This window comes from Oncorhynchus clarkii, chromosome 28 (genome assembly GCF_045791955.1).
Source record: "Oncorhynchus clarkii lewisi isolate Uvic-CL-2024 chromosome 28, UVic_Ocla_1.0, whole genome shotgun sequence".
Lineage (NCBI taxonomy): Eukaryota > Metazoa > Chordata > Actinopteri > Salmoniformes > Salmonidae > Oncorhynchus > Oncorhynchus clarkii.
In genome coordinates, this window is record NC_092174.1 from 10,130,375 (window position 1) to 10,263,443 (window position 133,069).

General features: G+C 43.2%; 4 protein-coding genes and 1 long non-coding RNA gene across 8 annotated transcripts; 3 read left to right on the forward strand and 2 right to left on the reverse strand.

Moving 5' to 3' along the window:
• Nucleotides 1–7,261: 7,261 nt before the first annotated feature.
• LOC139386665 (nucleolin-like) lies at nucleotides 7,262–12,965 on the reverse strand. 3 transcript variants are annotated; one of them, XM_071132440.1, is made up of 14 exons: nucleotides 12,850–12,965; nucleotides 11,698–11,760; nucleotides 11,439–11,585; nucleotides 11,131–11,259; nucleotides 10,803–10,880; nucleotides 10,578–10,701; nucleotides 10,290–10,426; nucleotides 10,045–10,171; nucleotides 9,791–9,933; nucleotides 9,485–9,614; nucleotides 9,160–9,296; nucleotides 8,943–9,069; nucleotides 8,624–8,856; nucleotides 7,262–7,618 (listed from the first exon to the last, which is right to left on the reverse strand). In XM_071132440.1, exons 1-14 carry the CDS (start codon nucleotides 12,866–12,868, stop codon nucleotides 7,584–7,586), a joined length of 1,629 nt encoding a protein of 542 aa, XP_070988541.1. In that variant the 5' UTR covers nucleotides 12,869–12,965; the 3' UTR covers nucleotides 7,262–7,583. The 3 variants fall into 3 exon arrangements, with proteins under 3 accessions (XP_070988541.1, XP_070988540.1, XP_070988539.1); XM_071132439.1 differs by having other exon boundaries at nucleotides 10,806–10,880; nucleotides 11,698–11,773; nucleotides 12,851–12,958; XM_071132438.1 differs by having other exon boundaries at nucleotides 11,698–11,773; nucleotides 12,851–12,958.
• Nucleotides 12,621–25,244, forward strand: LOC139386666 (uncharacterized). The gene is made up of 4 exons (XR_011629092.1): nucleotides 12,621–12,670; nucleotides 18,388–18,493; nucleotides 19,094–19,871; nucleotides 20,153–25,244. It is a non-coding gene; the product is annotated as an uncharacterized lncRNA (long non-coding RNA).
• Nucleotides 25,245–31,092: 5,848 nt separating this feature from the next.
• On the forward strand, nucleotides 31,093–48,850 carry LOC139386647 (DIS3 like 3'-5' exoribonuclease 2). Its single transcript, XM_071132404.1, has 21 exons — nucleotides 31,093–31,196; nucleotides 32,748–33,553; nucleotides 33,705–33,835; nucleotides 34,048–34,101; nucleotides 34,183–34,284; nucleotides 35,318–35,492; nucleotides 35,654–35,694; nucleotides 35,945–36,174; nucleotides 38,492–38,665; nucleotides 38,908–38,987; nucleotides 39,141–39,253; nucleotides 39,408–39,515; nucleotides 40,958–41,191; nucleotides 41,457–41,536; nucleotides 42,134–42,317; nucleotides 42,583–42,669; nucleotides 43,464–43,611; nucleotides 43,978–44,108; nucleotides 44,520–44,624; nucleotides 45,364–45,468; nucleotides 46,540–48,850. Exons 2-21 carry the CDS (start codon nucleotides 32,785–32,787, stop codon nucleotides 46,636–46,638), a joined length of 3,150 nt encoding a protein of 1,049 aa, XP_070988505.1. The 5' UTR covers nucleotides 31,093–31,196; nucleotides 32,748–32,784; the 3' UTR covers nucleotides 46,639–48,850.
• A 6,710-nt stretch (nucleotides 48,851–55,560) lies between these two features.
• Nucleotides 55,561–86,776, forward strand: LOC139386534 (unconventional myosin-VIIb-like). Of its 2 annotated transcripts, XM_071132152.1 has the most exons (48): nucleotides 55,561–55,659; nucleotides 56,056–56,093; nucleotides 56,798–56,899; nucleotides 57,271–57,423; nucleotides 58,196–58,380; nucleotides 58,599–58,720; nucleotides 58,812–58,954; nucleotides 59,319–59,432; nucleotides 61,723–61,876; nucleotides 62,141–62,217; nucleotides 62,666–62,785; nucleotides 63,072–63,214; nucleotides 63,358–63,568; nucleotides 63,658–63,793; nucleotides 63,932–64,101; nucleotides 64,257–64,400; nucleotides 64,879–65,037; nucleotides 65,193–65,285; nucleotides 65,469–65,563; nucleotides 65,802–65,886; nucleotides 66,124–66,342; nucleotides 66,432–66,641; nucleotides 66,842–67,156; nucleotides 67,415–67,570; nucleotides 67,751–67,819; nucleotides 67,919–68,043; nucleotides 68,266–68,392; nucleotides 68,564–68,683; nucleotides 69,306–69,479; nucleotides 70,217–70,444; nucleotides 74,679–74,846; nucleotides 75,077–75,194; nucleotides 75,352–75,478; nucleotides 76,753–76,925; nucleotides 77,469–77,650; nucleotides 78,364–78,476; nucleotides 78,723–78,877; nucleotides 80,111–80,264; nucleotides 80,443–80,598; nucleotides 80,821–80,926; nucleotides 81,023–81,136; nucleotides 81,263–81,374; nucleotides 81,583–81,689; nucleotides 81,995–82,180; nucleotides 85,103–85,219; nucleotides 85,644–85,727; nucleotides 86,005–86,124; nucleotides 86,351–86,776. In XM_071132152.1, exons 2-48 carry the CDS (start codon nucleotides 56,076–56,078, stop codon nucleotides 86,447–86,449), a joined length of 6,558 nt encoding a protein of 2,185 aa, XP_070988253.1. In that variant the 5' UTR covers nucleotides 55,561–55,659; nucleotides 56,056–56,075; the 3' UTR covers nucleotides 86,450–86,776. The 2 variants fall into 2 exon arrangements, with proteins under 2 accessions (XP_070988253.1, XP_070988252.1); XM_071132151.1 differs by lacking the exon at nucleotides 55,561–55,659 and having other exon boundaries at nucleotides 55,946–56,093.
• Nucleotides 86,777–107,396: 20,620 nt separating this feature from the next.
• Nucleotides 107,397–117,226, reverse strand: LOC139387212 (angiomotin-like 2a). The gene is made up of 10 exons (XM_071133286.1): nucleotides 117,032–117,226; nucleotides 115,525–116,328; nucleotides 114,156–114,324; nucleotides 112,142–112,286; nucleotides 111,902–111,991; nucleotides 110,648–111,119; nucleotides 110,379–110,480; nucleotides 110,048–110,208; nucleotides 109,646–109,780; nucleotides 107,397–109,271 (listed from the first exon to the last, which is right to left on the reverse strand). The coding sequence occupies exons 2-10, from the start codon at nucleotides 116,262–116,264 to the stop codon at nucleotides 109,177–109,179; spliced, it is 2,109 nt and encodes a 702-aa protein (XP_070989387.1). The 5' UTR covers nucleotides 116,265–116,328; nucleotides 117,032–117,226; the 3' UTR covers nucleotides 107,397–109,176.
• Nucleotides 117,227–133,069: the final 15,843 nt, after the last annotated feature.

Below are 133,069 nucleotides of genomic sequence, written 5' to 3' on the forward strand. Positions count from 1 at the left end.
TGTCACCAGCGATGGGTCACATAGCATCAAATTCTTCATGGGAAACACTCGATATGATTGGTCATCGCCCAGCGGTCGCCACTGGTGATTTCCATAAAGTTGGGAAATGCTGCCTCCCGGGTGGCGCAGTGGTTAAGGGCACTGTACTGCAGCGCCAGCTGTGCCACCAGAGACTCTGGGTTCGCGCCCAGGCTCTGTCGTAACTGGCCGCGACCGGGAGGTCTGTGGGGCGACGCACAATTGGCCTAGCGTCGTCCGGGTTAGGGAGGGGTTGGCCGGTAAGGGATATCCTTGTCTCATCGCACACCAGCGACTCCTGTGGCGGGCCGGGCGCAGTGCGCGCTAACCAAGGTTGCCAGGTGCATAGTGTTTCCTCTGACACATTGGTGCGGCTGGCTTCCGGGTTGGATGCGCGCTGTGTTAAGAAGTTGGGTATCGGAGGACGCCTGACTTTCAACCTTCGTCTCTCCCGAGCCCATACGGGAGTTGTAGCGATGAAACAAGATAGTAGCTAATAAACAATTGGATATCACGAAATTGGGGAGAAAACAGAGTAAAATTTAAAAAGTTGGGGAATGCTGAACTTTTTTACAGCCTCCTGCCTACGCCGCGTTCGCAATGCCCAACGGTCCCCCGCCCTCTCCGCTTCTCACCGCTTTCCTTCCATTGAAAATGAATGGGAAGGGGTGTTTCACCATGCGACACCGTACACAGGGTATAAGATCACCATGCGCAATGCCAAGCGTCGGCTGGAGTGTTGTAAAACATGCCGCCATTGGACTCTGGAGCAGTGGAAACGCGTTCTCTGGAGTGATGAATCACGCTTCACCATCTGACAGAATCTGGGTTCGGCAGATGACAAGAGAATGCCACCTGCCCCAATGCATAATGCCAACTGTAAAGTTTGGTGGAGGAGGAATAATGGTCTGGTGCTGTTTTTCATGGTTTGGGCTATGCCCCTTAGTTCCAATTAAGGGAAATCTTAACGCAACAGCATACAATTACATTCTAGATGATTCTGTGCGTCCAACTTTGTGGCAACAGTTTGGGGAAAGCCTTTTTCTGTTACAGCATGACAATGCCCCTATGCACAAAGCGAGGTTCATACAGAAATGGTTTGTTGAGATCGGTGTGGAATTACTTGACAGGCCTGCACAGAGCCCTGACCTCAATTCCGTCGAACACCTTTGGGATACATTGGAAAGTCATCTGCGAGCCAGGCCTAATTGCCCAACATCAGTGCCCGACCTCAGTAATGCTCTTGAGGCTGAATGGAAGCAAGTCCCTGCAGCAATGTTCCAACATCTAGCTGAAAGCCTTCCCATAAGAGTGGAGGCTGTAATAGCAAAGGGGGGACCAACTTCATATTAATGCCCATGATTTTGGAATGAGATGTTCGACGAGCAGGTGTCCACATACTTTTGGTCATGTAGTGTACCTTGACATTTTTACCTTTGCTTGTGTCAGAATCGGCTCGAAATTATGTCAATCCCTTTCTGACAAAATCATTGGTTTAACGTGCTATACAAATAACAATATTAATTGACTGACACTTGGCTTATCTGTGTTGTTGGTCTGTGTTGTCTCCTTATCAGCATTAACTCTTCAACCCTGTCTGTGTCAATAAAGATGTGTCAACAAAGATGTAAATGTTTAATTCTGTCCAGAAGAGGTTAAAGAGGGATTTTTAAGCCTTGAGACAATTGAGACATGGATTATGTATGTGTACCATTCACAGGGTGAATGGGCAAGACAAAAGATGTAAGTGCCTTTGAACGGGGTATGGTAGTAGGTGTCAGGCGCACCATTTTGTGTCAAGAACTGCGCTGCTGCAAGGTTATTCACGCTCAACAATTTCCTGTGTGTATCAAGAATTGTCCTCCACCCAAAGGGCATCCAGACAACTTGACACAACTGTGGGAACCATTGGAGTCAACATTAGGAAGGTGTTCTTAATATTTTGTGTGTATTTCCACACTATGAGTTTGGAATAATACTGTGAAAATGATAATAATGCCTTTTTAACGTGAGAGCACTTTAAAAAGATTGCCAGAAATGTCTGCCTGTTTTTGGTGGGAGGGAGTTTTGACTTTCCATTGTGACATCACCATGCTGTAAATTAGTTAATACACCAATAAGAAACAGAGTTCCAAACTTTTCTACCAATAACATATCATTTTCAGTTTTCCCCTGCCCACTCATACCACTTCTTAGCTAAATTCTTGCATGGGAAATTGCCCTTTAATAAGCTATTTTTGTTTCTTTTTGACCCTTTTAATTTAAAACAATCACAGTAAAGTACTTAATTGTTAACCAGAAATAATTTGATATCGAGATAAAAACGGCTGCATTGGACCTTTAAGCATTTCTACAGATGCAGATTTACATCAGAAGCATTTTGAATTAAATTTTAAGGCCATATTGTTTTTCAAGGCGTTCAAACGCTCACAGATTACCAGCAGGGTCAGATAATAACCATAATGGCTCAATAGGGTGGAAACGCTTCAAGACTCATTAAAAGGTCAAGGGTTCAAAGTTTCAAAGTAGAGGGAGGGATGGGGGGCAACAACAGGTAGGTCGCAAGGTGTGTGTGTGTTGTAAGTATATAGCCTGCAACAGAAGGGGACTTTTAGCTAGTGGGGTTTTGGGTGTTCGCCTATAAATTACATGAACATTTTTTTATATTTTTTTAAAATTTTATTTCACCTTTATTTAACCAGGTAGGCAAGTTGAGAACAAGTTCTCATTTACAACTGCGACCTGGCTAAGATAAAGCAAAGCAGTTCGACACATACAACGACACAGAGTTACACATGGAGTAAAACAAACATACAGTCAATAATACAGTATAAACAAGTCTATATACGATGTGAGCAAATGAGGTGAGATAAGGGAGGTAAAGGCAAAAAAAGGCCATGGTGGCAAAGTAAATACAATATAGCAAGTAAAACACTGGAATGGTAGATTGGCAATGGAAGAATGTGCAAAGTAGAAATAAAAATAATGGGGTGCAAAGGAGCTAAATAAATATATTAATTAAATACAGTAGGGAAAGAGGTAGTTGTTTGGGCTAAATTATAGGTGGGCTATGTACAGGTGCAGTAATATGTGTGCTGCTCTGACAGTTGGTGCTTAAAGCTAGTGAGGGAGATAAGTGTTTCCAGTTTCAGAGATTTTTGTAGTTCGTTCCAGTCATTGGCAGCAGAGAACTGGAAGGAGAGGCGGCCAAAGAAAGAATTGGTTTTGGGGGTGACTAGAGAGATATACCTGCTGGAGCGTGTGCTACAGGTAGGAGATGCTATGGTGACCAGCGAGCTGAGATAAGGGGGGACTTTACCTAGCAGGGTCTTGTAGATGACATGGAGCCAGTGGGTTTGGCGACGAGTATGAAGCGAGGGCCAGCCAACGAGAGCGTACAGGTCGCAATGGTGGGTAGTATATGGGGCTTTGGTGACAAAACAGATTGCACTGTGATAGACTGCATCCAATTTGTTGAGTAGGGTATTGGAGGCTATTTTGTAAATGACATCGCCAAAGTCGAGGATTGGTAGGATGGTCAGTTTTACAAGGGTATGTTTGGCAGCATGAGTGAAGGATGCTTTGTTGCGAAATAGGAAGCCAATTCTAGATTTAACTTTGGATTGGAGATGTTTGATATGGGTCTGGAAGGAGAGTTTACAGTCTAACCAGACACCTAAGTATTTGTAGTTGTCCACGTATTCTAAGTCAGAGTCGTCCAGAGTAGTGATGTTGGACAGGCGGGCAGGTGCAGGTAGCGATCGGTTGAAGAGCATGCATTTAGTTTTACTTGTATTTAAGAGCAATTGGAGGCCACGGAAGGAGAGTTGTATGGCATTGAAGCTGCAACCTGGGCTTGACTGGGTGCAGTCTGATCACTGATCAAGAACCATGTCTACAGTCTACTTCTCCGATTTGATAAGAGGTGGACTTCTAAACTTTGTCACCAATAAAAGTAGTGTCCGTAATGGTAGTATCAGTAATGGTGGTCTACTACACTACAGCATTTGAGAGAATATTAACAATCACTTTAGTTGAACCTTGATGAAATGTTATTTTTCACCTATTGTACACCTGTCACTCTGCAAGAGGCAGAGTTTGATGAATGCTTGTTTGAAAAAGTTTTTTTTTTTAAAGTACACACATGGTAAATACTGAGTTTACAGAATTATAATACTATTATTATACTATACTATTGTTACTTCATTACAGTAATATCCTGCCCCCACTCACCTTCAACTTATTGGCAATTCAAAAGTTATATGTTCGATATATTTGCTTATAAACACGTAAAATACTGACTTACCAGAAAGCCTCTGGCCTCTTGCTGTCAGAAATCACTAATATTATTGTGGGTTAAAATAAGTTTTCAGAATTTCACCGCACGCTCTCAAACGTATTCTACAACTTCAGTGACCTGGAAAGTGCTCAGCGAAGCCAGAGGTTTCACTCTGTCCATAACAAGCCCAATGTCTTTCTATGGGCTTGTTTTTAGCTTGTCGCATGCCTTCACACCTTTGGGACAACAACTCCCATTGTTATGGTGGAGACATGAGCATCTCGTCATTATATACAGATCTCTGAGGGTACTGACCGTCCGAAACTGGTTCATTCGCAACCATTAAGGACGTGAGTTCATTAAAGGACACATTTAGCGTAATTCATCCCCTTTTCTTACTCTTTGCTATCGCTGTCTAACCCTCTGTAAAAGTTAAAACTGTTCTGAGTGCAAAGTAGCAAGACCTCCAAGACTGGGTTTGCGTCATACATCACAATACGTTACATTTTCTGCATGGAATAATTCTGTTTTCTTGGTGTAAGGGTGGGGGGGAGAACATGTTCCAATTAATTCAGAAATCTGTTTTCCATTGCTTTACACTACCCTATGCCTATCCAAGAGATGACAGAATTCTAATGACTTAAAATCGATTGATACCAGGCCAATGCATGGCAACAGAACAGGTGTATTCCAAAAGTAACAGTCTCCTTATGTAAATGACCATATTACACTCAGGTTGGACATTGACATATTTGTAAAGTATTGTTTTCTGAGTAAAACATTGACAAAATGGTAGCCTACCGATTAAAAGCCTTGGGCCAGTCACCGAGAAGTCGCTGGTTCCAATCCCTAAACAGGCAAGGGGGAAAAATCTGCCCTTGAACAAGGCAGTTAACCCCCAACAACCGCACCCTGGGCGCCGATGATGTGGACGTTGATTAAGGCAGCCCCCGGCACCTCTCTGATTCAGAAGGGTTGGGTTAAATGCCTGAGACACATTTTAGTTGTTTGCATTCGCTTCTGCAACTGACTAGGTATCCCCCTTCCCTCAAAACTCTTAACTAATTTGTTAAATCTGACAATTTCATTTGTTCATTATATGTAGTAACTGGTATAAGGCCTATTTGGTCCACCAATGAGACCAAGTAGTCTAGATCATTTGATGACATGTGGAGGCTAAATTACACGCAACATTCGATTTCTAATGAAGCATAAGATGGGACATTGGCAGAGTGGGATATACTCACTAAGTCGCATCTTCTGGTCTGGAATTTACTCCTCTGTATCATACCCACACATAATTACAGTACCAGTCAAACGTTTGAACAGGTTTTTCTTTTTTTTCTCTACATTGTAGAATAATAGTGAAGACATCAAAACTAGGAAATAACACATATGTATTAACCAAAAAAAAGTGTTAAATGAGCCACAATATATTTTAGATTTGAGATTCTTCAAAGTAGCCACCCTTTGCCTTGATGACAACTTTGCACACTCTTGGCATTCTATCAACCAGCTTCATGAGGTAGTAACCTGGAATGAATTTCAATTAACAGGTGTGCCTCGTTAAAAGTTAATTTACGGAATTTCTTTCCTTCTTAATGCGTTCGAGGTACAAGGTAGGTCTGGTATACAGAAGATGGCCCTATTTGGTAGAAGACCAAGTCCATATTATGGCAAGAACAGCTCAAATAAGCAAAGAGAAATGACAGTCCATCATTACTTTAAGACATGAAGGTCAGTCAATGCAGAACATTTCAAGAACTTTGAAAGTTTCAAGTGCAGTCACAAAAACCATAAAGCGCTATGATGAAACTGGCTCTCATGAAGACCGCCACAGGAAAGGAAGATCCAGAGCTACCTTTGTTGCAGAGGATAAGTTCAGTAGAGTTAACTGCACCTCAGAACGCAGCCCAAATAAATGCTTCTTCGAGTTCAAGTAACAGACACATCTCAACATCAACTGTTCAGTTGAGACTGGGTGAATCAGCCCTTCATTGTCAAATTACTGCAAAAAACACTATTAAAGGACACCAATAAGATGAGACTTGCTTAGGCAAAGAAACACGAGCAATGGACATTAGACAGGTGGAAATCTGTCCTTTGGTCTGTTGACTCCAAATTTTAGATTTTTGGTTCCGCCGTCTTTGTGAGACGCAGAGTAGGTGAACAGATGATCTCTGCATTTGTGGTTCTCACCGTGAAGCACGGAGGTGTGATGGTGTTTTGCTGGTGACACTGTCTGCGATGTATTTAGAATTCAAGGCACTTAACCAGCATGGCTACCACAGGTTTGTGCTTAGTGCGACTATCATTTGTCTTTCATTAGGACAATGACCCAACACACCTCTAGGCTGTGTAAGGGCTATTTTACCAAGGAGTGATGGAGTGCTGCATCAGATGACCTGGCCTCCACAATCACCCGACCTCAAACCAAGATGGTTTGGGATGAGTTAGACTGCAGCGTGAAGGAACAGCAGCCAACAAGTGCTCAGAATATGTAGGAACTCCAACTGTTGAAAAGCATTCCAGGTGAAGATGTTTGAGAGAATGCCAAATACTTTGAAGAATCAAAAACATAAAATATATATATTTTTGGTTACATGATTCCATGTGTTATTTCAGTTTTGATGTCTTCACTATGATTATACAATGTAGAAAATAGTTTTAAAAAATAAAGAAAAACCTTTGAATGAGTAGGTGTGTCCAAACTTTTGACTGCTGCTGTATACTCTGGTATATACTGTATGGTTCTTGCGGACTGTATTATACTATAGCATTTACTAAAGCGTTTTTGTTTTATCTTTAACATCGAAGCTTTCTCCTTGAGGAAACCTACTGTAGAAATACTAAAAGTCCACATTCTCCATCATTTGTTGCACATTTCTGTAGCAAAAAGACGCAAGATCCCTCTAAAATCTCACAAAATAAAGATTTTCAAAAAGAAAAATCTGAACATCCACATTAAATTTGGGAACCCTTTAATTACTCAGTCTTCAATATAGTATTTGCATAATCAAGAAATTAACAATTAAAAGGTAAACTAATGGAAGACAGACAAACTCAAACAAAATGTTACACAGTAAGTGTGTAAGACATTACATTGTTAAGTATGAACGTGGTAGAATCTTTTCACATAAATCATTTAAACTATGAACAAATTCATTTGTTTTATTGAAATTATTAGGGATAGATGCCCATTACAAGCTTGTCAGTTAATTCAGATGTTGAATTAGAGCTCAGCTGCAGCAGTCCATTGTAAAAAAAAAAGAAGATATTTGCTGTTTTAAGTCCTCCTTCCACCGCCGCCACCACCTCTGCCTGAAAAACAACAATAAAAACAAATTACACCATCTTCCAAAGCTGATAGAATTGTTGGTAGATATAACTCGAGTAAAGAGACATTTCAGGCACTAGAACCACATTAAAAAGTGTGAAGTACACACACACAGTTGTGAAGAGGGCATGACAGATTTGGCACAGGCACTCAGATCATCAAAAAGTTATACAGCTGAACCATTGAGAGCATGTTGAATGGCTGCATCACTGATTCGTACGGCAACTGCAAGAAACACGACTGCAAGGCACTACCGAGGGTGGCAGGTACGACCTAGTACATTACTGAGGCCGAGCTCCCTGGCACCCAGGACCTCTATACCAGGCGGTTTCAGAGGAATGCCCAAAAAATTGTCAAAGGCTCCAGTCACCAAAGCCATAGACAGTTCTCTGTTAGCGCATGGCAAGCGTTACCAGTGCACCAAGTCTGGAACCAACAGGACCCTGAACAGTTTCTACCCCCAAGCCATAAGACTGCTAAATAGCTAATCAAATGGCTATTTACCCTTTTTTTATTTCTTTTTTTTTTTTACACTGACAACACGCACACACTGGACTCTCTCACAGGTAATTACACTGACACGCTAATACACACACACACACACTGACGTCACACACACACACTTTCACACTGCCCATATACACTGCTGCTACGGTCTATGTTGTTGCCAAGTCACTTTACTCCTACCTATATGTTCATACCTACCTCAATTACCTCATACCCCAGAACATGGACTCTGTACTGGTACTCCCTATATTTAGCCATGTTATTTTGACTTGGTATTGTTATTCACTGCATATTTATTCTGCGTCACTATTTCTATTTCATCTTTTTTTATGGTTAACTCTGTATTGTTGGAAAAGGACCCGTTAGAAATAATTTCACCTGTTGTTTACGAAGCATGTGAGAAATCAAATTGGATTTTAAGTATCAATTGATATGTCCTCATGACTTTTCCAAAAATGTTTATTCAAACTAGATGACCTCACCTCCTCGTCCACCCCTGAAGCCTCCACCCCTGCCCCTGCCTCGACCGCCACCTCGACCTCCGGGTTTCCCTCTGAAGCTCCTGTTGAAGCCCGTTCCTTCTCCACGAGGTCCTCGTTCGCCCTGGGGCGTGGCATAGATCAGGGTCACCTTGCTCCCGTCAATCTGAAGGTCCACCACAGCCTCCTTAACAGCCTTGCAGACCTCTATGCTCTCAAAGTCCACAAAGCCAAACCTGAGAAGTACGAAGAAGGACTATTCAAAGCACTGTCTGAATGTAATAACAATGTGGTTTCAAAAGGGTCATATTTTGAAACATACCCTCTAGATTCACCAGTCTCCTTGTCTTTAGTGACTCGAGCTTCAATGGCACCTTCAAAGGAGCTTTTCAAAGTCTCCTCGCTCGTCTCCTTGGCAAGATTCCTGACCATCAACGTCTTGGAAGGAACTACCAAGAGAACACACAACACATAGGTATGAATGATGGCACAGTCAAACAACGTGAATTATTCACCTATGAATTTTCTGCTATATTTACCTGAGTTCTCTTGGTCACCTTCTGGCCTCTTCTGGCTGAACTTTACTCCGATGGCTCTTCCACAAATCTCTTTGTTTAACGATGATTCCATGGCTTCTTTGGCATCCTCCACACTTTCAAACTGAATGAAGGCATGACTTTAAAAATAAAAAAAGGGGGGGGGGGGAAATTGACACATTTGTCTCAAGTTACCATGTACATTCTGAACATGAAATTACTATCAAATTCATCCAAACAGATTATTTATAATGATCTATTTGATGGCGCCCAAAATGTTCAGTAGAGCGCAACAAAAAGCAGGTGCAGCATCAATGTGCACCCTTACCCTCTTGGTTTGCCACTGCTCTGTGGTATTCTGACACTGACTGCTTTGAGAAAGATTTTCCTTAGGGCATCCTCTTTCGCAGTGTAAGCCAGGTTTGTCACCAATAACTCGTTATTCGGTGTGGCCTCAGCTATGGAACAGAACATTTGAGGACATGTTAACTAACCAGTGAATTAATACACTTTGTAAAAGCTGTCTCACCTCGAAGATGCTATAGAGCAACGTGACTAGCCATATAGCTATTCAAGTACCTTGTGCTTCTACAGTAATGGAATTCCCAGTGACTTCATTTCAGTCTATCCTTACCTGGAGCATTGATCATTTTTTGTTGTTGGCTCTTTTCTCCCAAGAAGTCAATAACGATGACACGGCCTTGGACATCAGTCCCCTGCTTCTCCTCCAGCACTTTCTCAGCAATGGCCTCCGTTTTGAACTCTATGTAGGCAATTCTGTCACAATTAAGTAGACGCCAAGTGTTAAGAGCTGAATCCTGGGATCCACACGGTACCTTGTAAATCATGCATTGATATCAAACGGGCACTTTGGATGCCAACTCTCACCCTTTGCTTGGTCGGCCAATGCCTCTAGGAAACCTGATTTCGACCGCCGTGTCAAAGACTTTCTTCAAGTCCTCCTTTGTTGCCGAGAATGAGATATTTTTGACGTACAAGGTCTTGGAATCTTTAGCTGTGTGTGGAGGGGGGGGGGGGGGGAGACGTCTGTCAGTACATGGAAATCAATCAATCAATTCTAGAAATGTCTAATATCAGTAGCATGGAAAACTCACTCAAGGTGAGACTAGTACCTTTTTTTTCCTCTGCTGTGACATCTTTGACATTAGCCTTGCCTAGCCTTATCTTTTGGTCCAAGATCTTCACCCTATCCAGCTCAAGGGCTTTTGTCAAGTCTTCCTCTGTGTGAAAGTCTACATATGCAAATTTCCTAGAGAATGCACCCCAAAAAAACATTTGACATTATGTCAACATATTTGTACAAATTCTTTGCCATGGAAAGGGGAATAATCTGTCTCGTGAGGAAATGTACAAACATTTGAAGAGTTTAAGTTTATTAAGTGCATAAAAATGGTACCCACTTTGTTATGTCCACTCGAATAGCTTGAAATAACAGACTATGCGACGTAAAAAAGTTGGCCAAGGCATCATTGATTTCCTCCACTTCCTTGGATGTGTTCAAGTTACCAACAAAAAGACAAAAACCTAAAAAAAAAAAAAAGAAACAAAGGAGCATGTTAGCTCACTGACACCATCAATCAAGCACTCAAAACAGGAGTGATATTAACTCTTGCTCATAACCATACCACCATTAATGCACTTTGTTTTCTTAGCTGGAGAAGTCTCATCCTCTGCTTTCCTCTTCACTGGGGCTACTGCAACAGCTGGAGAGAGAAACACACATAGACACATGTATTAAACCCTATTCCATACATACCCTGATGGAAAAACATAAATGAGTGACATCTGGGGGGGGGGGGGGGGGAATTATTAGTCCAGTTGCGTTACGCAACAAAAACGTGAGTTTTTAATGGATAAATGAAGGTAGGTGCCTCCCCTTTTGCTTCCGTTTGGTTCGGAGTGAATACACCCCTGGCAAAAATGCATTACAATTCTGTTGTTCTTTGACCTCACCCTGGTCATTTCCATTGGTCTTCTCTTCAACATTACAGGCATCTTCGATGACATTTTCTGACTCAAAGGTGACCTTAACAGCTTCCTCCTCAGCAGCAGGAGTTGTGTCCATCTGCTCCGCTTCACAAGCTACATAAACAATATTCATTAACAAAGGAAATACCTACTGAATTTAATGGAACAGCAAATGTTTTGCGTTTAAGAAATGTCATATGAACATTATCCCTATTCCAATTACATGCTGGGACAATGTCACACACACTAAATATATGGTCTATGCTTGCCTTCCCTCAAAGCATTTTCTTTACCTGGGACATCTTTGACCTCCTCGTTCTCTGTAACATCATCTTCAATGGGAGCTACTTTATCTCCATCAGCATCAGGTTCTGTGGAAAAGATGACCTGTGGAGTGGGGGCAGCTACCTCTGTTGATGCTGGAGAATCAGTCTGGCCTTCTGAAAGTTACATTGATGTATCAAGGACGCATTAAACAAGTAACTTTCTCAATATACGTTGCATTAAATATTGCACAGGCTATAAAGGAGAAAATAGTTGGGAACCACTTACCAGAATTATTTTCATCCTGTTTGTCGTCACCAATCTCTCCAACTTTCTGTCTAGTTGATGTTCTTGATGGGGTTCCCTATAAAACAACCTTTGGGATAAGCATTTGAACTGGTGTTCTTTAACCCATCATCACCAACCAATCACAAACAGACAACTGTGGGAGGGTTCGATTAATCCCGCCTGGGTTTAAAATTGATTGCAGTAGTAATAGAGTTTGCCAGTGTGTATTCCTAAAACCAGGAAATAAATTACCTCTGGTTCGTTCAGACATCCCTTTTTTGAAAAATGTATGGGGAAAGAATAGGGTTATGGAATAAACGCAGAAAATAAGGTCTGAGCTTAACACAGGTTTAGGAAATCTCATTTAAAAATGTCTATGAGATAGCAGTCGGTTAACAGGGTCTTTACGAATTATGACGCCTTTATGCGATTTATGTATTTTAATATTACATAAATTCTTCAAAATTCACTGAAAATGGCGTTAGCTGACGAAGATTATATCCTAGAATCAAACGTATCTCAAACCTGTGTTTACCACAGACCTCATTTTCAGCGTTTACCCAAACCCAAATATAATTTTCCTCATAGGCTTTGTCCAACGAACCATGGTGGAGTTATTGCCTACAAAAAGACGCCATTACATTATATTAGTGAGATTGTTTCCCCAAGCAAAATGGATTGCTTTTAATAAACGCTTCATCTGCCTTTCCAACGAAAGCTGTCAAGACAACTCTAACGTATTTCAAGGAAAAGAGATGTTTCAGGACAATGTACCATGCTGCCTTGTTGACAAAATGACCAAGCGGCTCAGATTACTGCTTGCTTTCGCCCGATGACGTGACGGGCCTATCTATGCCGGGTGTCCCGCCGCTCAGTGTAATCGAACCCGCCCAATGAGTATTCGAAATAGATCAATTGTAACTCAATGTTCAGCACGTGTTTCAAGTGAACAACAGTGATACAAAATAGCTAGGTAAGTAGCTAAACATTCCATGCCCACAGAAGTGTAGTTCCACAATAGCTACAGTAGTTAGCTCATTTGCTAACGTTAGCTAGCTAGCGAGTTCAACCATGTTGTCATTTAACTTGTGGCCGTGTGAGACCAACTGTCGTGAACCATTAAACATAAGTAGATTTTAGATGTCACTCTTACTTTGCCTGATTGTGCCATGTTTTCGGAATATTCTTCTTTTAGTTAGCTAATGTACACGACTGTTCACATGAACGGCCATGAACGGTGGGCGAAATTTCCTTCTGTAGTAGAGGGGGGAGGGGCGAAACATGAATATTCATGATTTTCGCCGTTGAGCCACAAATAGAACAATGAGAGTTGAAAAAAATAATTGGTTGAGGCTTCTTGAGTGCGCAAATTAACAGACGTTCAACAGAGCCGCCCGTTTCCCTAGTTCGTGCCGCCGGTTTTTTAAATATTTTTTATTCAACTATATCATTTACATCTTATATATTGAGAACTTGGTGGCGCTTTTACAAAACCATTGGTATTGCTCATTACAAGCGTTGCGATTTTGACATTCGAAGTGTTTGTTATTTGTAACAAGACACAGCCCATTACTTGCACCACGTTTTCATTATACGACGTGTCAACCCACATTGTCATTCATTTCGTCAACAACAAGTACAATATTACAATTATTCTGTTCCAATATGTGAGATAATTAAGTTGTTATCTGTAATATCATATAGTTTTGGACTCGAGACATACGCACTTTCGAGGCAAATACACATGTTTCTCGACTCATACCCTGACTTTGAGAAGGGATGGCGTGACGATTAGTTTAGCAACAGTGTGACGCGGCATAACAACGTGAACGCGATTGGTCGACCGTCTGCTGGGTGAGGCGTTACGTGCCTCCATTTATTGGCCAATGGGATTCCTTTCTCCAATATCTCTGTGTATGCGTGAGGGGTCGTCACTAGTTACCACAACCACAAAGTTATAAATCCCAAATCAAATCAAAGTTTATTTGTCACTTGCGCCGAATACAACAGGTGTAAACCTTACAGTGAAATGCTTACTTACAGGCTAACCAATGGTACCCCAAAAAAGGTATGTGTGTGTGTAGGTAGGTAAGTAAGTAAAGAAATAAAACAACAGCAGAAAGACATTTGAAAAAAGAGTAGCAAGGCTATATACAGACACCTGTTAGTCAGGCTTATTGAGGTAGTGTGTACCTCAATAAGTATGTAGGTATCGATAAAGTGACTGTGCATATATGATGACCAGAAAGTAGCAGAAGCGTAAAAATAGGGGTTGGCGGGTGGTGGAACACAATGCTGATAGCCCGGTTAGCCAATGTGCAGGAGCACTGGTTGGTCGGGCCAATTGAGGTAGTATGTATATGAATGTATAGTTAAAGTGACTATGCATATAAGACAAACAGAGAGTAGCAGCAGTGTAAAAGTGGGGTTGGGGGGGGACACAATGCAAATAGTCCAGGAGTCTTATGGCTTGGGGGTAAAAACTGTTGAGAAGCCTTTTTGTCCTAGACTTGGCACTCCGGTACCGCTTGCTGTGCGGTAGTAGAGCAAACAGTCTATGATGGGTGGCTGGGGTCTTTGACAATTTTTAGGGCTTTCCTCTGACACCGCCTGGTGTAGAGGTCCTGGATGGCAGGCAGCTTTGCCCCAGTGATGTACTGGGCCATACGCACTACCCTCTGAAGTGCCTTGCGGTCGGAGGCTGAGCAATTGTCGTACCAGGCAACCAGATGCTCTCGATGTTGCAGCTGTAGAACCTTTTGAGGATCTCAGGACCCATGCCAAATCTTTTTAGTTTCCTGAGGAGGAATAGGCTTTGTCATGCCCTCTTTACGACTGTCTTGGTGTGTTTGGACCAATCTAGTTTGTTGTTGATGTGGACACCAAGGAATTTGAAGCTCTCAACCTGCTCCACTACAGCCCTGTCGATGAGAATGGGGACGTTCTCGGTGCTCCTTTTCCTGTAGTCCACAATAGTCTCCTTAGTCTTGGTTACATTGAGGGATAGGTTGTTATTCTGGCACCACCCGGCCAGGTCTTTGACCTCCTCCCTATAGGCTGTCTCGTCGTTGTCGGAGATCAGGCCTACCACTGTTGTGTCGTCTGCAAACTTAATGATGGTGTTGGAGTCGTGCCTGGCCATGCAGTCGTGGGTGAACAGGGAGTACAGGAGGGGACTGAGCACGCACCCCTGGGGAGCTCCAGTGTTGAGGATCAGCGTGGCAGATGTGTTGCTACCTACCCTCACCACCTGGGGGCGGCCTGTCAGAAAGTCCAGGATCCAGTTGCAGAGGGAGGTGTTTAGTCCCAGGATCCTTAGCTTAGTGTTGAGCTTTGAGGGTACTATGCTGTTGAACACTGAGCTGTAGTCAATGAATAGCATTCTCACGTAGGTGTTCCTTTTGTCCAGGTGGGAAAGGGCAGTGTGGAGTGCAATAGAGATTGCATCATCTGTGGATCTGTTTGGGCGGTATGCAAATTGGAGTGGGTCAGGGTTTCTGGGATAATGGTGTTGATGTGAGCCATTACCAGCCTTACAAAGCACTTCATGGCTACGGACGTGAGTGCTACGGGTCTGTAGTCATTTAGGCAGGTTGCCTTTGTGTTCTTGGGCACAGGGACTATGGTGGTCTGCTTGAAGCATGTTGGTATTACAGACTCAATCAGGGACATGTTTAAAATGTCAGTGAAGACACCTGCCAGTTGGTCAGCACATGCCCGGAGCACATGTCCTGGTAATCCGTCTGGCCTTGCAGCCTTGTGTATGTTGACCTGTTTAAAAGGTCTTACTCACGTCGGCTACGGAGAGCGTGATCACACAGTCGTCCGGAACAGCTGATGCTCTCATGCATGCCTCAGTGTTGCTTGCCTCAAAGCCAGCATAGAAGTGATTTAGCTCGTCTGGTAGGCTCATGTCACTGGGACACTCGTGGTTGTGCTTCCCTTTGTAGTCTGTAATAGTTTGCAAGCCCTTCCACATCGGACGAGCGTCGGAGCCGGTGTAGTATGATTCAATCTTAGCCCTGTATTGACGCTTTGCCTGTTTGATGGTTCGTCGCAGGGCATAGCGGAATTTCTTGTAAACTTCCGGGTTAGAGTCCCGCACCTTGAAAGCGGCAGCTCTACCCTTTAGCTCAGTGCGAATGTTGCCTGTAATCCATGGCTTCTGGTAGGGGTATGTACGTAGTCACTGTGGGGACGACGTCCTCAATGCACTTATTGATAAAGCCAGTGACTGATGTGGTGTATTCCTCAATGTCATCGGAAGAATCCCGGAACATGTTCCAGTCTGTGATAGCAAAGCAGTCCTGTAATATAGCATCTGCTTCATCTGACCATTATTTTATAGTCACTGGTGCTTCCTGCTTTAATTTTTGCTTGTAAGCAGGAATCAGGAGGATAGAGTTGTGGTCGGATTTACCAAATGGAGGGTGAGGGAGAGCTTTGTACACGTCTCTGTATGTGGAGTACAGGTGATCTAGAATTTTTTTCCCTCTGGTTGCACATTTAACATGTTGATAGAGATTTGGTAGAACTGATTTAAGTTTCCCTGCATTAAAGGGATTTCTACAATTGATCTTCTTGCATCCGCTTAGACGGGTGTCTTTTTATCCACACTGCTAACCTTACACCTAACCTTAAATTAGGACCAAAAAGTGAAAATTGTCAATTATTTATGCATTTTTCCCGTGATGTATTGTTGTCTCTACCTTCTTGCCCTTTGTGCTGTTGTCTGTGCCCAATAGTGTTTGTACCATGTTTTGTGCTGCTACCGTGTTGTGCTGCTGCCATGTTGTGTTGTTACCATGTTGTGTTATTACCATGCTGTGTTGTCATGTGTTGCTGCCATGCTATGCTGTTGTCTTAGGTCTCTCTTTATGTAGTGTTATGGTGTCTCTCTTGTCGGGATGTGTGTTTTGACCTATATTTTTGATCTATTTTTTATCCGAGCCCCCATCCCCACAGGAGGCCTTTTGGTAGGCCATCATTGTAAATAAGAATATTTTCTTGACTGACTTGCCTAGTTTAAAAAAAAGGTAAAAGGATTAATAAATGCATTTTTACTGCAGTATATAGCAAATTAGATTTTGTTGCTATGGTAAGTAATGGAAACCATGTGTGAGCTGGCCGGAAGTCCTTGCTGTTGAGAATGTGATTAATTGCATTGATCACACATTGCAGCATTTGATGGAGGTGGATAGGTCAACACTGCACAACAACTGAGGAAGGCAACACATTGGGCAAAAGAAGAGGGCCATCACAATGTGGCTGATAAGACGTTTCTACCCGACACCAAAATATGCGTGGAACATCCAACGCTCTCTAGCCTCCACCACCAGGCTGGATGAGAATGACAGCATCAGCGTTGACAGACTGGTCAAGTCTGAGCTTCAACAGGTTTTTGTTTTCTACCCACCACTGTTCCACTCCAACAAACAACCACTTGTCATTGTACTGCAAAGTGTTTGGCAGAGAGAGCAACTTGCCAAAGATGGAAACGGAATGGTTTTCCTGGATGCAACCTACAAAGGAGTCACAGCTTATGGTTATGCATTTTATAAATCATTAATCATTCAGCATGAGAACGGCTGTGGAATTGCTGTTGCTTACTTCATTGTAAGTGAGGAGACAACAGATGTGCTGAAGGTGTGCTTACAGAAGATCCAACAGGATTTTCACAAAGGTAAAAGGCTCTAGCCTTTTAGGGGCCCTAAGTGAGATATGGATGCAGAAAATGTTTTTGTGCCCACCCTCTTGACGGTGGAGAGCAACATTTTAGTTTCAGTTCATTTCCTGCAATTATAAACATTTTATAGTGACTTATGCCATGTTAAAATTATATCTGAATGAGAGTGACTAACAAAATCAATGGGGGCCCCCTGGAGGTTAGGGCCCCTGGGAACGTGCCCTCCGTGCCCGATCGGTATTCGGCAATGATTACATACGTTTAGATGGCTGGCTAGACTAACTACTACCAATTTAAAAAATGTTAGATGACCTGACAGTGACTGACATAACAAGAGAAAAACTGCGTGAGACCCCGACTGAGTGCCTAACACACCTAGTTTTGGTATGCCAGAAGTACATTAATTTCCAATGGAACTCTGCTTTTACCTTGCAGCATTGCATTGCAGAGGCAGTTGCAGTGCGTTCTGTGTGGTGCATACGTTGGATTTCTCTAGCGTATGCATCACATTGTATGTGTAGGCGGCTTGATGGAAATGGTAGCTGAAAGTTGAACTTTTGTTGCACACATATCTAGATGATGCTGCATACTATTCTGTGCAATGACGCTGTAGGTGTGATCGAAGTTTTAAAAGTTAAAACATTTATACTTTTTGGGGGAGTCGGGCCCTCCTAGTGGCTTTATGTCGCTTACACCTGGAACCGGCCCTGTACCGGCCCAATTGAATCCAATTCAACTCATGAGTTTTGAATTGGCCACACCCCACAGGATGTAGAATTTGAAGTAGAATTTAATCCAGTCAGAGATACTGGACATAATGATGAGATGCTTGTGTCTCTGCCCTAACATTGGGAATTTCACTGAATTGAAATTCTGTATCCTGTTTACTACTTCAATTCAAATTCAAGAACTGAAATTGAATTTGAGGTATTCTCAATTCAATTCTGAATTGAGCCCAAACCTGCTATTAATGTGATTAGTCATATATACTCCTTTTTATTTAGGCTATGCACATATGGATGGTCAAGAGAAACTGAGGCCATTTGACACAGGAGAGCAGGAATACTGTTGTCCGTGCAGTTGTGGCCATGAGGAATGAATTGCACAACAGTAAGATCACACAATCTTTGTAGTTTTTGTAAAGGTGTAGCATGTAGTTTTGTCCATTGCTGCCCTCTGTGACACTATAAATGTGAAAACATACATTATACATTTTCTAATAGCAGCATATGTGTAAACAAACAAAAGGTACAAATGGTACGTAAAGTCCAGTGTAGAAATGTGTATTAGTGAAATAAAAATCACTGGATAAGCAATCAATCAATTTTCTTAGGGCCAGTAGGATGCACTTGCTGTCCTGGTGTAAGGGAACATCAGATGTTAACATTGAGTGAATCAAAATTCTTTCCTGGATTCCTTGCATCCCCTCCTATACCATTGGATGAGAAGATCTGAGGTCCCATCCCTTGGATCATGATTTCCAATTTGAGAAACAGAAGAGAGGCGAGGAGAGAAGAGAGTGCAAGAAATGAAGGAAAATCTTTTGAGATTCACCCCTAGATTTGCTTTTGGCCCTAGTCCATTCAAAATTAAGCACGCCCCCTTCCATTTTCCCTCCATTTGAGTGAGCCCTCCGATGACGTTTCAATAGCTTTTCAGCAAGAGAGCCCTTCCCTTCTTGCCTAATAATCCCATTTCCTGATTTGGTAGGCTGCGTTTACACAGGATTCTACCACCACAACAGCAACACCAACAACATAGTTGAAAGATGTGAAACTTTGCCTTACCCTGGTGGTAGTCAATTACCAGAGAAATTTGGTATGTTTGTATTTTGCCTCGTAGCCAGGGTTTGTTTTGTCATTGTGGTGATAGGGTCCCATTCATTCTAGAAATATGTACAGTCCAAAACAACGTACTCACAGACAAATTCAAGTTGTCTGTTTTACTTTTTCTTTCTTTCTTTAAAAAAAAGTCACTTATTGTTGTGTCCTTTAAAAATGTAACACAGGAAACATCTTAAGATGAGGATACTGTTATGATGTGACTTGAACTGGAGGGTTTGTAAGACATAAAACACACCCCGAGCAACTAAGTATCTAAGGTGGCAAAACACAAACCTAAAAACTACAATGAATGGGGCCCATTCAAAACAATTCATAACTAAGTACAGTAAGGGTTAAACCAGAAGAAAATGCTTCTCAAAAACGTGTAATTTTGCCACATTGTATTCCAACTATATTTAACAGAGAAAAATGCAATTCCTTGACAATTACAACCATGGTCACTACTGTAAAACCTCCTTTCAGTTTAAAATGTTTGAAGCTGCAAGGAAAAGTCTTGATTTGTACAATAATGTGTTTTGCCTTTTGACACAAACTCTTCTTACGTTCTCTCTCTCTTTGAAATACCAATTCCCGAGGGAAAAACCACACAAGAGGGTAGATCAGCTGCTGAGACTCCTGTACAGCGATGCCCAGGACTATTACAGGTACATTCTGTTCTGTTGGGCAGCAAATCATTAGTAACTGATCTTAAGTCATAGTCTCTCGATATTGTAAGGATGAAATGCTATTATAAATAGAAGTAAGCATACACTTGAAAATTGGCCATCATCAAAACCAACCAAACACCAGATGCTTGACTGAAGAAGATACAGTATCTGTCAATTAAACATAGGAGATAATGGATAAAAAATACAAATCCTCTGGAATTCTCCCACCTATTTCTTATTACATGTCATTATTCTCTTAATATATACATTTTTTTCAGTTGCCTAGATCACCTGTCACAGATCAGACACATGAAACATGCCATGAAGGACCCCTCTGCCACTGAAGCTGCCGATTTGACGAGGAATGGAGTGGATGAGGGCCTGGTGATTGACGCCAATGGCACCTGTAGTGTTCCCTTTTCAGTCCAATCCACAACATTACGTTGTTGATCCTGTGAACTTCACATGTGCGTGCAGAGCCTCTCAGTCATGAATTGTGTGCAAGCACAATGGTGTTGTTGGTCAGAGGTCCGTCAGTGAATGAAATACGGCAAAAACGTGCTCAGGTTATATTGGAGAAGTCATACCTACTGATAGAAACAGTCTAACTGTATTTTTGGATAACGGTAGTACTGGTGTTGTCAGTCTGGAGGATGGTTATTGTTCATGTAACCCCAGCAGCTTTGGGCAAAAGTGTGTCTGTCAACATGTTTATCACATGATAACAGAGGAGCAAACTGAGCATGAGGTAACTACATCAGTCAAAGCAGGACCACCAAGCACTTATTAAGCAATGCCCCCCCACTACTGCTACACTGACTGGCATGCAGACCATGCTTGCTGAGCTTCACCAGTGGAGCACCTCTTCTCAGTACATGGAGACAAGATAGGCTCTCTACAGAGTTGGAAAACTACGTGATTGCCATTTGTAAATGTCCCTCTTGCACACCAGCCTGCAGAATCACACCTCTACATCTATACAGACAATGATCATCCACCTCTCCATAACTGTCAATGTTTTTATGTCGTTGCCATATACAGCCTATAGCATACCTACCGCTTCTGGTGGTCAGGTTGTTTCAAAAGAGATTCCACTTCAAATAATTCATCTGATTCATGAAATTCATTCATCTCATCTGGGGGTGGTGAACATAATATTCCCATGAGTATTTTAGCCAGCTGTCACAATAGCAGCTTTAACGTTAGATTATAGTTTAGCTAATTATTTATTGATACAACCCTTACAAAAAAAAGTTTGCCGTTTTGAAACTGCAGCAAAAGTGCAGCAACTGCAGTCGACTGTGGTATTTTGGATGCAGTAATTGCAGAATGACACTGCAAAATTACTAAAGTCAAAAAAAAATGTTATACACTGCAGTGTATTGTAGTTATATCTAACTGCACATTTTTCGTAAGGGAACTTCCACAATGACCGGTAAAGAAATCTTAGGCTTGTTAAACTAACTGGCAGAGGTTTCCCCAGACTGGAGTTCACAAGAGCAATTAAAAATATATATATTTAGTTATGTTTTCTTATAAGTGATAAGTTACAAATAATATACCCCCGAAATGTGCTTACCTTGTGGGTTCAGACATTGTTTATTTGTGAGGTAAAACCATTTTGCACCAACAGCGAGATCCCCTTCAGGTGGAACAGGCTCGTGAAGCTAGCCAAGTGCACCTCACAAACCTAGCCAATCAGAAACTACGGTTTAGCAGCGCTGTGAACAGACCAATCAGCAAAGCGGAGTAGCAGACTGTTCTGAGGGAAATTTTAATTTCCACTAATGCTTTCAGCTCTTTTATTCCTAATTCATTTTTTCATCTGGAATTTTAGATAGACTTCATCTAAGGTCTGTGTTTCGTGTAGGATTACCCTGGCGTGAGGTTTTGATAGCCATGTGATTATTTTTCGAATGTGAGTTTTATAAATATTTTCGCCTCAATTTACTCTCAACATTTCTAAATGCTGGCTTTTCGGTTGGTGATGACGTCGGGTCCGGGAGCCGCCGCCGATGGAACCGGGGGGCCTAATCCAGCTCGCTGGGCTTCCACGCCCTAGCTGGATAAGGTGACGCTATTGATATAAAAGATCTTCAGATCTTTCAGAGTTTATTCGGAAGACAGCAGCTCAATAAACACTCTTCCATGGTGCCCCAGGTTATTAATGAGTTAAATGTTACATAGTTTAATTAAATCATGTAATCAATTAAATGTTAAGTAATCGACTTGATAAAATAGCCTGTCATCTCATTTAATCATAGTCAGAGACACGACAGGCTGATTTCAAAGCGTACATACAATACCTAAATGTTCGATAAGGTCACAAGACGCAGGCCTCCTTATTGACCATAGAATTTCTAAGCAAACAGCTGGATGCAGGGCTTTCTCCTATAGTGGTCTGCCTATCCGTGTGAGAGACGCAGACTTGATCTCGATCTTTAAGACTCATCTCTTCAGTGGGTCCTATGATTGAGTGTAGTCTGGCCCAGGGGTGCAAAGGTGAACGGCAAGGCACTGGAATGATGAACTGCCTTTGCTGCCTCTGGCTGGCCGGCTAGCGTCTCTCCACTGGGATTCTATGACCCTATTACGGTGGCTCAGTCACTGGCTTACTAGTGCTTTTCTATGCCATTCCTAGGAGGGGTGCGTCACTAGAAAGGGTTGAGTCACTGACGTGATCTTCTTGTCCGCTTTTGCACCCCCTCTGGCTTGTGGTGGAGGAGATTTTAGTGGGCTATACTCAGCCATGTTTCAGGGAAGTAAGTTGGTGGTCTGTTGATATCCCTCTAGTGGTGTGGAGGCTGTGCCTTGGCAAAGTGGGTGGGGTTATATCCTGCCTGGTTGTCCCTGTCCGGGGGTATCGTCGGACTGGGGCACAGTGTCACCAGACACCCCGTCGCAGCCTCCAGTATCTATGCTGCAATAATCTATGTTCCGGGGGCTAGGGTCAGTCTGTTATATCTATATTCTCCTGTCTTATCTGGTGTCCTGTGTGAATTTAAGTATGCACCCTCTAATTCTCTCTCTCCCTCCAATCCCGGAGTACCTGAGCCCTAGGACCAGACTTGCTGTCCATATGTACTCCAGGTTCTGATGGTCAGTGAGGATGAGAAACGGGACCGTGGCACCATCCAGCCAGTCTCTCCACTCCTCTATTGCCAACATCCCGCCAGGAGCTCCAGTACACCGACATCATATTTGCTTTCTGCAGCAGACAGTTTTTTAGAGATGTATGCACATGGATACATTTTTTGTGGATTACCTTGACATTGTGACAGGATGGCCCCCAAGCCCACTTCTGAGGCGGTCACCGCAAAGGGCAGCATTGGATCAGCAACAAGTAGGAGGTGAAACACCCCTTCAGTAGGTGGAAGGCCTCATCAGCTGCAGGATCCACACCAACTTATGGAGGCCACATTTTGAGGAGAGAAGTGAGGCAAAAACTGTTGTAGTCCCTTTATGATGAATGGGACTGGCCATGACCTGAATTCATCGACCTTACTCTCCTCCATAACCACTCCCTGCGGGTTGATCCGATATCCCAAGAAGGAGACGGCGGCCTGATGGAGCTGGCACTTCTCCGCTTTGACGTACAGATGGTTCTCCAGGAGGCGTCCCAGGACTATCCGGACGTGGGTGAAGTGCTCCTCCAGAGTGGTCGAGTAGATCAGGATGTCATCGATATACACGACCACCTGATGCCCAAGCATGTTCCGGAACACCTCATTAACAAATTCCTGGAACACTGACGGAGCATTGGCTAATCCATAAGGCATCACCAAGTACTTGTAGTGCCCAGACATCGTGCTGAAGGCCATCTTCCATTCACCCCCCTACCGAATGCGGATCAATTTTCAGGCACTCCGCAGGTCCAGCTCAGAAAAGAAACGGGCCCCTGTTCAATGGCGGCCGGCACCAACGGGAGGGGGTAGTGGTACTTGGTGGTGATGGCATTGAGACCTCTGTAGTCAATACACGGACATAGACCCCCCTCCTTCTTGGCCACGAAGAAGAAACCTGCTAACGCAGGGGAGGTGTTTGGGTGGATGAAACCATGGTGAAAAGCCTCCTGGATGTACCCCTCCATGGCCTTGGTTTCAGCCAGAGTCTGTTAGCAGGTCGATGGCACAGTCCCAGGGGTGATGAGGAGAGAGACAGGTGGCGCGGGTCTTGGAGAAAACCTCTCGGGGATCCTGGTAAACCTCTGGGATGTCGGCCTGGAGGGCAAACACAGGACTCTGAACCGACGTGGAACCACAGGGTAAGGGAAAGCAGGTCTTCTGACAGCCGGCTGCCCAGGCAGTGATCTCCATCCTCGACCAGGAGATAGTGGGGTTGTGGATATGGAACCACGGGAGGCCAAGTAGGACTTTGTGTACGGGTGCCTGGATGATGAGGAAGGGAAGTCTTTCTTGGTGCATGGGTCCCACAGTGATGATGAGTGGTACTGTTATGTGTATGATTGTCCCAGATCCCAGTGGTCGTTTATCCAGTGATTGAACCGGAAATGGAGAGAAGAGCAGGTGTGATGTTATGTTCAGGGAGGAGGCAAGGGCCTGGTCAATAAAATAACACAGTTGAAGCTGGTGCCCCTCCTGACCACAATAGTGACAGAGTCCCAACTGTCTCCGTAGAGGTAGGCGTGTGGCCCCTACCTCCATGGGTCCAGGCTCTGACTCAGAATGGTCAACAAAGGAGGGAGAGAGGCGATGGGGGTGCCGGCGCTTCCAAAGGAGATTGTCCAGACGGATGGCCATCGCAATGAGTGTGTCCAACGAAAGGGTATCGTCTCGGCATGCCAACTCCGTCTGGACCACTTCGCGCAATCCTCTTCTGAAAAAGGTGCCTCTTCACTGTTCACATTGAGACTGGTATTTTCCGGGTACTATTTAATGAAGCCGCCAGCTCAGGACATGTGAGGCGTCTGTTTCTCAAACTAGAGACTCTAATGTACTTGTCCTCTTGCTCAGTTGTGCATCGGGGCCTCCCATACATTTTATCTATAATAAGACAAGGATTAAAAAGAATTTGCCAGTGGATTGCCGACTTGATTCATGATGACTGCTTGTCTAGCTTGCTAGCTAAGGTTTTGAAACTATGATCTTGACATGATCAGTCCAATCAAAGCTACAATAGCTATAACATGACTTGCCATCATTTTATCTGTGGCCAATGACCTTGAGCCTTCCTGGATTGGCACTTCTAATGTAAATCTAAGGCAGCCCCCAAGGGGCTTGAATTTTCTAGTTCTACCCATAGATTTTGACTTAGTGTCCCCGTGAGTGACAGAACACTGAGCCAATCACGGCGCAACTAGAGAACATTACCAACCCCTAAGCTCTGTATTTTCTGCTGGCCCCACCACCACAGAAAGCACTGAGCTAGGCTGAAGCACCTGCATTTTGGATCTACCTTACTCAAGAAAGCAAAAAAGAGACAATTTTTGCATTCAGCTTTATTGTGTAAAAAAAAATGTTTTTACATTGTTTGCAAACTGATGTGTGATGCATATTAATGCCAAAATAACATGCAAAATAGGTAACATAACATTTAGTTTTTTGCTAAACAGGTGGTCCTTATTCTATGTTCACCCCTGGTTATGAACTCATCTAGCTAACTACAGTAGTTAAGTATTTGACACTAATGTTTGTGTTTGACAGCATACCACTGTGAGAAAAGACGCTGATGGCCGTACTGTATAAATGTAGCCCCGTGCACGAAGTGCAAGTTATATACAGTGCCTTGCGAAAGTATTCGGCCCCCTTGAACTTTGCGACCTTTTGCCATATTTCAGGCTTCAAACATAAAGATATAAAACTGTATCTTTTTGTGAAGAATCAACAACAAGTGGGACACAATCATGAAGTGGAACGACATTTATTGGATATTTCAAACTTTTTTAACAAATCAAAAACTGAAAAATTGGGCGTGCAAAATTATTCAGCCCCTTTACTTTCAGTGCAGCAAACTCTCTCCAGAAGTTCAGTGAGGATCTCTGAATGATCCAATGTTGACCTAAATGACTAATGATGATAAATACAATCCACCTGTGTGTAATCAAGTCTCCGTATAAATGCACCTGCACTGTGATAGTCTCAGAGGTCCGTTAAAAGCGCAGAGAGCATCATGAAGAACAAGGAACACACCAGGCAGGGCCGAGATACTGTTGTGAAGAAGTTTAAAGCCGGATTTGGATACAAAAATATTTCCCAAGCTTTAAACATCCCAAGGAGCACTGTGCAAGCGATAATATTGAAATGGAAGGAGTATCAGACCACTGCAAATCTACCAAGACCTGGCCGTCCCTCTAAACTTTCAGCTCATACAAGGAGAAGACTGATCAGAGATGCAGCCAAGAGGCCCATGATCACTCTGGATGAACTGCAGAGATCTACAGCTGAGGTGGGAGACTCTGTCCATAGGACAACAATCAGTCGTATATTGCACAAATCTGGCCTTTATGGAAGAGTGGCAAGAAGAAAGCCATTTCTTAAAGATATCCATAAAAAGTGTCGTTTAAAGTTTGCCACAAGCCACCTGGGAGACACACCAAACATGTGGAAGAAGGTGCTCTGGTCAGATGAAACCAAAATTGAACTTTTTGGCAACAATGCAAAACGTTATGTTTGGCGTAAAAGCAACACAGCTGAACACACCATCCCCACTGTCAAACATGGTGGTGGCAGCATCATGGTTTGGGCCTGCTTTTCTTCAGCAGGGACAGGGAAGATGGTTAAAATTGATGGGAAGATGGATGGAGCCAAATACAGGACCATTCTGGAAGAAAACCTGATGGAGTCTGCAAAAGACCTGAGACTGGGACGGAGATTTGTCTTCCAACAAGACAATGATCCAAAACATAAAGCAAAATCTACAATGGAATGGTTCAAAAATAAACATATCCAGGTGTTAGAATGGCCAAGTCAAAGTCCAGACCTGAATCCAATCGAGAATCTGTGGAAAGAACTGAAAACTGCTGTTCACAAATGCTCTCCATCCAACCTCACTGAGCTCGAGCTATTTTGCAAGGAGGAATGGGAAAAAATGTCAGTCTCTCGATGTGCAAAACTGATAGAGACATACCCCAAGCGACTTACAGCTGTAATCGCAGCAAAAGGTGGCGCTACAAAGTATTAACTTAAGGGGGCTGAATAATTTTGCACGCCCAATTTTTCAGTTTTTGATTTGTTAAAAAAGTTTGAAATATCCAATAAATGTCGTTCCACTTCATGATTGTGTCCCACTTGTTGTTGATTCTTCACAAAAAAATACAGTTTTATGTCTTTATGTTTGAAGCCTGAAATGTGGCAAAAGGTCACAAAGTTCAAGGGGGCCGAATACTTTCGCAAGGCACTGTATATATATCACTGCTGCCTCTGCCAGCCCTCTAGATACAAACCAAGATACTATGCGTGTGTGTGGGCACACATGGAGTCACACAAGATTGAATGTTGTGCAGCATAGTGGTAAAAAGTACATACACACATTAATTGCGCCACATCAAATATGAACTTTAGCTATGATTTTGAGCAGGGGGGGGTTATTGTTGAGCGATATTACTGTGTGTTTAACCAAAAAACTAAAAACAATCAATTCCAGCACCCAAAGTAATAGCATGCCGTTACACAATACATTATATTATTATGTGACATCAGCTCCAGTCTGCACGCAGTAGTTGCTGCTCAACTCAATCATAAATCATGGAATTGAGTTTAGTCAGCTACCTGAATCCTAGACTATCATTACTAGGGACACGTTCCTCAGGCTTTGCTGACGCCTACCAGCTCTTACAATGCCTGGATAGCTATTTTTCCTTTCAGCTAACCACATAATCATTTATAGAAATCTGTCAGTCAATGACGTGACTCACAACCTATTTACACTTTCACTATTTGAACACTTGAATAAATGTTTACAAAGACAATTGTTGCTTATTTGGTTCAGTTCACTGTTGACTAATGTCTACCCCGCTCATTTAACATTTAAGTAACTTAGCAGACACACTATCCAGAACTACTTACAGTAGGGAGTGAACACATTTTCATACTGGTCCCTCGTAGGAATCAAAACCACAATCCTTGTTACACACCCAACGTTCTACCAACAGAGCCAAATGGGACTCAGACTATGCCGTGAGGATGGGACCATCAAGTCTGGGTGTCTCAGTTCACACGCTTTCTGACTCTTCCGTAGGGCCCACTCAGGTAATATACACATAAAACAAATGTCAAATATTGTATATGGACCTCTCATCTTTTTTTCTTGATCTCTTACTCTCTCTCTCTTCCTCTTTCTGTACATCTCTCCCTCTCTGTATCTGTTTGGTTGGTCTCTAGGGAGGAGGCTTTCAAGTTTGTACGTCTGGATGGCACTGTAAAAAAGAAGAGAAAGGAGATCCAGAGCGACGCACGTAACAGCCCATTGAACAAGCAGCTATCATTCAAAACTGGACTGGTGGGCCTAAAGGCAACCTCACAGCTGCCTCTCATCTTCCTCATGGACCCAGCCTGGAACTTAGCTACAGAGGACCGCTGTAACCACTTCGGCCAGAAGAGGGACATTGTCATCCTTACGTTTATATAGTAAAGGAGTCCGTAGAGGAGAACATGGTGAGGATTCAGAGGCAGAAGTAGGATTTGGTAGAGGAAGATGTCACGTGTGTGTGTGTATGTATGTTAGTTATTTTACTGCTCTAGGGATATAATTATTGTTTGGACAACCTTCTTTACTATTATATATTGATTTCTACCTTACATTTTGTCACTCACTGTGCGATGCCCAATGCAGAGAATACCGGAAGAAGAATTGTTATTTAATTACCACAGTGAATTATTGTAATGTTTGTGTATGTGTCAATTAAACCCATAAGGGATGGGTTGGCGATTTGAGGGTGGCTCCCCTTCCCGGTCGGGTGGCGCTCGGCGGTCGTCGTCGCCGGCCTATTAGCTGCCACTGATTGCCTTTCCTCCCCCTCCTTGTATGTTTATTGTTAGCACCTGTTAGTGAGTCATTAGTTGGGCTTTATTAGACAGTCGGCCCGCCTGTTTCTTTGTGCGGGGATTAATTATTGTGACCTTCGGTTGTGTAGTAGAGGAACGTGTTTGTTCCTGGCCGTGTATTATACTGTACTGTTTTCGTCCCCCGTGTTTGGGGCATTTGGTTTTGAGCACCCAGTGTTGCGTGAGTGCATTAAAGAGCACAGTATTGCACTCTCTGTTTCCTGCGTCTGACTCCACACCCACGACACCCGGAGCGTTACAATATAGGTGATAATTCAAGGAAAGTTGTGTTTGATTACTGCTCCAATTCGCACTTTCACCAAAGTTTAGAATGGTAAAGAATAGGGAATTAAACATTGTTCTTTTCAACTGCAAGCACTGCTTTGGGACTCCTGGTTATACACCACATGACCGCACCATCAGACCAGACTACATTGATGTGTGATTTTGACTCCCTTTATCATTAATAGTCTACTAGGTATAGCTTTTATAACAGTGTCATATTCCTTGCTTGAAACCTCAAAGTTGTATCTTTCCATAAATTATCTCTGCATAAATAGATTCCCACTAATACTAAGTAATTGGCTGACAAGGATAATATTTTTCAAGAACCAATTACAGTAAAATAACATCTTGTTTCTATGTAATACCGACCCATCAGTCCATATAAAACATTCACGAGGTGAAAAGTTGTTTATACAGCAAAGCCCAGCACATTAAAGCCTGCTTGTGAAAAGCCACCAATTTCACAGGAAGTTTACTTACAATATAATGGACATTGTTGTAAAAATTAAGCCCTCCGAGCTTCAAAAACAAAATGAGGTTACAATATTCCTATAAAAAACTATTTAATACATTTTATAATAAGGCTTGTAGTGGTTATTTCTGTATTACCAAATAAGGAGAGACAAACTTATCACACAAGTCAGAGTTCTACTTAAACTAAATCTTTATTCACTTATTAATAAGGGAGCAGGTCAATACAACACACACATACAAGGTGCCCTTGGAAGATAATAAAATAACAGGATGGGCTGAAGAACTGTGGTCTCTTCTCAGAGGCTCTTTGTCTTATGCCGTGTGACCAGGTTACTCAGAAGCAAAGAGACATTGAAACAATACAGGTCTACCTGTTCCTTGAGCTGATCTCTATCTCATGTCCTTGACTATATGCCCAGAACAGCTGTGGGGAGTGAACGTGGAAGAGAAGAACCATCCTTTCTCAGAAGCACAGCATTGACACTGAAGAAATGTCTTTACTATTTGTTAAGCATATTACATTTTTAAGTATTAATATTAAACAAATCAGTTAAATAGTGATTATTCTCTCACAGACTGTAACCTAACAAAATGTGGGAAAAGTCAAGGGGTCTGAATGCTTTCCGAAGGCACTGTAGGTTACAGTATCTAGCTCCCGAGTGGCACAGCGGTCTAAGGCACAGATGGTTTGAATCCAGGCTGTATCACAATCGGCCGTGATTGGGAGTCCCATAGGGCAGCACCCAGCGTCATCCAGGTTTGGCTGGTGTAGGCCGTCATTGTAAATAAGAATTTCTTCTTAATTGACTTGCCTAGATAAATAAAGGTTACATTTTTTTATTTTTTTATTCAGGGATGTTACAACCTGCTGGATTGACAGCTCCTTTAAGAACCAACATCTCACATTTGGAAAGATTTAATACCAAACCTGAGATTTTGGAGAACTGCTTAACAATATCCAATGCAAATCTAGCCACTGACACATTTTTCAAAAAAAGTGACGTGTCATCTGTCAATTGGAATATCTTGAGCGCTCTGGCCTGGAATGTAAATGCCTTCAGATTGACTGTGATAAACTAATGAGCATAAGGCTTGAGATACTAACAAAAATAAAAGGTGAGATTGGACAACTTTGTCGTATTCCTTGGTAAATGTTAAACCTTGAGGATGTTCCATGATACAGCTATTGGCACCATTATGCAGCGTTCTAATAGCGTCACCAACAACAATTACCAAACTTCCAAGGCTTAAGACAATCAAAGATAAAACTGTGAGTTACGGTATCAAATGCTTTCTGAATATTCAAAAATAAGATAACATGGAAGTCATCCAATAGATCACAATACTTAACCATTGTACATGTCAACTTCAATGCGGTAGGGTCGTCCCAAGGATCCCGAATAGCACGGAACATTTCGCGAACGGCGTCGTAAAGTTTCTTTCCCAGCATGCACTTTGACCCAACCCCCGGAAATAGTTTAATGTTTGCTAGTCATTTAACTAGCTAACAAAAGCTACCTAATCGATTTCACGAAGCGAACAACAGTAGGACAGCATTCAGGTAATGTCGTCTTGTTTATATCTATCTACTTTTCGTATAACCAACTGTCATTTACAGCTGACTTGTTATACAAAGTTCAAGTTTGGTTATATCGACTAACTTACTAGCTAACGTTACCGCTGAACGGAAGCAACATTGGCGAGTTATAATAGCTACTACAATTGCTAACTGGATATTTAGTTCAGCCTCAGGACATATTATGACTAAGGAAAATTGATAATCGACACCTATAATTGGTGAGTGACAATAAAAACTGAGGTGTATGAGGTTGCTTGTGTTTCTAGTTTAACTAACGTTAGGTAGCGAGTCTAGTTATCTAACTAGCTAAATTACATTGTCTTAGTTAGTTAGCAAATAACTTGATGGCATGCATGGCTAAATCAAATTAGTGTTTGCAGCTGTGTCAACTTGGCCACAATCTCTGACCACACGTTAGTCAGTGCAGGGCTCTCAACCATGTTCCTGGAGAGCTAACGTTAACCTCCTGTAGATTTTCGATCCAACCCTCGTTTTAACTAACCTGATTCAGTTTATCAACCAGCTAATTATTAGAGTCGGGTGCGCTAGATTAGGATGGAAGTGAGAACATACGGTAGCTCTCCAGGAACAGGGTTGGAGAGCCTTGCATCAGTGTGGATGGAGCCAAATAACCTTGGAGGTCACGTAAACTAGATAGACAAAGCAGCCTTTCAGTTTAACAGATTGGTCAAAGTGGCAACTAACTAGTCAATCTACGTATCTGTATGTTTTTGCTGGTATAATTGTATACGTGAAGTTTATTTCTGGAAACGCTCTTATGTCCACCAATTTTCACATTGAAATGTTTGCTTATGGATACCTTCATGTCTAAAATATTAGTGTTTTCACATTTTTAATTCATAGATTTTTAGCTGTGTATTATTTTTTTTATTTTTTACGCTATCAATTGTTTAGGTGGGATGGAATGTTCGTATACTGCATTTGACAATGATATGTGGTTGTCTCCGCTAGCTATCTTAAGATCATAGTGGCTCTTGATAAGATCATCTACTAATTGACCACGTTTACATACAAATATCCAGTTTTTATTCGACATACTCAAGTATTCTGTGTTTGAGTTGACGCATTTAATAAACATCATATCCGTTTACAATATCCCCAAAAAGCTTGCATCCCGGTTATGAGAAACTCGGATAAGATGCCTGGGATATGTTGCTCTTAGACGGGATACTATGACATGTAAACGTCTTCTTTTTGGTGGTCTGCACAGGCTGTTTTGCCTATCATGTGATGTTTGTCAAAGGAGTCACTCTGAAAAGTAGGCTGGCTACCTGCTCAGTTCGATCCACCGTAAATATTTATTTAGCTGATACTCCGTACTGGACCATTCTTACATTTGGTAGGCCATTTGTTTAACTATAGTTAGAAGAGAAGCTGCACCTAGGCCTGTCCTAACTTGTTGCCCTGGAAGACTAATAAAGCAGTGCTCACCAGAATAATGTATTACATTGATATAATGAATGCATTATCAATCTAGTTAACACTGGTAAAGTTGTCTGTTTTTACCTCTAGGCAGTACTCTCACAGGACAAGGACATATCTTAGGCAAATGGATCCTCCTCATCAATCCAAGGGAGGCAACAGGCCTCGGGATGGCAAACGTGGACCGAGCCAGTCCACTGTCCCTCATCAGAAAGATGCCTATGCCAGACTCCTCAGCCAGCATCACAGCAGCAAGTTCAGATCCTACCTGGACCAGTATGTCCAACAACAGGGGGAAGAGAGAGGGCCGAGCGAACAGAGGCAGGGATTAGCATACAGCGAAAAACAAGACATACCGCAGAGAAAAAGGGACCAGGCGTTTATCGAGTGCTCTGACTCGAGTGACTTCTCGCCTTCGCCTATGAAAGGTAAAGGAGGTGAAGAGAGCTCTCTGTCCTTGTACATGGACAAGCTGAATAGTCGAGGAGCCCTGCAGGAGCCAGAGAGGAGGCAGGGGGTTTCCGACAAGCAGCGACGCGGGGAGAGGAGGGACACCAACACCAGTCAGGATGGAGATGTGGAGTCCGGTGAGGAGTTTGCCTCCCTCAAACAGAGGGACTCCCAGCATCAACAACAGATAAGAAACAAAGACTACAAAGACCATGCTTACAAAGTGCCCACAAGTAACCAAGTGAACAAGGACATGAGTTATGGGGCATCCCCCCCGAAAGCCTTCTCATCTTTCCCAGCTCAGGCGCAAGAGAAGAAGAAGTCCAAGAAGAAGAATGTGCCAAAGACCAACGCAGATAACAAGAGAGGTGGGCCCATGTATCCTGACTTCGATGCAGACATGTCAACGTCCCCCCTTAACAAATCCAAAAACATGCAACCACAAGGTAAAAAATGGTCTTGACTAAAGTGAATATACTTTTTGAAATACCCTGACTGCAAGGTTGTCATATGTGATCAAGCTTTTGCAAACAGCTGCATTTTCTGTTGAAGATGTATTGTAATGGATTGTAATCGGACTTCTATTGTCATCCTCAGGTGCCTCTACGCCTTCTGACAAGGGTAAGAAGACTAGAGGAAGCCAAGGAGGATCAAAGAAGCAAGTGTTTGAAGCGTACATGACCACAGAGGACGTTTCCCACGGCCTAAAGAAGGGAGAGCTCATTCAGGTGAAACCAGCGTTCTAAGACTAAACCTTCATAAATAAATAAAAATATATATGGTTATTGTATCAAACCAATTAACCTCACTAATGTAAACGGTTACTTGTTTACCGAAGGTCAGAAAATTCTGACCTAAGGCTTTATCGGTCAAAGATTATCTGACACGAGGGCGTGACAAGTTTAGCCTACTAATAGAAACATTTCCATATTCTTTTCAGGGATCCATAAGAATCAACCCCAAAAAGTACCACGAGGCTTTCATTGCAGCACCGGTGAGTGTGTCAATAGAAATATACAGTAGCTTATAGGTGTTGGCAGTAATATTTGTCTAATGGGACTGTGCATCTCTGCAGGATGGCAAGCGGGATATCTTCCTGGATGGAACCGCAGCCCGCAACAGGGCCCTGAACGGGGATGTGGTAGTGGTGCAAGTTCTCCCTCAGGAGCAGTGGAAGGTGAGCTCCATGGTGGAAGATTCCGCCTCAGCATAAATACACTGTGTACACAACTTTAAGAACACCTTCCTAATACTGAGTCGCATCCCCCCTCTTGCCATCAGAACAGCCTCAATTCGTTGGGGCATGGACTCTACAAAGTGTCTAAAGCGTTCCACAGGGATGCTGGCCTGTGTCGACTCCAGTAATTCCCACAGTTTTGTAAATTGTCTGGATGTCCTTTGGGTGGTGGACCATTCTTGATACGTACGGGAAACTGTTGCTGCTGGGTTTTTCATGCTCGTTGCAGTTCTTGACACACTGGTGCACCTACTACCATACCCCGTTTAACGGCACTTAACTATTTTGTCTTTCCCATTCCCCCTCGGAATGGCACACACACACAATCCATGTCTCAATTGTCTCAAAGCTTAAAAGTCCTTTAGTGTGTCTCCTCTCCTTCATCTACGTTGGTTGAAGCGGATTTAGCAAGTCCCATCAATAAGGGATCATAGCTGTGCATCAGCCTTTGTACACTCGGTGTAGAGCAGCTATATCGCATACACTGCTATGTAATAGGAGTATCAGTGTTTCCCCTACATTCAAGTAGATTTAGGTGGGTTACCACCAACTGTCAATGGTTATGACCAACGATGTCTACGGTTATGGCACTTAAGTTTGTGAACCACTCATTTATATCCACTGAGGCAATAACTTGTCATGCTCTTCATAATATACACCATTTACCCGCTGTTAGCTTCAAGCTAGATTTATTCACCTCACTGAATGTTTCACCGGCAAAAGACCCCGACACGTCACACAAGCACATATATTTATATTTTCTGACTAAGCCCCCCCCCTTCCAGGCCTTTTTGTACTCCTTCTGCTCAAATACAATGCATATAGATCATTCCATTTAACCTGACGATCACTACTGCCAGGTTAATTATACTGTTACAAACAGACCAAAACTGGCTCAAGTCAGATCGTCTCCAACACTGCTGATGCACAGTGGCTATCCTAAAAACGGAACTATATGGTTGTACGTGTACAGGTTGTGAAGTCAGACAGTGAAGGCGTGAGCGAACCAGAGACCCAGTCTGGGAGGAGCCAGACACCAGGAAAGAAGACCAAACGCCCCCCCAGTCCTGATGTCATTGTGGAAGCCGAGACTGAAGCTGAGGAACAACTGGCCAAGAGGGTGGAGAACATCAGCCTCAACGCCACAGGTACAGGCATTTCCCCTCAGCAGGTTTAATGAAACCACACACATTTATGGCAAAAGTTCTCAAAACTGTAGAGCAAATCCATTTGACAAAAATAGGAAATCGACACCGATTGGTAACTTCCAGCACTTTCCCCAATTAATTTTGCTGTTCTGCCTCTGCAGAAGATGGAATTAAAAAAGAGATACTCCAAAGGACTGCGAAGGTAAGCAGTTTTATTTTGAAAATGGATCCTTATGGCTGTTGTGCTATTGCATGAAGAAAGACCTACTTCTAGTCACAAACATTTTAAAAGAAAATATACTGATTTCCAACAAACATCTCGCTCTACAGAAACATTTGCATTGAGACCTATCCTTCTGTCAAAGGGTTCGCTTCTCTTTGCTTTAGTTTATTTTTTTCATTAGTCAAATTCGATGTTCTTGTGTCCTCTTCATCTGCACCTTCTCCCCTAGGTGGTGTACATAGTGGAGCAGAAGCACTCGCGGGCCGCCACAGGCTTCCTCAAGTTCCTCCCGGACAAACCCTTTGCCATGTTCTCTCCTGTTGACCACCGTGTTCCACGGGTAAATGTTCCCCTGCCAGATTGCCCCCACGACTTTTGCTCCCGCCCGGGAGACTACGCCAATATCCTGTTCATCGTCCGCATTACCAGCTGGCCAGACGACAGCAACTTTGCAGAGGGGTATGTAATGAGTCACTGTCTCACTGTAGGGAATTGTCTGCATCCCTACCCCGTAGCATTGTCTCGTTTGTTTATACTCTCCTTCACGCATAAGTGTTTGACTTTATGGCTCGTAAAATAATTCTAGAGTTTTAGGTACACCCATCTGGTACCCCCCCCAAACAAGTACCAGGGAAAACATTACACCACTGCCTGTACTGTTGACACTAGGCAGGATTGAGCCATGGACTCATGCGGCTTAGCCATTTCCTGGTTCTGCCAATCAGCATGACACAACAGGAACGGGGATTCGTTCCACTCCTCAATTGTAAAGTGTTGGTGATCGCGTGCCCCCTGGAGCCACTTCTTGTTTTTAGCTGATAGGAGTGGAACCCGGTTGTGGTCGTCTGCTGCACTAGCCCATCCGTGACAAGGACTGACGAGTTGTGCGTTCCAGAGATGCGGTTCTGCACACCACTGTTGTACTGCGCCGTTTGTGGCCCGTCTGTTAGCTTGTACGATTTGTTAGTCTCCTTCGACCTCTCATCATACTGTTTTTGCCCATAGGACTACCACTGATTGGAGGGGGGGGGGGGGTTGCCGCACCATTCGTGGTAAACCCTAGACACGTTGTGCGTGGAAAAGTAGGGCTAAGTCCGTTTAGTCGACTGATCGATTGTTTGGTCGATAGCTGCTCAAGATGCCCGTCTGCTTCACGCCTGTCTGAGTGGACTAATCCATTGCGGAGGCCTTGGGGATGGCACTGTACATTCTAAGACGCGCTACTGAAATTGCACATGGTTACATTATGTAAGGACGATGGTGCCACAATAAAAAAAAAAATATATTTTATAACAAATAGCCTTTCTCCTGCGTTGGATAGCGGTCATTGTCTGCGGTTCTGAAACATCAGTGTGCTGTTGAATTGGCGCCTTTTCCTAGACCATGTTGCTTTGTGCATAATAGCAAAGTTAACCAGCATATTGGTTTTGAGAACAATGCCGACTGAGGCATTGAGAAAACCGACTGAGGAGATAAGAACAGCTCTTTCCTTATTGTCTTAAGAAAAGTGAGGAGCGGGGAAACCCCAACTTGATTAGGTCTATAATCAATAGCCTGACTGTTAAATGTGCCTGACTATAAATCATCCATATACATATCTACAGAAATAAGACGGGTCATGCTTCTGTTGCTGGTTTTGAATGTTTGTTTGATAGCCTACTGATTCTGTGAGCTCCAAGCCTTACGCAACCACGTGTTGGAGAAAGCAATTGCACAATTTTGGCTGTTTTTATTATTTGCCATGCTGTGATTGCGGCTTTTCACTTTCTGTTGTTGTTAGAACAACCTCTTTGGTATTACTTTTCTCACCACCTGTTTGGCCAATATGCATGCAGCGCTTGCTTCTTCTTGATCTTCAGTAGTTTCCACAACTTGTCAAATTTCTTCCACACATCTGACTTCCCCTTTCCCTCCTGAGCAACCATTTTTGCTGTCGCGTGTTCCGTTTTATAACCAGTTTATTGATGGGCTATATGTCACGATGTGTACATGTCACGTAAAGAGAGCAAGGGTTGAGGGAATTGGGAATGTTTTTCCTTAAATGAAGGATTTCGGTAAAATAACTTTACAGTCAGATGGCTTATGTTGCAGCAACACGAACAGTGCGATAAACCCTGTTCTGTGATGGTTGCTGCAGCAGGAAGGCGAGCGAGACACAGGCACTCGGTCTTTATTTTTTAACATTGCAGCCTGAGTCTGAGCCCGGCACAATGAAGTCAATTGCGTTTGGACTCCCTGTAAAGAAATTTGTCTGTCCTAATTATTTCATCAAACAGTGCACTTAAAGCATCCAACAAGCTGAATAAATACAATAGACTGGTCAAAAGAACAGACGACGTGCTGTCGACCCCAAGGTTTTAATTTTTTTCATGGACAGCCCTAGTGAAAGTCCCATGAGGCCGGATGTTTTAGCGGTACCGGAACCAGTGTGCCTGGCACAGACGATCCTACCACGCTCAGTCTCTTAGGTCACTCGTTTCGCCCATTCTAACTTTTCAATGGAAATGTAACCGAATGCCTGCTTTATATTGCAAACCCCGGCCACATTACTCACTCTGTGGGAGCTAACCTTTTTGGTGTACAGGGTGGTGTACCTGCCCACTGAGTGTAAGTGCTTGTCTGTGAATTCTAGTAGGGGATGATGCACTTGTGCTTCTAGAGGATCAGCTCTACGACACTCATTATCTATGTAATAAACTTTTATTAAGTTACATCGAAGCTCACATCTTGCCCATATCTATCGGATGCTGACAGTCCTCCTTATGCCCTCCCCCAGTCGACTTGCTAAGACTCTGGGCCAGGCCGGGGAGATTGAGCCGGAGACCGAGGGCATCTTGATAGAGTACGACGTGGACTTCTCCGAGTTCTCTGTCGAGGTGCTGGGCTGCCTGCCCCAGAAGCTGCCCTGGACCATCCCCCCTGAGGAGTTAGGCAACAGGAGAGACCTGAGGTGAGTTGAGGACGCTCACAAATACGGCATCCATATCAGGAAGTCGTCAGTTCTCAGACGCAACTCCCTCAGTTGTCATTGACGCCGTACACAAAGGCTCTCGCATGCCCAATTCCAATGGAGCCACTCGATGTACATATGTATTGCGCCATTGTCTTTGCCTTTTTTATAAATACTAATTTGACACAACTGAAGAGGTGGAGACAACACTCATATATGCAGAGTTATTGTTTTCTATTCAGGAAAGAATGCATATTCACAATTGACCCAGCTACCGCCAGAGACCTGGACGATGCGTTGTCTTGCAAACCACTGCCCGACGGTGAGCCATTTTGTGTTCCTTTTGGAAACGAAGCATAGGGAATGCAATTTTGATGGTTTATTAATGCAGACGGGTTTTGAATTTACTCATGTTTTTATTGACTTGTGGAATTCATCAATGACAAAAGTTCTCCTGGTATGTTCTCTTTGTTAGGCAACTTTGAGCTGGGCGTCCACATTGCTGACGTGAGTTATTTCGTGGAAGAAGGCAATGCGCTGGACTTCATCGCCAGTCGGCGAGCCACCAGTGTCTACATGGTTCAAAAGGTCTTTGTTTGTTATTACCAAATGATTCATGTATTAGTCAATTGATAATGAATGAATGTATGTATTATTGGAGAAAGTAAGTTCTGACTATTAGATAATTACCAGCTGGGCATACAGTAAGTTAACTGTTGACGTTGGCCTGTGCCACTCCCAGGTGATCCCCATGTTGCCTCGTCTGCTGTGTGAGGAGCTGTGCAGTCTAAACCCCCTGACTGACAGACTCACCTTCTCCGTCATCTGGAAGATCACCCCTGAGGGCAAGGTACAACACCTTCAAACTAAGTATGCTAGTGTTTCCATAGAAACCGGAAGCTGTGGCACTGTTTCTCAGATGGATGCACTGTAATTGTATTGCATGAAGTTTAAAATCTTTATAATACTATACAGTGTATTCAGACTCATTCCCTTGTTCCATATTTTGTTACATTAGTCTAATTCTAAAATGGATTTAAAAAATCTAAAAAATCCTCAGTCTACACAAAATACCCCATAATGACAAAGCGAAAAACAGATTTTTAGAAATGTTTGCTAATTTATACAAAATAAAAAACACCTTATTTACTTAGGTATTCAGACTCGTTGCTAAGAGACTCAATTGAGCTCGGGTCCATCCTGTTTCCATTGATCATCCTTGAAATGTTTCTACAACTTGATTGGAGTCCACCCGTGGTAAATTCAATTGATTGGTCATGATTTGGAAAGACGTGTGTGTATTTATAAATAAGGTCCCACAGTTGACAGTGCATGTCAGAGTGAAAACCAAGCCATGAGGTTGAAGGAATTGTCCGTAGAGCTCCGAGACAGGATTGTGTCGAGACACAGATCTGGGGAAGGGTACCAAAAAAATGTCTGCAGCATTGAAGGTTCCAAAGAACACAGTGGCCTCCATTCTTAAATGGAAGAAGTTTGGAACCACCAAGATTCTTCCTAGAGTTGGCCGCCCGGCCCAACTGAGCAATCGGGGGAGAAGGGCCTTGGTCAGGGAGGTGACCAAGAACCCTAGAAAATTCTGGAGGAAACCTGGCACCATCCCTACGCATTATGGTGGCAGCAGCATCATGCTGTGGGGATGTTTTTCAGCTTCAGGAACTGAGAGACTGGTCAGGATTGAGGGAAAGATGAATGGAGCAAAGTACAGAGATCCTTGATGAAAACCTGCTCCAGAGCATTCAGGCCCTCCGACTGGGGAGAAGGTTCACCTTCCAACAGGACAACGACCCTAAGCACACAACCAAGACAACGCAGGGGTGGCTTCGAGACGAGTCTCTGAATGTCCTTGAGTGGCCCGGACTTGAACCGATCAAACATCTCTGGAGAGACCTGAAAATAGCTGTGCAGCAATGCTCCCCATCTGATCTGACAGAGCTTGAGAAGAATGGGAGAAACTCCCCAAATAACAGGTGTAGCAAACTTGTAGCTTCATACCCAGAAAGACTCATTGCTGTAATCACTGCCAAAAGGTGCTTCAACAAAGTACAGAGTAAAGGGTCTGAATACTTGTATAAACTGAAATATCACATTTACATATTTTCAAAAAATTCCAGAAACCTGTTTTTTGTCATAAAGGGGTATTGTGATATAAACTTTTAGAATAATGCTGTAGCATAACTAAATGTGGAAAAAGTCAAGGGGTCTGAATACTTTCCAAATGCACTGTATGCAGATGTGTGGCACATTCACCACACTCCGTCTCTACCCCTCTAGATCCTGAGTGAGTGGTTCGGTCGCTCGGTGATCCGCTCGTGCGTCAAGCTGAGCTACGACCACGCCCAGAGCATGATCGAGTCCCCCGACAAGCTGTTCCAGGCAGACGAGCTGCCCCCCTGTGCCCCCGAGCACCCCATGGACGAGATCCACCAGGCCGTGCTCAACCTGCACGCCATCGCCAAGAGGCTCCGTGCCCAGCGCTTTCAGGGTGGCGCCCTGCGCCTTGACCAGGTCAGAGGGCGCTGCATAGTATAGGACCGCTGTGTCATGCCATTTTTTTGTGCTGTTGTCAGAAGGTCTCGGAATAGGAGTGCTGATATTGGATCAGTTTAGCCTTGTAGATCACAATGAATGAACAGGGGACCCGATCCTCGATCTGCACTGCTACCCCGAGACACTTTTTGAATCTAAAGATTTACAAAAACGTTTGTCTATTTTTACCATGCGAAAGGACAGAGCTAAATCTCAGAATGATGACTATGATCTCCTTTCGCAGTTGAAGCTGTCTTTCACGCTAGACAGAGAGACCAGCATGCCCCAGGGATGCTATGTCTACCAGTACAGGGACAGCAACAAGTAAGTCAACCCCACAACAATACACATACTCCGAATGTACGAAACATTAGGAACACCTGCTCCTTCCATGAGGTAGAATGACCAGAATGACCATGTAAAAGCCAGAATCCCTTTTTGTCACTTGTTAAATCCACGTCAATCAGTGCAGATGAAGGGGAGGAGACAGCGCACCAGTTTGAGTCAAGAAATGCAACGCTACTGGGTATTTCACGCTTAATAGTTTCCAGTGTGTATCAAGAATGGTCCGCCACGCAAAGGACATCCAGCCAACTTGACACAACTGTGGGAAGCATTGGAGTCAACATTGCCCAGCATCCCTGTGGAAAGCTTTCAACACCTTAAGAGTCCATGACCTGATGAATTGAGGCTGTTCTGAGGGCAAAAGGGTGTGCAACTCAATATTAAGGTGTTCCTGATGTTTTGTACACTCTGTATGTGCATACATACCCAAAGAGTCAGCTCCCTAAGCAAGCTAATGGAATTAAAGTGAGCTTAACAGCGACTGTGCTCTCAGATGGAGATACTATCCGATTCTATACTATGTCTTGCATGTCAAGTTTTTTGTTTGAATGCTTTTCTCGCTGTCTTCTCTCCCAGGTTGGTAGAGGAGTTCATGTTGCTGGCCAACATGGCCACGGCCCACCAGATCTACCGCTCCTTCCCCAACAAGGCCCTGCTGCGACGCCACCCCCCGCCCCAGACCAAGATGGTGGACGACCTGCAGGAGTTCTGCGACCAGATGGGCCTCCACATCGACTTCTCCACGGCCGGGACGCTCCATGTGGGTATCTCCAACTCCAGCATGCACTCTAAAACACAACAAGTCTGTCAATGGGAGGCCTACTCAAAAATAACAGAAATGCAGAATATAACTTTTTAAAACAAATGTTCACGTATGTGTTAAGTGGGTTTGTCTCTTTTTAACTTGTCCCTTGTCCTTACCATCTCCCCCACATCACTGCTCATATATTAATACCAAATGGACACACTCATTCTCTGAAGCACATAAATTCAGCCGGAATGCATTCTGCCCCTCCCCTCAATAGAAAAGTTTGAATGAGACTCTTGGCGATGACGAGTACACCAGCGCCAGGAAAGAGGTCCTGACCCACATGTGCTCCAGACCCATGCAGGTTAGTGTGTGCCACTACCCGTCGTCTCTCTATACTGCTGCCTCCTTTGGCTTCCTGTGTGGGTTGTTTCAGTCCACCGCTAGTCTACTGGGGCTCTAGCTCTATGTTTATCTGGATTGTCCCCATGTGTTTTCCTCTTGGGCTGCCCCCAGGTAGCCAAACAACATGTCCAAAACATTTAGCAAATCTATTTGTATTATACCAGTTAATGTCAATGGTCTTGTTGAAGGCTACCTTCTACACTCTCTCGCTAACCTATTTTGCTTTTGAGCCAACTTCAAAAATGTCACTGTGTGCCTCCCGGGTGCTGCAGTGGTCTAGGGCACTGCAGCGCTAGCTGTGCCACCAGAGACTCTGGGTTCGCGTCCAGGCGCTGTCGCAACCGGGAGGTCTGTGGGGCGACGCACAATTGGCCTAGCGTCGTCCGGGTTTGGCCGGTAGGGATATCCTTGTCTCATTGCGCACCAGCGACTCCTGTGGCGGACCGGGCGCAGTGCACGCTAACCAAGGTCGCCAGGTGCACGGTGTTTCCTCCGACACATTGGTGCGGCTGGCTTCCGGGTTGGATGCGTGCTGTGTTAAGAAGCAGTGCGGCTTGGTTGAGTTGTGTTTCGGAGGACGCATGGCTTTCAACCTTCGTCTCTCCCGAGCCCGTACGGGAGTTGTAGCGATGAGACGAGATAGTAACTACTAACAATTGGATACTATGAAAAGAGGGTAAAATAAAAAATAAATAAATAAAAATAAATAAAAATTCACTGTGACCAATGATATGTGAATGCTTCCCTCCCCAGATGGCTATGTACTTCTGTACGGGGGTGTTGAAGGAGGAACTCCTGTTCCGTCACTACGCCCTCAACGTACCCTTCTACACCCACTTCACCTCGCCCATACGGCGCTACGCTGACGTCATCGTCCACAGGCTGCTGGCCGCCTCTCTTGGTGGGTGGTGAGACACTGTGCTGTGTGTGTGGGTTTTACCCCATTAGAGAACAATGGCTTCGCTGTGTTAAGAGGGGTGGACCGAGGGCAGGGCGGTGTCTCATCTGTGTGGTTGTGCCCAAAGAAAATGTGGCTCTGATGGTGGAATGGCAACGTGGTAAAACACGAAAGCGTCCCTTAGATTCCAAAACACCCTGAATCTGACCTGATGTTTATTTTTAGTCCCTGTGTCTGAGATTCACTACTTTTTGACGGTGTAGTGCTGCCATCTCTGTAAGAGAGAAGTAGTTCAAGTTGACTCCAGTGTGTGTGTTTTGCCTGTCTTGTCTTTACAATACATCCTTTGCTTATTTCTGGTTTGTGTAGGCTGTGGTACTCACCTGGAGTTGAAAGGGGAGGAGGTGCAGAAGCAGGCGTCCCACTGCAACGATAAGAAGACGGCCTCTAAGAGAGTCCAGGAGCTCAGCTCAGAGCTGTTCTTCAGTGTGTTCGTCAAGGTACACCCAAGACTTTGCACCCACCTGGTGTCCCAGGTTTAAATCGGTCCCTGATTAGAGGGGAACAATGAGAAAATCCAGTTGAACCGGCTTTGACGTTCAGAGTTGCATTTGAGGGCCCTATACCAGATATGGTTTGGAATACTATCTGTTAAATTTCAAATACTATGAGCAATTCATTGAGCCTGCTAAGTCTTAGATGGGTGGTGTACTTTTGGGACTGGTCTATTGGTTCCATTGCACCAGGCAACCTTAATCGAGTGCATCTGGACTATTTGAAAGAAAACAAATACTATTTGAACCCAGGGCTGTTACACACTCATATCTTCAGTTAGGATTTAGCCCCTGGTGTTGCATTCAGGGCAACCCAAGTGTGGCACTGTTCAGAATGTTATTTGCCCCCCCCTGCAGGAGAGTGGTCCTCTGGACTCTGAGGCCATGGTGATGGGAATTCTGGATCAGGCCTTCGACGTCCTCGTGCTGCGCTACGGGGTGCAGAAACGCATCTACTGCAAAGTGAGTGCCACTCGAACCAGGGCAGTATTCATTTTTTGTGACGATACCAGATCTGATTTTGAGATTTTGTCTTATCTACTGCTTGGGTCCGTACAGTGCCAAACACGACGGCTGCTGATTTGGGACACACCGTATCAACCTTTCAAGTGTTTCGAAAAAAAATAATTATCATATATATATGACAAGTTCAGAAAGAACCTCTCTATTTCTGACAGTTGTCTTCAATTTTGTGCCGTGTAAACATGACCCAGGTTACCACTCATAAGTGACTAATCTTTCTATCAGATACCACATCAAGCTTTATGGTCCTCTCTCTAGGCTTTATCGTGTACTATGATTTACATGATAAGGTCCGGCAATGGTCTAGAGAGAAGAATTTACATAAACATTGTTAGGTCGTCATTTCATAACTTTACACCCCAAGACCTTGGCTGACACACAGCATGATTGCATCCATTTGTCAGCTCTTGCACTACACAACTACAACAACAACAAAAATAAGCTTTAGTCAAATTTGAATGTCATTCATGGATTCTAAGTTGAATGAAATCGGGTTCATATTCAATTGACATCAAACGGTAGAAAATGGACTGAAACGGGGAGGGACTACCACATTTATTTTTGTTACGTGCCCTGATGAACAGATGTATGAGAGTAAATTATTCTCCTGTTTTGGATGAACAGAATTAATGCGGAGGTGTGTAGTTGATGTGTTAAGTTGTGTTGTCATGTTCTTCAGGGTCTACATGGCCTGGAGACGTTCCACTTCCACAAGGTGGGGAAAAAGGGGGAGTTGACTCTGGTGTGGGCCGCAGAGGAACCCGGGAAGCCTAGCGTACGGCAGGTAAGACCTAGGGATCGTGCCAAATGACTTTAAATAAAAATGTAACCGCCATCTAATAGTTTTCCTATAAAATGATTGGAACATTTCATAAACATCCAAGTGAAATCCTGTTGCGTGGCATGTCTGCTAAGGGGCAGACATGCAGTCGTACAGTGGGCTTAGGCCTCTTCAATCTGCTTTGTAGCTGCCCGACTGGGCAGGTGACATTTTGTCCCGAAGACAACCGTTAAGTGTTCCTTCCATTTGTTATGTCCATTAGTGACTCACCACAAAAAAAGAAACCTAGCCAAGTGATCACAGGCCTTCTTCCCTCCATTCTCTTTTCCCTCTGGTACGTCTCACAAAATTTCTATCCGACCGCTCCCTCAACGCAAGATCGACTCACCCAAGCTCCCATTAGGCTTTCGGAAATTACTGCTTACAGAAAGGGATGTAGCCTCCCGAGTGGCGCAGCGGTTTAAGGGACTGCATCGCACTGCTAGAGGTGTTACTACAGACCCGGGTTCATTCCCGGGCTGTGCCACAACTGGCTTTGGTGGGAGTCCCATAGGGCGGTGCACAATTTGGTCCGGGTTAGGGGAGGGTTTGTCTGGGGGGGACTTTACTTGGCTCCTTGTGGCGGGCCATGTTAAGCTGGCAGGTGTTAAGGAGTGCGGTTAGGCGGGTCATGTTTCAGAGGACGCGTGACTCCACCTTCGCCTCTCCCGAGCCCGTTGGGGAGTTACAACAATGAGACAAAATTGAGAAAAGTGGGGGGGGTTTAAAATTAAAAGTATTGGATACACAAGCAAAACTCTAGATGAGCCATGTTCCAACTGCTGTTTCCAGAGGCCCCAACCATGGTACATTGAATGATTAAGCATATTTGCTACGATAACAGTTCTCAATACAAACAATTGGATTGTTTTGAAGGCGCTAGACCGCTAGGACATTTTTAAGCAGGTTCTCTAAAACAGTAGAGCATTGAAGCCCAACCCCATGTTAAACTAGCCGCTGAATGCAAACAGAATGTTATTATTTTGAGTGTCTGTCACTAACAGAGGGTTGTCCTGTTCCGGCCTCTCCTTCTAGGAGATCTCCATCTTTAGTCTGGTGGATGTGCAGCTGAGGGCAGATGGAGCGCCTATGAAATACAGCGCTGTCATCAAGAGGCCTAATGAGACGGCGTAATGAATACTCTCATGTGTCCCGAATAACACACTCGCGCACACACACACACCATATCACACATTCTCTGACACACACCACACACAGCACTGCCGAAGAAGTTTTGCCAGTATTTTGACATTGACTACACAAACACACACGTTCTTGCACGTTTTTTTTAAATATGTATTAGAAAAGCAACTTTTTTGTAGTTAAACTTTACAGTTCAGTTACCATTGAGGAGCCGAGGCTGGACCGTAGCACTGAAGCAGTGGTATTGTTGCAGGGGCCTGGCTGCTTAACTGTAAAAGCGCCAAGACTGTGCAATGAACTTTTTATTTTGCAGTTTTTACCTTTTTTTAGGAGGTCATTTTTAGATATTATAATTATATACACAGTCAATGTGTGAAGATGATGGCTTAAACTATTTTAGGTTTCAAACCAGTTTTATTGAAGCTGTTCCATTAATGCCAAGTGTACTGTAACTGGTCGTTTCAGTCGCAATGCAATTGTCATTGTTTATTTGTAGCTGTAACCTAGTAAGAGCTTGTATGCTTTTCCACTTCAATTCATAGTATGACACTCGTCCCCACATTAATCTACTTTAAAGGCTCGACGAAGCGTTCATCAACCTTTTTCGTAAGGACTTTGTAGAGGCTTCAGTTATTTTAAAAGTGAATTTGCACAATGAGCAACGTCTGACTTTTTGCCAAATGCTTTGCCACCCTTTTTTTATATAGCAAGACATTTGCTTATAAATTGTCTGTGGAGCATCTACAGTGTCTTGTGAAGTCGTTTAAAGTGAGACCTGAAATCCTTGTTGACGGAACTGTTCCTTAGTGAAAAACAAAAAGATGAACCTACCCTATCCGCTAATATACCGCCGTTGACATGTTTATGGCAGTGCATGCTGGCATTTACAGTGCAGATTCTAAGCATGCTAATCCATTGTCTCAAAGTTGTCAAGTGTGTGAAATTGACTTTTTTCGTGACAGTTTTGACAGTGACTCTAAAATGACGGCGTACGATGCTGCTGTTGAGAACTACCTTGTGAATGTGAGGCCTTGACCATTTTTGTCTCCCATAAAAAATCCTCCTAATGGCCTGCATGTCCAAACAATACTGACACAATACTTTTTTTTTTTTTGTCTTTCATCTCAGTATTGTACATGACAGTAATGATATGATTTATAAATCTCGTATTGTTTTGGAGGGCAGCCATCTTAGTGGTCTTGCTCCATAAGCAGGTGTGCCTTTTTCCGTAACATTGCTTTTCTTTCTAGAGTAAAACAACCTTTATCTTGTTTGGTTTACATTGTAAATGAAGTTATGCTAATATGATGTAAGACCATAAATGTTCTGCAAATTGTAAGGTGCCAGTAGCAAGGAACTCCTTTCAACTCTCGTTTTTTTTCTTCAATAACAAATAAACCTTTTTGCCTTTTTACTAAGTAATTACAATTTTGGAGTCCATTAAATATTAGCAAAACAACCCATTTCCAGAGCTCTCTATTTAAAGGGGGCTGTTTTTTTGTTGGTGCGATTTTTAAAAAGCTTGTGATTGTCTTTTGTAATCGGGTCGCCGAGAGCAATTGAGTAGTGGGCCTTTAACAGGAACGGGAGAGCTAGGCCGTCAGTCCACACAATACCTTATTTCCTTTGCGCTTGTTTTACGTAATATATTCCATTCATTTTGCCCACGTAACCTATGCCTTACATGAAAATAAGTTGAGCTTTCAGATGTAAGATTTAGTATTCAAGCATCTTTTCATTGATTACATTATTTTTTTTTACTGCACTCCCCGTTCCATTCGTGACGTTAGTACTGTAGGTGTACTTGCATTGCCTTGCTCATGGTGATGACAATGTATAGACTGCAGTGGTTGTCAATGTCTCAAACTTCTATTAACCTTGTTATAGTGGACCCTGTTATGTTCAATAGGAAGAAAATGTAATAAAACAGTGAAACATGGATATACCACAATAACTTGTCCAATAAGAAAAGAAAAAATTGTTTGCCTTTGCAAAACGTTTTGCTTAATTGTGCTCTACTGAACATGACCCAGGTGTTGTCCTGTTGCTTGGGGAGTGGGAGAACTGTGCTGTGTTAACATGTTATACTATCCAACTGGACACACAATATTAATGTATTAGCAGTGATCACATAGGAATTGGTGTAAAAGTGTACTTGATGTGGCTGGCCCCTGTGAACCAAATAAACATCGGCTTCACTAAATTGTTCTAGTACTGTCCATTTTGTACCGTACTGAATAAATTAAAAGGAGTTGTCTGAGTTGGGAGGGGAAAACTGAAAACTAGCTTTAATTGGCAGAAAGGTTTGGAACTCTCTTGGTCTATAAACTAATTTACCGCCTGGTCACCAGACAGTCAAACTCCATCCCACCAAACACCTCTTACCATATACTGGCATTATCATTTACTCAATTTCACAGTATTATTCCAACCTTAGTGTGGAAATGTATACAAAAAATTAAGAACACCTGCTCTCCATGACATGGACTGACCAGGTGAATCCAGGTGAAAGCTATGATCCCTTATTGATGTCACTTGTTAAATCCACATCAATCGGAGTAGATGCAGAGAAGACGAATACGTTTTATGTAATAAAAAAATTAAGCCTTGAGACAATTGAGACATGTATTGTGTATGTGTGCCATTCAGAGGGTGGATGGGCAAGCCGACACATGGAAGTTCCTTTGAACTGGGTATGGTAGTAGGTGCCAGGCGCACCGGTTTGTGTCAAGAACTGCAACACTGCTGGGTTTTTCACTCAATAGTTTCCTGTGTGTATCAAAAATGGTCCACCACCTAAAGTACGTCCAGCCAATTTGAAACAAATGTGGGAAGCGTTTGATTAACATTGTACCAACCTTACACAACACTTAGGGCAACATATATAAATTGTTCTTTGTCAAAATTGCACTACCTCAGTCAATTTGTGTAATCATATAATGCTGTGTTTTGCATCATTGTGAAGATATACACAATCAAGACCATTATTAATTTGGAAAATGTTTTATATATTTAATTAACTTTGAAAATGTGGAATAGGTTGTGTGGATTCGTAGGAAATAATACAATTGAATCCCTTTTTAGATGTAATATTTAGGCAGCAAAATGTGAAGACTGCAAGGGGTCTGTAGACTTTCACTAAGCATTAACCCTTGTGTGTCTTAAGGGACAAAAATGACCCGCCACTATGTTTAACAGCAGAGAAACCCCCCTAAATTATATTTTTTCACCTTGAAATTTGATGACTTTTCGTAGAGTGACCCCAACATTAGAAAAAGTGAAACATCACCTTTGTTCATAATTCCATGAAAGCTGTACACCACCAGGGTACAAAGATTGCCTTAGGGTCATTTCTGACCAGGCAGTTCCAAAATAATTTACACACCACAAAAACCACAAAGACACACACACACACACAATGACAAATTGAGATTGTGTGCTACTGATTGAACTCAGACAAAACTACATCTTCCTTGTGCATGTGCAACATCTCCCCTCCATGACCCCACACATGACTCAAGTTCACAGACAAAATAAAAACACTTTGACAAAATTAACATTTCTTGAAAGCATTGTTTAGTAAAGGGGAATGCAGTCAGAGGCTATGAAGGTGCTGCAGATGACAGTACCGCCAGTTCTCTCTTTGCTGAAACCATGACTGCACGTTTCAGTGCCCAACAGGTCGTAGATGTGATTTTTTTCAGATATCCAGGAGGAACAAGAGAACAATGATTTAGAAGAGGAGGTGGTATCTGAAGAAGATGGGGAAGAATACAAGCCAGAGCACGATGCATCATCTTCAGATGAAGAAGAAATCCGCCAAGCTGAGAGACATTTTTGTCAAAGAACAGCGAAATAGCATGGTCCTTGTCACCATATGACAACCAGGGCAGGATGGCAGCACAAAATGTCATAAGGATGACCCCAGGGCCCACAAGACATGCAGTTACCCATGCCCAGGACATCGCCTTAACCAACATTCTACATGTTCATCACACCAGCCATCGAAAAAAATCATCCTGGAGATGACACATTTGGAGGGTTTCTGTAAATATGGAGACAACTGGAAAAGAATGGATGAGATTGACCTGCGTGCCTACATAGGGCTGCTAATCTTAGCGGGTGTGTATAGGTCCTGAGGCGAGGCTAGGATGCCACTGAAAGTCTTTCACACTTTCTCAAGAATGCTGCGATTTGATCACTGTGAGTTAAGACCTGCAAGACGTGTGAGAGACAAACTGGTGGCCATAAGAGAGGTCTGGGAGAAGTGGGTGGAGCGTCTGCCATACCTCTACAACCCTGGGCCTGAAGTAACAGTGGATGAGCAACTGGTTCCCCCCTGCCCTCCTCGCAAGGGGGAGAGGGGCCTTCTCATCAAAGTTTGCCTTCACAGCACCACCACTCTAGTTTCTTACCTCCAAAGATGAACAAGAATGTGGTCCTCCTGAGCACACTGCACAAAACGGCTGAGATCAGTGATTGTGAGGACAGGAAGCCAGCCATAATCCTGGACTACAACCACAACAAAGGAGGTGTGGACAACCTGGACAAGGTGATTGGAACTTACAGCTGCAGGAGGATGACTGCCCGCTGGCCCCTGGTCATCTTCCATAACATCATTGATGTGTCCTCATACAATACCTTTGTGATATGAAACAAGATCAACCCTACCTGGATGCCTGATAAGCGGAACAAGAGGAGTGTGTTCCTGGAGCAGCTGGGAAAGACGCTTGTAACCCCACACATTCAAAGAAGGGAGGGCCTCCCCCGCACAGCAGCCTCTGCAGCGCTTGTGAAAGCTGTTCAGGGGGCTGAATCTTGTCCTGATCCACCTGAGGCTGCAGCTGGGGCAGGCAAGAGGAGGAGATGGCAAGAGGAGGAGATGCCAATTCTTCTCCCCAAAGAAGGACTGTAAAGCAAATACTATGTGCTGTGTGAGAAATACATCTGCAAAGTCCATGCACACACACATACTGTCCTACATGTGCTAATTAGAGTTGATTGATTTATATTTTTCACATTTTTTTTTGTATCTCATTTTGTTATTTATTGGTGTTGTTTATACACCTTGTGGGTGGGGGCAATGGTTAAAAATGGGAGAAGACTAGTATTTTGTAGTTGAACTGTACAGTATATAAGAATATATCACTATGTTGCCAAAAAGGTTCAATACTATTATTGTTTCCCTTCAATAAAATGCATTCAAAACTATTTTCTGCACATTTCTGCTACTTTCTTAGGCTATAAAAGTGCTATATCTTGCTAAAAAAGTGTATGTCTACACCTATGCAGTTCCTTTAGCAATACTAATAATAATTAACCCCTACTTTAGTAAAGAAAACAATTATGACAGGTGTACTGATTAAATGCAGTATTTCTGAATTGTGAAGATGGAAAACCCAGATATTCACAAAGTTTGTGATGAATGACAGGTTGTTTCTAAAATTCAAAAATTCAATTAAGCTGCTTTATTTTAGGAGTTTAGTGAAGGCGGGTCATTTTTTACCCTTAGGACAAGGGGAGTATACAGAATGTTAAGACTACACAAGGGTTAATATGACATAACCATAAAAATCTCTAGAAAGGATGTATTACCCTATGGTACACAGCTCAGTAAAACGACACTGAATTGTGTAAACAATTTATCAAGATGGCAGATTGCCGAATCTGTTTCATCAGGGGTTTTGTAGACAACGGGGCTTTTTAGGAGATAGAAATGTGTTGTCCAGAACTTACATGACTCTGAGATCTTTATATTTGACTCTGACATGATTGTGTGAGGGTTTTTATTTTTTATCTGGAACATTGTCAAGGTTTCACCCTCATGAATCATGAACCAACAGGGTTCCATGACATCATGGAGGAGGAGACTATCAATTTTAAGTTAATAAATGAAAGATTGTATGTAGCAACTCCCATGTATACACCCAGGCCTATCTGTATCTGTCTTCCGCCCCATTGCTCACACGCACTCATTTACTGACCATATCCACTGTGTACCGCTCCTAGAAACTCCATGCAAAGATGACTATATAAACTGGAGAATCCTCCCTGGAGATAAGCACAATATGAGCCTGATAAGATTATTTGGATTGTAGCCACTGACTGTATATCAAGGTGAAGGTCAATGGCAACAGTGCACTGGATGAACCCATAGCCAAAATTAAAGAGGACTCGATCTTAACGTTGCGGCTTAATATATTGGCGTCTTGCAGTTCACAATTTCTACTCAAATAAGTTGAAATATGAGAATTTTTTTGGGGGGGGGGTCTTCGTACCTTGTTATTGGATTTGGAACATTGCCGAGCACACTTTTTGTTGTGGGGGGGGGTGACTTCAAGGGGCAATCAGCAGTCATCCATTTTTGGACTGATACATGAATAATATGTACCCATTGATTCTTGAAGAATATAACGTACAAATGCTCAGTTCGACCATCGTACACTGTATCTCCAAACATGGTTAAAACTATAATTTTGATATCATTGATTATCAGTTCTTGCATCCATAACTCTGTTTATGAATTTGAGAGTGGTTACATTTCTCCAGCCACAACACTAAAAATGTTTTATTTAGAAAGTGAAAACAAATGGCATTGACAAAATGATTGGCACCGAGGAGCAAGTGCTTGGTTGCACAGCCTTTGGCTAAGATAACTGCCTACAAACATTTCTTGTAGCCAAAGAGCTTTCTCCATCTTTCTTTACCGGCAATTTGGCCCACTCTTTAATGGCAAACTGCACCATATCTTTTCCCATCGTTTTTGATGGGATTCAAATCTGGACTCATCGCTGACAAATTTCTTCAATTTCAACTTATTTATTTTATTATTATTATATATTTTTTATTTTACCCCCCCTTTTCTCCCAAATTTCGTAGTATCCAATTATTAGTAGTTACTATCTTGTCTCATCGCTACAACTCCCGTACGGGCTCGGGAGAGACGAAGGTCGAAAGTCATGCGTCCTCCGAAACACAACCCAACCAAGCCGCACTGCTTCTTAACACAGCGCACGCATCCAAGCCTGAAGCCAGCCGCACCAATGTGTCGGAGAAAACACGTGCACCTGGCGACCTTGGTTAGCATGCACTGCATCCGGCCCGTCACAGGAGTCGCTGGTCCGCGATGAGACAAGGATATCCCTACCAACCAAACCCTCCCCAACCCGGACTACGCTAGGCCAATTGTGCGTCGCCTCACGGACCTCCCAGTCGCCGCCGGCTGCGACAGAGCCTGGGCGCGAACCCAGAGTCTCTGGTGGCACAGCTAGCGCTGCGATGCAGTGCCCTAGTGGTCTAGGGCACTGTATCGCAGCGCTAGCTGTGCACTAGACCACTGCGCCACCTGGGAGGCCAATTTCAACTTATTTGACAAAGTAAATGGGAATTATTTAAGAAATGTGCGATTGTGCCATATTAGACCGCAACTGTATACTTACATAGGTGAAAACACTGCATCAATTTGTGTATCAGGATTTCAGCGGTAAAAAGAAAAACAACTGATATCATAGCTCACTTACAGTAAACACATTAGCTTACCCTGACCCTTCTTCAACCCATGTAAAAAACCCACGTAAAAAAAATGTTTTAATGGCATTCAGAGGTGGAAGAAAGAGAGGACCAAATCGCAGCGTGGTTAGTGTTCATCATTTTAATAAGAAACTGAACACTTCAAAAATACAAAACAACAAAGTGAAAACCGAAACAGTTCTATCTGGTGCAGACACACAAAGACTGAAAATAACCACCCACAAAACACAAAGGAAAACAGGCTACCTAAATATGGTTCTCAATCAGGGACAACGATAGACAGCGGCCTCTGATTGAGAACCATATCAGGCCAAACACAGAAATAGAAAATATAGAAAAACGAACATAGACTGCCCACCCCAACTCACGCCCTGACCATACTAAATAAAGACAAAACAAAGGAATAAAGGTCAGAACGTGACATACAAAGCTAATTAAGGTCAGGGCAGTGACTAGAGGCACAGGGAGTTGTTCATTTCGTTTCCTAATTTAATTTCCTTCCAATAAGCAATCCAGGAAATTGACATACCTTTATGATGTCCTTATCAGAACTGGTTACATAAACTTGACTCATTTCTATGTAATATGACTCGTGTGGCGCCTCATCAGGTGTATATCACCTGTTTTGTTTTCTAATTCCACAAGGAAATCTACCCATTAATCTGGACCTCACTTGTTTCATATCATTTGTGTTCAGTGAAGAAACAATTACTATTTTACAATCATGGACAAAGGGTACCACAGATTGAGGGCACCACAGAGTTTAGATGTCACTCTGGAGTAGTTTGCTGTTGCTCGGTGAGATGTGCTCTTTGAACGGGACACAGTGCTTATTGTAGGAAATAAATGTCTTATTGTTGTACAGCCAATGACTGTCCGTGTGTGTGGTGACGCCACAAGTCTTATTATCTAGAGGGAATTCCTCAACTAATCGTTATCAGAGTGACACAGGCAGGTGTGGGGACCGGTCTCCCTCCTAGTACTGTATTAGACGGCTAACTATCTCAGTGATTTACTGTGTCATTCGTGCTGTAATACCAGCGTCATCAGTGTCATCTGACTTCAACCCATAGGTCCAAAGGGCACTCCCATAAGTGGCCCTAACTCACAAACTCTATCTAACATGTTCTGTAGTTGAAGTTGTCGCTTTTTAAATATAATAATATGGTGTTTCCACTATTAATGGTTAGAAGCAGGCCTAGAATTGAAGGGCGAATTGAGCCAAACGCATTAGGAGAATGAGTGGGTAGGAGGGTGACTTTGCTCCGGTCTTCTTGAGCTGTGAGTCTGCAGCATGACAGATCAAAGTCAAAGTGCCATAAAGGAGATGTGTCAAGGGTGCCACCCACTTCCTTGTTCCTTGTGGTATCCAGTTGGGTTGGAGTGAACGTCAGCTAACAATCATTTGAGCTCCACAGCAACTGCACAGGACTTACTAAAGGACTGGGATTTCAATGAGGACCATCACTTGAGTTGCTATAAGTAAGACGGCTGATGTGTTTTTTTTGTGTGTGGTGGTTTTGGTGTAACGATGTGCAGTCATTTCAGTCGCCCTTATAGAAGCGTTAGGCTGAATGGTGTAGAGTAACGATGTGCAGTCATTTCAGTCATGCTTATTTATAGAGAAAGGTAGCAGAATTATTGACTGAAGTTCTGTATTGTTTGCCATAGTATGTTGTTTGTATGGATGATTGTAGTCATTGCGCACCATTGTCACCATACAATCACCATTGGATCTTAAAAATGGAGTGACAGCGAAGTCTTTCATACAACATTGAGAAGACACAAACTGAGATCACACTATGTCCAGACTCATGTCGTCCACAGATATTTTTTAGAAAATGCATGACTTTTGTCTTTCTTGTTTCTTGAATTTAGGGAAAAGGAGGGTTGTAATTATGGTGATGTTGAGAAAGGTAAGATCCTCAACATAATCTTTGTTGACTATTTGATCAATGTAACCCGAATGCCATCCTTTGATTCTAAAGGTTTTTGAAATGTAATGTAATCAACACTTCCATTGCCTAGTCATTCTATGGAGAATCTCCAATTGTGTCTGGATGTGATCATCTAGGGTTTGGAGTCAATGCCATTGCCATTCATTTCTGGAAATGGCTTGAAATGGGAAATCCTTAGTCTTTTCCCATATCTGTTTGCGCTGTACATATAACCAACTCCTATGGCCAATAGGAGTTGGCGAGACAGCACAAACAGTGATCTTTAGCACACTTGAAATCTTGATGCTCCGCAAATGATTTATTGGCTCTCATACTCGTTTACATTTGAGTCATTTAGCAGACACTCTTACCCAGTGCGACTTACTGTTAGTTCATTCATCTTAAGATACAGTGGCTAGATGGGACAACAACCACCTATCTCAGTCATAGTAAGTACATTTCCCCTCAGTAAAGTAGCTATCAGCAGTCAGAGCTAGCAAGAGGTGAACGAAGTCACGTTCTCGCGTTAGTTCACGAAAGGCTCTTTTATTTATCTTTACTTTCACCAGTTTTGGTGGAATTACAAGCGCACTACTTTCGTCAATTGAATTAAATGAAGGGTAAAACCTGCATTCTTTCGATGTATGACCCTGACCGTGACCAACTGTGCTCCTTGCTTTCAGGGTGAGTGGGTATGGGTGGACCCTGGTATCGGGGTGCCCATCGGAGCCCGGGTCAAATTGACCGATACTGGACACCAGCTACTGGTGGATGATGAAGGAAAGGTGACCATGGCATTCCTTTATTACATGTGTTGTGTTGAATTGTGTGTCTACTGTATTTGAATATACTGTTGGTCCCAAATGTAAATGCATGTAACCTTTATTTAACTAGGCAAGTCAGTTAAGAACACATTTCTTATTTACAATGACGGCCTACCCCGGACGACGCTGGGCAAATGCAACAGTATAATGCCAAACCCCCAGACTTAAATGGATGGTATAGAACCAAATCCTTAAGTTTTTAGACCTTCAGACCTCAAAAAAGTTACGTTATATGTAACCAAAGATTTCAAACAAATCCTACATTGAAGATTTGTGCAAAGGTTCACATCGCACCGCACTATAACTTCCTGAATTGTCCTATGTCATTTCAGGAACACAAGCTCTCCCAGAAGGAAGAGGGCTCCATCAGAGTGATGCACCCCACCTCAGTGGAGGGGGTGGACGACATGATCCGCCTGGGGGACCTCAACGAGGCCGGGCTCCTCAGGAACCTGCTGGTCCGACACAGGCAGGGCATCATCTATGTGAGTCCCCTAATGGATCATGATGTACTACACCCACATGAAAAAAATACTATAGTGCATTACGGTATGAATATTATTGTATTCACTGACAGCAAAAACACTACGTTGAATATTGTAGTATACTGTAGTATTAACAGTTACATATAGTATAATACTGTAGTAAAATTAATACTATAGTAATTAATGTAGTATATTTGTGGATTGTAGCATACTGTGAAAACGTGATCACATGTGAAGTGTTCCAAAAACGCAATTTTTCAAATGGTTTCACGTAAAATTTTGTGTGAAATCATGTGGTTTTTATGTAAGGGTGTACATTTCAATGTGTGCTTGTGAGTGTCTCTATGTATGAGCATTCATGTATGATGTGCATGAGTTTGTTTGTGTTGTAATTGGCAGTAGATGGTGGTATGTGCATCAAATTGAGGGAAGTACTACATAAAAACTATTACATGACTGGTTGAAGTTATTATTATTACACTACTCATCAAAAAAGTTGTTACTCACCAGTTAATGTAATAACCACCATGTAATAACGTTACATTTAGCTGGTAAAGTTATTACGTTAACCAATCAACATTTTATTACGTTACCCAGCAAGTTATTACATTATTACATTAACTGGTTTTACTACATAATTTTTAAAAAAAAGTATTACAAATAGAAAAGTTTTTACATTAACTAGTGTTATAACATTAGCCGCTGTTACAGGGTGCTCCAAAACAAATGTGGGCGGCACAAGCCTAAATCGCTGTTATTGTGCTGTGTCCAGACCTACACAGGCTCTGTGCTGGTGGCAGTCAACCCCTACCAAGAGCTTCCTCTCTACACAGCCGACCAAGTGAGGCTGTACCACGGGCGCAGGCTGGGTGAGCTGCCCCCGCACGTCTTTGCCATCGCAGATACCTGCTACTTCAACATGCGCCGCCACAACCGAGACCAGTGCTGCATCATTAGGTGAGGCCAAAAGTACAACCATCCCAGACCGGCAACGTTCCGCTTTTGACACCCAAGTCATTAGGTTGGACAAAAGGAAACCAAGGCAGAAGCGTCACATTCCAATGTTGTGGAAGACGCTCTTTGGAGTGGTTCAGTTATACTTTTTATATTGACATTTACACTGGAATTAAACTGAAATCCAAGAATATGACACACTATCTCTTTCTTCCTGTTAGTGGAGAGTCAGGTGCAGGGAAGACAGAGAGCACCAAGCTGGTCCTTCAGTTCCTTGCTGCAGTAAGTGGACAGCACTCCTGGATAGAGCAGCAGATACTGGAGGCTAACCCTATACTGGAAGGTAGGATTTCTTTACTATTAAAATATCTCTCTCCCACATTATCACAACTGTTGCTACCCATGACCCACTTCCCATTTCTGTGTTCCCCCAGCATTTGGGAATGCCAAAACAATTCGCAACGATAACTCCAGCCGCTTTGGGAAATACGTGGAAATCTTCTTCAACAAAGATGGCGCCATCGAAGGGGCTCGCATGGAACAGTACTTACTGGAGAAGTCTCGTGTCTGCCATCAGGTGTGGAAGCGCAGGCTGTAAAATCAGAACAATTGGTGAACCAGGATGTTTTGCTGTTGTCCTTATATTTGAATGAAATGTAGAAATTTCATAGCTAATTGCCTCAAAGTGAATTGCCTTCAAAACTATCTCTCATAAACAACAGGTTTATCTAATTTAAGTCTCATTGACATGCTTTGTTCGTACTTGGAAGAGGGCCAGATCCATTGCTGGATTGTCCAGTCACCAGGCAAAATGGTGTAATGTCAAGAGATGTTGTCTCTCATACTCGTTTACATTTTAGTCATTTAAGCAGACACTCTTATCCAGAGCGACTTACAGTTAGCTGTAACACTACTTGTTCCTTTGAACTAATTAACCCTAGGCCATGGAGGAGCGGAACTACCACATATTCTACTGCATGTTAGCGGGGATGACGGCAGAACAGAAGAAAACACTGTGTTTGGGAAATGCCGCCGAATTCAGCTACCTCAAGAGGGTAATAGCAACGCACTACTAAAACATCATCCCTTACAGGTTTTACCACTTACATCTTCCTCATTAAGGACATTTTTACTGAGTACAACTAAGTTTTACTGACGTCCTCTTTACTGACGTCCTCTTTACAATCCTCCTAGGAAACTGCCCCAGAGCTGGAAAAACAAACTCCTGTATGATTTATGATTTGCTTTAGCATCACCATTTGAAGAGAGATTGGGTGATAGTAGCTATAACTTTGTAGAACGCTGTAGCCCCTAACAAATATGATTTGCTTTAGGATCACCATTGAAGAGAGAGACGGGTCGATAGTAGGGCTGTTGTGGTGACCGTATTACCGCCACACCTGCAGTCACAGTCATGAAGGCAGTCAAATTCCACATGACCATTTAGTCACAGTAATTAGGCTTCTCCAAGCTCTGATGCTGCTGATGGTCATTAGTAGCCTACCAAACTTGCCAACTGCCTCGTACTCGGCACTCTATTGTCCCTCGAATCACTCTGGCATCAATTCAAATGTAATCGAAAATCTAATCAAACACTTCATGAGAGCCCATGAGCTAATGTTGCGCAACATTTCAATAGGCTATGCAATTGCGTGAGAAAACAGAGTGATGGCCTCTATTAAAAAGAGGAGGATCCCATCAGTTAGGTAGGTTAGGTTAGGCCTACTATATTTATTTCTCAACTTTCCTAATATTAAGCACATTGCTTCTCTTTACAACAGGAGTATGGCCTACCGTGAAAATGAAAATGACCCACATGAAAAGCGTCCTCCATTCGCTATTTAAGTGCAGAGATGACATGTATTTTTTCCCCTGCCCCTGTTTCGAGACAGGTGCATGATAATGGTCCATTCTAAATCAAAACGAATTTCACACATATATTATTTAGTACATGTAAAGACAAGATTAGATCAAGATTAGTCTGATGGGGGACAATATTAGCCTATCACTTGTGAATGATATATTATCACTTGTGAATTATGCCCAGCTTAAGGCAAGAAACAATTACTAAAAAACATTTTCGAATCATGTAGCCTAGCCCATAGACCTATACGTTTTGATAAGGTTTGTATCACACCTAAAGTGGTCAAATAACTTAACAAAATTAAGCACATTCATCCGCTTTACAAGGGGTGTAGAGTCTAACTGTCATTCATAAGCAGCGTGTGAGTTTCAAGTTTGGGGAAGATAATTTTCACCATAAAAATGCAACTTTATAATATAAGCATTACATGCATAATTGCATGTGTGATCACTTTTGATAATGGTGTTTTCCAGCTGATGGAACATTCGCACTTATAACCTACGGCCGTGTGCACATTGCTGCACATATCATGTGAAGAAATAGCCTAATAGTTTATGAACATTTTAAGCTAAACGTTCCGATCTGTTGCGTCTGCCTTTTTTTTTTTTTGATGCTAGCGGTTGTATTAATTTTGGGATTTATCGCATCCCACAACTTTCTCAGACTACGTTTGGAATATTTATTTCTTGCACAGAATAGAATAGGTCAATATTGTACTATGGGTGATAGTAGATTGACATTGGCTAATGCTTTTGCTGTTCGTTAGGCCTACTCATCTTGTTGGCTGACGAAAAGTAAATGTGGACAGTTCTTCCAATATCTTCAATATGCACCTTGGAATTGGATAAGGATGCGCACAGTTGCGTCCCCATTGTGTCTGTCTTCACTTGCAGTGAGAGTGTGAGTGAGAGGTGCTTCGGAGCAGGCAGCACTCAGGTTGAAGGGCTTCAAATGGCATGGATTTTTTTAGGGTGCATTAAGGCCACACAAAGGGGATGCCGCCAGACAATTCACGGCATTATCAAGTGCTTCTTAAGTTTTGAATGAGAGACTGACAAAGTGTGTACAGCCTGCGCAAAAAAAAAAAAGCAGAGCTCATGCCTTTTCAAGCAACTTTTTTCTAATGGTCATTAGAGTTGCATCATGCAGCCTTACAATGTATTATTAATCAAAACATATAGCCCTAACATATAGACCTGTCTAAATTGATTTATTGTGAAAGTGTAGGCTACATGGATTTATTAGACTCTTTAAAATGTAGACGTCTCTAAGGTCCGCATCAGTGGCTCGCGTGGAAGCCAGGAGACGCTAAATGTGTTTATGTTAATTGACGGTAATTACCGTGAGACCGACAGTTATTTGCTTGACAATCACCGGCTGTCGTGACCGCCACAGCCCTTGTCGATAGTAGCTGTAATTAAGTGGAGAGATGGGGCAATAGCTACAACCGACAGTATAACCTCTGACCCTGTGTTCTATAGGGTGACTGCATTGTCTGCGATGGACGTGACGATGCTAAGGACTACACCCGTATCCGCACGGCCCTGAAGATCCTCACTTTCACTGAGACCCACTGCTGGGAGATCCTCAAGCTGCTTGCTGCACTCCTCCACCTGGGCAATGTCAGCTTCGAAGGTGGGGTCCTCTCTGGGTGTATAACTCGGTTAATGTCTGAGTATATGATCTATGACCGGAGTTCTTAGGGAACATGACCTGCGCCTTGTCATCCCCCCCCAACCCCAATGGCCAAATGTATTGAGACCCTGAAATACTTGAATGTTGAAAGGAAAGGGGGATGGATACCTAGTCAGGTGAACAACTGAAATGTTCATGTTGTAGATTTTTTTTCTACGTGAAAGCTGTGATTGACCAAGTTTTCTTTTGTTATTTGCCTTGCAGCCACCATCTTGAATAACATGGAGAGCTCTGATGTCAGTTTGTCGGATCACTTCACCTTTGCTGCCAAATTGCTGGAGGTATGTATGTTTATTGGCATTTTCATTCTTTGCTGGTATGTTCTGTAATAACTTATAAACTGGGAAGTTCAAGCCCTGAATGCTGATTGGCTGAAAGCCGTGGTATATCAGACCATATACCATGGGTATGACAAAACTTGTATTTTTACTGCTCTAATTACATTGGTAACCCGTTTATAATAGCAATAAGGCACCTCTGGGGTTTGTGACATATGGCCAATATACCACGGCTAAGGGCTGTGTCCTAACACTCCACGTTGCGTCATGTATAAGAACAGCCCTTAGCTGTGGTATATTGGCCATGTACCATACCCCCTCGTGCCTTATTGCTTAAATATACAGTAGTTTATTTACAGTAGCTTTATTTAACTAGGCAAGTCAGATAAGAACAAATTCTTATTTACAATGACGGCCTACTATATACATAGTCTTTGTCTGTTTCCTACAGGTGCAGCCTGCGGCTCTGGCTGTGAGCCTGACCTACCGCTCCTTCATGACCAACAGAGAGCGAGTGTCCAAACCCCTCAACTCTGAACAGGCAGCCGACTCCAGGGACGCCTTCGTCAAGGTAATGAGGCCGCTCCTGTTTGAAGGTACCAAGGCAAGACAGACAATAGGCTGTAACAAGAGAGGAGGCATAAACATAAATGTTCACAAAGGCACATAGGCCCGAATCCTAACTCGAGATCTGTGGGCGAATGGACGTAACTCAAGTTTTCGCGCAAGACTTCCATTGACATCAATACATGATTTATTTGATTGTTGAGTTAAACATGCACATTTCAAGTTAGGGTTTGGCCCGTATTCGACTCAAGTGTACAGAATGTGTGTCGTTTGTGTCATGATTTCGTCAGGCGATATATGGCAAACTCTTCATCTGGATCGTTGGGAGAATCAACAGTGCCATCCATAAGACTCCCACCAACGGTCCCAAATACGTCCGTAACTCCATCGGATTGCTGGACATCTTTGGTTTTGAGAACTTCGACTCAAACAGGTATGCCAGCCAATGTCAAATACTAATTCCCCTTGTCGTTTGTGTGGGGCAATATACTCCTTGTATGTCCTTCATCCTCTCTCCCTGATGGCATATAACCAACCAGTCAATAACACAAACCTTTTCCGCATGCTTTTTCGCAGCTTTGAACAGCTATGCATCAACTTTGCCAATGAGCAGCTGCAGCAGTTTTTTGTGCGCCATGTGTTCAAGCTGGAGCAGGAGGAGTACACTAAGGAGGACATTGTTTGGAAGAACATCATCTTTAGCGACAACACAGACACCCTTGATCTCCTCGCTGTGAAGCCCCTCAACGTGTTGGCCCTGATCGATGAGGAGAGCCACTTTCCCAAGGTATACAATCTCACATTCCTCTATTCAACCATGTTGCGGTGGCAGTTTGAATAAGCGAGGTTTGTGACAACCTTGAATGTTTCTTCCAGGGCACAGATGTCACCATGCTGAACAAGATGAACCGGGCTCATGCGAAGTGCAACAAGTACATTCCATCCAAGAACACCCACGACATGGAGTTTGGGATCCGCCATTTTGCTGGGGTTGTTCACTACGACTCAAACGGTAAACAGACAAAAAAGGGATCGCACCTGTACAACATTAGTTGATTCGCTCAAACATAGGAGTGTGATCAATTGGGTATTGTCACGTTTTTTGGGGGGGGAGGGAGGCACCATTTGATCCTGTCTGTTTTTCCTTCAGGATTCCTGGAGAAGAACAGAGATGCTCTTAACTCAGGCATCCTCAAGTTGATTGAAGCATCCACCAACACGCTGCTGCAACAGCTCTTTGAGAAGGAGCTCTCTGCAAATGTGGTGAAGAACCTTGCAAGCAACAACAGGATCGTTATGACACCCAAGAGCTCTCTACGGGTTCGTAGCTGTTGTTACTATTACGATTCTGACTCTCACGCCAACTCCCATTTAGCTATATCCACCAGTTTCTTCACATAGCTTTCCTGCAGAGATAGTCACTGACAACGGTCCAAAAATCCATGCAGTTGATATTGTGATTTTTCTCCCCGCAGGTTGCCCAGACGGACGGCAGGAGGCAGGTGTCCACGCTGAGCGGTCAGTTCCGCCAGTCCCTGGACTCCCTCATGAATGCCCTGTCCAAATGCCAACCCCATTTCATCCGCTGCTTCAAACCCAACGACGATAAGAAGTCCATGGTGAATAAGGCAGCCATTTTGTAGCACTGGGCCAGATACAGGAAGACATGATTCATTGTTTTGTAGCACTGGGACAGATACAGGAAGAAATTATTCATTGTTTTGTAGCACTTGGCCAGATACAGGAAGAAATTATTCATTGTTTTGTAGCACTTGGCCAGATACAGGAAGACATGATTCATTGTTTTGTAGCACTGGGCCAGATACAAGAAGACATGATTCATTGTTTTGTAGCACTGGGCCAGATACAGGAAGAGATGATTAATTGTTTTGTAGCACTAAGCCAGATACAGGAAGACATGATTCATTGTTTTAACGGTGCAATGTCACAATCGGTAGAGGTCAAACTCACACAAAACAGAAACAATATAGGCCGTTATACAGAATGAAAATGGGACAATTCCACGAAAGTCCAATTTGTACATACTACAGTGCACTCCACTCTACTAGTCAAGCTTAGGAATGTCTCTGTCTTCAGGTTTTTGACAGAAACCTGTGCATACGTCAGCTGCGGTATTCTGGAATGATTGATACCATCAAAATCCGGAAACTGGGATTTCCGATCCGTCACACGTTCAAGCAGTTTCTGCAGCGGTACAGAGTGCTTCTGAATACAACCGTTTGTGACCCCAAAACTGTGAGACATATACCTTCATTATTTTGAATATGATGATGATGATGAAGATGACAACAATGATGATGATATTTGTTAGCACAAAAAGCTCCACGGTTACAATTGCTTTTAGTCGGGTGGTTATGGTTCCCAATATCCTCCTCCTTGTCCTAACTCAGGAGTCAGCCGTAGCCTGCTGCAATGCCATCTGCAAGGCCGTGATCACAGGGCAGGATGGCTGGAAGATCGGCACGACTAAGATTTTTCTAAAGGTACAGTTATATCTACCACACTAGACAACCACAAACATTGGCACGTTGTAACAGTAGTGATGGAATCCCAAATGTCAGTCACAAGAAGCAATTCAAAGATGCTGGAATGATGTCGGTCAACCCTCACACCAAAAAGGTTATATTCACCCTCTATAACCGGTTTCTCACTTTCATCCCACTCAGGATGCCCATGACTCCCTATTAGAGCGGGAGCGAGAGCGAGAGCTCAATAGGAAAGCCCTCATCATCCAGAGGGTGATGCTTGGCCAAAGAGACAGGTAAGGGATGAACACTGAGACACACCGCTTGGGCAGAACCCAGGATAGAGAATGACCGGGCGACGTGTCATACCTGACACAGGTTTGGGATGTTGTGGGATGGCGTTATCTGTTATCCTCTAACACCCCAAATCTAAAGCTTTACCCCAGAGTTACTTCAGTTGCTCCTATTGTAATACAGTAGGTGTTAACAGTCAGTAAATATTCCAGTTTGGTTTAAATGTATTCCTCTTTGCAGGAAGAGCTTTGTGAAGAAAAGGAGAGCTGCCGTGGTTATACAGAAGCGGTGGAGAGGTTATAGAGAGAAAAAGGAATACAGAAAAGTAAGTCACTGGCAGTCAAGGTCTACTAATGTCACGTCAACATGAGCACGGTAAGGAGTCAACTCAGATACACTTCTGAAGACAAACGGAGGTGATATTGATTCATTGCCGTAGCTTAGGAGTGCACAGTATTGTGCTGATGGAGATTTGCTCATATTTGCTTTTTTTTATAGACTAGATCACCTGTACCTGCTGCTTCGGGAATCATTTCTACTCCTCTCTGTCTCGTTCAATCAGCTCCAGCTTGGCTTTGAGCGTCTGCAGTCTACGATCCGTGGCCGTCTGGCCCGAGGGCGTTACCTGAAGGAGCTGGCGGCGGCCGTCACAATGCAGTCCCAGGTGCGCGGGTACCTAGCCAGGAAGAGTTATAAGAGCAAGAGAGAAGCTGTGACAGTCCTGCAGGCCCACACCAGAGGCATGCTGGCTAGGAAGACCACCAACAAGATGAAGACAGATGTGAGTGCTGTCATTTGAGAAAAGTGGGTTTGTGCACCTGTGTGTGCAATTGTGTGAGTTCAATATATATGTGTGTTTGTGTGTGTTAGGTCTTCCTATCTGCCCAAGAGCGGATGGCGAGGGAGCGGTCAGCTGCGGAGCTCCAGCAGAGGCTAGAGGACGTCCTCAGCCAATCACAAGAGGCTGCTGCCAAGCCGGAGCCAGTCAGTGAGCAAGAAATGGTGGAAACTATGTTTGGCTTCCTGCCCAACAGAGTGGCAGTAGGAGGACGGGAGGGACCAGCTCCCGAGGGCTTTGAGGTTAGGCTCACAACCAATGGTAGATCTCCACAGTATATCAACATAGGCTTCTTGCTCAATGATTAACACTGCTAATAGAATGACCGAATCGTTTCTTCTCATTGAAGAAGCATTATACTATTTTACTATTCCCTACCACTTAAAGAAAAGCAAAGAAAATGAACTGAGTATCCAACTGCACTCTCCCTACCCATCCTCAGGACTTGGAGAGAACGCTGACCGTCCCAGAGGTGATTGAGGAGAGCCGAGAGGAGAGTCCAGCTCGAGAGGAAAGCCCAGTTCCAGTAGTAATACAAGTACCAGTACCAGCACTAGCTCGGACTGTACCAGCTCCAGAACCCGTACCAATTGCAGTACCAGAGGAGCAACCAGTGGTGGACTACGATGATGAGAATGAGGAGTTCTCCTTCACCAAGTTCAGTGCTCTGCACTTCCAGGGCTCTGCTACCTACAGTCACATTAAGCAGAGGCTGCGGCAGCCCTTGCTCTACCACGAGGACGAGGGAGACGCACTAGTGAGTACTCAATATCAGGCTTCAGTGTGATTCTCAGAGGAATCTAAAGCAAGTATGACATTTTTCTTCCTCAATGACATATTCCATATTTTCCTCTCCTCTTTTCTCTTTGTGTACCCTACTTACTCCTCTCCTTATTCCCTTTCCTCTGCTTTCCTCCCTATTTTTTTATTTAATTTTTTGTTCCTCACCCCTTTTTTTCTCCCTTTGTTTTTTTCTTCCCTTCCCCACTTTCTCCTCTGCTCCTCTCCTCTCCAGGCCTGTCTGACAGTGTGGTGGATCATCCTGAGGTTCATGGGGGACATAGCTGAGCCAAAACTGATCAACCAGGAGCCCTCCGCCCCCACTCCCAACCAGAATAACCTGGGCCAGAGGCAGAACAGGAGGCTCAGCAACCTGGTGGGCCTGGATCAGGTACTGTACATTAGGACTCAACCTCAAATTCAGTTCAATTTCGTTCAGTACGACATCATTCATCCCTGATTTGTCATTTTACATGCTTCCAATAGGTTACAGTTGTTACTGAGTTTGACACACTATAACAGTTTGTCAGATGTCTAAATATAATAGATGTCATATCCATTATTCCATCAGAAAATACTAAGGAAAAATAGAAAGAAACAAGGAACGGGGAATAGAAAAGCTTCGACCATTATAGAGGAGGTATGCTACATAAATATTATTTTGTACTAAGAACTAAAATTAAGCGGAATATCCATGATGCAACAACACAGGATAATTGGCTCTTCTCACCTCCTCCAGTCAGAGACTATGACGGAGGAGAAAGACATTCTGATTGGAGAGGGGCGCACCTTGGATCGGCCAATATCCGACCTTGAAAAACTGCATATTATTGTTGGATACGCCCTATCCAGACGAGATATAAGGTACCAAACCGAATAACAACATGTGAACAATGTTACCCAGAAATGTTCCAGTTATCAATGTCTAGAAAGGTGATTTGCTTTAATACCAAGATTGTTCAATTCCGAACTGATAGTAGATTACAGTTGCAATGCAAATGAATTGGATCCATCTAAACTGGATCCCTCTAAACTGGATCCATCTAAACTACTTGAGGCCTCGTCTGTCCTTGTTTGTCCGTGTAGGGATGAGATCTATTGTCAGATCATTAAACAGCTGGTGAACAATAAGAACCAGAAGAGTTCTCTCAGAGGCTGGGTCCTCCTCTCTATCTGTTTGGGTATCTTCCCCCCAACAGAACTCCTTATGCAGGTCAGTCTAAAGTTGTCATTTTTTAACTATTCTCTATGTCTTAAGGCGCTGTGTTTTTATGCATGACCATAATAATTTTATGCATAATCATCATTTTATGCACAGTCAATCAATTACATACACTGTAATTATATTGTGTTCTATTCTATTCTGTTTGACTCTATTCCACAGTACCTGGAGAGCTTCCTGGGCAGAGGACCAAGTAGCTACGGTCCGTACTGTGCTGAGCGTCTGCGTCGCATCGTGGCCAATGGGGAGCGAGGTGAACCACCCTGTTGGATAGAGCTCCAGGTAAGACACAACATCCGAGACATGGAGATACTCATCTGGGTGCCATCTCCCTTCTGACACAATGCAATAGAATGGGGGGGGGGGGGGGGGGGGGTAGGCCTGTCAGGACTCAAATCCCGGGTCCTTTCGATTGTCAGTCCAACACTGTAGCCAAAGAAGCTTACCTCTCTTGACATTGTTGCTAGGTGTGGACTACTGCTGCTGTCAAGCAGTGTCAGCATTACAAGTCATGGACGGTATTATTCTTGAGTCGGGTTTGGTCCGACGACAAAGAAACAGAAACACACCGGCACCCACCCACCAACACTCCACTACGAGAGGTAGCATCAGAGTTATCTGGGAGAAAGTTGCTGAACTACAGCTACATTAACCAGTGTTAATGTCTGATCTGTAAAATCGATCCATTCTCTGTTTTTTTGCTCTGCCGACATACCTTTATGTAGGCGGATTCAGCATTGTGTGCAATTGGCAAATAAAGCGATCTTAGTCTTAATCTTATGACAGTGACTGTGTTGGTAAGGAGGACATATACAGTATATATACAGAGCATTTATGGGTGCTGTTGTAGTACATCATGCTACAAGGACGACTTCTTACCACGACTCCATCTTCTCATGTGTAGGCCGTCAAGACCAAGAAGGCCACGCAAGTGTCTGTGGCCTTGATGGACGGCCTTAGTGTCAGCCTGCCGGTAGACTCAGCCTGTACCTCCGCCGAGGTGTGCCAGGCTCTGGCCAAGAAAGTCAACCTCAAGGACATCTACGGATTCTCTCTCTACATCGGCTTCTGTGAGAAGGTGCGAATCAAATCAAATTGTATTTGTCACATGCACATGCGCCGTATACAACCTTACAGTGGAATGCTTACTTAACAAGCCCTTGACCAACAATGCTTTAAGAAGTTAATAATAATAATAATTAAACAGCAGCAGTAATATAACAAGCGAGGCTATATACAGAGGGTACCGGTACAGAGTCAATGTGCGGGGGCACCGGTTAGTCAAGGTAATATGTACATATAGGTAGAGTTAAAGTGACTATGCATAGATTATAAACCATTTTTAGGGGAGGAAACCCCCACGGGTTTTGGGCACACCTAGCCATGCAACTAAAAGAAGTACATATTAACGAAGAAGAGGCATAATGAATACAGCAGTGTCAATAGGTTCTCTTCTTCGTCACATGGCTAGGGGATACATTACTGTGGTATCCTGGTTCTGGGCATCGTGCCTTCTGAATTGAGTCATTTATTGTGTCAGTTGAATATTAAGAAGGAACATTTAAAAAGGATTTGGAAATTAGTCTTGACATCATTTGACTACCATTTATTAGCATATTCGCTAGCTTTCAGAACTTGCATTGACTAGCCCTGTGACATGTTTTGACTAGCCCTGTGACATGTTTTGACTAGCCCTGTGACATGTTTTGACTAGCCCCGTGACATGTTTTGACTAGCCCTGTGACATGTTTTGACTAGCCCTGTGACATGTTTTGACTAGCCCTGTGGCATGTCTTGTCACTGTGCTTTTTCCAGGTGTGGTCCCTGGGCAGTGGCGGGAGGCACGTGATGGACGCCATCTCGCAGTGCGAGCAGGAAGTGAGGCGGAAGGGCGAGGAGGAGCAGCACGCCCCCTGGAGACTCTACTTCCGCAAGGAGCTGTTCACGCCCTGGCACGATTCCTCGCTCGATGCCGTCAGCACGGATCTCATCTACAGACAGGTCATCAGAGGCCTCAAGTCTGGGGAGTACCATTCTGAGAAGGTGAGCCGTTTTTTGACAGTGCACACGTCTAAGAGCCCACCCACCCAGACGATGTGGATATCATATCACAGATACGGCAATGGTGTAATTGTGAATGTGGCCTCCACGTCTCTCTCTCGAGCTAGATTGACTATGAACCAAGCGTGGATCTTAGGAGTCACATTGTCACACTGGACTCTATGTGAAAAGTCATGAAAGAAAAACAAGAAAAAAATATACATAAAGACTGTTTGAAGTGGATTATTTATTGTTTTACCCCCTTTTCGGGATATCCAATTGGTAGTTCCAGTCTTGTCCCATCGCTAAGACTCAAATCAAATCAAATCAAATCAAATCAAATTTTATTTGTCACATACACATGGTTAGCAGATGTTAATGCGAGTGTAGCGAAATGCTTGTGCTTCTAGTTCCGACAATGCAGTAATAACAAGTAATCTAACTAACAATTCCAAAACTACTGTCTTGTACACAGTGTAAGGGGATAAAGAATATGTACATAAGGATATATGAATGAGTGATGGTACAGAGCAGCATAGGCAAGATACAGTAGATGGTATCGGGTACAGTATGTACAAATGAGATGAGTATGTAAACAAAGTGGCATAGTATAGTATAAAGTGGCTAGTGATACATGTATTACATAAGGATACCGTCGATGATATAGAGTACAGTATATACGTATGCGTATGAGATGAATAATGTAGGGTAAGTAACATTTATATAAGGTAGCATTGTTTAAAGTGGCTAGTGATATATTTACATCATTTCCCATCAATTCCCATTATTAAAGTGGCTGGAGTTGAGTCAGTGTCAGTGTGTTGGCAGCAGCCACTCAGTGTTAGTGGTGGCTGTTTAACAGTCTGATGGCCTTGAGATAGAAGCTGTTTTTCAGTCTCTCGGTCCCAGCTTTGATGCACCTGTACTGACCTCGCCTTCTGGATGATAGCGGGGTGAACAGGCAGTGGCTCGGGTGGTTGATGTCCTTGATGATCTTTATGGCCTTCCTGTGACATCGGGTGGTGTAGGTGTCCTGGAGGGCAGGTAGTTTGCCCCCGGTGATGCGTTGTGCAGACCTCACTACCCTCTGGAGAGCCTTACGGTTGAGGGCGGTGCAGTTGCCATACCAGGCGGTGATACAGCCCGCCAGGATGCTCTCGATTGTGCATCTGTAGAAGTTTGTGAGTGCTTTTGGTGACAAGCCGAATTTCTTCAGCCTCCTGAGGTTGAAGAGGCGCTGCTGCGCCTTCTTCACGATGCTGTCTGTGTGAGTGGACCAATTCAGTTTGTCTGTGATGTGTATGCCGAGGAACTTAAAACTTGCTACCCTCTCCACTACTGTTCCATCGATGTGGATAGGGGGGTGTTCCCTCTGCTGTTTCCTGAAGTCCACAATCATCTCCTTAGTTTTGTTGACGTTGAGTGTGAGGTTGTTTTCCTGACACCACACTCCGAGGGCCCTCACCTCCTCCCTGTAGGCCGTCTCATCGTTGTTGGTAATCAAGCCTACCACTGTTGTGTCGTCCGCAAACTTGATGATTGAGTTGGAGGCGTGCGTGGCCACGCAGTCGTGGGTGAACAGGGAGTACAGGAGAGGGCTCAGAACGCAACCTTGTGGGGCCCCAGTGTTAAGGATCAGCGGGGAGGAGATGTTGTTGCCTACCCTCACCACCTGGGGGCGGCCCGTCAGGAAGTCCAGTACCCAGTTGCACAGGGCGGGGTCGAGACCCAGGGTCTCGAGCTTGATGACGAGCTTGGAGGGTACTATGGTGTTGAATGCCGAGCTGTAGTCGATGAACAGCATTCTCACATAGGTATTCCTCTTGTCCAGATGGGTTAGGGCAGTGTGCAGTGTGGTTGAGATTGCATCGTCTGTGGACCTATTTGGGCGGTAAGCAAATTGGAGTGGGTCTAGGGTGTCAGGTAGGGTGGAGGTGATATGGTCCTTGACTAGTCTCTCAAAGCACTTCATGATGACGGATGTGAGTGCTACGGGGCGGTAGTCATTTAGCTCAGTTACCTTAGCTTTCTTGGGAACAGGAACAATGGTGGCCCTCTTGAAGCATGTGGGAACAGCAGACTGGTATAGGGATTGATTGAATATGTCCGTAAACACACCGGCCAGCTGGTCTGCGCATGCTCTGAGGGCGCGGCTGGGGATGCCATCTGGGCCTGCAGCCTTGCGAGGGTTAACACGTTTAAATGTCTTACTCACCTCGGCTGCAGTGAAGGAGAGACCGCATGTTTTCGTTGCAGGCCGTGTCAGTGGCACTGTATTGTCCTCAAAGCGGGCAAAAAAGTTATTTAGTCTGCCTGGGAGCAAGACATCCTGGTCCGTGACTGGGCTGGGTTTCTTCCTGTAGTCCGTGATTGACTGTAGACCCTGCCACATGCCTCTTGTGTCTGAGCCGTTGAATTGAGATTCTACTTTGTCTCTGTACTGGCGCTTAGCTTGTTTGATAGCCTTGCGGAGGGAATAGCTGCACTGTTTGTATTCGGTCATGTTACCAGACACCTTGCCCTGATTAAAAGCAGTGGTTCGCGCTTTCAGTTTCACACGAATGCTGCCATCAATCCACGGTTTCTGGTTAGGGAATGTTTTAATCGTTGCTATGGGAACGACATCTTCAACGCACGTTCTAATGAACTCGCACACCGAATCAGCGTATTCGTCAATGTTGTTATCTGACGCAATACGAAACATCTCCCAGTCCACGTGATGGAAGCAGTCTTGGAGTGTGGAGTCAGCTTGGTCGGACCAGCGTTGGACAGACCTCAGCGTGGGAGCCTCTTGTTTTAGTTTCTGTCTGTAGGCAGGGATCAACAAAATGGAGTCGTGGTCAGCTTTTCCGAAAGGGGGGCGGGGCAGGGCCTTATATGCGTCGCGGAAGTTAGAGTAACAATGGTCCAAGGTCTTTCCTCCCCTGGTTGCGCAATCGATATGCTGATAAAATTTGGGGAGTCTTGTTTTCAGATTAGCCTTGTTAAAATCCCCAGCTACAATGAATGCAGCCTCCGGATAAATTGTTTCCAGTTTGCAGAGAGTTAAATAAAGTTCGTTCAGAGCCATCGATGTGTCTGCTTGGGGGGGGATATATACGGCTGTGATTATAATCGAGGAGAATTCTCTTGGTAGATAATGCGGTCTACATTTGATTGTGAGGAATTCTAAATCAGGTGAACAGAAGGATTTGAGTTCCTGTATGTTTCTTTCATCGCACCATGTCACGTTAGTCATAAGGCATACGCCCCCGCCCCTCTTTTTACCAGAAAGATGTTTTTTCCTGTCTGCGCGATGCGTGGAGAAACCTGTTGGCTGCACCGCTTCGGATTGCGTCTCTCCAGTAAGCCACGTTTCCGTGAAGCAAAGAACGTTACAGTCTCTGATGTCCCTCTGGAATGCTACCCTTGCTCGGATTTCATCAACCTTGTTGTCAAGAGACTGGACATTGGCAAGAAGAATGCTAGGGAGTGGTGCGCGCTGTGCCCGTCTCCGGAGTCTGACCAGAAGACCGCCTCGTTTCCCTCTCTTTCGGAGTCGTTTTTTTGGGTCGCTGCATAGGATCCACTCCGTTGTCCTGTTTGTAAGGCAGAACACAGGATCCGCGTCTCGAAAAACATATTCTTGGTCGTACTGATGGTGAGTTGATGCTGATCTTATATTCAGTAGTTCTTCTCGACTGTATGTAATGAAACCTAAGATGACCTGGGGTACTAATGTAAGAAATAACACGTAAAAAAACAAAAAACTGCATAGTTTCCTAGGAACGCGAAGCGAGGCGGCCATCTCTGTCGGCGCCGGGAGAGTTGAAGGGCAAGAGCCATGCGTCCTCGAAACACAACCCTGCCAAGCCGCACTGCTTCTTGACACACTGCTCGCTTAACCCGGGAAGCCAGCCGCAGCAATGTGTCGGAGGAAACACCGTCAAGCTGGCGACCGTTGTCAGCGTGCAGGCGCCCGGCTCGCCACAAGGAGTCGCTAGAGCGCAATGGGTCAAAGAAATCCCTAGCCGGCCAAACCATCCCATATTCCAGACGACGCTGGGCCAATTGTGCACCGCCTCATGGGTCTCCTGGTCACGACCGGCTGTGACACAGCCTGGGATCGAACCCGGAGCTGTAGTGACGCCTCAAGCACTGCGATGCGGTGCTGTGGAAATTCTATTAACTAAACAAGACTGTCTTTCTTTGTAATTGGACCTAAACAGATGTTTTGTTTTATTTTTTTGTCATCCAGGAGGATGACTTTGTGCAGCTCGCAGCAATGTACTACTATGTGACGTTTGGATCTGCCATCAGTGGAGAGAATGCCAAGAAGGTGGTGGAGGAATGCATCACCACTGAACTTATTGAGACCAAGTCACAAGGAAAATTGATTCAGCTGGTCAACGCAGCACACACACAGGTAAACTGCTACTCACTGGTAAAATAAGTAATGGCCAGACTATTTGTATTTTGTAAAAAATTTCCTGCAATGAAATTTTAATTAGTGTATGTTATCCCAATCAACCATGGCAAAGTTAAGTAATGTAAAGGGAAGTCAAATAAAAAGTTATGTTAAGTTATGTAGAGTAGAATAACGTTGATGCCAGACAAAAATGTATCAACAAATAATCATCCCAATCATTCTTACAGGGTCCTTACATAAACAGCAGAAAGAGCACAGACAGCGTGAAGGGGGACGTGGTTGACTACGCTCGTCAGAAATGGCCCATTTACTTCTCCAAGTTCTACGAGGTTACCCAAATGTCCGGTAAGTCTAACAGGAATACGTCTGCAACAATGGACCAGGTGAGGCTGGTTTCATTTCACACGATGAACCTTTTACAGTAGCTGGTTCACATCAGGCAAAATAGAAATGTTCTTTGTCAAAGAGGATTTTTATTACTAAGCTATTTACACATCCACAGGACCTCCTCTACCCAAAAGCAATTTTATTGTGGCCATCAACTGGAATGGGATCTCCTTCCAGGATGAGAAAGAGAAGAAGCTCATTGAGCTGTCCTACCCGGAGGTGACTGGGGTGAACAAGTCAAGGTATGGACAAGGCCCTGTTCAAATATTTCAGAAATGCGTCCTTGTTTCTTTCCTTCCTTCCTTCTGTTAGGTTAAAACATTTTGGGGAGTAAACACTCTACGGACACTATGAAACCAAGTTTATTTCTTCCCAGAGGATCAATACAGCCGCATTAGACAAAGACATATTCACACAAGCACTGATATTTAACTAGGCTGAGTCTCCTCCTACACATCTGAACAGCCAATGCATCTCTGTTGCTAGACAGAACCTTAGTGATATCTGTTCTTCCGCACTTCATCTGACCTGACCTCTGCCCCAAACTGCTCACTTCTTCCCCAACTCACGGCTGTTATGGTGACTGCTACCAGACTGTGTCTCTTCTTCTCCCAGAGGATCCCTCCCATAGGATCCCTGATGGCTAACAATAGCATATCCTGACATAATCTAAACGTTATACATTAATAAGTATATTTCATATTCTCCGAACCCAACACTTCCTTCCTACCTTCCTTCAAGTGATCACTGATCTGAGTTGGTTGGATTTGTGGAAGCAATAGAGGGATAAACGTACTTTCACCTATACAATCACTTATAGATCTGTACTTACCTCAAGGAAACAAGAAATGATGCATTTGTTAAGTTTTAAAACAGGGCTCAGAATACACATTCCAAACGAGTTTTCTACAGTGGCAGTTTATTGTTCAGTTGTCAAGTAGTGGTGGTCGTCACCGTTCACATACTCCCTCATACAGACACCCGATCCACCATGAAGTTATCACATATATTTCACATATGTTTCACATACACTTCACACATGTTTCACATACACTTCACATGTTTCACATACACTTCACATGTTTCACATACACTTCACACATGTTTCACATACACTTCACACATGTTTCACATACACTTCACACATGTTTCACATACACTTCACACATGTTTCACATACATTTCACATGTTTCACATACACTTCACACATGTTTCACATACACTTCACACATGTTTCACATACACTTCACACATGTTTCACATACACTTCACACATGTTTCACATACACTTCACATGTTTCACCTACACTTCACATGTTTCACCTACACTTCACACGTTTCACATACACTTCACACATGTTTCACATACACTTCACACATGTTTCACATACACTTCACACATGTTTCACATACACTTCACACATGTTTCACATACACTTCACACATGTTTCACATACACTTCACATGTTTCACCTACACTTCACATGTTTCACGTACGTTTCATATGTTCCTCAGTGATGATGGCAGGATCGACAGCGGTCAGTCGGTGAGCCTGGCCACACTGAGAGGGCAGTTCCTACTGCAGTCTGTGGATGCAGGAGAGATGGCTGACCTGATCCAGTGGTACCTGGAGGGCCTGAAGGAGCGCTCCGTCTACGCAGTGGCCCTGCAGGACGTCAACAAACAGGGTAGGAGTATGACAATGAATCACTTGATCACTCACCTCACAGCTTAGATTGACTGATTTTGGATAGGTTTGGCTTGGGTTAAACTGTGTATCTGTGAGCTCCAAAGGGTTAGCTAGATGGATGCATTTGGCAGAATCATAGTATATCAATAGACAGTGTATGAGTATGACAACTCGTGGTTCATCTATTTGGATGAGATAGGCAAAGGCCATGCTGTATAGCACTGCTTAAGAGTGTTGTGTATCTGGATGTATTCCATAGAATCCTAGTGCTGTAAATTGTACTGTAAAACAATTTGTTTTATCCCTATCAGACAACGCAGTTAGTAGGTAGTCAGTGTTTAATAAAAAACAAGTATATCCAAAAAAGGATCAGTCATAGACAGTAGGTGTTTTTTGGGCTGGGGATCGTGCATGACCATTATGGTTCGTCTTATGTACGTGGGTGAGTTACTGATGTCTACTTCTCTCTCTCTCTCTCTCTCTCTCTCTCTCTCTCTCTCTCTCTCACACGCGCTTTCTCTCTCGCTTTCTCACACGGCAGACGACCCCACGTTGCTGAGCTACAAGAGAGGGGACGTGCTGGTCATCGTGAAGGATGGAGAGTACTCCCCCGCCCGGGGATGGATCAAAGGCACTAACGAGCGCACCGGGAACACCGGCGCCATCTCCACGGACACTGTCCTGGTTCTGCCAACTCTTGAAAAGCCCAGCGATACCACACTGGTAAGAAGGTTCTAGACTCAGTTCAAACACTTATTCGTATGGTTAGAAGAATAGGCCGTGGAACAGTCAACTCTGGTCCCAGATCTATTTGTGCGGTCTTTACAACACACATAGAAGTTGGCAAGACGACACAAACAGATCTGGGACCAGGATAAAATAAACAGTGCAAAGACAGTTGTACAAACACAGAAGAGGGTGATAAAAAAAAAAAAAATGGGATGGGACTATAGAAGATGGAAGACAATATAATGGAACCTTGGTGGAGTACACCTACATGTATGTTTTTGTATATTTATTATATTGATTGTTGATTCCATGTTCCATATCAGCATCTCCTGCACCGATGAAAGGCTACTCCAAACTCTGTGCTGTGTACAAGCCTGTGAATAGAACGTGTCTGACTATATGGTCAGACTGGTTCTACTTTTGCGTTTTACTAAGAAAAGGCTGTATGTTTTATTTAAGTAGTCTGTGTTCAGCAAGTGGAAATGTGTCTAATAAGCTATAAGAAGTTTGTGAAGGGATATTTTTTATTTTGTGTTTTAAGTTGTCATTTCAGTTGTACTTGGTGTTTTCACTGTTACAAACAATACGCTTATGGTGGGGCAAGTCCACATCATGTCCAGTCCCCATTCTTAGGAGGATTGCGGCAGGGGAAGACTACCCTCTGCTGGTCGTACTAAAGTTGTGTTTTTGTTTGTTTGAACCATCAGAGTCTGCTGAATCTGAGCCCAGACCAGAAGAAGACAGTGGCTCAGAATGCCCACGAAAGGGAAGAAGCAATCTCCCCCGTCTCACTGAAAGAGTTTGCCCTTGAGTACTTTAGGTAGAGAAAACCCTTCAATAAATCCACTCGAAATCCACTCTCACTTTTATTTCAATTACAGATGCAACCACTGACTCACCATTTCAAATGTAATAATTACCCTGATGTTTTTTTTTTTATGATTCCAATGTCACAGTAACCTGACCAATTATCTCACTACCACATTTTGCGTGGTTTACAGCCAATTCTACAGTTACACTTTATTCTCAAGGCAGCAACTTAACTTTGTTTTCTTTGTTCCCCCAGGCAGCCTGGTAAAGAGGGCGGCCGTGGGGCGCAAGCCAGAGGGGCAGGCAGGGAGAAACTGTGGGCTGCCTCCAAAGAACCCATCAAACAGCCCCTACTGAAGAGTCTGGTGGGCAACACCAACCTTAGCCATCTGGCCTGCATCTCCTTCACTGATATCCTTTACTGAAATACATTATTTGTTAAAGGGGAAGTTCAGGATTTTGCAACATGATTGTTAGATGGTTCCTCACCCTGAAAGTAGTCTGTAGGCTATGATAACTGAACCAGGGATTACAGTTTTTCTTTAAACAGCCACTACAAACTCAAGCTAACTTTAGCCATCGCTAGTTACAAATCAATTGAAATGATAGGTTATTGTGTTCATGTATTTTTTTTAAATGGCCAAATCACCTCTAAAGGCCCAGTGCAGTCAAAAATGTGGTTGTCCTGTATTTTATATATATTTTCACATATGAAGTTGGAATAATACTGTGAAATTGTGAAAATTATGCAAGAGCTGTTTAAAAGGAACACCTGAAATGTCATCCTGTTTTGGTGGGATGGAGTTTTGTGCTGCATGGTGACATCACCAGACGGTATAAATTAACAGACCAATAACAAAGAGAGTTTCAAACCTCTCTGCCAATAACAGCTAGTTTTTAGGGTTCATATCCCTCCTATTAGGCTCGTCCAATTAGACCCCTCACTCAAACCACTTCCAGACAGACAACCCTAGCAAAATTCTTGCTTGAGAAATGGCTTTTTGCAAAAAAAACTGTTTTTGTTTCTTTTTGCCCGTTTCGATTGAAAACAATCACAGTAAGGTACTTAATTGTTACCCAGAAAGGATTTGATATTGAGAAAAAAACGTCTGCATTGGACCTTTAAATCTGCCATCCTTAATGGTAAAACTACCATGTCCCTTTGCGATATTACAACAACAAAGAAGTTGCTGCAAACCACACACACTGTTTCCCACTCGGAAATCATTGCACGTGCGATAGAGCGGTAGCATATGTACTGCATTTTATTGATTTATTTTTCACCTTGATGCATGATTCTCCCTAGCTCTGCTTTTAGCTAGCTGTGGCTAAACTCATCTGAAATTTGTAGTGGCCCAAAGATTACTTTCAGGGTGAAAAACCCATCTAATATCAAGTTGTAAAATCCTGAACTTCCCCTTAAATTTAGAGCCATTTGATGATGTTCATGTTGCTATTGAGGCTAACACTGGAGATATTTGAAGAAGACACTCGGGACTGATTTATACCTGTGTTTATTAGAACTGAAGACCTCTAAAAGTGAATAAAAAGAATAATAATTCAATGGAGTAGCATTTACCCAATTACCCCACAAAAATGTCTCTCCAAGTGGAGTATTCCTGTTTTCCTTAACCTTTCCCTCACCTATCCTAAAGTACATGGGAGATTACCCTATCAAACAGGTGCGCCAGCCCATAGAGCTGACTGACCAGATCTTTGGTCCGGCCACTCAGCATGTACCTTTACAGGACGAGGTCTACTGCCAGATCATGAGGCAGATGACCAGTAACAGCAGCAGGTATGTGTGGTAATGACCATCGATAAACTGTCATGCCAGCTATTGCACATGTATTACTAGGAAATAATCATGTATATGTATGTATGTATGGTGCTCGATTTCTTATTCTATGATAAAAATTCTCTCTCTCTCTCTCTCTCTCTCTCTCTCTCTCTCTCTCTCTCTCTCTCTCTCGCAGGATGAGTGTAGACTATGGTTGGCAGCTCATGTGGCTGTGCACCGGCCTTTTCTCCCCCAGCCAGTCCCTGCTGAGGTACACCCAGCGTTTCCTAGAGTCACGGCCCAGAGAGCCCCTGGCTGCAGACTGCCTCCAACGGCTACAAATGCTGCTCAGGTACGGCTCCAAAACACACTGCAGTGAATTTGGGGGGCGACTGGGACTCGAACCAATGCCCCTGCGAATACAACACCTAAGCCAAGTTACCAAGAGGTCTCAATCTGAATCACTTGGACAAGGTTTCTGGTGTTGTGCTAACGATGCTACAATATCTGGTATTGAGGTATTACGTACTAAAATGATTGGGGGGAAATTAACGCTACTGTCCTCTGGTTGTAGTATGGAGCCCAGGAAGCTGCCTCCCCATCAGGTGGAGGTGGACGCCATTCAACAGAACAGCAGCCAAATCTTCCATAAAATCCACTTCCCCAATGACTCAACTGAGGTGGGCCACATGCTTCCATTGTACTTGTTTAGTACAGTTATCTTATGTCTATCACAACATAATGTATCTTGTCTTGTGTGTTACTCTTTAATTTAGCTCTTCGAGGTGACTTCAACAACTAGGATTCGTGACCTTGTCCGTAATATTGCCTACAAGCTCATTCTGGCCTCAGCTGACGGTTACGGTCTCTTCATGAAAACGCCAAACAAGGTTCATTTCAAGTTCTTATCACAACTTTTTGGAGAGAAAAAAAACAATTTTCAAGCCACAGCTTAAGTTTGTGTTGGTAGTGTGAATGAGTGCACGTAAACATTTTCTTGCTTTGTTGCTTTCTAGGTGATGAGCTTGGAGGATCAAAACTACTTATTTGACAGTTTGAGGCAGACCACAGACCAACCTAAGAAAACAAAGAAAGTCAGAGAGGCAAGAAAAGGTGGTAAAACGGAGGGTAAGGCACAGTATTGAATTGAACAGATACAATGAACATGTGGCCACCAAATTGTCAGTGCTTTAAGATGGTTGCTCAAAAAAACAAACAGGCAAAAGCATAATATAATGTATGCAAAATATCAAAGTAGACCCTTACACCCACCAAGTTGTCAGTGGATTGAAACTGCTATGCTATGCTAGAAGGTCTGAGGGTCCCTGTTTTTCAGGAGCTCCGGCCACCATGCCCTACCTGGTCATCTTCATGAGGAAGCTGTGGTTCAACGTGACCCCAGGAAGAGACCTGACCTCTGACCTTACTTTCCACTTCCCACAGGTCGAGCAGAAAACACACATACACATACGTGCACACACACACACACACGCGCACACACGCTCACACCCTCGCACGCACGCACGCACGCACACACGCACACGCACACACGCACGCACACATGCTCACATGCACGCACGCACGCACGCACACACACACACACACACACACACACACACACACACACACACACACACACACACACACACACACACACACACACACACACACACACACACACACACACACACACACACCCATCCACCCAGTTCTTCACCAAAACTCATACACAAACCTCTCCCCCTCAGGAGTTCCCAAAGTACCTGCGTGGCTACCACAAGTGTACCAAGGAGGAGATGATCAGTCTGGCTGGCCTGCTGTTCAGGGTCAAAGTGGACACGGACAGATCCCAGTTTGTCATGATTCCCAGGATGCTGAAAGAGCTGGTGCCGGCTGATGAGATTAAAACCATGTCCCCAGAGGACTGGAAGAAGGTAGGAGGAGGAGGAGGGGGGAGGAGGAGGAGGAGGGAGAAGAGGAGGGAGAAGAGGAGGAGGAAGATGACACATATGACTTTTACAGTTGAAGTTGGAAGTTTACATACACTTAGGTTGGAGTCATTAAAACTCATTTTGCAACCACTCCACAAATTTCTTGTTAACAAACTATAGTTTTGGCAATTCAGTTAGGACTTCTACTTTGTGCATGATACAAGTAATTTTTCCAACAATTGTTTACAGACAGATTATTTCACTTATATGTCACTGTATCACAATTACAGTGGGTCAGAAGTTTCATACACTAAGTTGACTGTGCCTTTAAACAGCTTGGAAAATTCCAGAAAATTATGTCATGGCTTTAGAAGCTTCTGATAGGCTAATTGACATCGTTTGAATCAATTGGAGGTGTACCTGTTAATGTATTTCAAGGCCTACCTTCAAACTCAGTGCCTCTTTGCAAACAACAACACAGAGTTACACATGGAATAAACAAGCATACAGTCAATAACACAATAGAAAAAAAATAACATCTATATACAGTGTGTGCAAATGGTGTGAGGAGGTAATGCAATAAATAGGCCATAATAGCGAAGTAATTACAATTTAGAAAATGAACACTGGGGTGATAGATGAGCCGATGGTGATGTGCAAGTAGAAATACTGGTGTGCAAAAGAGCAGAAAAGTAAATAAAAACAATATAGGGATGAGGTAGGTCGATAGGGTGGGCTATTTACAGATAGGCTATGTACAGCTGCAGCGATCGGTTAGCTGCTCAGATAGCTGATGTTTAAATCAATCCCAGAACAACAGCAAAGGACCTTGTGAAAATGCTGGAGGAAACAGTTACAAAATTATCTATATCCAATGTAAAACGAGACCTATATCGACATAACCTGAAAGGCCGCTCAGCAAGGAAGAAGCTGCTGCTCCAAAACCACCATAAAAAAGCCAAGACTACGATTTGCAACTGCACATGGGGATAACGATTTTTGGAGAAGAAAATCTGGTCTGATGAAACAAAAATAGAACTGTTTGGCCATAATGACCATCGTTATGTTTGGAGGAAGAAGGGGGAGGCTTGCAAGCTGTGAAGCATGGTGGTGGTTTCATCATGTTGTGGGGGTGCTTTGCTGCAGGAGGGACTGGTGCACTTCAGTCAGGAAGTTAAAGCTTGGTCGCAAATGGGTCTTCCAAATAGACAATGACCCCAAGCATACTTCCAAAGTTGTGGCAAAAGGGCTTAAGGACACCAAAGTCAAGGTATTGGAGTGGTCATCACAAAGCCCTGACCTTAATCCTATAGAACATTTGTGGGCAGAACTGAAAAAGCATGTGCGAGCAAGGAGGCCTTACAAACCTAACTCAGTTACACCAGCTCTGTCAGGAGGAATGGGACAAAATTCACCCAACTTATTGTGAGAATGTTGTGGAAGGCTACCCAAAACGTTTGACCCAGGTTAAACAATTTAAACAATAAAGGCAATGCTACCAAATACTAATTGAGCGTATGTAAACTTCTGACCCACTGGGAATGTGATGAAAGAAATAAAAGCTTCAATAAATCATTCTCTCTACTATTATTCTGACATTTCACCTTCTTAAAATAAAGTGGTGATCCTAACTGACCTAAGACAGGGAATTTTTACTAGGATTAAATGTCGGAAATGGTGAAAAACGGAGTTTAAATGTATTTGACTAAGGTGTATGTAAACTTCCGACTTCAACTGTAGTTCTATCTATTGTACACTGCTACACTGTCAGTCCTTCATGTTATTTAGCTTTCTATGAGATTTGGAATGCCTCTCTTACTCTGTCCATTACTAAGTGGTGGAAAAAGTATCCAATTGTGATACTTGAGTAAAAGTATAGCTACCTTTTTATGAAAAGTTACTCAAAGTAAAAGTCACCCAGTAAAATACTACTTGAGTAAAAGTCTAAAAGTATTTGGTTCTAGATATACTTAAATATCAAAAGTAAATGTAATTGCTTAAATTAAATAAAAGTAAAATTATAAAATATTTGGTATGCCTCTCTTACTCTGTCCATTACTAAGTGGTGGAAAAAGTATCCAATTGTGATACTTGAGTAAAAGTATAGCTACCTTTTTATGAAAAGTTACTCAAAGTAAAAGTCACCCAGTAAAATACTACTTGAGTAAAAGTCTAAAAGTATTTGGTTCTAGATATACTTAAATATCAAAAGTAAATGTAATTGCTTAAATTAAATAAAAGTAAAATTATAAATATTTGGTTCTAGATATACTTAAATATCAAAAGTAAATGTAATTGCTTAAATTAAATAAAAGTAAAATTATAAAATATTTCAAATTCTTTATAGTAAGCAAAGCAGACACCACCATTTTTTAAATTATTTTTTTAAACATTAACTCAAACATGGTTTAATGAGTCCGCCAGATCAGAGGCAGCGGGGACGATTACAGATGTTCTCCTGCGCTTGAATTGGACCATTTTCCTGTCCAGCTAAGCATTCAAAATGTAACGAGTACTTTTGGGTGTCAGGGGAAATGTTTGGAGTAAAAAGTACATTATTTTCGGTAGGAATGTAGAAAGTATAAGTTGTCACAAAAACAAACAAAAAAGTACAGATACCCCCCAAAAACGACTTAAGTAGTTCTTTGAAGTATTTTTCTTAAAGTACTTTACACCACTGCTATTACTAAGCAGATGGCTCATTTCAATCATTTCAATGAAGGATTCTTTCTGCAATTAGAACTACCATCATGACCTCAAGTCTAGTTATTCAGCCAAAATCCCCAACAGTGTATTAATAGCATCACTATGACACATTTTTGCCCAGATTTATATCATGCATATGGTAATGATTGAAAGCATATAGTAGTAAAGAAATACTGAAACTCGCATTTCTGAATCTGTTGTTTTCTTCTTCCCTTAAAGCACATCATCTCCTCCTACAACAAGCAGGCCGGGATCACCTTGGACGAGGCTAAAGTGGCCTTCCTAAAAGGCATCTGCCACTGGCCGACGTTCGGCTGTGCTTTCTTTGAAGTAAAGGTACGCTGGGAGATAGCTCAAGTCAAAGGTAGCTTAGTGGTTAAGATTGTTGGGCGTTGCTGGTTCAAATCCCTGAGCTGACTAGGTGAAAAATCTGTCAGTGTGCACTTGAGCAAGCCACTTCACCCTTGTCAAATAAAAAAAAAGTCTAATCAAATCAATCTTTATTTATCACATGCGCCGAATACAACAAGTGTAGACTTTACCGTGAAATGCTTACTTACAAGCCCTTAGCCAAGAGCGCAGTTCAAGAAGAAGAAGATATTTACCAAGTAGACTAAAATAAAAGTAATAATTAAAAGTAACACAATAAGAATAACAAGGCTCTGGATAAGAGTGTCTGATGTAAATATGAAAATGATGCATGTTGACACACCGGACTTTTCATGCCAGTGTTGACTTTCTGTATGCTCTTGCTTCACAGCAAACCTCTGAACCGAGTTACCCGAGTATTGTCCAGATTGCAATCAGCAAGCAAGGAGTCAGCTTTATCGACCCCAAAACAAAGGTAAAAGCACAATAGTTGTATATGATTATTTCCATTTTATCACCATTATCAGATCATTTGACTTACATCTAGAGGGCATTTACTGCCAGATGGTCATACGCAGTAACTATGCTGACCTTTTCTTAAAACCACAAATCTGAGATGCTTACACGTGAACTCCATACGCTGCACCACAACACCAAGCTAGGATCCCACTTCTGCCACCATAAGCACTATAAAGTATTGACCTTCCCTGTTTTAACCAAACATGACCTTTTGATCTTACCCTAAACCTCAGGAGTTGCTGGTCATGCACCCGTTCAACCGCATCACCAATTGGTCCAGCGGGAGCACCTACTTCCACATGACCATTGGCAACCTGGTCAAAGGGAACTCTTTCCTTTGTGAGACCTCATTGGTAAGTGGCCATTACGTCTTCGCTCTCAAAATGAGAGATGTTACCTCCTATAAACCAGCACGTGTACATTTTGTGTGAATCCAAAGTGCTGATAGTGTTTGTTGAGGGCGTACTAAGTGACATTCTTCACAAACACTTGTATTGTAGTGACTTCACTAGAGAATGTGACTTAACTTAACTGCCTCAACGTGCATACCCCAACAACTGTGTTTTGTCTCCTCTTCAGGGTTACAAAATGGATGACCTCCTATCATCTTATGTGAACATGTACGAGATGCAGAGGCAGTCTGTGCGACCCAGAAATAACTCCATGTTCCCTACCTAATGCCTGGCTGGGAAATAGGCAGGACAAGGCAGATGAATTTATAAAACAGTAAACCAAGCATGAAGGGAAACCCAATGGATACAGCTTGTAATTTGACGGAGGGATTACTTTTCATCTGGTCTAAACCCCTTTGCATAGCTTTGTAATGGTTGCCATATTGAATTGGCACTGTGCCTTGTCTTGTGTTGTGTGTAAAAGGGTTCTCATCACCATTTTGAATACCAGTATCCACAGTGTGGAACTAGAAAAAAAATGACAAATCATGTGTATATACAAACAAGGCTTGCCCTCACAGAACAAAATGAATAAAGCATTTTTGAATTATGAGATGGCAGCTCACGTTGTGTGTGTGTGTGTGTGTGTGTGCATAAATTGGACGTTTTTTTATTCTTCATTAAAACGTTTAGACTTTTTTTATTGGCTCACCCACCAACTCTTCAGAGGACCAAAGCTACTTTGTGTTTTTGTTTTTGCAGCTTTTGTGTTTACATACACACATTTGACACACATGGTGCTTTCATACACAGTAGTTACGTAACAAAGATATATCGTTTTTTATATTTATAGACATTACATTTAGGACAGATAGTACTCAGACATCTCCGGCATACACGATTATCTATAGTGTATTCAGTAATAACTATTACCAATCAGGAGCTTTTTAATCCCACCCCTCAGCTCCTCTGATTTTTTGCCAATGAAACTCTTAGACATATTCATGTTGACATGGAAATCCAGATGTGGCGGAGGCCAAGTGGTTCATTTTAGGAAGATGTTGTTGTTAAGAAGTGGCAGGAGATGTGGAATCCGGTGTGGAAATGCTAGATGGGCGTGTCCATTTTTAGCCTAGTGGGCCAGTCTAAATTGGGGGTTTTGAGCATTATTATCATTATTTGCCTAATAATGGGGGCCTTGAGGCAACAAAAAAGGTGTGGTGTGGGGGGTCTTGAGGGGAAGGAATGGGCCAGTGTGTTAGAATTGCCCGGGCTGATTTTTGGTCCCAGTCCACCCCTGTGTGGAATAAATCGGGAAAGGGCTGACATCTTTATAAGATCCTGGGAAAGGTGGGGGTAGGGAGGTCATCAGGTAGACAGAAGGGAGACCATCATTTCTAGGCCAAGAGTGGGTCATATTAGGTTGAAAGCATACTACGTTGAATAGCATAGGCAGCACCCATCTAGGAGGTGAGATTATGGCCAGGTGGAGACAATGGAACATGTCAGCAATATGGGAGGGAAAGGGAGAGTTTCCTGGTGAGTTTAACAGCATTCAGGAGGCAGATATGAAAGAGATGCTTAGTAAACCACCGGATATGTGATTTCTATATTTAAATGTTGTTTTCTTAGGGAGTTGTTGGGGGCAGAGTTCTAACACCATATTGTCAAGGTTTCTTCCCTGCCACTGGTCCACTCTCCAGTTCAGTAGTGGGCGGTAAATAATTCACCATTGGAATTGACAATAAAATCCACAGAAGAAGAAGAACACAGAAGTAGATTGGAGGTGAGTTTGTTAGGATTTTTATAATTACTTGTTTTTTTTTTTTTTTGGCAAAAGTCCGTCCTCAGTCCTTTCTCCTCCGTGACCTGGAAACTGATGTGGTCAAGGAGTGTGTTAATTCGTTAGTAGGCAAACGGACCACGGTCCTCCCCTCCTCGATAGCCTCCTTTTAGTGAGGAAGCATAAGTGTATCCTATCTGAGTCCTTCACAGAGTTCTGAAATCTGCCACACACCCTTTGAATCAGCTATTGTTTCTTGAAGGAGAAAAGCGTGCAAGCATTTTCAAACAATATGCTACTTATCCTTTTATCTATAAAATGTCTTGCACAACTAGCTACATTTGTTTGGATCACTTTATACATTTATTTGCAAATATATTTGCCTGATGAGGTGCGATTGGAAGCGCATTTTCTTTTTCAAAAGGAGGCCAGAGGACGGAGGAGAGAGGATGCAAGTTGATCAAATCTAATTGAGAAAAGGCCCATGTGGACTACGCTAGCCTGAAATATAGAAGCTCATTTGCTAACATTACACTCCTTGTACTCCATGTCATTGCTAAACATGACAAGGAGTGGCAAGGAATGAAGTCATAGCTAAACAGACTGGTACCCAGATTAAATATCAACTGAATACCTCTCTTGGTCCACTATCTGAAAATGACAGTGTGTTTTTCAATTAGCTTTTATCAGCAGCTGCCATTGAGATTTTTGGGGCACTAGAGAAAGCAGTAGAGGAGTACCAGGAGGAAAATGATCAGCTAACTATGTCATCTACTAATCCCACTAGCTACAGTTCTACTCAATCAAAGTGTTTAAGAAATATTTTTAAGAAATATTTTTTTTATTTGCGATAAATGTCTGCATCACGAACAGCATTTTGAAATGGCATGTCATGGCACTAGGCACTAGGCCAGGGTACGTCTAAAACGGTAACATACTCGATAGGCCTCTGTTCCTCTCTACTTCCTTCCAGACACCCTGCAGCTCTCTCTTCCTGTCTCTGTAGAGGAGGTTTCACCTGGACAGCCGCAGTATGTGGCAAGAGGACCCAGAGCCCACACAGATTACAGGGGAGCCTCAGGACCAGCCAGGAGGAAGAGCAGCAAGGGCTGGAGGCTGAGTTATTCAGGCATTCCTTCACCCAGCCCGAGGAAAACCTTTTGATATCCACCTACAGTTTAAGCATTCCCTGTGACCCTCCAGATAACCACAACAATGCTTGCAGACACAGCTTAGTCATAGGCAGTGACCCAGTAAACCTACCTGTCCACCAAAGACCCATGTCTGACTCTGTCACAGCGGCAAATCGTACCCCTGCCCCGTTTGTGGCAAGAACCTCAAAACCCAAAGGGGAGAACCTATTTGGCTGTGGTGACTGTGGAAAAAGCTTCATTCGCAAGGAAAACCTGAAAGCACAAACACTGAGTGCACAGAACATTAGGAATACCTGCTTTTTTCCATGACATCGACTGGCCAGGTGAACCCAGGTGGAAGCTATGATCCCTTATTGATGTCACCTGTTAAATCCACTACAATCAGTGTCGTTGAAGGGGAGGAGACAGGTTGCAGAGTGGCGCAGCGGTCTAAGGCACTGCATCTCAGTGCTAGAGGCGTCACTACAGACACCCTGGTTCGAATCGAGGCTGTATCATAACCGGCTGTGATTTGGAGTCTCATAGGGCGGTGCACAATTGGTCCAGCGTAGTCCGGGTTCGGCTGGTGTAGGCAGTCATTGTAAATAAGAATTTGTTCTTAGCTGGCTTGCCTAATTAAAAAAAAATTAAAGAAGGATTTTTAAGTCTTGATTCAATTGAGACATGGACTGTGTATGTGTGCCATTCAGCGGGTGAATGGGCAAGATGTAAAATATTTCCGTGCCTTCGAACGGGTTATGGTAGTAGGTACCAGGCGCAACGGTTTGAGTGTGTCAAGAACTGCAGTGCTGCTGGATTTTTCACGTTCAACAGTTTCCCGTGTGTATCAAGAATGGTCCACGACCCAAAGGACATTCAGCCAACTGGACACAACTGTGGGAAGCATTGGAGTCAACATGGGCCAGCAGCATCCCTGTAGAACGCTTTCGACACCTTGTAGAGTCCAAAGCTCAAACGAAGTGAGGCTGTTCTGAGAGCAAAAGGGGGTGCAACTCAATATTAGCAAAGTGATCTAAACAGGTGAGAAAGCTGTGGTTACTGTGGAAAAAGCTTCAATCAGAAGGAAAACCTGACAACACATATACAGTTGAAGTCGGAAGTTTACATACACTCAGGTTGGAGAAATTTCTTGTTAACAAACTATAGTTTTGGTAAGTCGGTTAGGACATCTACCTTGTGCATGACACAAGTCATTTTTCCAACAATTGTTTACAGACATATATTTCACTGTATCACAATTACAGTGGGTCAGAAGTTTTCATAAATTAAGTTGACTGTGCCTTTAAACAGCTTGGAAAATTCCAGAAAATTATTTAATGGCTTTATAAGCTTCTGATAGGCTAATTGACATAATTTGAGTCAGTTGGAGGTGTACCTGTGGATTTATTTCAAGGCCTACCTTCAAACTCAGTGCCTCTTTGCTTGACATCATGGGAAAATCAAAAGAAAGATGCTGGAGGAAACAGGTACAAAAGTATCTATATCAACAGTAAAACTAGTCCTATATCGACATAACCTGAAAGGCAGCTCAGCAAGGAAGAAACCACTGCTCCAAATCTGCCATAAAAATGCCAAACTACGGTTTGCAACTGCACATGGAGACAAAGATCGTACTTTTTGGAGAAATGTCCTCTGGTCTGATGAAACAAAATAGAACTATTTGGCCATAATAACCATCATTATGTTTGGAGAAAAAATGGGGGGGCTTGCAAGCCGAAGAACACCATCCCAACCGTGAAGCACGGGGGTGGCTGCATCATGTTGTGGGGGTGCTTTCGCTGAAGGAGGGACTGGTGCACTTCACAAAATAGATGGCATGATGAGACAGGAAAATGATGTGGATATATTGAAGCAACATCTCAAGACATCAGTCAGGAAGTTAAAGCTTGTTCACAAATGGGTATTCCAAATGGACAATGACCCCAAGCACACTTCCAAAGTTGTGGCAAAATGGCTTAAGGACAACAAAGTCAAGGTATTGGAGTGGCCATCACAAAGCCCTGAAAGAACTGAAAGAGCGTGTGTGAGCAAGAAGGCCTACAAACCTGACTCAGTTACACCAGCTCTGTCAGGAGGAATGGGCCAAAATTCACCCAACTTATTGTGGGAAACTTGTGGAAGGCTACCCGAAACGTTTGACCCAAGTTAAACCATTTTAAGGCAATGCTACCAAATACTAATTGAGTGTATGTAAACTTCTGACCCACTGGGAATGTGATGAAAGAAATAAAAGCTTAAATAAATCATTCTCTACTATTATTCTGACTTGTCACATTCTTCAAATAAAATGGTGATCCTAACTGACCTGATTAAATGTTAGGAATTGTGAAAAAATGAGTTTAAATGTATTTGGCTAAGGTGTTCACATATTCCCGACTCACACAGGGGAGAAATCCCTTTAGCTGTGGTGACTATGGAAAATGGTTCAAGGACAACCAAACATTTTCCGCAAAAGTGCATATACGGATTTGCGCCGGGGAAAAATGACATGTCTGCGGAAGAGTGACCAGCTAATAACATCCGCAAGGAAAGAGGATTGGACAGAAACAGAAACAGAAACAATGCAGAAGATAAGAACAAAAGTATCTTTTATCTAAGATGGGAAGAATAAGGCAGGATGTGAACAACGCTTTAAAGAAAAAGCAGCAACGTTTTGGATGACAGAGAGGAAATATGGAGGGAGGCTCACTCGGAGAGAAAGAGAGGTGGACCACAACTCTGTAAACATGTACTTACACTCAGCTGATCTCTCTTTTTCTGCGGAGATTGTTCACCAAAAATGTATTCAGTGCCAACAAGAGAGAAATGTGTCAAACGACTAAAGGGTAGACCCTCTACCAGGACAAAATGCCAGTTGTTCCTTGACTGTCAGATGGTTATGTGTGAAGTATACGTGACCTGGGCTGAATCTCAAATGGCACCCTATTCCCTATTTGCAATTTGGGAGACGCAGCCCTTCCCATCTTCCTCAGAGTTAGGGTGGTCATTCTGGTCCACAGCCAGACCTGCACAGAACACGCGTATTGAAATGCAAGATCGCGTTTATTATTGACTACTAACATTTTGAGTTTCTCCTAACCACGGCGCTTCTGGGGTTTTTAGGCTTCTGGGGTTTTTATCTGTAAAACACTTTGTTACAACTGCTGATGTAAAAAGAGCTTTATAAAATACATTTGATTGGCATATTGAATTTGATGAACCAAGCTGGTCAGAGCCACTAGGAGGCAGTATTTCGTTTTAGTATATCGTTTTAGCATGTCAAGGGCAAAACCACTGGTGTACAATGGAGCATTCACACAATGTAGATTTCTCCCTTTTTCCTTTTAATGCTCCCTGAAAACGTTACATTGTAAAGACTGGCGGTCATTGATTCTGGACCGCATACCCCATAATGCTTAGAGACATGACACATACTTTCCCACAAGCTTTAGCTTCACTCGCTTCATTCACTGAGGGATGTTTGGACAATGTTTGGCTGTGTGGAGAGGGGAAATGATGTCAGTGAGAAGTGGGTCCCAGATGAGTGTGAAGGACGGGCGGTAAAAAACTGAATTTTGCACCCAAAATAAAACAACACTTCTGCTTGTGTTAACATTGTGGGTGTATAGTGGGGAAAATAAGTCAAGGAAAACTCCTTCTGGAGTTTATTTAGGCCTATGTTTTTGCCATCCCCTGTCCTTGCTGAAGGATTCCAAATACGAAAGCTCAATTGTAAAATTCCTGTCAGTTCATCGTCAACCGTGTCTGCCCAATGGCCACTTCCCCTAGTGATCATCAATAGACATTGATTAACGTGTCGTTTTTTTAGTTCCCTAATTAGGTCTACCCAAGTTCTAAATTGGTTCACACTCACTAAATGGTACGATCACATTAGAACTAAGTGCTCATAAAAAAAAAGCTTCAAACCTAATGAGGGAGTGAGCAAATGGGCAAATTAAAAAGGGGTTAGAGGTGCCACTAACAGCTTTTGGCTTTAGTAGGTGAATAGGTGGTGCCAGTTACCTCCCTCAAGCATTACCTAAGGTCCAAAATATGTTTTGGTTTGACGACTAGAAAAACAAATGTCGCGCGGCTAAGTCAATTCATTTCCCCTCCGGGTGTTTTAGAAATCCCAATAAACTGGAGCAGACCCGGGCTCTGAACGTTATTCCATGTGTCCATTAATCAATAGTGTAAATGTCTGCCCTTGGAAAAGGGAATCAATCTCACCACTGAAAGCGTCACAACAACATACTATGAGCTCAGCCCCAGTGGGGCGCTTTCATGGGGACTTAATTGGACACAATCCGAGTTTGGAAGATCAAAACTGGTTTGCGCAAACTTCAAACACAGATGACTGGAAATCACATTGCTTCACAGCATTCCTACCAGCATAGTGCAGAGAGCCCATCCCTCGACAAAGGCAGTAGACTGAAATGTTGAGTATTTCTTTGTGGTGTCTAATGTTTGGAATAAAAAATAAATGAATCATTAAGTATGTGTTCTTCTCTTGAATCACTTTAAAGGATTATACTTTTACAGCACTTCTTGCCAAAGTCAAAGTGAGTTTGAAATGGAGTGCTATGCATAAGTGCATCTAACGACGCATACCATGTGTTGATAGGCTCAATATAAAGATCTCTAATCTCCACTGCCTGATTCACACGATCATGCCAACCCGAAACATACTGTGCTGGCTCTGGGATTTCCTTTTCACATTGTCACTTCTAGCATGGTTCCAGCAACTATGGTGGATGCCTAACCAGGCCAGCCTAGCACAGCTTGGCTTGGCTTGGCTTAGCTTGGTTTGGCTGTAATGTGACTTCCAAAGCTACTCCCACAACACCCACTGCTCTGATATCACTTTTTCCCATCAGTTTTCTAAGCCCATCAGTGTACTACTACAACGCCTTTTCTAGACTATTAGGCATACATTGTAAAACGTAAAGGGCCCAAGAAGCCACAAATGCTACAAAAACAAGTGTACATCAAATAATTTCCTGTGTATAACACATCAACTGATTTGATCCTCCAATCACAATTGACGGAGGACAAAGCAGAGCTTCCAAGTGGTTGAGCAACAAAATAAAATGTATTCTCTCCTGACATGCTAGCCCCACTGCGGAATTTCACCTGTTACCCTGTCGACATTCCTATCCATCATTTAAAGTCTGGGAAAGAGAACCTTGGTTGAAACATGTCAACCGCCTTGAAGAGAATCAGAAAGAATGTTGGCAGCTCCTCAAACTACTGTCAGTGAAAGGGGGAAGAAAAACACACTCAGTTCATAAATAAGATTGATAGCTGTGCGGCGTGCGCATACCTCCAGTTCCTGTGTTCCCATAGAGGCTTTTCCGCTCCTATTAAATCAGCCATATCTTGCCATCTGATTTCTGCTGGCTTATACAAGGGAGGGCCCTGCCAAGTTCATACTTGTTGAGGTGCCAACCTACAGTACCTCTGCCTGTTGGAATCGTGCATGCCTTGGATGCTTGTATGTGAAAATCTGAGCACACCACTTTATTTAAACGTACATAATTGGGCAATATTTGGTTGAGACCTATAATTCATCCACTCAGAAAGACAGTCAAAAGTTAGGTTGAAGTGTCATTACTATGCTTTCAACCATCTAAAAGCCCAACCAAATTCCAATGGCAAAACAAAGTCTGATTTTTGGTTTAGTTGTCACCCAAATGTCCATCACTGCGCTTTCAACCGTTTCAAAGCACTGCAAAGTTGAAATGGGAATACAATGTCAGACATTTTGTTTATTTATACAAGACGAATGCATTGTCACTGTGCTTCATCTAATAGCGGAACCAAATAACCTGGATTGCAGTCGAGATTACATTAAAAGTACAGTGCCTATAGAAAGTCTCTGGATTACTTCACATTTGAATATGATACCAAATGGAATTGAAATTGATTTAAATGTAATAAAAATAAAAATAAACATTTTTCACCCCCCCCCCTGAGTCAATACCAGTGGCGGTTCGTGCCGTTTATGATGAGGGAGGACGATTTTCTTTTTTTCATGAACATAGCCTTATATCTATTACAGCATATTGGATGGCTGTCATTCATATTCCATTCACCCAGCTCAACGTAACATCGATAGGTTTAGCCTACTATGAGGTTGCTACAACCTAGCCTATGAATCAAAGTTTACAATGTAGGTGCACACAGGTCGAGAGAAAAGGTTGAGGTGCCATACAGTGACACGTTCAATAACGCCTTGCACACTCTTGCCTGCATCTGGCTGACTGTAGGGTGTAATCATAATCCCTTCGCTTGTGGCCTTCAATGCACAAAAAATTAGCTGTATGTGACCAGGCGATTAAAATCTTTCCAAGCCAAACCATATCATAACCGTTACACACAGTCTACATCGTTGTCACCCTATTAGCTAAAGTAACGTCCTAGTCAACATAGCTAATATAACTAATGTGTTAGTAAACCCGGTACAATCATGCAGTAATGTTACAGTGTATAGTCAGTAAGCAGTTACACCGGCGGGCCACGGTGGAAATAACTTAATAAAACCAAAAGCTTAACTTGACTTGGAAGAGTTCCAGTGTTGTGTTGGATAGTCATAGCCAGCTAGCTAACATAGCATCCTTCGGTTTGAGCCGGATGTTTGAGTAACTAAACTAGCCAGCTAGCTAACATAGCATCCTTCTGTTTGAGCCGGATGTTTGAGTGGGCTAAACAAGTTAGCTGCATTTGCTAGCTAAATAAGTGAAACCGAAGTGAAAAGCTCTTGCTTCTCCTTCATTTTTGAATAAATTAATTTCAACGATTGTCTGTCTCTTTGAGTAAACTACTCATCACATGTTATGCACTGCAGTGCTAGCTAGATGTAGCTTATGCTTTCAGTATTAGATTAATTCTCTGATCCTTTGATTTTTTTTTTACCTTTATTTAACTAGGCAAGTCAGTTAAGAACAAATTCTTATTTTCAATGACGGCCTAGGAACAGTTGGTTAACTGCCTGTTCAGGGGCAGAACGACAGATTTGTACCTTGTCAGCTCGGGGGTTTGAACTTGAAACCTTCCGGTTACTAGTCTAACGCTCTAACCACTAGGCTACGCTGCCGCCCCATGGGTGGGCAAAATGTCAGTTCATGCTGCAAGAGCTCTGATAGGTTGGAGGATGTCCTCCAGAAGTTGTCATAATTACTGTGTAAGTTATCATAATTACTGTGTAAGTCTATGGAAGGGGGTGAGAACCAAGAGCATCCTAGGTTTTGTATTGAAGTCAATGTACCAAGAGGACTGAAGCTAGCTGTCCTCCAGCTACACCATGGTGCTACCCTACAGAGTGCTGTTGAGGCTACTGTAGACCTTCATTGCAAAACAATGTTTTTTAATCTATTATTTGGTGACGTGAATATATTTATTATAGTTGTATCTAAAAAGGATAACTTTTTTAATGTTTTACTATGTTTATTTTTATGAAATTCACTGATGATGATGGTCTTCCCCTTCCTCCTCTGAGGAGCCTCCACTGGCCAATACTAGTTAGAAACACATTTGGCAGCGATTACAGCTGTGAGTCTTGGGTAAGTCTCATAAGAGCTTTGCACACCTGTATTGTTCAATATTTGCCCACTATTCTTTACAAAATTCTTCCAGCTCTGTCAAGGTGTTGGGGAATCATGTCTAGACAGCCATCTTCAAGTCTTGTCATGGATTTAAGTCAAATCTGTAACTTTGCCACTCAGGAACATTCACTGTCTTCTTGGTTAGCAACTCCAGACTGTAGATTTGGCTTTTTGTGCTAGGTTTTTGTCCTGCGTAAAAGTGAATTTCTCTCAGCGTCTGGTGTGAAGCAGACTGAACCATGCTTTCTTCCAGGATGTCGCCTGTGCTTAGCTACATCCCGTTTCTTTTCATCCTGAAAAAGTCCCCAGTATTTGTCGATGTCAAGCATACCCATACCATGATGCAGCCACCACCATGATTGAAAATAAGGAGGCAGTTACTTAGTGATGTGATGGATTTGCACCAAACATAAGGCTTTGCATTTAGGCCACAAAGTGTATTCCTATGCAGTGTTTTTCTTGTCAGTGTTACTTTAGTGGCTTGTTGCATTACATATGCATGTTTTGTATATTTTGTATTCTTATTTTTACTCTGTTATATAGGTCATTATTGTGGAGTCACTACAATGTTGTTGATCCATCCTCAGTTTTCTCCCGTCACAGCCATTGAATTTTGTAGCTGTTTTAAAATCACCCCTGGCCTCATGGTGACATCTCTAAGCAGTTGTCTTCCTTTCCCGCAGCTCAGTTCAGAAGGACGACTGCATCTTTGATGTGTCTGTGTGGTTTAATACATCATCCATAGCATAACTATTAACATGCTTAAAATATATTTTTTTACTTTTACCTTTATTTATTTAGGCAAGTCAGTTAAGAACAAATTCTCATTTACAATGACGGCCTAGGAACAGTGGGTTAACTGCCTTGTTCAGGGGCAGAACGACAGTTTTTGTACCTTGTCAGCTCAGGGATTCGATCTAGCAACTTTCGGTTACTGGCCCAACACTCTAACCATTAGGCTATTTGTTATTGTTACCCATCTACCAATCACTGCCCTTCTTTATGAGGAAAAAATCTCCCTGGTCTTTGAAGTTGAACCTGTGCTTGAAATTCAATACTTGACTGTGGAAGAGGTAGTCATTCAAAAATCATGTCAACCGTATTTCACACAGAGTGAGTCCATATACAGTGGGGAGAACAAGTATTTGATACACTGCCGATTTTGCAGGTTTTCCTACTTACAAAGCATGTAGAGATCTGTAATTTTATCATAGGTACACTTCAACTGTCGAAGACGGAATCTAAAACAAAAATCCAGAAAATCACATTGTATGATTTTTAAGTAATTAATTTGCATTTTATTGCATGACATAAGTATTTGATACATCAGAAAAGCAGAACTTAATATTTGGTACAGAAAGCTTTGTTTGTAATTACAGAGATCATACGTTTCCTGTAGTTCTTGACCAGGTTTGTGTTTTTGGGGTTGTACTCATCCTTCTTCTTCCTCCAAACACGGCGAGTGGAGTTTAGACCAAAAAGCTCTATTTTGGTCTCATAAGACCACATGACCTTCTCCCATTCCTCCTCTGGATCATCCAGATGGTCATTGGCAAACTTCAGACGGGCCTGGACATGCGCTGGCTTGAGCAGTGGGACCTTGCGTGCGCTGCAGGATTTTAATCCATGACGGCGTAGTGTTACTAATGGTTTTCTTTGAGACTGTGGTCCCAGCTTTCTTCAGGTCATTGACCAGGTCCTGCCGTGTAGTTCTGGGCTGATTCCTCACCTTCCTCATGATCATTGATGCCCCACGAGGTGAGATCTTGCATAGATTCCCAGACCGAGGGTGATTGACCGTCATCTTGAACTTCTTCCATTTTCTAATAATTGCTCCAACAGTTGTTGCCTTCTCACCAAGCTGCTTGCCTATTGTCCTGTAGCCCATTCCAGCCTTGTGCGGGTCTACAGATGGAGATGGAGATGTGGATACAACAAATCAATTATTAATTTGCAGACACACTGGAATTAAAGCCAGACTAAGTCAGTGGCGCTGTTCTAACTTCCCAAGCAGAAGATACATCTCCTTCAAATGTTGATATATGGTTGCATCAGGGTAGAACAACTGCACCCTCACTTACAGAGAGTCACGGAAGTTCAAAGCTGACCATGGTACTGCCAGGCATTGTAAGCAGATAACAGGATCTCCATTATAGCAAATGGACAAATGGCAATCTTCGTGGTCAATCTTCATGTAAATAATTGCTTTTAACACACCAGAAGTAGATCCTTGAACCGATTATTTTAAAATATCACAGAGAAGAGTTGCTAATGGCAGCCTGCAGTACCCTGGTCGACCTTCAACTTGAGTTAATCAATGAGAGGGGGCAGCAATAAGCTAGCCTGCAACGTCACCTCCTGGAGTAGCTCAAACTGCGCATCTTATGTCTCCATGAGACGCCATCTTAACCGACTTCATTTAACTTCAATGCGCTACTTCTTCACATACAGTAGGAATGAATAGTGTCACGTTATCGATGGCTTTGTCCATTCATATATACAGCCACTGGGTTTCGTTGACAACCAAACACAATTCAATATTACTAAATATCCTTACATTTCAAATCAACCAGATCTTGAAACTCTAGGCCTATCTATTACTTATTTGTACTTGAATCTGGGAATTAATTGAAACAATAGCTGTTGAGGACTTTGCAGAATCTAATAGCATCATTGATGATATATGAGTGATAAAGTATGGTCACATTTCATTGGCTCTGTTAAACCTACCCTTTGGAATGATTTCGATAGCAACAGTGAATCTATTTCGTTTTTTAAGTACAGATTTCTCAACAACTGTTCTCACGATAGCACATTGGTAATATTTAGTGACAAATATCATTGTTAAGCTGGGCTTGGCTAAGACCCTGGATGGGTGGCCAAAGGGTAGCATATAAACTCTCCAGTGGGAGGTGCTGTTTAGACTATTATTTTATGATAGTAGATATAACATTGAAGATCTGACATTGTTTTAAAGGATCCCCCCCAGAGCAAGTTGCTGCCAATATTTCTACGTTTTTTCCCAAATTTGTCCTAGAGAGGAAATGCACGTTTAGGTTCCACCTCCAAAGAATGATGAAATCTACTTATACATATTCATGAATTGGGTGTGGGAAATTCCACATGGAGTTGATAAACATCAACAAATAGGGCTAGCACGCCTATCTTATCTAGCTAGCTAGCTAGCTATCTTGCCAACCTTATCTAGCTAGCTAATGTTATCTGCTGTTGCTGTTTTTTTAAACTACACTGTATTCAAAACATTAGCCAGCTGGCTCTATGGCTGGTTCTACAGCTGAATTTGTCATCAAGTTTAGGCATCTTCCAGAAATGTCCGCCGTGAGTCTGCCATAGAAATAGTTAGAAAGAATTAAAGGAAGCTCCAGTATTATGGATCACTATTGAAAGATAGCTGATATGCGTTTTTCTTAAAAGGAAGTAAAAAAGTACAAATTATCCTATCGATTATGATCATTTTCCATTAAAAAATTTAGTGGATGTGCAAAACCATACATTTGCAACCCCTATTGCGCCATGTCTCAGGCACCCAAGTGGACACAAGGCTGTTTGTCTCATCTCAGTTGTGAAGAGGAAAAACTTTGAAGCTGTTTCTGATTCATAAACAATGTCATGCTGGTGGGTGGTAACATTCATATAAAATCATTTGTATGTCATATCACAGGAAAAGACACAGCATTAATACAGATTTGCACAAAGTGGGCAGTTCGGATTTGTCACCAAATATATCACACTTTGACAAAACACGATGACTGCATTCGGAAAGCATTCAGAACCCTTCACTTTTTCCACATTTTGTTACATTACGGTTCCAAAATGGATTCATTTAAAAAAAAATCTCATCAATCTACACAAAATACCCCATAATGACAAAGCAAAAAATAATAAAAAAAAACAGAAATACCTTATTTACATAAGTATTCAGACACTTTGCTATGAGACTCGAAATAGAGCTCAGGTGCATCCTGTTCCCATTAATCATCCTTGAGATGTTTCTACAACTTGATTGGAGTCCACCTGTGGTTCATTCAATTGATTGGACATGATTTGGAAAGGCACACACCTGCCTATATAAGGTCCCACAGTTGACAGTGCATATCAGAGTAAAAACAAAGCCAAGAGTTTGAAGGAATTGTCCGTAGAGCTCCGAGACAGGATTGTGTTGAGGCACAGATCTGGGGAAGGGTACCAAAAAATGTCTGCAGCATTGAAGGTCCCCAAGAACACAGTGGCGTCCATCATTCAACCACCAAGACTTTTCCTAGAGCTGGACGCCCAGGCAAACTGAGTAATCGGGGGAGAAGGGCCTTGGTCAGAGAGGTGACTAAAAAACAATGGTCACTCTGACAGAGCTCCAGAGTTCCTCTGTGGAGATGGGATAACCTTCCAGAAAGACAACCATCTCTGCAGCACTCCACCAATCAGGCCTTGATGTTAGAGTGGCCAGACGGAAGCCACTCCTCAGCAAAAGGCACATGACAGCCTGGCTTGGAGTTTGCCAAAAGGCACCTAAAGGACTCTCTGAGAAAAACAAAATTCTCAAGAATGAACTCCTTGGCCTGAATGCCAAGCGTCACGTCTGGAGGAAACCAGGCACCGCTCATCACCTGGCCAATACCATCCATTCGGTGAAGCATGGTGGTGGCAGCATCATGCCGTGGGGATGTTTTTCAGAGGCAGGGACTGGGAGACTAGTCAAGATTGAGGGAAAGATGAACGGAGCAAAGTACAGAGAGATCCTTGATGAAAACTTGCTCCAGTGCGCTCAGGACCTCAGACTGAGGTAAAGGTTCACCTTCCAACAGGACAATGACCCTAAGCTCATGACAATGCAGGAGTGGCTTCGGAAAGAGTCTCTGTTTGCCCTTGAGTGTCCCAGCCAGAGCCCGATCGAACATCTCTGAAGAGACTTGAAAATATCTATGCAGTGACGTTTCCCATCCTGACAGAGCTTGAGAGGATCTGCCAAGGAGAATGGGAGAAACTCCCCAAATACAGGTATGCCAAGCCTGTAGCCTCATACCCAAGAAGACTTGAGGCTGTAATCGCTGCTAAAGGTGTTTCAACAAAATACAGAGTAAAGTGTCTGAATACTTATGTAAATGTGACGTTTTTTTTGTTGTAACTTTGCTAACATTGAAAAAAACGTTTTTTTCCTTGTCATTATGAGATATTTTGTGTAGATTGATAAGGGGATAAAACGATGTAATCCATTTTAGAATAAGGCTGTATCGTAACAAAATGTGGAGAAAGAGAAGGGGTTTGAATACTTTCCGAATGCAGTGTATTGACTTAAATCATGGTGCAACATCATGGTAAGCTCTGGCCACCATCTTTCAGCTCGAAAAGTGTATTGTTACTGGTGTGGGCGTTTAAAGATACAAATTCAACATATTTTGTAAAAGGTTTGTCTGTTTGTCTGTGGAAATTTGGTTACCATGATCACATAATCGTGTGTTTTCTATTTCACCCTAAAACACAAACTTTTTTTTTCAAATCCAATGTATTTTCCACCTTGATTCCATGTCTATGTCTAGATTCCATGTCCAATACATTGATAGATGACATTGTTGATTCAATCAGTTTTTGACCAGTGGGTTCTGACTTGACTTGAAATTAGTGTCAACAGCTCTGTATCTATGGGTCGGTTGCGCAACTATGGATCGGTTATGGATCAGATGGAACTGAATGAACAACTCAGGATACACAGAGGTCAACATGAAGTCATGGCGGTTTGACATCCCCTTGCTCACTAGAGTTAGTCAAAACTATAGAACGGTCTGGCTTGTTTTCCACATGAATATCTGGGAGCTCATAATGACACCCTCTCTCACACACACACACACACCCACAGGGCACATTGAGGCACGTAAGTGAACCTCTGGTACTACCATACCCCAGCACGTTCTCTGTCATTGTCCTGTACTCAGACACCTTATTGTGGTGTACAGATGAGCGCTATGAAAGCTGGGTCATGGTCAGTAGGGCAACCCTGTAGAAAAACATTTTGCAACGGAAAACAAAAATCGTAGTTCTTATTGGCAAGTTCAAGTAGTACCTTCCCGTTTCCTTCAGGTTCAGAACATTGTCAAATAAAATAAAATGTTATTTGTCACGTACACTGTTCAAGGCAGGTATAAAAGGTGCAGTGAAATGCTTATGCGCTAGCTCCTTCAACAATGCAGTACATTAATCAATTACAACAATAACTGTCAAGTCAAAAATAACAAGTAATAGAAGAGGTAGTATGCATTGTAATAATGACTGTTTTTACAATGTATTTACAACTATAAAGTGAGTAATGACTTGGTGTAATAAATAGTGTATACACTATAACTACAAAGGTATGTGGACACCCCTTCAAATTAGTGGATTCGGGCATTTCAGCGGCACCCATTGCAGACAGGTGCATAAAATCGAGGCCTTACTGATGAGCTCAGTGACTTTCAATGTGGCACCTTGCCAACAAATTTGTTTGTCAAATTTCTGCCCTGCTAGAGCTGACCTGGTCAACTGTATGTGCTGTTATTGCGAGGTGGAAACATCTACGAGCAATAACGGCTGAGCCATGAAGTGGTAGGCCACACAAGCTCACAAAACGGGACCGACTAGTGCTGAAGCGCATAGCGCATAAAAAAATAATCTGTCATCGGTTGCAACACTCACTATCGCGTTCCAAACTACCTCTGGAAGCAACGTCAGCACAAGAACTGTTCGTCAGGAACTTTATGAAATGGGTTTCCATGGCCAGGTAGCCACACACAAGCCGAAGATCACCATGCGCAATGCCAAGCGTCGGCTGGAGTGGTGTAAAGCTCCTCACCATTGGACTGGAGCAGTGGAAATGCGTTCTCTGGAGTGATGAATCACGCTTCACCATCTGGTTGTCCTAAGGACAAATCTGGGTTTGGCGGATGCCAGGAGAATGCTACTTGTCCCAGTGCATAGTGCCAACTGTAGAGATTAGTGTAGGAGGAATAATGTGTCTGGAGTTGTTTTTCATGGTTCAGGCTAGGCCCCTTAGTTCCAGGGAAGGGAATTCTTAACGCTACAGGATACAATGACATTCTAGACTATTCTGTGCTTCCAACTTTTTGGCAACAGTTTCGGGAAGGCCCTTTCCTGTTTCAGGAAATGGTTTGTCGAGATCTGTTTGGAAGGACTTGACTGGCCTGCACAGAGCCATGACCTCAACCCCATCGAACACCTTTGGGATGAATTGGAACGCCGACTGCGAGCCAGGCCTAATTGCCCAACCTCACTAATGCTCTTGTGGCTGAGTGGAAGCAAATCCCTGCAGCAGTGTTCCAACATAGAGTGGAAAGCCTTCCCAGAAAAGTGGAGGCTGTTATAGCAGCAAAGGGGAGACCAACTCCATATTAATGCCCATGATTTTGGAATGAGATGTTCGACATGCAGGTGTTCACATACTTTTGTGTGTGTGTGTGTGTGTGTGTGTGTGTGTGTGTGTGTGTGTGTGTGTGTGTGTGTGTGTGTGTGTGTGTGTGTGTGTGTGTGTGTGTGTGTGTGTGTGTGTGTGTGTGTGTGTGTGTGTGTGTGTGTGTGTGTGTGTGTGTGTGTGTGTGTGTGTGTGTGTGTGAGTAGTCAGTGCAAATAATCTCAATCTTTTCCTCAGACACCGCCGGGTGTAGATATCCTGGAGGGCAGGGAGCTCGCCCCCAGTGATGTAATGGACGCAGAGGACTGGTTCACTTCACAAAATAGATGGCGTCATGATGAAGGAAAAGTATGTGGATATATTGAAGCAAAATCTCAAGACATCAGTCAGGAAGTTAAAGCTTGGTCGCGAATGGGTCTTCCAAATGGACAATGACCCCAAGCATACTTCCAAAGTTGTGGCAAAATGGCTTAAGGCCATCAAAGTCAAGGTATTGGAGTGGCCATCACAAAGCCCTGAACTCAATCCCATAGAACATTTGTGGGCAGAACTGAATAAGCATGTGCGAGCAAGGAGGCCTACAAACCTGACTCAGTTACACCAGCTCTGTCAGGAGGAATGGACCAAAATTCACCCAACTTATTGTGGGAAGCTTGTGGAAGGCTACCCAAAACATTTGACCCAAGTTAAACAATTTAAAGGCAATGCTACCAATTTTTTTTTATTTACCTTTATTTAACCAGGCAAGTCAGTTAAGAACAAATTCTTATTTTCAATGACGGCCTGGGAACAGTGGGTTAACTGCCTGTTCAGGGGCAGAACGACAGATTTGTACCTTGTCAGCTCGGGGGTTTGAACTCGCAACCTTCCGGTTACTAGTCCAACGCTCTAACCACTAGGCTACCCTGCCGCCCCAATACTAATTGAGTGTATGTAGACTTCTGACCCACTGGGGATGTGATGAAAGAAATAAAAGCTGAAAAAAAAGAATTCTCTCTTCTATTATTCTGACATTTCACCTTCTTAAAATAAAGTAACTGACCTAAGACAGGGAATTTTTACTATGATTAAATGTCAGGAATTGTGAAAAACTGAGTTTAAATGTATTTGGCTAAGGTGTATGTAAACTTCCGACTTCAACTCTATATCTATCCTACCTCCTTTCTAAGGTCTTCGAAAGCCAAGTTAACAAACAGATCACTGACCATTTCGAATCCCACCGTACTTTCTCCGCTATGCAATCTGGTTTCCGAGCTGGTGATGGGTGCATCTCAGCCACGCTCAAGGTCCTAAACGATATCATAACCGCCATCGATAAAAGACAATTCTGTGCATCCGTACTCATCGACCTGGCCAATGTTTTTGATTCTGTCAATCACTGCATTTTTATCGGCAGTCTCAACAGCCTTGGTTTCTCAAATAACTGCCTCGCCTGGTTCACCAACTACTTCACAGACAGAGTTCAGTGTGTCAAATCGGAGGGCCTGTTGTCCGGACCTCTGGCAGTCTCTTTGGGAGTGCCACAGGGTTCAATTCTCGGGCCGACTCTTTTCTGTGTATGATGTTGCTCTTGCGGCTGGTGATTCTCTCATCCACCTCTACGCAGACGACACCATTCTGTATACTTCTGGCCCTTCTTTGGACACTGTGTTAATTAACTGACCTCCAGATGAGCTTCAATGCCATACAGCTATCCTCCCGTGGCCTCTAACTGCTCTTAAATGCAAGTAAAACTAAATGCATGCTCTTCAACTGATCGCTGCCCGCACCTACCCGCCTGTCTAGCATCACTACTCTGGACGGTTCTGACTTAGAATATGTGGACAACTGCAAGTACCTAGGGGTCTGGTTAAACTGTAAACTCTCCTTCAAGACTCACATTAAGCATCTCCAATCCAAAATTAAATCTAGAATCGGCTTCCTATTTCGCAACAAAGCATCCATCACTCATGCTGCAAAACATACCCTCGTAAAACTGTCTATTCTACTGAACCTTGACTTCGGCGATGTCATTTACAAAATAGCCTCCAACACTCTACTCAGCAAATTGGATGCAGTCTATCACAGTGCCATCTGTTTTGTCACCAAAGCCCCATATACTACCCACCACTGCGACCTGTATGCTCTTGTTGGCTGGCCCTCGTTCATTTTCGTCGCCAAACCCACTTGCTCCAGGTCATCTAGTCTTTGCAAGGTTAAGGCCCGCCTTATCTCAGCTCACTGGTCACCATAGCAGCACCCCCCCCCCCCCCCCGTAGCACGCGCTCCAGCAGGTATATTTCACTGGTCACCACCAAAGCCTTGGCTAGGTTGCAGTTGTATATGAGAACTTGTTCTCAACTGGCCTACCTGGTTAAATAAAGGTGAAATAAAAAATTATTTACAAGTAATAAATCCCTGTGGAAGGCTTTCGACACCTTGTAGAGTCTATTCCCCAACTAATTGAGGATGTTCTGAGAGGCAAAAGGGGGTGGTGCAACTCAATATTAGGAAGGATCTCGTCACGGTATCTCCGTGCATTCAAATTTACATTGACAAAATGCAATTGTGTTCGCTGACCGTAGCTTGTGCCTGCCCATAGCATAACCCCACCACCCCCATGGGGCACTCTGTTCACAACATTGACATCAGCAAACCCGCTCGCCCACACAACGCCATACTGCCACCTGCCCGGTAAAGTTAAAACCGGGATTCATCCGTGAAGAGCACACTTCTTTAGAATGCCTGTGGCCATCGAAGGTGAGGATTTGCACACTGTCAGTTACAACACCGAACTGCAGTCAGGTCAAGACCCTGGTGAGGACGAGCACGCAGATGAGCTTCCCTGAGACAGTTTCTGATAGATTGTGCAGAAATTCTTTGGTTGTTCAAACCCACAGTTTCATCAGCTGTCCGGGTGGCTGGTCCCAGACGATTATCCCACAGGGGAAGAAGCCGGATGTGGATGTCCTGGTTACATGTGGTCTGCGGTTGTGAGGCCGGTTGGACATACTGCCAAATTCTCTAAAACGACGCTGGAGGCGGTTTATGGTAGAGAAATTAACATTAAATTATCTGGTAACAGCTCCTTCAAAACTTCAGTCATCTGTGGCAACATGCACATTTTAGAGGGGCATTTTATTATCCCCAGCACAAGCTGCACCTGTGTAATGATCATGCCGTTTAATCAGCTTCTTGATATGCCACAACTGTCAGGTGGATGGATTATCTTGGCAAAGGAAAAATGCTCACTAACAGGAATGTGAATACATTTTTGCACAACATTTGAGAGAAAAAAGCTTTTTGTTGTTCATGGACAATTTCTGGGATCTTTTATTTCAGCTCATGAAACATGGGACCAACACTTGTACATGTTGCTTATATATTTTTGTTCAGTGTATATACGTATCGAATTGCCTTGAGAGGGAAAGATGCACATGCCAAATATATATATATCCATATACCTGTATATATAGCAAACCTAACTCAAAACTATACGGCACATACTGTAAATATACACACAGAGGTGGTAAAGCATTCAAAGTTACTATAGGTGTTGTCTGAATTTCATTGTGCGTGGCAACTTCAACCAGGATCAGTTGCAATTTTTTGTTTGTTATTTATATTGTTCCATGTCTGTTTAAGAATTCTAACCATGTCAAGCGTGCTCTTAAAAGGTGCAAAGGGATAACAACAGAGCTAGCCATTTGGGAAAATTGAGCCTGAAGAATGCTTCTCTGGCTTTCATTAACTAACGAGAGCCCTCAATCCCTCTCTTCCTCCGGAAAGAAGGAATGAACGTGTGAAGAGAAGATGAGAGGTAGTTTTGCGTCGACGTCAAAATTCTTCTCAGAAAGATGTTTTTTTTCCAAGAAAAATATGGCAACAAAGTAACAGGAGTTATATATTAGAATATTTTATTGCTTTACGAAATGTTGTTTGAATTCAAATTCACAACCTTCATATTGTTAGGAGTTCACAGAAATGTATTTGCTGGAGGTCAACGCTTTGTCTGTTGTTGGACAGCTGGACAGAACCATGATTGTCAGCACATAACTTACAACACACAAACCTCTTTGGCATCCTGTTCATAGCACTACATATCGAAAATAATTACACAAACATCTGTATAAAATATATATTAACCTGTTAGTTCAGAAAAAGGCTCACGGTAAACGAAAACCAAATGGTGTAGTTTACAGCTTAAATCCCTATGATGAATCTGACCAGCGGATTCACCACATCAGAAAATACACACAAAGAAACATTTGGAAAATAACAATAACAGAACTTGCTGAAAAGCAAAATATCGTATTTAGAAATCTAAAGAAGAAAAAAAAAACAGACCATCACAAGTTATATTTCTAAACCTGTAGAACCGGCTACTCGGGCTTAGGGAATATGGCTGGTGAAAATATGAACGTTAAGAGATTTTGGCATTTTTATTAAATGATGGAGATGAGGGAGTTTTGCTCAACTCTGAAGAATTCCATGGCACAGGAATGTGGCCAGATTCACTCGACATTTCTGCACAGGGAGGGAACGGGGGTTAAAAAGTCCATAAAAAGATACATTCGACAGACAAGGTTATCTGGAAAAGCGTGAGGCTTTCAGTTAATATTTGGAAATGAGAAAAAACAGATCTAATTCATTAAAAAGAGAATATGAAGTTCCCGAACCCCATGGATCATCATTGTACACGACAGAACATGAGAAAGGTGTTGTGAATATGTGAAAAGCAGCAAATATAAATACGTTGGCATACACTGACAGGACAGTAGTATGTTGCCCGTTACAAAACAGCAATACTGTCCAAGTACCTAGAATGTTTCACATTTTGTCTCATAGACCCAGATGGCTAGCCTGCAGTCGCCTGGCTAAGAGAGAAAGAGATAGAGGAATAGCACAGTTCCCCTCTAAATGTGAAAGCACAAGTCCTTTTTCCATACGTTCCTCTCTCATTCTGCATCATTCTTGTCTTTTGTAAATTTTTCTTCAGAACTCTGACCATTGACGTAGTCGGTACTCTGCGCAGCTTCCCGAGAGCTCACACCCCCTCGAGTGAATCGCTTGTCGAAGATCAAAAGTCTGACTTCCTCAAATGAAGATTTCCACTGCCTCTGCCTCCAAGTCATCCAGGCCTCTCAATGTGTTCAAGGAGGAGGACTTCAGTTGTTGAGCAGCAGCGTTGTCTGGAAAACAGAGAGAGGTCAAATGATTAGAGGAATGTGTGGGAAGAGTGGAAATGGTGGAAAAATACGCCACTATTACAGTACATCATCTTTAACCAAAGAAACATGCTGATTGTTCTACATTGGGATGAGCCATTCGGTTAAATCAGTGCAGTCAATAATCAGGGCTAAGTGTGACAACATAGCACATTCCGACAGCCCACAGACGACCTCCGACCTACAAGGCCATCGCCGATTGGCTGGTTCTACGGGGGTATGGTTGGTAAATCAATGACTGCTCTGACACAGAGTGTGATGCAATTACAAAGAATGGTTTGGGTGTTTGGGTAACTGTGTGTGCGTGTGTGTGTATGTGTGTGTGACAGACTACTCACCAATGCTGAGTTTAGAACCAGTGGTTGGCTCCTTGACCTTAGCTCCATCCTCTGATCCACAGCTCTGGCTGGGGTGAGCTGGGGAGGAGCACCGGAGAGGAGAGACAGGAGTCTGGTCGTCTGACAGACTCTTACCTACAACACAGAGCATGTGAAATATCAACCACTGTCTGGCACACATTTAAATGATAAACATGTGCTCTAATTCTACCCTCAATCCACTTCAATGTCCATCAAAATTATCTTTGACAATAACTCCCTAGTTCATATTCCGATTAGATTGCATGTATGAAGCGAACAACAATGCCTCCTGAACAGAGCCCTGATAGACCCCTCAAGAAATAGTTAAAAAGGTGTTAAAAAGTTTTTTTAGTCTCTGACAATATCGTGACTCGTCCTTACCTTTGCTTACGCTGGCGCACTTGGCCGTGCTAATTGAAGAAGTGGACATGGCGGCGCGCAGACAAAACCCACTCTTCTCGACCTGGTCCTGGTGCAAACGCTGGTGGAGTACCTTAATGACAGCATCTTTCTCCAGGATATGGGCGTAGAGAGCGCGGATCCTACGTGCAGGAGAGAAATGGCGTCAGAGTAGACAAATGGTGGCTCTCTGAGCATTGCTATCTGATACAACGAAGTAGATCAGAAGTATTAAATGCATACAAAGTGTCATGACGGCAACAATGCTACAAATGGCGGATCATTTCTCTGAAAAAAAGTTCCATCTTCATACCGGTTTTCCATCTCCTGGTTTCGGTAGTCAGATACAGGCAGGTCCTCGTTGAAGCTGTTGTTTGAAGAGTGACAGGGGGAATGGTTGATGATGGTTGTGTCTCTGGAAGGGAGAAAATAGATTTTGTTAGGAACTGGATGCAGGTAAAAAATGGGAAGTATAATAAACGTATTTAGCCCAGACGTGTTGAAAATGTTCTCTCTCGTATGTGCATACAGAACATAACCCTTGAACCATCGATCCCCTAACGTTAAACCTCTGACCCTCACCTTTGAGCGGCGGCGGTGGCGGCCACGTCCATGGCGAACTGCCTCATGGTGCTCTCCTCCAAGTACTTCTGCTCCCAGCGCATCATGTCCGCCTCCAGGGCTAGGATACGCTCCTCTCTTTCCCTCAGACGCTCGTGCAGCGAGCCCACAGTCACGCCCGGCGGGTGAGACTGCCTCTGCTGCGCCCTCAGGCTCTTCAGCTCTTGCTCCAGGCGTGTCCTCAACCTCATCTCCAGGCCCTCGCGCTTCTCGCAGGTGGCCTGCAGCTGAGCCAGGGCGCTCTGCAGCCTCTCCACCTTCTCCACGTAGGCCCGCTTCCGCCTCAGTTCCTCTTCCAGCTGCCGGCCCCTGCACCGCTGGGCCTCTAGGGCCTCCTCGAGCTGCTCCGCCCTCAGGCCCTGCTCCTCTGCGAAGTTGCGGAGCCTCTGGAGTTCGCGCTCGGCACGCTCACGCTCAAACTGCTGCTCCTCGCCTGATGGGGGGAAAGAAAGAGGAGAAGAGAAGGGGGGGAAAGAAAAGTCAGACACGGTAAAGCCACAAAACTACAAAACGGTACAACATTCACACACAGGATAAATTGACAGGATACATCAGGATACAAGCTAGTCTTGGGTACTGGGACGGACACAAGGCATGAACCAGTCCAGGCCACATGAAGATATTTCGAGGGGGAAAATGAGAGCTTGGTCGAAGTCTTAAGCCATCACACTACCATCGCTCTAACCCAGCTAATACGTCTCAGAGTTCAGCCATCACACTACCATCGCTCTAACCCAGCTAATACGTCCCCGAATTCAGCCATCACGGCCGACGGTCTTCATTTGCTCAAGCATTTGTGGAATGTCGAGGGTTAGAAAGAGGAGGGGAAGCTCCTATCCCTTTGACCCACTTAACAAGGAACATTCCTCCAATCAAGGCCGTACACCTCCAACCCTCTCTCATCTGGCCCTGGGAAAGGCCCACTGCTTAAATAGACAACGTAAATCAAAACCAACAACCCCAGGAACCTGATGTTAGTTCAACAGTTCTCATTTATAGCTCCCCTTCCTTCCTCGTAGCTGGGTTGCGTTTACTGTTGAGGCGTTCTCACCAAATAAGCGGAGGTTATGCAATGGAAATTCTTCCATACAGGATGTAGCTTAGCTACAGAGTGGCCCTGTGCTATGCTCCAATCCTGTGAGGAATGCGCAACATGGCTGAAGTGGCTCTAAGACTTGGAGTGGTAGGAAAGGAGATGGGATGGGTGACACTTACTTTGCTCGAGCAGTTTGGTCATGACGTGCTGGTTGTGGTCAGCAGCTTCCACTTCTTTGGCGGCCTGTGTTCTGGCATTTTCCAGGCTTTCTGTAACGCAAATATTGAAAGTTAAGCATTATACACTAAAAAGTTTCTGCAACCAGTTCCACTCTTTATAAACCATTATAATCTTTTAAAAAATGGCTCTGGACTAAAGTGCTAACCAACCGGAGATGTTCTGGTATTTGTAGTCCTTACCTCTAAGGTCCATGTTGAAGTCCTGCAGCCTCCTGATCTCGGCCACCAGTCTGCTCCTCAGGGTCTGCTCCAGGCTCTCCCTCTTACTGCTGCCCTGCATCAGAGCCTCATAGGCCTCTGAGATCCTCTGGATCTCCTGCTCCAACTGAATGGACAGAGAGAAGCAAGGAGGGGAAAGAAAAACATTCTTGGTCAACCATCTTGTTTGTTTGTTTAATATCTTTATGCATGCTGGAGATGGGGGGGGGGGGGGGGGGTGTTGGTTCAGACCTAGTACATCTGTATGTGCAGTACAGCACATAAACATGTGGGCACGTATATAAACATACATATGGGCATATATACATAAATATACCTGGGAGCACATTCCATACATGTGGGCACATAGCCTCATACTGTGTTTATACGGTACATACACTACATGCCTATAATCCAGAGGAATTTGAGCTAACACCACTCCCCGTGTGTGAGTGGTTTATATCTGCATTCCTGGGAGCTAACAGCCATGGTTCTAGGTGTGGGTGGTTCACGATCACATGCACAGACATACAGAGAGAGAGAGAGAGAGAGAGAGAGGTATGGGCGGGTTGTCATTGCGGGGAAGGTGTGCACGCCTGTGCTGTGGAAACAGAAACAGGCAGAGAAGTGAAGAAGTAGAAACGCCCACCATTACAGCAGCCACTAAGGCATGTTTACTCAGGGCTGCGGCCCGACGGTCAGGGGAAATTTTCCAACCCAGTAATTATCATTCTTTAAGGCTGAGGGAGCACAAGAAGTTGGGTGACGTAACTCCACAGGAGAGCAGCAAAGTCTTGCTACAGTATGCATTTACCATAAGATATAGGAAGATGGATATAACCTATTTTAGTCCTCCATCTACCTCTATTGCATCTACCAAGATAAATATGTGAAGTCTGTCAGCTAATGATGTTGCCACTATCTTGATTTATAAGAGGCAATAACATACTCAATTAGTGATGGGAGGTGGGGGGGAAACAGATAGTTACATATCGCAATATTATTTTTGCGCTAGTTGGCTGTACCTGTACCAAAACTCCAGTATTTTCCCTTTATAGCTTGATCTTGATCTTTTTAAATAGGGAGCCAATTTGTTTCCGGCATTTTTATTTTCCTGACTCATCAAAACGTATTTTCTCATGTTCTTTAGCCTCTTTGCAGCAGACGCATAGTTAGCAATACGTTTGGAACATCGAATCGCAATAGAATCACAGTATTGAAAGGCAATACATATGGAATTGTGAGAATCGCAATACATATCGTATTGGCACCTAAGTATCATGGTAATATCGTGACGTCCCTGGCAATTCCCAGCCCAATACACCGGGAGGGGGGTCAGTTTCAACACACAGTAGCCCTGCCACCTGCCATGGCGAACAGAATATCTCTCTCTCTCTGGGCACTCTTGAGCATTTCATTTGTGCCAGGGGTTACAACCCTATCGACTGCTGTCTGACATGCCCTGGATAGGACCAACAACAAAAAAACCTATGGCTAAAGGGCACATGCTCACAACCCCCTGGCTGCAGCACAATGCAGGGAGTGTGGACACAGTAGCAGACTCTGGCCTCTATATGTTCTCTATTTGCAGCCAGTGGTAGCAGCAGTTGTACAGATGGGGCAGTGTGCCTGAGGTGGCTCTACACAAGCTATCTGCTATTTGGGTTTCCCTCCATTCCCTTCATTAAGCGACACATGTTGCAGACTACAGTCCTTTGCTATTCAGCGTGGGCAGCGTGGGCATGCCTACTTCAGAAGTTCCACAAGCTGTGTGTAACTCAAAGTTGTGCATTCCATCATGCAATCGATTTCAATGGGAGATTTGCCCAAAGTTGAACATGATTTGTTTCTCCAATATAATATCAGTCCTTCATGCATATAGCAGTACAAACGTATCCTATGGCATGTCACCATTTTAGAGAGGGACTGAAAGGAGAATATTCCCACCATATAGATACAATATAATTCTCTTCAATGAAAAATGTGTGATTCTCACCTTCTGGATGCGGCAGGCCTTCTCTCGGTGGCCCTCCAGCTCCTGCCTCAGCCTCTCGTTCTCCAGCATCAGCAGTTCCACCTGCTTGGGCTCCTCCACGACACCAGGGGGCCGACTGGTGAACATGCTGTAGCAGGTCTCCGTTTGCTGCTGAACTGGGGCCACATACCTGCGAAGAAGGACGTGTGTTGTTGAATTGAGTGTGACTGGCCACTACCGTCTCCCCATGAGTGTGACTAGCTAGCAATAGTACCTTAGCTCATAGAGCTGTGGTTACGTGAGCAACCTTTGCTCGTTAAAGTTTACCACAAGCTTCCCGCCGCTGATCTACGTATGTCCGTGCATGTGGGTGGAGTGAGATTTTTTTGAGTCGCTGACACATTTTGGTAACATATTCTTGCCAGTCCCACTCCCATTCACAAGGGGGCGATTCAAAGTTTTTTTGTTTTTGTCTTTTCATTTTGTGAAAGCAAGGAAGTCGCCATACTTGGCTAGTGGTAGATAACTGGCTTTAGCCTGGCTAAAAAAGCTAGCCTTTTCAGCTTCCCACATCTCTATGTAAATAAATATGCCCCGGCAAGTATTCTTATAAAACATTATCCCAGTTTGATATGCTGCTTTTGTATTCATTCCCATATCGGCTAAAAATAGAATGTCATGTTTTGGTCACGGAGGAAAAAAAGCACATGGCTAGCCAGTTGGCTACCGCAGGTTCTACCCTTTACAATAGCCTATAATTACTAGTTTTTGGGTGGATTCTTGTCATTTGATTTACTGTTTGAACAGTCGCTGAGATTATATTTGGTTATCAATGCATAATTGGCTACTTTGATGAATTGCCTATAGCCAATATATGGCTATAGATAAAAGAACCAAGAGTCAACACTGCCCCCACTGCTGTGAGTCCTGCGGCGTGTATCATTTTCAGGTAGTAAAAAAGTATGTTGAATGCCGGCGCGTATTACAAGAAGCCGCCCCTTTTGTGATGAAAAACGACATTGCGACATTCCAAAATTGGCATCCACAGATATCACAACTATCTTATATTATAATGAACACATCAACTCCACCCTAGACGGGTTGACATAATAGTGTTTCAGAAAGGCGATCGGAATTCCAACCTACGCATGTAATGATTCACAATGCATGCTAGGGAGGTAAGGAAGGCAGGACGCACAATGACAAGGCTTGGAACCCATTATGCGAGCGGCTACGGCCACAGAAATTAGCACGCTATTTAACGTGTGATCGCTGTTGATTCATGGCAAAGACATTGGGAACACACCAACAGCGGGAACACCTTTACATGATCTCACTGTATGGCCAACACCCCCACACACAGTTGTGCTTTGCTGTAATGCCTTAGTACCTGTGCTGCTCGGTCTGGATTGGCTGGGGAATGTCCCTGTACACACACTGGGGCTCTTGGGCGTGGATGGGCATATATCCTTGGGACATGATGGGAACAGATGAGTACTCTGGGTGTGGGCTACATTTGTCCTGGAGGCCTTGTGGGGGGGCGCAGTAACCCAGCTCCGGGTAGCTATGTGAGGAGCTCTTGACTGCCTCAGACTTCGCCATGGCACAATTCCTCTCCAGAGACAGCTGCAGGAGATGCTCACTCAGCGATCGCATATGCCCTCGCTTCAACTCAATCAGCTCCTCATCCGCCGCACGGTAGTCCCGTTCGCGCAGCTGCTTGTGGGCGCCTGTGGCGGGTGCCCAATGCCGAGCCAGGTACTGAGAGTGGGCTTTGGCCTGCTCGTAGGTGGGCAGCTCCTCGCCGTGGAGCTGGTAAAGCTGGTAGCTACTCTCCGAGTGCTGGTAGTCTCCCTGGTGTTCCTGGCCCTGGGGCTCCTGGCGGGCTGACAGTTGGAGGAATGAGGAGTCTTCCTGGGTGAGGCTCTCCAGAGAGGAGCGAGGACTTCCACCGGGGCCCTCTCCTGCTCCACTCCCAGGCCCTCCGCCAGGGGACCCTCCGCTGCCTCCGCGCAGGGCCTGCTGCTGGATGGCCAGGAGGGTACGTGCGTCTGTGGGGTTGCCGTAGCGTAGTTGTTCCTGGATGAGGCGGTGCAGGACCGTGCCAGACGGCTCTTCTGTGGATGACATGATGGTTCTGTTGTTTGAAGCTAGTGATCAAGTGTAGACAGAATTTTTATAGATGGCTGTGAACCTGGAACAGGATCAAAAAAATGAATCAATAAGCATACTTACAAGTAGTCCTACACCTAAAACAGTATAGTTGATCATTGCTAATGTACAGCATTTACAAGATCATGCAAATTATTTGTGCTCCTCCAAAACACTACTGTAGAATACTGTAAAGACTGCAAAAAAAAAAACATAATATTCATGATTTGTTGAATATCCCATACATTACTCAAGGCCTTTGTCGTCCAGGTAGAGTGAAGCAAAAATCAAGTATGCTCTACTTTTGAGTGATGGCATTCCATGAATTTCCTAATGGAAATACATTTTCCCTCTTAATTGTATAAGTATGCCATCACTATTCCACTAACAGATGTGATTTTTACTTAAACATGTTCCATTTTACATGAGTTAAATTGTCAACATTATGGATCAAATGTTTGTTGGTCGTGAAAAGTAACATTCATACAAGCCACATAGCGACAGAATGGAAACGTGGTTGCTCCGTGGTACTACTGCTGTTAAAATGTGCGTCGAAATTCCATTCTCACCCAGGAGTCAAGCGCATAATTCTACAAACAGTTTTCAGAACCAACGATGGAACAATTAAGTTGCATAATAAATTAGAAACCACAATACAATATGTTTTGTGTTAACGCGCGATAACCGACTGTTTACAATTCAAGCCTCGAATGTTACAAAGTAGCCGAAATAAAAACAAATCTTACCAGTTCACGCTGTCATCCCAGCAAAAACGTTTTTTTTTTTTTTTTAAACGTTCAACTTTAAAATAAGGTCAAAAAAGTAATGCACAATGTTTCGCTTAAACAGTTATCATCCTTCCACCGCGAGTTTGTGGTTTACTCTGGTCAGAACTTGCTCAACACTGAACCGGTTGTCGAGAGCTGAGCGATAATAAGTAACTGGGGACGGAGGGACTGAGGTCGGGAATGCCAGGAATGTGAGAGCGCGAGTTCCCTCGGGGATCAAAAGCGTAACCCACACGGTTCCAATATGAGAGAGGAGGCCAAACGGAATAGCTGCAATTCTCCTCACAACCATGAGGACAGCGATAGTGTTCCAGGTAATAAACTACAAATGGGAATTAATCACAGGGAAACCAGCAGGCAGAAGTTACGTAGGCCTAACAGCATGTCAATAACATGTTATAATGATGATAATAACCTGAATGTAGATCGTCCACGTTGACATTTTCCTTCCCTCTCTGAGTGTCTGTCTGCTATTGGCATTTTGCAGATACTGATTGAGCGGATAGGAATAGCCTATAGACTAACTCTATAGATCTGTTTTGACATTTCATTCAAGGGCAACTGTGCATGTGACCTTGTCCTGTCTCTGTTTGCTCTGGGGGGGGGGGAACAATGATTGCACATAGATTTTTTTTTTGCCACTATCCAGTGTTTTCAGTCAATATGGCTCTAGGATTTAGCTAAAGAAAAAATGCCTATAGATTCAGGACTACTAAACTATAAACTATATAATTATCTAGTGATGAAAGTAGCCATTGACGGGAGATGAGCGTCTCAACAGGACGGGACAGAGTATATGGATAGGCAGCTGTCCATTGGAATCTGTGGCTTTTCCCTGTGACCAAAGACATAGAAAGTTGTTGAGCCCCACAAGCACTACATGATGCAGAGTGGTAGAGAATGTCAAACAGAAGCACCTGATTGAACTATGGGTTCAAATCTCAAATATGTAGGAGCATAAGGGCTGTGGAATGAGACATGAGGTTAGCATGCTTCATGAATTAACATAATTTGCCTCCATAGCCCAATGAACTAAGAACACAATTTTAGTGGCATTCTGTGAGGCCACAAAGCTTCTAAACCTTTCAAAACACATAATGAAGGCAAAAAAAAAGGCACAATAAACCACCATCTTGATGGTTTTTCTCTGGAAGTTTACAGCACACATTCCACACATGTTTTGGGTGGTGGTAAGCACAGGAGGTTGGTTTCACCTTAATTGGGAAGGACAGGCTTGTGGTAATGGAATGGTATCACATACATGGTATCACATACATTAAATATGGTTTGATGCCATTCCATTTGGTCCGTTCCAGCCATTATTATGAGCCGTCCTCCCCTCAGCAGCCTCCACTGGTGCTAAGTATTCTTAAACATACTTTTTTTTACGCAGCCAAGTTGTCTGAATGTCTAGGCGGCCATTTGCAAGGTATTAAAAGCGCGTTTGAGTTTCCCCTCAAATGTTGACAGTGGTGGATAGTGGAAGCACCCTTTAAAAGCGTGGCTTTTCATTTAACACCTCCCCACTACTTCCTCTTCCACCACGCCCCCCCCCCCCCCCCCCCCCCCCCTCCCACTGACCCTCAACCCCCTTCATCTCCGCTGGTTAACTCGCAGCCTCTAGCCATTTGCCCCCATTGTGGCAGACTTCCTGTGAACTTCCAAAGGAATGCTGAGTGGAGTGGCCCTTTGAAATCATGGACATTGAAAGGAGCCATTCCCGGTGTTAGTGGACATTCAAAATCGCTGGCCATAAAAATTCCTGCTGTCTGCAGACTCAGGCGGGCTTCAGTTGACCAAAGGGTTATAGGTTATACTTTATACGATATGTGAGAACAGCACTGCAAGAAAGATGTCACATGGTTCTATTTAGTCCTTTTTCCTTATTCCCTCATGTTTGATTTATTTTCAATTCATTTACTTAGAAGTGCTTCAATATTTATTTATTCCTATCAGGTGCTGTGTTTTGGTTTACTTCTTATTTACTTATTTGAGTGACTTCCTTGGAATTGGTTAACCCCTTTTGAGTGTTTGTCTTGGTGTGTGAATGAGGGAATTTGATTAACCCGAGCGCCCGGGTAGGTATAGTTGGAACCGGACTGCCTCCCGGGTATGAGCCGTGTGCCCCGATCTGGCCGATGGCTAGGTTGGCTCAAAACAAATGTGATTTAGGTTAAGCACGTGGAGTAATGAGTAGAATTCTGTGTTTTCACATTCAAAAGTGAATGCCTTAGTTTTTTTTTTTTTTTTTTTTTAAATCAATCTGCCTTCCTAATTAAAACTAGTTTGAAAATTCAAACATCTATTTGATGGAAAAGAGACGTATGTTTCCGAACAATGCACCATGCTGCCTTGTTGACAACATGACCAAGCGGCACAGATGGCTGTTTATTTGAGCAGGGCGTGCCTCCCTCACTGGCTTCACCCAGAATCCCCCCAATGGGGGAATGGGTGTGTTAATTAGAGACCTGAGCTAGCCCCCCCCGAGGAGTGTCGGGGTTAATGAGCACAAAGGCAGCTCTCAGTCAAAGTTTGTCAGATGCCTAAGGGAATGGTATGGAAAGTGGTGGTGCAGAGCTGGCAGGAGCAGTGGGACAGAGACACTAAGGGCAGGCGTCTATTTCAAGTATAGAGTAAAGTCAGGGAGGGCGGCAGGAAGAGACAGAAGAGAGGAGGCCATCTTTAAAAGGCTAAGGGTGGGACACATCCGGTTGAATACGACGTTAAATGTGACAGGAAAGCATCCAACAGGAAGGTGTGATTACTGTGCCAGGAAACCGAGACAGGTGGCGGCAATGCACCATACCGTTGGATGCCAACCGCCGACAAACCCCACAGAAGAAGTTTGTCAGATTCTAGCCAGCAATAGGAGAGGACAGGTGCCACAGGCCGTGCTCAGCCACACCCCTACCACTACCGCCGCCGCGTCTGGGGGAAAGGGGAACCAGATGAGTGTGACCCTAATCGGGACCTGCTGGGGATGAAGAGCCAAATGACGTGTGAGTGCGTACCAATGGTTTCCAGTATGATGACGTTACTGATGAAGCTTTCTCCACCCTCCCCAGAAGTGGCCTGCTACGACTATGGACTGTAACGTGTATGTGGTGTGAGTGCCCCCCCATTTAATACTGAGAAAATACAATTATTAAAGAACCATAAACTGATTGCTTGCCTCCTGCCTCTGTTTGTGGTTTTGGGTTTGAAAGAACGTTGTTTTTTTGACAAAGACACAATACTTTGCTGTTACACCAAACCGTTTTTCTTTGTTGTTGTTGTTTTTATGTCACAATATGACATCAAGTGACAAATGACAAAGTGAACACAATATTACACTGAACAAAAGTTCCAGTTCATAAAAGGAAATCAGTCCATTTAAATAGGCCCTAATCTAGGGATTACACATGACTGGGAATTCAGTTATGCATCTGTTGGTCACAGATACCTTAAAAAAAAAGGGAGGGGCGTAGATTGTCATGCTGAAACATGAGGTGATGGCGGCAGATAAATGGCACAACAATAGGCCTCAGGATCTCATCTCTGTGCATTCAAATTGCCATCGATAAAAGACAACTGTTTGTTGTCTGTCGCTTATGCCGGCCCATACCATAACCCTACCGCCACCATGGGGCACTCTGTTCACAACGTTGACATCAGCAAACCGCTCGCCCACACGACGCCATTACATGCTGTCTGCCATCTGCACAGTTGAAACCGGGAGCACATTTTCCCAGTGTGCCAGTGGCCATCGAAGTCGAGCATTTTCCCACTGAAGTCAGCTACGACGCCAAACTGCAGTTAGGTCAAGACCCTGGTGAGGACGACGAGCATGCAGATGAGCTTTCCTGAGACGGTTTCTGACAGTTTGTGCAGAAATTATTTGGTTGTGCCCCAACCCACTGTTCTATCAGCTATGCAGTGGCTGGTCTCAGACGTTCCTGCAGGTGAAGATGCCGGATGTGGTGGTCCTGGTCTGGCGTGGTTACGAGGCTGGTTGGACTTCCTGACAAATTCTCTAAAACAATGTTGGAGGCTTCTTATGGTACAGAAATTAACATTCAATTCTCTGGCAACAGCTCTGGTGAACATTCCTGCAGTCAACATGCCAATTGTATGCTCCCTCAAAACTTGAGACATCTGTGGCATTCTGTTGTGAGACAAAACTACACATTTTAGAGTTGCCTTTTATTATCCCCAGCACAAGGTGTGATGATCATGCTGTTTAATCAGCTTCTTGATATGCCACACCTGTCAGGTGGATGGAAAATCTTATCAAAGGAGAAATGCTCACTAACAGGGATGTAAACAAATTTGTGCTCAACATTTGAGAGAAATAAGCTTTTTGTGCATATGGAACATTTCTGGGATCTTTTATTTAAGCTCATGAAACATAGGACCAGCACTTTTCATGTTGCGTTTATATTTTTGTTCAGGGTACATTATTCAAACGACCAGTTGTAGGACGGAATACATCCTGAAGAGGGACTGTGTTTTGGTCCGTGTTCAGCATGCTATGATAAATTACTTTCTAAAAAAAAAGAGCAACACAAAATGCAATGAATTTTGATTTGACACAAGACATTTTGGAAGGAAGGAGCTTTCACCGAACTGTGATAGGCCAAGCAGGTTGGCATTACTTCACTGAATGACTTCCTCTAAAAGAGAGTAGGAAGAGAGGTCATCTCACTGATGACTGGGTTTGGGCCTAGAGGCTCAGAGTGGAGTGGACAATGGAATGGGATTGAAACTGGACATGACAGAACCGGGTAGAGTAGAATTCTAAAGGGGTGAGATACAATGGGGTAGGATAGTGTGGGAAATAATTGGACTGAATGGAATACAGAGTATTACGATAAGGTGGGGTTGGATTTGGGTGGGATGGATTCCTTCTCTGGGCATTCACATTCAAACAGAGAGCAATAGATAGGGATATGATGGAATGTGTTGTGATGGCATTTTGTTCTGGTACGCCAATGACATTGGATATTCCCAAGTATTCATATTTCAATACAGAACGACTGACTTTGACTGTTTATGTGCATTTGAATGATTCTGGGAAATGGTCTCCGATAGGACTGGCTAGTGTTGTTTATTTGGTTCAAATTCCTCATGATTAACTTCTGAGAAGAACCATCATGAGGAAACGCAGAAATATTTCTGCTATTACTACAGCAAGATATCGAGCAATCTCCTGCTTGCTCCATCCACTCCAGTTGAAGGTCAGAGAATTTCCAGCACATTTTCTGGCAGACACAGATCAGACAATGACTCGTAGGACCGTAATCCCAGAAGTCTTTGACTAGGCCACACCGCTGTTGTAGGATTGTGTAAATACAACACTATTCTTGGCTGGCCTACATCTTGGAAACAACTTGAAGGCTTAAAGCAAATATCAAACCTGTTAAAAGAATTCAGGAACCTTTTGAAAGAATTGAACTAATGTGTGCTTGTGTATTGTTATTTGCTGCGTGTACTGTTTCTGAACACACGGTAAGCAGCATTCCCCCTATCGCCTGACTTTCTGTGTCAAACCGGACTGGTGACATTTTTTTTCCTGTGCCTCGATATCTGAGACACTCTTCTCATGAACGCATTAGCTTACGCAGGATGAGGCTCAGTGCCGTTGGGAATGAATGCAGCAAAGGAAAACGAAAAAGTCCTAGGCCATTTTCCACTTTTCTAGAGGAGCATTTGACTCTTCCTGCTTTGTACTTAAGCTCTTATGCCACCATTCCTCTCCTCCATATAGAAAATACAGAGAATGTCATGACATCGCCATGGGGACTTGATGGTTGTTCCCCTTTGTCTGAGAACACTCTAAATAGTTGGCGTCTGCTCTCACACATATTAGTCACACGCCTCTGATCGCAAACAGTTGAGCGCCACCGTAATGATGTTCTCTGTTCCCCCTCTCTCTATCTATCGCTTTCACTCACAAACACATACACGTGGCCTGCCTTCACTGTTTTTAAGTAGCTCGGAAAACACCAAAGAACTTGGCAAGTTCCTAAGTTCTTAAGATGACACTTCTTTTTTTTTTTAAGTGTTGCTTAGTTCTAAAGAGGGGAGGAAACAAATCATTAAGACAGACATGACAACTCTGGTGAGAAAGAATGCTGTTTGAATGCTCATGAACTTTTCAACCAGGGTTTGCTTGTGGAGCAGGGATGGGCAACTTTGATGAATCTGAACTCATCACGAGCGGCTGAAGTGCCTCACGGTTCTGTGTACCCACATCCATATCCATACATGCAGTCAGAGCCAGCCCTAGCCTTTTGGGGTCCCTAAGTGAACTCGCGAGCAAAACATTTTAGCGGCCCCCCTCTTGACAGGGGAGAGAAAAACGTTTACTGCAATTCTACACATTTTGCCATGGAGCGGATTTTTTGGTTGTTGCAGTTTTACGGCTAATGTCCTGCAATTCTACACATTTTGCCATAGGGTGGAGATGTTTGCCGTTATTAATATAATATCGGAGTGAGGGTGACTAACGATATCAATGGGGGGCCCGGTCGGTAATTGCACCATGATTACTACAAGTTTAGAAAGCTGGCGAGACTAGTTTACCTTTATACTGTTTTTTTTGTGCACATGAGGCTTTTCATTTGCAGTCACTCATCCAAGTGAGAGACAAATGACACAGCAGTTCTGTGTCCAACGATGACATCTGTTCCTAAAACGGTCCTCCACCAGCCGGGGGGGGGGGGGGGGGGGGGGAGATCACAAGAATGCCAATCATTCATCCACGCTCGGCATGTGTGCCCACAGTACATAGCTATCTGCTGCCGCTGCTGCCTCTGCCATTGCTGACCCGGCACATAGCGGAAGAGCAGTCATGTTGGCCACCGGCAGCGTGGTGGAAAGAGAGAGCCCTTTATGACTGGAGCTGGGAGCCGCTGAGGGACTTTCCGTCGACATACATGGCCTGGAGGGGAGTTTAGATGTGTTTGCGGATTCGTTGATCATTATTATGCTTAAAATTTGATTGGACGACGGATATCAAATGAAGTGAATGTAGTTTTGCCCCTAAGAAACATTGATGGTTGAAACATTGACTTGGACTGATGGAGGATGCAACCTCTAAGTCAGGCACACTGAGAGTTGGAGTCTCTATAAGTTGAAAGTGACTCATGACTCTCTACATGTGAACATATGATTCAGCCATGAAGCATGTCAATGGAGGTACCTCGTAGCTCAACACGTCAGCTGGTCTCACATGAGGCACCGTGTATTGTTTGGTGCACAAAAAGAGGGGCATTGTCTATTTCCGACAGAGACTATTTTTAAGACATTGGGGGGAAAAAAACATCTATTTTGGGATGAATCAAAATCTAAGTGATGTACGACGTGCAGTGGAACAAACACATTCGAATAGTTCTGAAGATGAGGAGATGAACAGTGCTACTGTTCATTAACCACGATGGACGGAGCGGGCCAGTTAAAGTTGAACTCGGGTTGAAATTTGAACTCAATACTTCTGTTGTACACAGTTCATTGTGTTAAAATAGAACAAGTGCGCTCCTGATGCAGCCTGTTCCAAAACTTAAGTTCCTGTCAATCACATTGTATTATCATGTTACCGTAGATCCCTTAGAAAGGAGTACCTTTATTCATTATAAAGGAATTAGATGCAGTTGTCCTAGTCCACTGAAAACACTTGGATTCACTCTATTATTGAACCAGTCAAGTTTTATCATACTATCTTTCATACTGTGGGAACTCTAAGCTCGCTCCAACTAGCTGCCACAATCTAATATACTATGTTATATTTCATCTAGGAATTCTGTGCAGCTACCTTCATAGAGCATCAATGTCTAGGGCCAGAAGTTTGGCCCTTAAATCGGGAGGAGAAGTGTTTGCTGACCACCTGATCTGACCATGAATAAAATGTGGGCCCTAGTTACAGTAAAATGTGGGCCCTAGTTACAGTAAAATGTGGGCCCTAGTTACAGTAAAATGTGGGCCAGAGTTAGAGTAAAACCTCAAATTTGTTCATCTGGAGTTTAATCCCAGTCAAGTCCCATGGTCAGGAAAACTCCTGGCCCAGCTATGTCCTAGTCCAAATTCCCGGAGACGCACAACATCGGCAAGCCTCCACTTCCAACCTCATCTATAATTCTCACTCAGGACAAGGCAGTGATCACAGGCAAGCACTGTTAGCACCAACACTTCACTTCTCTGGGGGAAGAATGCAAACACAGAGCGCTTCCAAGCTACGGGTCAGTGTTTACCGTTCCAGGCCGACATTATCCTACAATTTCCCTCCAACCATGTCATTATCTTGGCCTTGCTCCGGGGGAGAGTTGGAGTACTTTAACATTTTCTCCTGTCTTATTTGATCTCGTGGACGTCTCTCCATCTGACCCTCTTACGCCGGAGAACACTTAAACCACAGACAGCTATGTGTGTGTCTCATACCATGTCTCTTTAAGATGCAGTAAACACTATTAGGAGGAGATGTCTAGACAAGCATCTGGGCTCTTCTGTTATGTTGCATAGTTACATGTCACACTAGAAGGCTATACTTGTCATGCCTGCTGTTGGGTGGTTTCTTCACATTAGTAGTATGCCACCTCTTGTCATTGCATTTTTTTTGAAGAATGTTTGAGGACATTGAATGAACACAATGCGCACAATACACAATGCACACAATGCGCATTAACTTAGTTTTACTCACAGTAGCGATATTGTTGGTTGTCTTACAAAGTACATCTTTTACTTATCCTTCCTTATCTTTGCGTACTGTATCAAAAGAATACATACAAACAAAACGCAGGACAGAGCTAGAAAGTGGGGAGGCTGCGTAGCCTAGTGGTTAGAGCATTGGACTAGTAACCAAAAGGGTTGCAAGTTCAAATCCCCTAACTGACAAGGTACACCTCTGTCCTTCTGCCCCTGAACTAGGCTGTCATTAAAAATAAAATGTGTTCTTTACTGACTTGCCTAGTTAAAATAAAAGTGGAAACCTACTTTTTGCCTACCCTTATAATGGAGCAGCTAAGCAAAAACAATTGGGCATTTTGTGATATAAGCAGTAAATTTGATTTATGGACCCTGAAAATATTTATATATGGCGCCACCCCAGATTTGACCCCTGGGGGGCGTGGCAGCCATTTAAAAAGAAACTGCCCCTCCCTACCTTCAGGCTATGCTGAAACGCTTCAACCCAACCGGAGTACTCCGTTCTGCCATCTCTGGTCAGTATGAAGAAAGTATGAAAATGTATGCACTCACTGCTGTAAGTCAATCTGGATAAGAGCGTTTGCTAAATGACTAAAATGTCAAATGTAAATGGTCTCTTGGCCCTCCAGCTCCTGCTCAACCCAATTAAACCTCCTCTCTATCCTGACACCCCGATGGCGGAACCTGCTTCACCCTGAGGCTAGGACAGCTGCCCTGCCCATCTTCCGAAAACATCTGAAACCCTACCTCTTCACAGAGTATCTTAAATAATCCTCATTCGGTGTGAAAGTAATGTTGGCAGGCTGGTAGGGATAACGTTATCAGGCTAGTAAGGCTATTGTTAGCAGGCTAATTGGCTAGCAACCTTGCAAGTTATTTTGTAACAATAAATTCATAAAGTATTTGCTTGTAAAGTGAACATTTTACTAAAACCAGTAGTCGTGAGTGCAAATTATTTGTTTTAATTTGAAGTTATACATGGAGTTTACATTACAGGGAATAGGTTGGCTTGCCGGGTCCTCCATATTAAGTCACACCCACTGGAAAAATATTTTCTGACATGACTTCGACATTCTTCACAATTCTGATCAGTTGTATGTAAAAGAAAATCTAAAAATAGAAAAGTGAGATGTAACTTTGCATTGGGACTTTTGATGTGTATGAAAATGTATACTAATGCAAATCCATATGTTGCATGTGGTTACGTTTATGCTACCTACCCTTTAAGTTGCAGGCAGTGCTACCTCATCCCTAGAGCATTTTAACTCACGTCCGCTACACTCATCCTAGAAATGTTTACTTTCTTCTACAATTTGGCCTACATGACTGCTGTGTTTCACTCTGTAATATTATACTGTAATATACTGTGTGTTACTGTTAAACCTTTGACTTTCAGTAGATACAGGGCAAGGAGTATAGGCAAGAAATATATGACTTTCAAAAAATAATTAAGTATAGGCAATTACTTTTTGTAGATTAAAGGTTTGTAAAATAGTGGTAAAGTCTGCAGCCTTTTAGTAAAAAGGCTACCACGGCCCCCAGGGGCCAAATCTGTAGTGGCTTCATATCTACATATTTTCAGGGTACCTAAATCTACCTCAGTGACACATTTGGTGTGTTAATCTCAAAATATGCCTTCTAAACTTTCAGTGGCCATTTCATAAGATGACTGCCAAGGCCCCCAGGAGCCTACCATGCTCCCCAGGGGCCAAATCTGTGGTGGCTCCAAATCAAAATATTTTTAAGCTACATGAATCTACCTCTGTGACAAATTTGGTGTGTTTACATCAAAATAGTCCTTCTGAATTGTAAAATAGTTTTACCGTATAGGTCCATTTTGGATATTGGCTACCACGTCCCCCAGGGGCTAAATCAGGGTTGGCTTCATATCTAAATCTTATCAGGGTCTACAAATTTAACTCTTTGCCAAGTGTGGTGCTTTTATCACTAAATGCACGATTGTTTCGATTGTGTTTGTGCGTGCCTGCGTGTATTTGTGCATGTATCCGCGTGTGTGTTCGTTCGTGTGTGTGTGCACGTGCGTAAGTTCGTCCGTGTGTGTGTGTGTTGGCAGGGAATTTGCCCCCGTGACTCTATGTTCTGTTCCACTTCAGTGAGATGTGAAAGAACAAATAGGAACAAAGTCTAGCTGGCTTGATTGACTTTTAAACACGGTTATATAATCGAGTAGTAGTAAATAGAGTACAATACTATACCAAAGCTGGCTTGAGTGTCACATTCCACAGGAAATGGAATGTACAATACAAAATCCCTGGGTTAGGAACTGTACTGGATCCATGTAATAAATTATCTCCACCTCAACAAACTATCCATTCACTAGCACTTGAATACCGTAAATGTACATGTACAGTACCTGTAGGGCTCAGTTCAATCAAATAAAATTGCTTGACATGTTTCAGTACTGTAAAAACCTACTGCTACATCTACTATTACTACTACTAATAATACTACTAATACTACTACTAACACTAATACTACCACCAGACTTCACATTTAGATACTATCAGTTTTCTGGCTAAGATGTGTTGATCTGGTAGTAGTTTGTAAATGACGGCTTTGCTTTGGCAGCTTCAATTGAATTCCAGCGTCAAGTGTCAACTGCATGTCTGTTGACTTTTAAGTCTTACCCCCCAGTGTCAGCCCCAGAGCCCACCCAACCACTGCCCTGCCATTCACTGATTGAGGACCCCAGCCTAGGCTGGACCCACAGAGGCAAAGACAATAAGCACCACTTCATCTCCATACCAATGTTGGTGTTGCAAGAGAGGGGTCCTGCCTGGAATTCAAGCTCACCTCATCTCCCTCAGATCAGTCATGGCACAACAGGAACACCCGTGTGAATGCTGCACCCAAATAATGCCTGAGTAGATTCTCTGCAATGTCGAAAAGCTGTGAAAAGAATTTAGAATTTAGGTTATTACATTATTGCATGGAATTCCAGGGCATGAGCAACAGCACAGTGACAGGGTCTGGTGGAAGCTCACCTTGAGAAGTAGAATGAGAGATCACCTCTGTATGTGCACGCACACACATGGCCCCGTTTTAGCACAACTCACAGCCCAAACATGAAACAAAAATGGCGGAGAAACATTCCAGCCTTTCAAAACAAAGATGACTTAAGCGTAGGGTTGAACCACAAAGATACTTAGTGGTAGAGGGAGTACAGTAGTTTGGACATATGTAAACAGCAACATACACAGATGTAGAGTTTGCTACAGCATGAAAATAATCCTGCAGCTACAGGAAATGTGAATTATTATGTGGATTCTACTTCATAGAAAACATTTTTAAGGGTTGATACAGTTTTCCTTAGGGGAAATCAAGTCTGATATTTTAAAGTGGAAATGTCTAACTTTAGAAGCCTTTTTAAACCTCAAATACTCTACCTGTTTGCATTTCCAAGAACATTCTCACTAACAAACACTTTTACATCTATCTGTATGTAGTTTTGTTCCAAGCTGTATGTTTTAAACTTGTCACGTAAGGCTGGCATATACAGTGTCCTTTAGTCTGCAGAAAGATGTAACAATGTCTTGTTCTTTGGCAAATGTGGCATGACCCTTAAGAACAATTTCTGCATAATCTATATACGCTTTATAAAGAGTTCATGAAGGCCTTGTTAGGAGAGTTTTCTTTTATTAGGATCCCCATTAGCTACCCATCCCCATTAGCTACTGCACATGCAGCAGCTACTCTTCCTGGGGTCCACAGAAAACATACAAAGTACAGAACAGTAATAGACCAGAACAACATAAGATATTGCATGAAATGAATCATCTAAATTAAATAAGAGTTATAGGAAAGATACCAAGAGGCAAGACAAATACTATTTACACACAATTCATTATATACATATTCATATTCTTATATACAGTACAGTTAAACTAGATCTTTAAAAGAGGAGGGGCACAGTGAGACAATTATTATTTTTTAAAACCTCTTGTGGCAGAGCATTCAACGATGACATGGCTCTATCCTTAACTAAGCGACTCATTAAATCTGTTTCTGGTTTGGGTACCGTGACGAAACCCACAGAGGCGTGTCTGGTGGGGTATGTATGTCTGTTTGAAGTGTATGCAAATAGATTGTACAAGTGTTTTCAACACACACATTTTTCTTAAAAGGACTGGAAGACAAGTAGTCAATTTCTCCTCAACCCTCAACCATGAAAGACTATCATGCATGTTGTTGATGTTAGTTCTGTGTGTGCAGGTAAGGGCAAAGCCCTTTGTTTTGAGCCAGTTGCAGTTTTGCTAGGTCTTTCTTTGCTGTTTCTTTGCTGCACACAGAACATATTTTTATAACACAAATACCTGTCCCAATCTTTACAACAACTTGTCAATATGACTTGACCATGATAACTGACCATCCAATGTTACTCCTAGGAGTTCAGCTTCTTCAACTTGTTGTAGGTTTAGGTCTAAGAGAATGCTTTGAACCAAATACAATTATTTTTATTTCAGAGGTTTTTACTCATTACTTACCCAACTCCTTGCTAAGATTCTCAGTGAGCTCACTGGCTGTAGGTGGTGATGTGTAGAGTGTGCATTCATCAGCATATATAGTCATTGTAGCTTCTTGTAAGACAAGTGGTAAATCATTTTTAATAATAGAGAAGAGTAACAGCCCAAGGCAATTGCCTTGAGGGATACCGCACTTACATATCTATTGTTAGAGAAGCTTCAATTGAAGAATACTCTCTGAGTTCTATTGGATAAGTAACACTCCAACTATGTGATGGCAGGTGATATAAAGCCAAAACAAGTGAGTTTTTCAATAACAAACTATGATCAATAACTTCAAAGGCTGCACTGAAATCTATCAATACAGCTCCAACTATAACCTTATTATCCATTTATTTCAGCCAATCATAAGTCATCTGAGTCAGTGCAGTACAAGTTGAGTACCCTTCCCTTACATACATGCTGAAAGTCGGTAGTTAACTTGTCCTATAAAAATAGCATTGTATTTGTTCAAACATTCTCTACATCAGTTTACTAAGAACCAACAGCAAACTGATTGGGAGGCTGTTAGGGCCAGCAATGAGTGCTTTACTATTTTTAGGTAGTGGAATTAATTTAGTTTCCTCCCACCCCTGTGGACACACACACACACTCCTTTAGGCTTTGGTTAAAGACATGGCAAATAGGGGTGGCAATACAGTCTGCTACCATTCTCAATAGTTTGAGAATGGGAACATTATTGATGGATAACAACCATTTTTCCACCTCTTCCAGACAAACTTGACCAAATTCAAAAGGGCAATCCTTGTCTTTCATTATTAGATCTTAAATACACAAATATGATGGTTCACTGTTCGATGTTGTGATTTCACTGCTCAGTTTGTCCACTGAACCTATGAAATAGTCATTGAAATGATTGGTTATATCAAAAGGTTTTGTTATAAACGACCCATCAACTTCAATGAATGATGGAGCTTAATTGGGCGGCAGGGTAGCCTAGTGGTTAGAGTGTTGGACTAGGAACCGAGAAGATTCCTCACTACATATCCATTGCCAAACCCACTGGCTCCAGGTCATCTATAAGTCTTTGCTAGGTAAAGCCCCGCCTTATCTCACTGGTCACCATAGCAACGCCCACCCGTAGCACGCGCTCCAGCAGGTACATTGCACTGGTCAATCCCCAAAGCCAACACTCCTTTGGCTGCCTTTCCTTCTAGTTCTCTGCTGCCAATGACTGGAACGAATTGAAAAAATCTCTGAAGCTGGAGTCTTATATTTCCCTCTCTAAATTTAAGCATCAGCTGTCTGAGCAGCTTACCGATCACTGCATCTGTACACAGCCAATCTGTAAATAGCACACCCGACTACCTCATCCCCATATTATTACTTACCCTCTTGCACCCCAGTATCTCTACTTGCACATCATCATCTGCACATCTATCACTCCAGTATTATTGCTATATTGTAATTATTTTAGCCTTTGGGGCCTATTTATTGCCTACCTTCCTACTCTTCTACATTTGCACACACTGCACATAGATTTTTCAATTGTTCTTTTTTTGTGTGTTATTGATTGTACGTTTGTTTATGTGTCACTCTGTGTTGTTGTTTTTGTCGCATTGCTTCATCTTGGCCTGGTCGCAATTGTAAATGAGAACTGGTTAAATAAAGGTGAAATATCAAACATCACATATATATTCTCCAGATACTGACAGTTTTCACTTGGTGGCCTATAGCAGCACACTAAAAGAAGAGGCTTCAGATGAGGCAGGTGAGGCAGGCACTTCTACTTCATTTGTCATCAGATCCTCTCTGAGCTTTACAGGAATATGGCTCTGAATATATACAGTACCAGTCAAACGTTTGGACACACCTAGTCATTCAAGGGTTTTTCTTTATTTTTACTATTTTCTACACTGAAATAACACATATGGAATCATGTAGTAACCAAAAAAGTGTTAATTAAACAAATATATATTATATTTGAGATTCTTCAAAGTAGCCACCCTTTGCCTTGATGACAACTTTGAACACTCTTGGCATTCTCTCATCCAGCTTCAGCTGGAATGCTTTTCTAACAGTCTTGTTAGAAGACTGTGCTGAGCACTTGTTGGCTGCTTTTCCTTCACTCTGCAGTCCAACTCATCCCAAGCTATCTCAATTTGGTTGAAGTTGGGTGCGGAGGCCAGGTCATCTGATGCAGCACTACATCACGCTCCTTCATGGGCAAATAGCCCTTACACAGCCTGGAGGTGTGTTGGGTCATTGTCCAATTGAAAAACAAATGATAGCCCCACCAATGGGTGGCTACTTTGAAGAATCTAAAACATAAAATATATTTAGATTTGTTTAACACTTTTTTTTTGGTTACTACATGATTTCATATGTGTTATTTCATAGTTTTGATGTCTTCCCTATTATTCTACAATGTAGAAAATAGTAAAAATAAAGAAAAAACATTATTTTGACTGGTACTGTATTTAGCAACACCTCCCCCATAGACATTCCTGTATTTTCTATAGACGTTATATCCTTGTATTCCTACTGCTGTATCATCAAAGGTACTGTTTAAGTGAGTCTCAGAAATGGCTAATATTTGAATGTTATCTAAGCAAATTACTATTGAAAAACAGTGGAAACACATGACATAGAGGGTTGCAGAACTTAACAGAGCCAGGGTACATCCAGGCCTGATCTTGTGCAAATACCAGATACATTAAACCCATCTGGTTCACAATGTTCACATCTCCTGTTTGTTTTGGAAATAAGAAGAATGGCAACGTCCCCCTGCTCTGTGCCTTGGCAAGTTCCCCCGTCTCTCTCTCTCTCTCTC

Coding starts and splice junctions, on each gene's coding strand:
- LOC139386665 (XM_071132438.1), bottom strand. Junction 11,260..11,438: donor GGAGGTCAAAGATGTCCCAG/GTAAAGAAAATG, acceptor TTGTTTATGTAG/CTTGTGAAGCGGAGCAGATG. Junction 10,881..11,130: donor GACCAATGGAAATGACCAGG/GTGAGGTCAAAG, acceptor TTCTCTCTCCAG/CTGTTGCAGTAGCCCCAGTG.
- LOC139386647 (XM_071132404.1), top strand. CDS start 32,785: ATGGATCCTCCTCATCAATCCAAGGGAGGCAACAGGCCTCGGGATGGC. Junction 34,285..35,317: donor TCCCTCAGGAGCAGTGGAAG/GTGAGCTCCATG, acceptor GTACGTGTACAG/GTTGTGAAGTCAGACAGTGA. Junction 41,192..41,456: donor GCGCCCTGCGCCTTGACCAG/GTCAGAGGGCGC, acceptor CTCCTTTCGCAG/TTGAAGCTGTCTTTCACGCT.
- LOC139386534 (XM_071132151.1), top strand. CDS start 56,019: ATGCATGACTTTTGTCTTTCTTGTTTCTTGAATTTAGGGAAAAGGAGG. Junction 67,157..67,414: donor AGGACGAGGGAGACGCACTA/GTGAGTACTCAA, acceptor TCTCCTCTCCAG/GCCTGTCTGACAGTGTGGTG. Junction 86,125..86,350: donor TCCTTTGTGAGACCTCATTG/GTAAGTGGCCAT, acceptor TCTCCTCTTCAG/GGTTACAAAATGGATGACCT.
- LOC139387212 (XM_071133286.1), bottom strand. CDS start 116,264: ATGTCATCCACAGAAGAGCCGTCTGGCACGGTCCTGCACCGCCTCATC. Junction 114,325..115,524: donor ATCCAGACCGAGCAGCACAG/GTACTAAGGCAT, acceptor CCTTCTTCGCAG/GTATGTGGCCCCAGTTCAGC. Junction 109,781..110,047: donor GTGCGCCAGCGTAAGCAAAG/GTAAGGACGAGT, acceptor TCTGTGTTGTAG/GTAAGAGTCTGTCAGACGAC.